Genomic DNA, 144,179 nt, shown 5'->3' with positions numbered 1-144,179 from the left:
GTGCTCCAGCTCCCTGATATTTGAAGGGGGCCTTCTCCAAACTGTCATTTTTAGATCTCTCCACAGGTGTTCTATGGGATTCAGGTCTGGACTCATTGCTGGCCACCTTAGAAGTCTCCAGTGCTTTCTCTCAAACCATTTTCTAGTGCTTTTTCAAGTGTGTTTTGGGTCATTGTCCTGTTGGAAGACCCATGACCTCTGAGGGAGACCCAGCTTTCTCACACTGGGCCCTACATTATGCTACAAAATTTGTTGGTAGTCTTCAGACTTCATAATACCATGCACATGGTCAAGCAGTCCAGTGCCAGAGGCAGCAAAGCAACCCCAAAACATCAGGGAACCTCCGCCATGTTTGACTGTAGGGACCGTGTTCTTTTCTTTGAATGCCTCTTTTTTTCTCCTGTAAACTCTATGTTGATGCCTTTGCCCAATAAGCTCTACAGTTGTCTCATCTGACCAGAGAACATTCTTCCAAAACGTTTTAGGCTTTTTCAGGTAAGTTTTGGCAAACTCCAGCCTGGCTTTTTTATGTCTTGGGGTAAGTAGTGGTGTCTTCCTGGGTCTCCTACCATACAGTCCCTTTTCATTCAGACGCCGACGGATAGTACGGGTTGACACTGTTGTACCCTCGGACTGCAGGGCAGCTTGAACTTGTTTGGATGTTAGTCGAGGTTCTTTATCCAACATCCGCACAATCTTGCGTTGAAATCTCTTGCCAATTTTTCTTTTCCGTCCACATCTAGGGAGGTTAGCCACAGTGCCATGGGCTTTAAACTTCTTGATGACACTGCGCACGGTAGACACAGGAACATTCAGGTCTTTGGAGATGGACTTGTAGCCTTGAGATTGCTCATGCTTCCTCACAATTTGGTTTCTCAAGTCCTCAGACAGTTCTTTGGTCTTCTTTCTTTTCTCCATGCTCAATGTGGTGCACACAAGGACACAGGACAGAGGTTGAGTCAACTTTAATCCATGTCAACTGGCTGCAAGTGTGATTTAGTTATTGCCAACACCTGTTAGGTGCCACAGGTAAATTACAGGTGCTGTTAATTACACACATTAGAGAAGCATCACATGATTTTTCGAACAGTGCCAATACTTTTGTCCACCCTCTTTTTTATGTTTGGTGTGGAATTATATCCAATTTGGCTTTAGGACAATTCTTTTTGTGTTTTTTCATTTAAGACAAATTAAATGAAGATAATAATACCAAAGAATTTGTGTTTGCAATCATTTTCAGGAAGAAACTGAGTATTATCTGACAGAATTGCAGGGGTGTCAATACTTTTGGCCACAACTGTATATAGTAGGATGGCCCCACAGCCCGTTCATATAAAAAATAGTGAAGTTTATACTCCCCTCATCCTGATTCCCGGCACCGCAGCCTCCATTTTCTTTTCTGGCCTGTAGAGCGGTGAGACAATGACGTCATTGCGCCCCCTGCATGAGCACATGGAGGTCTCACAAGCTGTGGTCTGCAGATTATGAGACGGACTGATGCGCGTGGCTGTTCTACTGCCGGCTGCATCACAGCACAGCGGACACGGCCGTGCGCAGTTTGCTGTGCGCGTCCATCAGGCGGCCGGCCCTGCACAGCTACTGGGGTAGCGGCCCGGGGGGGGGCATTTGCCTCCCTGCCACCTTGCCCAGCCAGCCCTTGCATTGGTCATGTCTGATCTGTAGCTGGAGGATATACAGCCGGAGAAGAATAATATAGAAATATATCGGTTTGCAACAAAAATGACAATTTATTTTGAACTCCTGTTCATTCTGGCCTTAGGAGTCCAGTGGGAGGTTCTTTTCACTAACGGCTATATCACAGATTAGGACCACCCACTATACACTTAAGCCAAGAATAAACTGGAATTAAAATGTATATAATACTGAATCCTAGTATGAGTCTAGGAGGGAGGACCTTCTCACTAATGGCTGTATCTACTGTATATGTACTGTTAGGCTATGTGCACACGTGCAGAATTCCCGGGGATTTTATGCGTTTTTGCGCTGCGAAAACGCGTACAATAAGCAACCCATTGTATTCAATGGCATTCCACACATGCTGTGCTAATGCTGTGTATTTTTCCGCAGCGGAATTGCATCGCGGAAAATTACGCAGCATGCTCATTCTTTGTGCGGAATCACGGGAAAATCCGCCCACATAGGAATGCTCTCGCGTATTTCCTGCAGCAGGAAGTTGCGGAATTGCCGCATGTGTGCACATAGCCTTATACCGGGAAAGCTGTCAGTCACAGATTAGGACCGCCCACTGGACTCCTAAACCTAGAATTAGCAGGAATGAAGATTAAGTACATACAACCCTTAGTGAATCTTTTCCAACTAACCCTTATATCAATCTACCCAGCACCTCCTGCTCTCGATACCACCGGATGCCTCGATAAACACGATGGACCTCCTTTAAAGCCCATACAAATAATAACATCTAATAAAGGAAAATGTCCACACCCAGTTCTTTTTACAGGAGTTATGTGAAAAAAAAGAAAATCACAGCTACTTTCTTCCAGAATCCCAGCACTTACTTTGGCTTTATGGGGCCAAAATGCCAAACCAGATGCTGCCAAGACAAGAAAGAAAGCAGCCATGTTTTTTTTTTATTTAATTCAATCCCTTAAACCAGAGTTCCCCAACTCCAGTCCTCAAGGCCCACCAACAGATCATGTGTTCAGGATTTCCTTAGTATTGCCCAGGTGATAATTGCATCCCCTGTACAATACAAGGGAAATCCTGAAAACATGATCTGTTGGTGGGCCTTGAGGACTGGAGTTGGGGAACCCTGCCTTAAGCCATTGACAGGAGGATAGTGTTTTCACAGAAACATGGCCACTAGGTGTCTCCCTTCAGATCAGTTTTACATTTACCCCTTTAACCTTATAGAGCCTGCGTCAGTTCGTGTTAAGATTTTAGTATTGTATTTCCACCTTGGGGACCAAAAATCATTTCTGCCAGTAGTTAGATTTCAGGGTGGACTGAAGCTGTACTAATCGTCGGGTCTGAATATGTCTCTTATAGGTCGTGGCTCTGGGTTCTTCTAAATGGCCGCTGTGAGTTATTAGGCACTGCGTTCCGGCGACTATTTCCGAGCCTGCAGTCCTCCATCATAGTACAATCCAAGCCGACATTTCTGTTAGCACAGCCACCGAATGGGAAATAGGCAAACACTCAGTGTAATTGGAAATGTATTTGCTTCGCTGCTCCATGAATTAAGAAAATAATCTTTTTTTTTCCCAATTCTGCCATTTTTATTTCAAAGAAATAGTCAAATAGAAAATTTACATTACATTTTATTTTTGAAAAAAAGAAAGTAAAACATTGCAGCGACACAGAAATTCACATCCGCTTATTGACATAGCATAATATATAATGCAGGTGCTAGAGGTAACATTGGATTTTTATTTGAAGAATTTGCCTTCACCCAATGTGAAATGTTTTGCATTTTATCTTTGAGCAATTCTTATCATTCCTGTATATGCCTAACACATTTTATTATAGGAATAAGGTGAAAGCTGTATGGGAATATTGCAGCAAATGCTATTGAACTGAGTTTGGCATTTGACGCCTTTAGTTAAAAAGTAATTGCAAGGCAGTTCCCAGAGAATAAAATAAGCTCTGCTACATCTTTTTGCAGAGCTGGTGCAGTACCAATTATTGCCAGCAGATGGGGAACTGTCCCACTTACAAAATGAAGGGAGAACTCCACCTGCTGGCCATTATAGGTACTGTGGTATTATACAATTAAAATCATTTTTTATGTGGAATTTTTCTGGAAAAGGGGCTGATCACACCTGTCCATCTGCTGTAAGTGAAATATGCAAAATTCAGGGTGAGTTGTAATGCCAGGCACAGACTATGGGGGCGCCATTCCTGGAAGAAAGAAGCCATGTTTTTCTAATCTCATATAGGATGAAAAATTGAAACTTTGCAAGGAAAAAAAAAAGATCATTATGGTCACTAATACAGATAGATTACCAAAGTCATAGTGCGCATACACTATTACACATCTCTTCCATTCCTGTACACAAGTAGCAGAGATGAGTTTGTCATATAGTACAGCACATCATCGTATTTCAGTGTTTCATCTGCGTTATTAAACTTTCAACGTTTTCTTAACCAAGCAAGGAATAATATCAGAAAGCTAAATGACAAACTCAGCTCTGCTACATCAGTGCTTAAATATCCGATGCTGCTTAATCTAAGACCCTCGGACGAGTTGTCAAGTAATTATTCCTTGCAATGCTGGAACATATGTAAATGAATTAATTAATTTTTCATTTATCTTATTTTGTATTTATAAGGGAAAAAACAAACAAAACTAAAAACCTCTACTGGCACCATATCTGTAGTGCTGGCCTTCCCCCTTAAATTTAGCTTAGTATTAACATAAGACCCCAAAATATCTTTGAGACTAGTTTTTTTCACATTCACAGAAATGGAAATGGGCTGCAATGCCAGACACATCCTTAAGATAACGGTGGCGCTGTTTTCCGTATATAAAAAATATATAATTTTTTTTTTCTAATCTTGTCCAACTCTTTTAGGGTAAACGTAGACCGTAAATCTGTATTATTCCTACCATGAGAATCTGCAACAGTTTCAGTAGAGTGGTCAGGCTCAGGCCTAATATTAGGTGGGTTTAGTGTCGGTATTAGGGCTGCCACTTGCCTAACCGCCTATAGAATTGCACTATATAGTTCTGCCATAGAACCTGAGAGCGGAACCCTATAGTGATCTACGTTCAGGAGGACATGGTGGTGCAGCCATAATATTAGCAGCATACGTTTCCGTGAAAAGGGCAAGGAATGGGTTAAGCTGCATTCCCACTTGCAGCACTAGTGAAGTTCTTCTGCTGTTTATCCGCAGTCCTTCTTCTCCTCCATTGGGTCCACAGTGTGAAGAAATTGTCGGCCTGGTCAAGTGGTCCTAAACATTTCACAATTTCGATAGAGAACTGTTGAACTGTTAAGAACCACTGAGCCAGGCGGACTGTCAGGCAGGAGCGCACGTTCCAGAGCAAGGAGGAGGCGGTGGCTGCAATGTGGCCGGGCAGCATTCACACGCCAGACACACCTAGGACAGAATAGATCATGTTAAGAATTAATTACACCAGAGACAAGTCCCATCCAAACCCCTGCGTAGACTTAATCCCTTTGTGAGCGTTTGATTCCTGGAATCATAAGAAACCGATGTAGCAGAGTTGACGTTGTCATGTAATTCATTGGCGCTTCAACAGCCATGGTGTCAAATAGGAAACTCAGCTCTGCTACATCTGTAACAAGTTTCTCCCTAGTGCTCCGAAGCCCCCCGTGCCGCATAAGAACAGATTAGATTTTGCATTAGGGTCCAGGAGCTTCAGTTATCCATGGCTGCCTTCCAAAAACAGCACTAAAGGTTGTACCCCGTATTGCAGTTCAACAGTGCAGAGCTGCAATACCACACACAACCTGGAGACATGGGTGGCGCTGTAGTTGGAAGAAGGCAGACACGCTTTCTAAGTCTGAACAACCCCTTTAAGACCACATGTCCTGGGGTTCAAACCTTGTTACAGAAAAGACACTTTTGCATTGACAAGGAAGTATCTGTTAAGGAACTCCCCCGTAGATGCTACACTAAAGTCACCACATACTGCTGGAGGCACCACTAGTGCTGAAACAGGTGCATCTATGTAAATCACCGCCTGGTGGAAGACTTCCTAAGCAAAGCGGATATATCATGAGATAGAAGCAAGGATACAAACACAGGCCTAAAATACGCACACACAGGAGTAGCAGAGCTGAGCTTGCAGTAAACCTATATATTATCTGAACCTGGGGAGCGATCCCGCTGCACAAAAAGACTCAGACAAAAAATAAACCCGTTAAACCTCTGAAAAGTTTTGAAAACTTAAAAAAGTTGTCAAAAGTTAACACTTTCAGTTCTCCTTTATATTTTAAACTTTTCCTTTAGTTATATCATGAAATGCAGGCCCAAAACGAAGTAGCACCCCAAATTATTTGCGGTGTATCCTACACTGGAAGAAAAATTAAATAGCGGCTTTGTAGATGTAGCAGAGCTGAGTATGTGCTTGCAAAACTTTGTGCCTAGTAATCAATAGATTTTAGATGATTTTTCTGTAACACTGAAAACATCCTGATATATCACAAAAAAATTGTGCCAGTTGACAAACCCAGCTCTGCTATACTTATGTGTGGCAGTATGCAAGAATGTGTAAATAAATTAGTATAATAGAAAAATAACTTCCAGCTTTCCTAATCTCTCTCCACTTCTGCCCCCGGTGGTCAGGTGCTATGGAATAGCAGAGCTGAGTTGGTGCTCCAGTCATTGCTGTCAAGGTCATGGTCTCACCTGAGTGCCAGGCTTCTCCAGTGCACAATGCGATCTTCTGAGCTTCTCAACAACAAGGGCACTCCTTATATATGTGAGTATCGGCTACGAAGCCATACCTGTACAATCACTGAAGAATGCCACCCTCGCCTGACATTACCAGTTTTTCCAGGCTATTTTTTTTTTCAGGGTGTTTAACAACCATCTAAAGACTGAGCCAAACGTCAGCAGACACGGTCAAACCTGTTCCCTGCAGCTCATGGACTTTCTTCCCTTAGAAATAGAAATTGCTTAACAGGTTTTGTGAAGAAGCTGGAGGTGGCTTCAGATGGGAGTAAGAAACTCCACCCAGGTGTAACCCTCTCCGCAGCTATTAACGCCACAGTAAAGGAGCTGTGATTATTATTATGTAAGTCTAGAGGATGATGGCTCCATGTGTCGAAGGCAGGGCGGCTTTATCAATGAATCACATCTTAATAGCTATAGGTGACACCACTGTCCTCAGGAAAAATACCGTAAAGACACACTGGAAATTATACTATAATCTAAAGTTTTGTAAAGTTTTGTTTGGGATGGTCTTGAGCAAGTGCTGAAATCTGGATTGCATGATATGGATCAAGTGAAGGACCATAAGTAGGTGCTAATATTTGGAGCAGGTATAAAGGTCCTGAGCAGGAACTACGACATGGAGTGGGTAGTGGCCCTTGGGAAGGTGCTAAGATGTACAGCAGGTACGGTGGTCCTGAGCAAGCACTGAGATCTTGAGCAAGTGTCTTGTTTTAAGAAGGTGCTAGGTGATGAGATCAAATGTGGCAAAGCTTGAGAAGTTGTCAAGATATAGAGCAGGTGGGGGGTGCTTCTGGGTAAGTGCAAGATCATAGGTTACAGGCCTTGAGAAAGGGCTAAGATGGGTGGTCATGAGCAGGTGCTATGTCCTGGAACAAGTAGCATAATTTGAGAAGGTCCTAAGATTTAGGGCAGGTGGTGGGGTTGGTTCTGAATAAATGTTGATAAAGTGCCAAGATTTGCAACAAGTACCCAGACTTGCTTTAAATATTAGCACCTTCTCAAGGCCTGTCACCTGCTCAAGAGCTCACCACTTGTTCAGAACAACCCCTGGTCATGCCAACCTGCCGAGATTGCAATTGGTGGTTTTTAAGACGGTGATAAGATCCAGAGCAGGTGGGGGTGGTCTTGAGCGAGTTTCAAGATATGAAGCAGATCTGCTTGTTCTGAGCAGATGCTGAGTAGGTGCTAACATCTGGAGCAGGTGGGTTCCTTAAACAGGTGTAGTCTTGTAAGGAGATGGACAAATGAGAAGACGCACACAGTTAATGCTTAACAGAGTGGCTGCAAGCGAACACCCCCATCTGATGGTCAAAGACGATAGAGAAAGTGAAAACAGAAAGAATTGCATTAGTAGAAATCCAAGAGTGAAGTGCATGTTCCCACGGGGAAGAGATTGGAGGAGACAACAGGTCAGGTGATAGCTCTGCAGCAGTTAGTAATTATAAAAGGGCCAGGAGGGCAGTGAAATGGTGGAGTTGGCGCCTGGATACGGAGCAGGACGGACATGCGGTACAGTGAGATTGCTTATAGCTGCTTTAAGAGTAATCAGATCTGAGTGAAGGACCGAGTAACCAGATCTGGGTGACCAGAGCCAGAGATGAGAGCTGAGCTGAGTGATCAGTCAGAGCTGAGAGAAAGATGACTAGCCCACAGCGGAAGGACGCTCATGTGACCCGTCGCTTCCAGTGTAGACTTACGGTACAACGTGGGGACTGGGGCCATGCTCCAGGGAAGAAAGGTGTCCAGTGGATGATTGGACCAAGTAACTCGCCAACCTGGGACTTGTGGCCTTCGCGGAAGTACCATCGACTCTCGTTAGGGCCTGTGTGACATTATGCATTGCCTAGAGAGTGATGACGGTGACGGGCCCAGTTGTGACAGTGACGCTTTTTAGGTTGGGGTGTTAGGACCAAGACAACACTGACGATAAGTTATTGAGTGGTAATGAAGCAGTGTGTCAATATCCTGTTCATCTAAATTTTTGTATGCTCCTTGTAACATAACTTGTTGCATTTTAACCATTTGCGCTATCCTGATATTGTGCAGATGGTGCCCCTTTTATTGTGTTAATTGAAGAAATGGTTCTTGGTTCAAGCATCATTGTCTCCCCATTCTCTGCGCTGTTACATCCACATACCTGTTAACACTTGGCGTAGTCCGCAGGATGCAACATTCAAGCGCAGAAATGTGAAATCAGTCGGTAACTCAGTCCAAAGGGGGGCAGCCTCCCCCTCGGAGCTATACTTGGCAAACTATTGCAGTTCACGGGTGACAACTCACCAATGTGGGACTGAGTAGAACATCTAAAAGCATACTACAAATGCACCCTATGTCACCTGTGTTACAGACAGAGATACTGTAGCTTTGTTGACCCTAGATGAAGAGGCCTGACAGTCATGTTCAGACAACCAAGATACCGTGATACTGTAGATAAGGTGATCAAGATTCTAGAGGACATGCATAGCGTGGCACAGGGTGGTAGCTGCCGGCAAGGCTCAAATCTTCTCCAGTTATGCCCCAATGCGCAACCAGAAAGATTGGGTCCTGTTTTAGTGCTGGTGCTGTGAGGGCCTTGCGCTCGTGCAGGCCGCCTGTAATCGATGGTGTTGGCCGGCCAGGACCATAGGTTTCAGAGTTCATTAAAGGAGATTCCCGTTCTAAAACACAGTCTTTACTGAATGGTAACTCGATGCTGTTTATGTCCGTTACCTTTGGTGTTTAGCAAGCTCAGGGTTTCTCGTGATACCTTGTCCTAGCCAATAACCTCTTTAAGGTGGAAAGCCATTCTGTCTCGTCTTTGCTAAGTTCCAGGTCACGCTAATCCCTTGTCACTTACTCTCCTTTTCTTAGTAGTTCACCCAAACAGCAGCACTGCTCAGCCACTTCCTATTTCAACTTGAACTTGTCCCTATCTAGCTATCTACAGGAAGCAGTCACTTGCCCTAGTACCAATCCCTTCCCACTATGGGCTAGTCGCAAATATTAACTATCTTACCCTAATGTCGCTACCTAACAACAGTCAACTACCTTTTCCTTCCCATCTTGTGAGCTAATTCTTAACTTATGTCTTATCCTATGTTCTCTTATACTGTACACTACCAACAATACTACACATTACGCAGGCAAACATCACATGATACAATATATACAAAAGAACAAAAGATGCAGGACACTATAAACATGACGCGATTGGTGTTTTCAGTGGTAGGAATGCGACGGTCCAGTCCACACCTCTTTACACATTTATGGCTATATGATTGATTTAGGTAATCTGCATATTTGCCTCTTCCGTCAGGTTCAGAGAGAGGAAGAGACAATACATGAACGCTCTGCAAGAAGTAACGGCTCACATCCTAAGAAAACCGAAGGTGAATATAGGGGCATAAAAAGTAGATGGGGATGGTGGCGCTAAAATGGCTTGTTACTTCCAATGGTGCAGGGTTGTAGCACTGAGAGTGTAGGCAGTGAGGCGCCGTAACAGACCGTATCCGTGGTTCACAATGGGAACCTGGAAAAATATATATAAAGGCTATGTTAGTAAGGTTGTGGTAATCAAAAAAGGAGCTTTTATTTAGGATGAAAATCACAAACCGGTTTTCGTCCTCGGCTTGATCATCAGATAAAGGCTCTGGTCTAGAGACGAAAACTGGTCTGTGATTTTGATGAGGGAGCATACCACGGGGCTATGTCCCTCTATAAGAAGGATTGAAGACTCCGAAGATGTTATTTCTGAGAGTCCCACTACGTGGGCTGAGCTGAACGGTCAAAAGATTCATTGCCTAATGGATACAGGGTCCCAGATGACCACCATGCCAGAAGTATATTTCCGTCAGTGCTCCCAAATGTAGCCGGTGCAGTGGTGTCCGCTTATAGCCGCCATTACGAGTAATCAGGTCTAGGCAAAGGACCGAGTAACCAAATCCGAGTGACCAGAGACCAGAGCTGGGAGAACTGGGCCAAGTAAGCAGAGTCAGAGCCGAGAGAAAGACGACTAGGTCACAGCGGAGGGACGCTAGTTTGAGCCGTCTCTTACAGTGTTAGACAAATGGTACAAAGTAATGCTCTTAGTCTGCAGATTAACCCCATATCGGCAGATAAATAGCGGTTTTTTTCTGGTGATCGGTTCCCTTTAATCGAATAAATATTTGTTGGTTTAAGCACCACTGTCTCTGATTGCGCTGTTGCATCTGCGTACGTGTCCAGATCGAGCAGGTGGTTAGTTTTGTGCAGATGATGATACCAATAGTTTGCAGTATTTGCAGGTCTCGCTCATGCAGTCTACATATTGTTCACTGCTGCTTATTGAAGCCTGAGTGTTGTGAAACGCGTCAGTAGCAGTAGTGGGGAAAACAGTGAATTTGGTTGTTGGTTGGACTGGTCCACTACAAGGACTGTTCCAAGACATGAGTGCATTTCACATTGCTGGCGACTATGGATTTGGCCACTAGTCTCACATGGTTGCCCCTATAGTTCTTCTAAGTAGCCGAGTGTGATGCAGATACAGCAAATAAATAATCTATTGAGTTCTTAATCCCGATTCTTGTGCATTCACAGTGCCGCTCTCTCCGGAAACCATTCATCTGTCTTGCATCTGTTGGTATGTAAGGTCTGCAAGTCAAGGATGACTGTTGGTCATACTCACCAGCTTCCATGGGGCCCCCCACCAGTATGTTGGGAGAAGAGAAGGATAGGTCAGTTGGATTTCAACATGTCTGATCCTTTTGTTTTCAGGAGAGATAAGCAACTGCTAGAAGTGAGAACCTATTGATAGCACATACACGCTTGTTTAAGCTGAGCATGCATGTGTGTATAGACTTGGAGAACTCCTTTAACATGTAAATGCATATGGCAGACCACCAACCTCTCTTAGGACAAGCCTTTCTGTGATTGCCCTATTAGAGGCTATGGGGATCTGAAGAACTTAACCATATATCACCTATGTAAGGTAATGTAGCCCATAGCCGGGAAGGCATTCAGGGACATGTCCAGCATCCTGTATTTCTAGAACCCACACTTCTCAGGTCACAGTCATTATGGGAGATGTCTCCTATGAATTTAAAATGTTTATGCATATGAAAGTCAGGATGCCTTAGTGGGTGTATCGCTCACACGCCCTGGGTTAATGCTCACACGCCTAGGTTACATGATGAAACAGTCTAAGCATTCAAAAGCCTTAACCACTGAGGACATGTGGTTATCTCCACGTCTCCCCACCCAGAGACAGGCCTCATGTCATAGGGAGTAGAGGCATGAATCAGTTTCTGTAACTCCACCTTCATAGATCATCATCATCCTGTGGTCTTCTTGAACCAAATCTTTGACAAAGCAAAATCTTCAAGTGCATCTAAATATTCCTGACTCATAGATGTATAGACTGGCAGGGGTGCACAACTTTACACTGCGTAGGCTTGAAAAAGTGCAAATGCCAAAAATGACAGGTAATTTCCTTTTACATGGGATGACCAATTTACGGTACATGAATGGCATTGGGTAGCATGACTCGTCTTCTACTAAGTTTATTCCTATTCAAAAGGGTTGTCCATTCCCCCATCCCCCCAAAAAATTATTCTTAATGTGTCCCTCATTAAGCGTATGTAGAAAGGTTCCCCCAATCTTCAGTGATCAGCAGGGGTCCTGGCTCCCAGCAGCTCCACATCCAGGTTATGCCAGACACAGGAGAGTTTCCAGTATACACAAATCATCATTGCTAAGTGGGCGCTGAGGGTCGGTTCTGTACAGTCACTAAGCCAGCCCCCTCCTGTCCTATGCACCTGCTACGATTGACTTGGTACTGATATGAGCTAGTCCGCCAGCCTCCTTCATGGGCCAATGCTGGAAACTCTCTGCTTTGTCAAGCATAAACTGGAAGTAGAAGCCAAATATATATATATATATCTGTAGATGGAGACACCTTGTCATGGTTGATGGCATTTTGAAAGAATATCTCCACCATCGTTGTAGATGTTACTAATTTGCACAAGAAGTAGCAATAGTAATAGCTTGTCGATGGTCATAAATTTATAGAGTCCCAAGCTGCTCAACGCACATTTCACCTTGACAGGAGGGCGGGCAAACACTCAAAATAGTTCTACTAAATTTACAACTTTGTGGCCATTCTGAGGAACCATGAAGCAAGAATTTAGAGCCAGAGGGAGATGTTCTGCCTGCAACTCTGTTATGGCAGCAGTGTGCAAATGTGGCTGTATGGGCTTCACACTGTCAGCAGCCAAAGGAAGCTGCCCGCCATGTGTGAAATGTCAGGGGAGAAGGGTGAGGCATGTGGAACTTCATGTCCAATCTTTACTTCTCAAGGGAAATAAGCTGCCACCAAAGATATCAGACAGAAGCTTACTCCCCTCTCCCCATTCAGAACATGAGCTTTCGCAGCCGAGGTGAACATTTGTTTGTATGGAGAGGGTAAGAGGAATAGTTGTCACCCCAAGTCACCATTATAAGTAGCCCCTAGAGAACTAGGTTGAGTGCTTACTAAAATGGGGGTCAAAAGAAGTCACAATAGCTTTTATACTAGTGCTACTTTCTGATACAAAAAAGTACAGTGGGTACAGAAAGTATTCAGACCCCTTTAAATTTTTCACTCTTTGTTTCATTGCAGGCTTTTGGTAAATTCAAAAAAGTTCATTTTCTTCTCATTAATGTACCCTCTGCACCCCATCTTGGCTGAAAAAAAACCCTGAAATGTAGAAATTGTTGCAAATTTATTAAATTAGAGAAACGGAAATATCATATGGTCATAAGTATTCAGACCCTTTGCTCAGACACTCATATTTAAGTGACATGCTGTCCATTTCCTTGTGATTCTCCTTGAGATGGTTCTTCATTGGAGCCCATCTGTGTTTATTTAAACTGATAGGACTTGATTTGTAAAGGCACACACCTGTCTACATATATAAGACCTCACAGCTCACAGTGCATGATAGACCAAATGAAAATCATGAGGTCAAAGGAACTAGCCAAGGAGCTCAGAGACAGAATTGTGGCAAGGCAGACATCTGGCCAAGGTTACAAAATAATTTCTGCAGTACTCAAGGTTCCTAAGAGCACAGTGGCCTCCATAATTATTTAATGGAAGAAGTTTGGGACCACCAGAAGTCTTCTTAGGCCTGGCCGTCCAGCCAAACTGAGCAATTGTGGGAGAAGAGCCTTGGTGAGAGAGGTAAAGAAGAACCTCAAGATCACTGTGGCTGAGCTCCAGAGACGCAGTAGTGAGATGGAAGAAAGTTCCACAAGGTCAACTATCACTGCATCCCTCCACCTGTCGGGCCTTTATGGCAGAGTGGCCCGATGGAAGCCTCTCCTCAGTGCAAGACATATGAAAGCCTGCATATACTTTGCTAAAAAACACATGAAGGACTCCCAGACTATGAAAAATAAGATTCTCTGGTCTGATGAGATGAAGATAGACCTTTTTGGTGATAATTCTAAGCAATATATGTGGAGAAAACCAGGCACTGCTCATCACCCACCCAATACAATCCCAACAGTGAAACATGGTGGTGGCAGCATCATGCTATGGGGATGTTTTTCAGCTGAAGGGACAGGACGACTGGTTGCCATTGAAGGAAACATGAATGCGGCTAAGTACAGAGATATCCTGGATGAAAACCTTCTAGAGTGCTCTGGACCTCAGACTTGTCTGAAGGTTCACCTTCCAACAAGACAATGACCCTAAGCATACAGCTAAAATAACAAAGCCACGGCTTCAGAACAACTCTGCCACCATTCTTGACTGGCCCAGCCAGAGCCCTGACCTAAAACCAATTGAGCATCTCTGGAGAGACCATGATTGCAGTGTATCGGGGATTAGGGAAGCATCGGCAGGGAGGCTCTCCTTCCCTGCAGGGAGGCGGCTTCCTCAGTGCCCGCAGAGAACAGGCACGGAGGAAGCCTGTGCGGCGCCTGTCAAATTGCCGATCTGACACAGCGATGTGTAAAGTGTCAGATCAGCTATCTGACTCTAGACAGTGATGCGCCCCCCCCCCCCGGGTCAATAAAACAAAGTTTAAAAAAAAGTGTAAAAATAGTGTATAAGAAATCCCCAAATAAATTAAAAAAAAATATTCCCTAATAAATTAATTTTTTGGAAATAAAAAAACAAACAAACAATAAAAGTACACATATTTAGTATCACCGCGTCTGTAACGACCCACCCTATAAAGCTGCCCCACTAGTTAACCCCTTTAGTGAACCCCTTAAAGAATAAAAATAAAAAAAACAAAGCAAAAAACAATGCTTTATCATCATACCGCCCAATAAAAAGTACAATAACGCGCTATCAAAAAGACGGATATAAATAACCATGGTACAGCTGAAAACATCATCTTGTCCCGCAAAAAACGAGCTGCAACACAGCATCATCAGCGAAAAAATAAAAAAGTTATAGCTCACAGAATAAAGCGATGCAAAAAGAAATAAATATTTTTTTTTTATATAAAATTATCATTGCATAAAGGCGCCAAAACATAAAAAACGACAAATGAGGTATCGCTGTAATCATACTGACCCGAAGAATAAAACCGCTTTATCAATTTTGCTACAGGTGGAATGGTGTAAACGCACCCCCCCCAAAAGAAATTCATGAATTGCTGGTTTTTGTTCATTCTGCATCCAAAAAATAGGAATAAAAAGCGATTAAAAAATGTCACGTGCCCGAAAATGGTATCAATAAAAACGTCAACTTGTCCTGCAAAAAATAAGACCTCACATGACTCGGTGGGTCTAAATATTGGAGAAAGAGAAACCAATCACAAACTAAAATGTTTCTATACTAATGCACAAAGCATGGGCAACAAACAAGGAGAATTGGAACTACTAACACAGGAACAGAAATATGATGTAATTGGAATCACAGAAACTTGGTGGGACAATACACATGATTGGAATACAAGACTAGAAGGATACAACTTATTTGCAAGAAACAGACTTGATAAACGAGGAGGGGGTGTCGCATTGTATGTTCGAAACGCGTATATCTGCACAGAGATTGAAGCTTCAGAGACTGGGAGTTCTGTGGAAACTGTTTGGGTAAGAATACAAGGACAGAACAATGTAATGGACACTATTGTAGGCATTTACTACAGGCCGCCTGTGCAAGCCGAAGATATAGATGAACTCTTTATGCATCAGATGGCCAAGTTCTCCAAAAATATGACACAGTTGTCATGGGAGATTTCAACTATCCAGACATTTGTTGGGAATCTCTCTCAGGCAAAACTAACAGGTCAAGGAAATTCTTATCCTCTCTTGCTGACAACTTTATCTTCCAAAAGGTAAGGGAGAAAACAAGGGGAACTGCTACCTTGGATCTAATCCTTATAAACAGGGAGGAAATGGTTGAGGAGGTAAAAGTGGCTGGGACCCTAGGAGGTAGCGACCATGCTATTTTAGAATTTTGGATTACTAGAGGTGGAAGACCTGTGAAGACTCAGACGTCAAGGTTAGATTTCAGAAAGGCAGATTTTAAGGGATTCAGAAAGAGAATTGGAGGGATCCAATGGCTGGATATCCTTAAAGACAAAAATGTCCAGGAAGGATGGGAAATCTTGAAAAATGAAATTCTCAAAGCACAGTTGTTAACAATTCCGAAAAGAGGGAAGAATAGGAAGCATTTAAGGAAACCAGGATGGATGAACACAGAACTTAAGCACATGCTGAAAAGGAAGAAAAAAATGTTTATAAAATGGAAAGAGGGAGGCATATCTAAAGAAGAATATAATGCTGTCTGCAGAACCTGCAGGGCACAAATCAGATTAGCTAAAGCTGAAAATGAACTGAGGCTTGCAAGAGATGTCAAAAGCAATAATAAAGGATTTTGGGGATATGTCAAAAGTAAAAGAAAAGTCAAAGATGCTATAGGATTTTTACAGGATGAAAATGATGAAATGGTAAGACAGGATGTTGAGAAGGCTGAACTTTTAAATTCCTATTTTGCATCTGTTTTCTCTCAGAAAGGAAATGCAACATCAACTGTTATTCACTGTCCTATTAAGGGAATAGAAGAATCCAGGATATCTATAAACAGAAAGATAGTGAGGAAACACTTAGCTAACCTAAATGAATTCAAGTCTCCAGGTCCAGATGAATTACACCCCAGAGTACTGAAGGAGATAGCAGAAGAAATTTTTGAACCCCTCTCCATAATCTTTGAAAATTCTTGGAGAACAGGAGAAGTGCCAGAAGACTGGAGAAGAGCAAATGTTGTTCCTATCTTCAAAAAGGGGAAGAAGGTGGACCCAGGCAACTATAGGCCGGTGAGTCTGACTTCTATACCAGGAAAGATCTTTGAACAAATTATTAAACAACATGTATGTCAATACCTGGATAAGAATGAAGTGATTAAACAGAGTCAGCATGGGTTTCTAACTAATAAGTCATGTCAGACTAACTTAATTTCCTTCTATGACGGTATCACTGATTGGGTGGATCAAGGAAATGCTGTAGATATAGTATATCTTGACTTCAGCAAAGCATTTGACAAAGTCTCTCATACAATCCTTATTGAAAAAATGACTAAGTATGGAATGGACAAGGCAACTGTTAGGTGGATTCATAACTGGCTTAGTGATCGGACCCAAAGAGTGGTCGTAAATGGCTGCACATCCAGTTGGAAGAATGTCTCAAGTGGGGTACCACAGGGCTCTGTCCTGGGCCCTGTATTGTTCAACATCTTTATCAATGATTTAGATGAAGGAATTGAGGGTAAACTGATTAAATTTGCTGATGACACAAAGCTAGGAGGGATAGCTAATACTAGAGAAGAGAGAGAGAGGATTCAAAAAGATTTAAATAAACTGGAGAAGTGGGCAGCAACTAACAGAATGGTTTTTAACAGGGAGAAATGCAAAGTACTACATCTGGGCAATAAAAATGAAAAAAGCATATATAGAATGGGAGGAATAGGGCTAAGTGACAGCACATGTGAAAAAGACTTGGGTATACTAATAGATCACAGACTGAATATGAGTCAACAGTGTGATGCAGCAGCAAAAAAGGCAAATGCAATTCTAGGATGTATTAACAGAAGCATACAGTCTAGATCACGTGAAGTCATTATTTCCCTCTACTCCTCTTTGGTCAGACCTCATCTGGAATATTGTGTCCAGTTTTGGGCACCACATTTTAAAAAAGACATCAACAAACTGGAGCAAGTTCAGAAAAGAGCGACCAGAATGGTGACCGGTCTGCAAACCCTGTCTTATGAAGAAAGGTTGCAGGATTTAGGAATGTTTAGTTTGCAAAAGAGAAGACTGAGAGGAGACTTAATAGCTGTCTACAAATATCTAAAGGGCTGTCACATTGTAGAAGGATCAACTTTATTCTCATTTGCACAAGGAAAGACTAGAAGCAATGGGATGAAACTGAATGGGAAGAGACACAGATTAGATATTAGAAAAAACTTTTTGACAGTTAGAGTGATCAATGAGTGGAACAGGCTGCCACGAGAAGTGGTGAGTTCTCCTTCAATGGAAGTCTTCAAACAGAGGCTGGACAGACATCTGACTGGGATGATTTAGCGAATCCTGCTTTGAGCAGGGGGTTGGACCAGATGGCCCAGGAGGTCCCTTCCAACTCTACGATTCTATGATTCTATGATTCTATGATTCACCCCATAAGTTAGAGGGGGAAAAAAAAAAAAAGTATTTCCATTTTCCCATTTGGGTTAGGGTTGGGGCTGAATTTAGGGTTAGGGGTGTGTTGGGGATAGGGTTGGAGTTAGACTAGGGGGGTTTCCACTGTTTAGGCACGTCAGGTGCTCTCCAAACGCAGCATGGCATCTGATCGCAATTCCAAACAATTCTGCGTTCAAAAAGTCAAACGGTGCTCCTTCCCTTCCAGGCTCTGCCATGCGCCAAAACAGTGGTTTACCCCCACATATGGGGTATCAGCCTACTCAGGACAGATTGCACAACAACTTTTGGGGTCCAATTTCTCCTGTTACCCTTGGGAAAATAAAAAAATTGGGGGAAAAAATATCAATTAATAAACTTCTGTGAAGCACTTGGGGGTTCAAAGTGCTCACCACACAACTAGATAGATTCCTTGGGGGGGTCTAGTTTCCAAAATGGGGTCACTTGTGGGGGGTTTCAACAGTTTACGCACATCAGAGGCTCTCCAAATGCGACATGACACCCGCAGACCATTCCATAAAAGTCTGCATTCCAAAACGTCACTACTTCCCTTCCAAGCCCCGACGTGTGCCCATACAGTAGTTTTCTCCCACATATGGGGTATCTGCGTACTCGGGACAAATTGGACAACAACTTTTGGGGTCCAATTTCTCCTGTTACCCTTGGGAAAATAAAAACATTGTGGACTAAAAGATCATGTTTGTGGAAAAAATATGATTTTTTTTTTATTTTCACTCACGCCCGGGTGTTATAAACTTCTGTGAAGCACTTGGGGGTTCAAAATGCTTACCACCCATCTAGATAAGTTCCTTGGGGGGTCTAGTTTCCAAAATGGTGTCACTTGTGGGGGGTTTCCACAGTTTAGGGACATCATGGGCTCTCAAAAGGCAACATGACAGCCGCAGACCATTCCATCAAAGTCTGCATTACAAAACATCACTACTTCCCTTCCGAGCCCTGACATGTGCCTATACAATAGTTTTCTCCCACATATGGGGTATCAGCGTACTTAGGACGAATTGGACAACAACTTTCGGGGTCCAATTTTTCCTGTTACCCTTGGGAAAATAAAAAAATTGAGGACTAAAAGATCATGTTTGTGGAAAAGATATGATTTTTTGTATGGCTGTACGTTATAAACTTTTGTGAAGCTCTTGGGGGTTCAAAGTTCTCACCACATATCTAAATAAGTTCCTTGGGGGGGTCTAGTTTCCAAAATGGTATCATTTGTGGGGGGTTTCCACAGTTTAGGCACATTAGGGGCTCTCCAAACGTGACATGGTGTCCGATCTCAATTCCAGACAAAAAAGTCAAATGGCGCTGCTTTCCTTCCGAGCTCTGCCATGTGCCCAAATAGTCGTTTACCCCCACATATGGGGTATCAGCATACTCAGGACAAATTGCACAATAACTTTTCGGGTCCAGTAATCATTGGGAAAATAAAAATTGGGGGTGAAAAGTTTAGGCACATCAGGGGATCTCCAAACGTGACATGGCGTCCGATCTGAATTCCAGCCAATTTTGCATTGAAAAAGTCAAACGACGCTCCTTCCCTTCTGAGCTCTGCCATGCGCCGAAACAGTGGTTCCCCCCCAAATATCAGGTATCAGCGTACTCAGGACAAATTGCACAATAACTTTTGCAGTCCAATTTCTCCTGTTACCGTTGGTAAAATAAAAAAAATTGGACGTGAAGTAATTTTTTTGTGAAAAAAAGTTAAATGTTCATTTTTTTTTTTAAACATTCAAAAAATTCCTGTGAAGCACCTGAAGGGTTAATAAACTTCTTGAATGTGGTTTTGACTACTGTCAGGGGTGCAGTTTTTAGAATGGTGTCACTTTTGGGTATTTTCTATCATATAGACCCCTCAAAGTGACTTCAAATGTGATGTGGTCCCTAAAAATAAAATGGTGTAAAAATGAGAAATCGCTGGTCAACTTTTAACCCTTATAACTTCCTAACCATAAATCCTTGGTTCCCAAATTGTGCTGATGTAAAGTAAACATATGTGAAATGAAGTTTTTTGTGTGCCATATCTCTGTGATTTAAGGGCATTTTTATTCAAAGTTGGATAATTGCAAAATTTTCACCAAATTTCTGTTTTTTTTCACAAATAAGTCGCAAGTTATTTCAATGAAATTTTACCACTAACATGAAGTACAATATGTCACGAGAAAACAACGTCAGAATCACCGGGATCCATGGAAGCGTTCCAGAGTTATTACCTCATAAAGGGACAGTGGTCATAATTGTAAAAATTGGCCCGGTCATGAACATGCAAACCACCCTTGGGGTAAAGGGGTTAATGAGAACAAAAATGAACTTTTTTAAATTTACCAAATAGCTGCAATGAAACAAAGAGTGAATACTTTCCATTCCCGCTGTACATGTTTCTCAGCAATGACGGGATTTTTTGAAGACAGACGTTCCTATGCAGAGAATTTATACAAATGTATAACGTAGCATGCGCCATCGTGAAAAAGTCAGTACCTATATAGTTAACAGGGTTGTATGATTAAAAAGAAAAAAAATAATTAGTTTTAGCATTCTTATAAGGGCTCATACTCACTTGCGAGAGACTCGCATGATTCTCATGAGAGTCTCTCGCATGAAAACCTGGCACTGCCACCGGCACTCGGACCGGCGCTTGCGGCTACATGTATTTCTATGCAGCCGCACGCTCTGGTCCGAGTGCCGGCGGCAGTGCCAGGTTTTCACGCGAGAGACTCAAACGAGAATCGTGCGAGTCTCTCGCAAGTGAGTATAATCCCTAAGCTAAATATAAGGGTATCCTTGATTGAGGATCCAGAAAGATGAGCTCCAGAGTTTGGAGGACTCAACACACCTGTCATTGGTTTACTGCAACAGAAAGGAGCCAGAAGACCGCAGCAACTGATTTCTCCTGCTCCTGCAAAGATTACCTTCTTATTAAGCAGTGTAAACTTCTTTGGTCAGTGCAGAGGTTAATCTGCTCTGTTGAGAGCTCCTGGAGCTAAGGCTCTCAGCTGTGCACTGTTAGCCGCTCTCATCTCCTATGTTAACTGGGTCCTGGCTAGCACTCATTGTCAAAGCTAGATTTTGGTAGATTTATCTGTGACTGCTGCTAGGTTTTTGAGTATGTGATAATTCCCTTTCTTCTCCTACTTTTGGTTTAACCTCATCCTCCACTCCCCGATGCTACCGTCTGTTATATGTGTGAGTATATTTGTATGTTTAATATTTTTCTTTACCTCTGTTCGTATTACCTATTTAGTTTGGGTGGTGTATTACTGTACACTACTATTCTCCTCTTCCCTGAGTGGGGGAAGGGTACAGACTGAGGGTGGATTCAGGAGCTAAGGCAAGGTACGTGATGATAGTATCTCCACCATCAGAAGTAATCGGAGGAGCAGGGCGAGCTAGGGTGCCCTTAGCGTTAGGGACAGGGAAGGCGCCCCTGGTCTTGTGACACACAACAACAGATTAGTGACATTAGCTCTGACCGAAAGTTTTTTTTTTTATCCAGTATGGATCCTATCACTACTCTGACAGGGCAACTGCACCAGCTCAGCCTGGAGGTGGAAAAACTACACACTGTCATTTTGCAGCACCCTAACACAACAGGTTTGGGGACCATGACTCCCAGGCAACCTTTAGTGGAACCCAAGATCACTTTGCCTGACAAGTTCTCTGGGGGGCATGATAAATTTGTTGTTTTCAGGGAGGCCTGTAAAGTATACTTCAGGTTACGTCCTTGTTCCTTAGGAACCGAGGAGCAACGGGTGGGGATAATAATCTTGCTCCTTCAGGGTGACCCCCAAGTATGGGCATTCTCTCTCCTATCTCATTCCCAGTTGCTCCAGACGGTGGAGGAATTTTTTCTGGCGCTGGGTAATATATACGACGAGCGCGTGTCCCTGGCTGAGTCCACCCTACGTCAGCCTCAGCAGGGAGACTGACCAGCGGAGGAGAGTATTGCTCCGAGTTTCGGAGGTGGTCCACTGACAGTGGAATGACCCCGCACTCCGTAGCATGTTCTGTGAAGGGCTATCAGTAATCATGAAGAATACCCTAGCCCTGTATGAGACTCCAGTTTCCCTTGAGGAGGCCATGTCTCTGTCTATCCGGGTGGATCACCATCTTCGCTATAAACATAAAGAGACAACCCAATGTTCGGGAGGTCCGGGCCAAGGGAAACCTGGTCTGAGGCTTCGGAGGAACCCATGCAGTTCAGTGGGGTAACTCGTTCTGGAATGCAGTCTGTTTTTCGGCGCAAAGAGGGAGTATGATTTTACTGTGATAGAAAGGGCCATTCCTTGGACACGTGTCCTTCCCTATCTCATTGTAAACAGTTGTCGGAAAACTTTAAGGGACCCGGATTGCGAGGAGGATAGCAACCTGGGTGTACATATTTCCTCCGTCGGTAGGACACAATTTTTTCTGCCTGCTGAGATCCATCTAGGCAAAAATAAGGTGGTTATCTTTGCCTTTCTGGACAGTGGAGTGAGGTTTAACTTGATCGATGCTAGATTCCTCTAGGTCTAGGGCCTCAAACCACATACACTGTCCAAACCCATACCCATAACCGTCATCGACTCTGCACCCATGAGACAGGGGTATTTTACTCAAGCCATCCAGGGGTTGAATCTACAGGTAGGAGCCATGCACTCAGAAGGTATTGACTGTTATGTGCTAGAGGACCTGCCCTCATCTGTGGTTCTTGGACTTCCTTGGCTTACTCTGCACAACCCTGTGATAGAGTGGCCGACTCAGGAGGTGGTAAACTGGAGTGAGTATTGTAAGGGACTCTGTTTGGGCACCAGGCTTGTAAGGGTGGATACCCAGTCTGTACATAAATACCTGTTGGACTTTGGGGATTTGTTCTCAGAGCAGGGGTGCCAAGAACTTCCTCCCCATTATCCTTATGACTGCGCTGTAAAACTTGTCCCTGGGGCCAAGCTACCAAAGAGCAGACTATATAATATTTCTGGGTCAGAGAGACAGGCCATGAAGGACTATATCACGGAAAGTTTTCAAAGGGTCATACCAGATCATCCTCATCCCCCATTGCTGCGGGGTTTTTCTTTGTAAAGAAGAAAGATGGAGAGTTATATCCCAGCCTAGATTTCTGCATACTCAATCAGATCGCGCCAACCACAGGGCACAGCTGCGGTCACCATGTGACCGCTCTGTGCCCTGCTGGTGACCTGGGCATGACCTGTCTAGTAATCGGAGCTGTGAGCTCCGATTCTAGGCAGTTGCCATGGTCACCAGGCAGATCAGGGATTGGTGGGATCGATGTAATCATTCGATCCCACCAATGGCAGGTCACAGCAGCGATGTGACCGCTCTGTGACCTGCCCCCTGACCTGCCTCTGACCTGTCTGACCTGTCTGCAGGGGTCCTCACTCTAGCTGAGGATTCCTGCAGAGAGGTCGGACGCAGCAAGAGCTCCTGTGCTGGGTATTGTGGTGCCACAGCTTGCAGCATCACAATCCCTGCAGAAGAAAGAAGAAAGAAGAAAGAAAACTACAACTGTAAGTGTTAATTGATCCCTGATCCCCTGCCCAATCTATCTTCACCCCCCCTCTTACCCCCCTTCACCCCCCTTTTACCCCCCTCCACCCCACTTTTGCGCCACCTCCGTGCGCAGCCGGCGAGCGTTGATCGGTGACGCAGTTCACCGATCAACACTCGAGCTCGCTTTTTTTCCTTAGCCCCCTTTGCGCCACTTCCGTACACCCATCCCGCAGCCGCAAAAGTTGGATAAGTGACACAAGTCACTTATCCAAGCTTGTGCCTGCCGTTTTTCATTTTTTTCACCCCCTTTGTGCCACCTAACTACAACCCTAACTCTTGATCCCTGCCCAATCTCTCTTCATCCACCCCAATCCCCCATCCCCCTTCCCCCTATTTTTACCCCCCTCCACCCCACTTTTGCGCCACCTCCGTGCGCAGCCGCCGAGCGTTGATTGGTGACGCAGTTCACCGATCAACACTCGAGCTCGCTTTTTTTTCCTTAGCCCCTCCGTACACACATCCCGCAGCTGCGAAACTTGGATAAGTGACACAGTTCACTTATCAGAGTTTGTGCCTGCCGTTTTCCTTTTTTTTTTTTTCCACCCCCCCTTGCGCCACCCCGTGCGCACATCCAGCAGCCTAGTTTTGATAAGTGACACTTATCAGCTAGGGCCTGCTGTTTTAGACTTTTTTCCACAGCTTTTTCTTTACAGAAAGTTTACACCAATCACTCCCCCCCTCACGTACACACACAGTTTTCAATAAAGTGTACACCCAAGCACCATATTTACACAAAAATGTCATCAAATTCATCCCAACAGCGCTATTCAGTGGAGGAGCCATATGCTATACTTGCCTCCGACACCAGTAGCGATTTGGATGACGATCCGACTTTTCTTTATTTTTCGGATTCTTCATCCTCTTCTTCTTCCTCTTCCCCCTCCTCATCTTCCTCCTCGGGTCCTGCGGAACCGCCACGCAGACGCTCCAGGACAGAAGATGAGGCAGCGTCCACCATGCCCGCAGCTGACCCAGTGCTCCCCGTATGGACCTCGCCCCCCGAAAATTACGAGCCACTGATTCCTGATTTTGTGGCAGAATCAGGAATCAAGTTTGACACCACCGGCCTCACAGAAATTGACTTTTTCAAAGTCTTTTTCTCTGAGGATTTTGTTAACCTCATGGTGGAGCAAACTAATTTGTACACTCGTCAATTTTTGGAGCAAAACCCGTGTTCAACATTTTCAAACTGGTCTCCTGTAGACGCAGTTGAAATGACGCAGTTTTGGGGCCTGGTCCTCCATATGGGGATACTGAAGAAGCCGGAAATTCGGCAATATTGGAGTGTTGATATTTTATACAACACTCCAGTGTTCCGAATGGTCATGGCCCGGACGCGTTTTGAGGCCATCCACAAGTTTCTGCATTATACTGATAATGCAGAGTGTCCCGCACAAGATGACCCCAACTTTGACCGTCTGTTCAAAGTTCGGCCGGTCATCGAACACTTCAACAAAAAGTTTGCTGAAGTGTATGTGCCCCAAAGGGACATCTGCGTGGATGAATCCTTGGTTCACTTCAAGGGAAGGCTGCGATTCCGTCAATACCTGCCCAGTAAGAGGGCCAGGTACGGAATCAAACTCTATAAGTTGTGTGAGAGTACCTCAGAGTACATCCACAAGTTTAGAGTTTACGAAGGGAAGGACACCCGGATTGAACCCCGAGTGTCCTCCTTTCCTGGGAGTGAGTGGGGAAATTGTGTGGGATTTGGTGCACCCACTGCTGGATAAAGGTTATCACCTCTACACTGATAACTTTTATACCAGCATGCCACTCTACAAATCCCTCTCTGAGCGACGTACCGCAGCCTGCGGTACTGTCTGCAAAAATCAGAGAGGCCTCCCGAAGACGCTACTTGGGCAGATGCTCCGAAAAGGTGAGAGCAGAGCCCAATGCTCTGTCCTGGGCCCTGTATTGTTCAACATCTTTATCAACGATTTAGATGAAGGAATTGAGGGTAAACTGATTAAATTTGCTGATGACACAAAGCTAGGAGGGATAGCTAATACTAGAGAAGAGAGAGAGAGGATTCAAAAAGATTTAAATAAACTGGAGAAGTGGGCAGCAACTAACAGAATGGTTTTTAACAGGGAGAAATGCAAAGTACTACATCTGGGCAATAAAAATGAAAAAAGCATATATAGAATGGGAGGAATAGGGCTAAGTGACAGCACATGTGAAAAAGACTTGGGTATACTAATAGATCACAGACTGAATATGAGTCAACAGTGTGATGCAGCAGCAAAAAAGGCAAATGCAATTCTAGGATGTATTAACAGAAGCATACAGTCTAGATCACGTGAAGTAATTATTTCCCTCTACTCCTCTTTGGTCAGACCTCATCTGGAATATTGTGTCCAATTTTGGGCACCACATTTTAAAAAAGACATCAACAAACTGGAGCAAGTTCAGAAAAGAGCGACCAGAATGGTGACCGGTCTGCAAACCCTGTCTTATGAGGAAAGGTTGCAGGATTTGGGAATGTTTAGTTTGCAAAAGAGAAGACTGAGAGGAGACTTAATAGCTGTCTACAAATATCTAAAGGGCTGTCACATTGTAGAAGGATCAACTTTATTCTCATTTGCACAAGGAAAGACTAGAAGCAATGGGATGAAGCTGAATGGGAGGAGACACAGATTAGATATTAGAAAAAACTTTTTGACAGTTAGAGTGATCAATGAGTGGAACAGGCTGCCACGAGAAGTGGCGAGTTCTCCTTCAATGGAAGTCTTCAAACAGAGGCTGGACAGACATCTAACTGGGATGATTTAGCGAATCCTGCTTTGAGCAGGGGGTTGGACCAGATGGCCCAGGAGGTCCCTTCCAACTCTACGATTCTATGATTCTATGACCACCTGCTGGTGGTCAAGTACAAGGACAAGAGAGATGTCCATCTCTTGACCACCATACACGGTGATGGCAGTACCCTCTGCACTGTACGGGGTACCTCTACACAGGTCCGCAAACCGACATGTGTAGTGGGGTACAACAAAAACATGGGGGGAGTTGATCTCTCCGATCAACTCCTCCAACCGTACAATGCATTGAGGAAGGCCAAGGCGTGGTACAAAAAGCTGGCCGTGCACATCGTCCAAATGGCAATGCTCAACGCATTCCTGCTGTCACAATGTGCATGCCCCAGCGATACGACGTACCTTCATTTCCAGGAGGTAGTGGTTAAGGCCCTGATGTTTGGCGCTTAGGAAGGAGCGGGCCCCAGTACTTCTGGTACTGAAGGTGCTCGTATTGTCCCAGGTCAGCATTTTCCGAGGGTGGTCCCGCCAACCCCAAGAAAAGGTAAGCCGCAAAAAAGGTGTTGAGTGTGTTACAAAAAAGGAATACGCAGGGACACCACTTATCAATGCGACACCTGCCCCGAAAAACCTGGCCTGTGCATGAAGGATTGCTTCAAATTGTACCACACCTCCATGCACTACTAATTTACATTAGATTAGTTGGGGGCACATCTAGATTTGTTCTTTGGGGGTCTAGTATCCAAAATGATGTCATATGTGGGGGTTTTTCCTGTTTAGGCACATCAGGGACTCTGCAAATGGAACATGACGCCAGCAGACCATCAAAGTCTGCATTCCAAAACAACACTACTTCCCTTTCGAGCCCCGACGTGTGCCTAAACAGTTTTTTCCCACATGTGGGGTACCAGAGTACCCAGGACAAATTGGACAACGACTTTTGGGGTCCAATTTCTCCTGTTACTCTTGGGAAAATTAAAAATTGGGGACTAAATGATCATTTATGTGGGAACACAACAGGATTTTATATTTTCACGCCTGGGCATTATAATCTTTAGTGAAACACTTGGGGGTTCAAAGTGCTCACCACACATCTAGATAAGTTCCTTAGGGGGTCTAGTTTCCAAAATGGGGTCACTTATGGTGGGTTTCTACTGTTTAGGAACATCAAGGGCTCTGCAAATGGAACATGACGCCCGCAGACCATTCCATCAAAGTCTGCTTTCCAAAACGTCATTACTTCCCTTTCGAGCCCTGACGTGTGCCCAAACAGTAGTTTTCTCCCACATGTGGGGTATCAGGGTACTCAGGACAAATTTGACAACAACTTTTGGGGTCCAATTTCTCCTGTTACTCTTGGGAAAATTAAAAATTGGGGACTAAATGATCATTTATGTGGGAACACAACAGGATTTTATATTTTCACGCCTGGGCATTATAATCTTTAGTGAAACACTTGGGGGTTCAAAGTGCTCACCACACATCTAGATAAGTTCCTTAGGGGGTCTAGTTTCCAAAATGGGGTCACTTATGGGGGGTTTCTACTGTTTAGGAACATCAAGGGCTCTGCAAATGGAACATGACGCCCGCAGACCATTCCATCAAAGTCTGCTTTCCAAAACGTCATTACTTCCCTTTCGAGCCCTGACGTGTGCCCAAACAGTAGTTTTCTCCCACATGTGGGGTATCGGGGTACTCAGGACAAATTGGACAACAACTTTTGGGGTCCAATTTCTCCTGTTACTCTTGGGAAAATTAAAAATTGGGGACTAAATGATCATTTATGTGGGAACAAAACAGGATTTTATATTTTCACGCCTGGGCATTATAATCTTTAGTGAAACACTTGGGGGTTCAAAGTGCTCACGACACATCTAGATAAGTTCCTTAGGGGGTCTAGTTTCCAAAATGGGGTCACTTGTGGGGGGGTTTCCACTGTTTAGGCACATCAGACGCTCGTCAAACGCGACATGGCATCCGATCTCAATTCCAGCCAATTTTAGGTTGAAAAAGTCAAACGGGGCTCCTTCCCTTCTGAGCCCTGCCATGTGCCCAAACAGTGGTTCCCCCCCACATATTGGGTATCAGCGTACTCAGGACAAATTTGACAACAACTTTTGGGGTCCAATTTCTCCTGTTACCCTTGGGAAAATAAAAAAAATTGTTGCTAAAATATTTTTGTGACTAAAAAGTTAAATGTTCATTTTTTCCTTCCACGTTGCTTCTGCTCCTGTGAAGCACCTGAAGGGTTAATAATCTTCTTGAATGTGGTTTTGAGTAGCTTCAGGGGTGCAGTTTTTAGAATGATGTCACTTTTGGGTATTTTCTGCCATATAGACCCCTCAAAGTGACTTCAAATGTGAGGTGGTCCCTAAAAAAAATGGTTTTGTAAGTTTTGTTGTAAAAATTAGAAATCGCTGGTCAAATTTTAACCCTTATAACTTCCTAACAAAAAAAATGTTGTTTCCCAAATTGTGCTGATGTAAAGTAGACATGTGGGAAATGTTATTTAGTAACTATTTTGTGTCACATATTTCTCTGTTTTAAGGGCATACAAATTCAAAGTTTGAAAATTGCAAAATTTTCAAAATTTTCGCCATATTTCTGTTTTTTTCATAAATAAACGCAAGTTATAGCGAAAATTTTTTACCACTAAAGTGAAGTACAATATGTCACGAGAAAACAATCTCAGAATCGCCTAGATCTGTTGAAGCGCTCCAGAGTTATAACCTCATAAAGGGACAGTGGTCAGAATTGTAAAAATTGGCTCAGTCATGAACGTGCAAACCACCCTTGGGGGTGAAGGGGTTAATCAGATTGTAGGAGCAAAATGGTTTTCTAAACTGGATCTCAGGGAGCGTATAATTTCGATTGTATTAAAGAGGGGGATGAGTAGAAAACAGCTTTCAATACACCTGAGGGATACTATAAGAACCTTGTGATGCCATTTGGGTTGACGAATACTCCCGCTATCCTTCAGCACTTTGTAAGTTATATCTTTAGTCACCTGGTAGGTGGATTTGTTGTAATCTGTCTTGATTACATATTAATTTATTCATCTGACCTTGAGCCACATCAGGTACATGTCAGGCAGGTCTTACAGATACTCAGAGACTATAAATTATTTGTCAAATCATAGAAATGTATGTTCTCGATTGAGGAGGACCATTTTCTAGGATATGTGTTATCGTCCACCGGTTATCGCATGGATCCGGTGAAAGTCCGGGTGATACTGGATTTGGATCGTCCTGAGGATTTGAAGTCATTATAAAGGTTTTTGAGTTTCACCAACTACTACCACAAGTTCATCAAAAACGTTTTGCTAATGGCCAAACCTCTGATGGATATGATCAGGAAAGGGACAGACTTTTCCAAGTGGTCCAGTCTGGCCAGGGAGGCACTCGATACCTTGAAGGAGTGTATGGCATCTGCCCTGATTCTGATAAATCCTGACGTCACTCAACTTATTATTGTAGAAGTTGACGCGTCTGAAGTGGGGGTGGGGGCTGTATTATCGAAGGATGCTTTTCCTGGCAAATGGTGTCCATGTGCATACTTTTCGGGAAAAAAAACGGTCTGCGGAGAGAAATTATGACATTGGTAACAGGGAACACTTGGCAATCAAGTGGGCCTTTGAAGAGTAGAGTCATTTTCTGGAGGGGGCAGTTTATCTGGTTATGGTAATCACTCATCATAAGAACCTCGTATTCCTAGAGTCTACAAAATGTCGAACGCCTCGACAGTTAATATGGGCATTGTTCTTCACCAGGTTTAACTTTTTTTTGTCACATATAGGCCGGGGAACAAGAACATTAAGTCGGATGCCTCATCTTGTTATTTTCCTTGGGGTGGAGATAATTGACAACCGGTTCCTATACTACAAATAGGTGGTTATTGCATCTGTATGCTCTGATCTTGAAAGAGAGGTTTTGGATGTTCAGGGGGACACTCCTGCTGCCTGTCAGCTCGATAAACTGTTTATGCACGTGAAACTCCATCTGAGAGTTCTTAGCGAACATCATTATTCGGTCTTGGCTGGACATTCCGGTAATAAAGCCACCACAGATCTTCTTAAGATAAAAGAGTGTGGCTGATCGGAGACGTTTGGTGAGTCTGGACCTGTGCGTTGGTGACTTAGTGTGGTTGTCCTCTAGGAACATTAAGTTGAAGGTTCCCTCTTGGAAACTGGGTCCCAGGTTCATCGATCCTTATAAGATTGTGGCTGTCGTCAATCCTGTAGCATTCCGCCTTCCTTTGCTGCCCATTTTTAGGATCCATAACGTGTATCATCGATCTCTACTCAAAAAATATGTTGTGTCTTCTGTATCATTACCGCTATCTCCTGTCATTGTGGATGGAAATTTGGAATATCAAAGATCGTTGATTCTTGCTTAGTTCATTAGTCACTTCAGTATGGGATACATTGGAGGGATACGAGCCTGAAGAGAATATGTGAGTACCAGCATCTGACCCAATAGCTAAGAGACAACTGAACAACTGAAGGGAAAATGCAGGAGACAAGTTATATGAAGGCCAGAAATTGTCATTGTTATAAAGGGAATTTGGACTTTTCTTAAAAATAGAAAAACAGATGAAGAACTTAGCGGTTCTTCAGCATCTGTGAGGGCAGAAAAAATAAAAAAAGAGGGGAGAAATATTCTACCTTGAATTAATGTGGCACAAAAGAACATCAATTTCTCATGAATTCTTCAGTCAGGGGATGATGTACCTTCTAAATTACTATCCTGTAAAAATAAATTAATCTTAACTGTGGTTAGTTATAACAAATTATAATTATCCTCCATCCCACAGTCCCATGCCCCCATCATACATATCCTCCATCCCATAGTCCAGTGCCCATATACACATCATACATATCCACCATCCCATAGTCCAGTTCCCATATACCCATCATACATATCCTCCATCCCATAGTCCCGTGCCCATATACCCATCACACATCCTCCATCCCATAGTCCCATGCCCATATACCCATCATACATATCCTCCATCCCATAGTCCCATGCCCATATACCCATCATACATATCCGCCATCCCATAGGCCCGTTCCCATATACCCATCATACATCCTCCATCCCATAGTCCAGTGCCCATATACCCATCATACATATCCTCCATCCCATAGTCCCGTGCCCATATACCCATCACACATCCTCCATCCCATAGTCTCGAGCCGGGTGGCGCTGAGCAGGGAGTTCCTGGAGATGTGCCGTTATGTAACCTGGCAGTGTGGCTCTGTATGCAGCTGTATGTGCGGCTGCTGAAAATGCGATTTTCTACGCCAGCAACAATAGAACCTGGCAGTAATAGAGGAGGGGGGATTCATTTCTGTCATGTGCTCTCTGCTTTTTGGGGGGCAGACAATGGCTGGCAGCTTACGTTCCCGGGGATGCTAGATTTCTCCCACCCGGTCAGTGTCTGCTGAGGTGTTTTGGAGCGGGAAAACGTTTGCTTGTAGCAACCAATTACAGCTCAGCTTTCATCTTTTAAACAGCTCTGTGAAATAAAAGATGCTTAGTGATTGGTTGCTATGGGCAACACAGGCAGTGTAACCTTGTGGTCAAGAAGATGTGCCTATGAAATAGATATATTAGATATTTATATATATAGATTAGATATTATACGGGGCTTCGCGTGTGGAGTGAGTATGGCTTTACACACACATACACATTTTTAAATATAGATATGGTGGCACTTTGTTATTAATATAGTTTGTATTGCCCTTTAATTAGTCAAATGGTAGGAAATTGAGATGTTTTTCGTCCCTTGGAAAGATGAAAGCAAGAAACACCACAATGTGTGTGAGAGGTACGGTGTATAATACTCAAGGACTCTCCTCTTATTGAGAGAATAGGAAACGGCGCCACTCTTGTTCACAGGTTGGGCCTGGTGTTGCAGCTCTTCCCTAATCAAATTAAACCTTGTTAGTCTGGTTGGTGTATTTCGGTGCACTACTACTCCCATCTTCCCTGTGTGGGGGAAGGGTACAGACTGAGGGCAGATTCAGGAGCTAAGGCAAGGTCCCGGCGTCTTCACCATCAGAAGTAATCCAGGGAACAGGGTGAGCTAGGGTGCCCCTAGCGTTAGGGCCAGGGAAGGAGCCCCTGGTCCGGAACAACCGACAACAGAGTTGTAACAACACCTCTATATAAAGGAGCAACCCACTGATTTCAGTAGAATGTAATGCTACATTTTCCACAGTGGTGGCGCTGCAGTAAAATTGACTACTTGCCGGGGGTCACTATGCGATCAGCTCATTGTTTGGGGGGGATTGTACTGGATGGTATAACTATAAGGATTTGTGTCCAGGGATTGTGAACGTGGAATGGAGAAAAAAATAAATCCCAGTTTGATTTCCTGCATTTAGAGGAGCTGGTTCACTCACTGTAATGTTTGAGGCTTGCTACTAATTTTTTAGAATGGAATTAACCCCGTTACAGTAATAAATGCAATTAGGTAAATTTGCAGCCCAGTCCTAGATTGGACTTATGCAAGTGACCACATAGAGCTTGTGTTGTAATTATCCCAATGTTCATTCATTAAGCGTTACAAGTAAACCATATACATTTTCCTGCTTAATGATCTATTAATCATGTACAAGAACAGTCCACAGGTTCATAGTTGGTGTATGAGCAATTTTAAGGGGGTGTGTGTAATTCAAAAGTATGGTTGTCTTGTAACAGTGCCACACCTGACCATAGGTTGTATTTGGTATTGCAGCACATCTCCATTTGGAGGTACAATACCAAACACAACCTATGGATAAGTATAAGATAAGAAATAAATTCTGTGTTAATCTACCAGCCAGCAGAGGAGTGCTCCTTTATCCATATTCACATCCCTTGTCAAAATGAAGAAAGCAAAAAAGGGAGTACAGTTCTTTGTTTTATATGCTCAATGGGCTAGGAACCATTGTCACTGAAGTCCTCTCCTTGCACTGAACAGGCAGAGAGCTAGTGCTTTTTAGTAAGTGTTTTATTTAACCTTTGTGCTGGATTCACAGCTACACTGCTGCTTTCCAGGAAGAGTTTTGTCTCACCTCCACAGCTACTCTGCTCTATAAAGACCCTAGTGTGGCTTCTTCTGGAGATATGCTAGAGACAGGGGGTAGCTATTCCTCCACGAAATAGCTAAGAGACAACTGAACAACTGAAGGGAAAATGCAGGACACACGTTATATGAAGGCCAGAAATTGTCATTGTTATAAAGGGAATTTGGACTTTTCTTAAAAATAGAAAAACAGATGAAGAAGTTAGCGGTTCATCAGCATCTGTGAGGGCAGAAAAAATAAAAAAAAGAGGGGAGAAATATTCTACCTTGAATTAATGTGGCACAAAAGAACATCAATTTCTCATGAATTCTCCAGTCAGGGGATGATGTACCTTCTAATTTACTATCCTGTAAAAATAAATTAATCTTGACTCCATGACAGCTCCACAGTTAATCAAATATATTGCCGTGCATTGTGCAAATGACTATGGCACAATTTTAAGAGGTTAACCCCCTCCACACAAAAAAAAGTTTCTGCACCAGCGAAGCGCCCTTCCCCCAAATATTATCTGGTATCAGTTATGTAAATGCATTTATTGTTACTCCTGGTTTTATGTCTTGACCCATAAATAGAGCGACGAGCAATATACGGGGCTCGCGGCGACTCGCCAGGGCGGAGAGCGGCCTGAATATCACAGATGTGGGGCCGGATAAAATGAGAACATGACAGACGTGGATTCCTAAGGCTACTTTCACACATCCGTTTTTTTAAATCCGGCATGATGCGGCGAAATTTGTGTAAACCGGATCCGGAATTGGATCCGGTTTTTTCACATAGAATGTAATGATCGCCGCATCATGCCGGATGGACATGCGGCGCCTCCGGGTTTTGCCGGATACGGCAAACATGCGCCGTCCGGCGTCTGCAAAAAACGTTGGCTGCAACGTTTTTTTGCAGCGCCGGACCGGCTTTTTCAACTGCGCATGCCCGGGCACTATGAGTTTTAACCCCACAAGTGCCCGGCGCGCATCTCTCTCTCTCTCTCCCCCTCCCCTTCTCTCTCTCCCCATACGCTCCATACCTTTCTTTGGCTGGCTCTCTCGTCCCCCTCTGTCTCTCTGGCTGCTCTCTCGTCCCCCGCTGTCTCTCTGGCTGCTCTCTTGTCCCCCGCTCTCTCTTCGGCTGCTCTCTCGTCCCCCGCTCTCTCTTCGGCTGCTCTCTCGTCCCCCGCTCTCTCTTCGGCTGCTCTCTCGTCCCCCGCTCTCTCTTCGGCTGCTCTCTCGTCCCCCGCTCTCTCTTTGGCTGCTCTCTTGTCCCCCGCTGTCTCGCTGGCTGCTCTCTCGCCTCCCGATCTCTCTCCGGCTGGCTCTCTCGACCCCCGGTGCTGCGGCTCCTTTAAATGTCCTCCAAGCCGCATCAGGGGCCGCATGTACATCCGGTGTCACCGCTGCAGGCCGGATCCGGCGGCCCGGCTATTCGCCGCAGGCCGCCGGACCCCTGACACCGGATGTCTGAAAGAGGCCTTACAGGCCAGCGCTGTGGTTGGGGATGGCAGTGTTTGACTTTTAGCATTCAGACAGTCTATCACATGGAAATGTAATATTATACATAACTAGCTGAAGAGCCCGGCGTTGCACAGTCACTGTAACTAACTGTAGTTAGTTATAACAAATTATAATTATCCTCCATCCCACTGTCCCGTGCCCCCATCATACATATCCACCATCCCATAGTCCAGCGCCCATATACCCATCATACATATCGTCCATCCCACAGTCCCGTACCCATATACCCATCACCCATCCTCCATCCCATAGTCCAGTTCCCATATACCCATCATACATATCTGCCATCCCATAGTCCTGTGCCCATATACCCATCACACATCCTCCATCCCATAGACCGATGCCCATATACCCATCACACATCCTCCATCCCATAGTCCCATGCCCATATACCCATCATACATATCGTCCATCCCACAGTCCCGTACCCATATACCCATCATACATATTCTCCATCCCATAGTCCAGTTCCCATATACCCATCATACATATCTGCCATCCCATAGTCCTATGCCCATATACCCATCATACATATTATCATCCCATAGTCCAGTTCCCATATACCCATCATACATATCTGCCATCCCATAGTCCTGTGCCCATATACCCATCACACATCCTCCATCCCATAGTCCAGTGCCCATATACCCATCATACATATCGTCCATCCCACAGTCCCATATCCATATACCCATCATACATATTCTCCATCCCATTGGCCTGTGCCCATATATCCTTCATACATATTCTCCATCCCATAGTCCAGTTCCCATATACCCATCATACATATCTGCCATCCCATAGTCCTGTGCCCATATACCCATCACACATCCCATAGTCCAGTGCCCACATACCCATCATACATATCTTCCATCCCACAGTCTCATACCCATAGACCCATCACACATCCTCCATCCCATAGTCCAGTGCCCATATACCCATCATACATATCCTCCATCCCATAGTCCCGTGCCCATATACCCATCATACATATTCTCCATCCCATAGTCCAGTGCCCATATACCCATCATACATATCCTCCATCCCATAGTCCGGTGCCCATATACCCATCATACATATCCTCCATCCCATAGTCCGGTGCCCATATACCCATCATACATATCCACCATCCCATAGTCCTGTGCCCATATACCCATCACACATCCTCTATCCCATAGTCCAGTGCCCATATACCCATCATACATATCGTCCATCCCACAGTCCCGTACCCATATACCCATCATACATATTCTCCATCCCATAGTCCAGTGCCCATATACCCATCATACATATCCTCCATCCCATAGTCCTGTGCCCATATACCCATCATACATATCCTCCATCCCATAGGCCCTTGCCCATATACCCATCACACATCCTCCATCCCATAGTCCAGTGGCCATATACCCATCATACATATCGTCCATCCCACAGTCCTGTACCCATATACCCATCATACATATTCTCCATCCCATAGTCCTGTGCCCATATACCCATCACACATCCTCCATCCCATAGTCCGGTGCCCATATACCCATCATACATATCCGCCATCCCATAGTCCGGTGCCCATATACCCATCACACATCCTCCATCCCATAGTCCAGTGCCCATATACCCATCATACATATCCTCCATCCCATAGTCCAGTTCCCATATACCCATCACACATCCTCCATCCCATAGTCCCGTGCCCATATACCCATCATACATCCTCCCTCCCATAGTCGAGTGCCCATATAACCATCATACATATCCACGATCCCATAGTCCCGTGCCCATATACCCATCATACATATCCGCCATCCCATAGGCTCGTGCTCATATACCCATCATACATATTCTCCATACCATAGTCCCGTGCCCATATACCCATCATACATATCCTCCATCCCATAGTCCCGTGCCCATATACCCATCACACATCCTCCATCCCATAGTCCCATGCCCATATACCCATCATACATCCTCCATCCCATAGTCCCATGCCCATATACCCATCACACATCCTCCATCCCATAGTCCCATGCCCATATACCCATCATACATCCTCCATCCCATAGTCCAGTGCCCATATACCCATCACACATCCTCCATCCCATAGTCTCGAGCCGGGTGGCGCTGAGCAGGGAGTTCCTGGAGATGTGCCGTTATGTAACCTGGCAGTGTGGCTCTGTATGCAGCTGCGTGTGCGGATGCTGAAGATGCGATTTTCTACGCCAGCAACAATAGAACCTGGCAGTAATAGAGGAGGGGGGATTCATTTCTGTCATGTGCTCTCTGCTCCTTTCTGGGGGGCAGACAATGGCTGGCAGCTTACGTTCCCGTGGATGCTAGATTTCTCCCACCCGGTCAGTGTATGCTGAGGTGTTTTCAAGATTCAAGATTCAAAGATTCAAAGAAGCTTTATTGGCAGGACTAAATACACATTAGTTTTGCCAAAGCAAGTGTACAAAAGGGAATAGGGATAGGGACTGTAGGGATGTTGGGAAGGGGCTGTAGGAAAGGTGGATGGGGCATATCCAGGATGGGGCTATAGAAGTCCATGGCATAGGGAAGGTGGATGGGGGATTGGGGCATATCCAGGGTGGGGGCCATAGAAGTCCATGGTGTTGTGGAGCGGGAAAACGTTTGCTCGTTGCAACCAATTACAGCTCAGCTTTCATCTTTTAAACAGCTCTGTGAAATAAAAGATGCTTAGTGATTGGTTGCTATGGGCAACACAGGCAGTGTAACCTTGTGGTCAAGAAGATGTGCCTATGAAATAGATATATTAGATATTTATATATATAGATTAGATATTATACGGGGCTTCGCGTGTGGAGTGAGTATGGCTTTACACATACATACACATTTTTATATATAGATATGTTGGCACTTTGTTATTAATATAGTTTGTATTGCCCTTTAATTAGTCAAGTAGTAGGAAATTGAAGTGTTTTTCGTCCCTTGGAAAAATGAAAGCAAGAAACACACAATATGTGTGAGAGGTACGGTGTATAATACTCAAGGACTCTCCTCTTATTGAGAGAATAGGAAACGGCGCCACTCTTGTTCACAGGTTGGGCCTGGTATTGCAGCTCTTCCCTAATCAAATTAAACGCATTTTTCACTTTAAGCAAATTGGTCACAAATCACTTTTATAGTTGTAAAATAACAAAAAGAGCAGATACTCACCCTCCCCTTTCTGCCGCTGCAGCAGTCATGTCACAACTGTGGCTTTACATAGTCATTGACTGAGGCAGCAGCAGAGAACCGGCTTTGAACCCAGGGAAGACAAGGACGGCCATGGTGGATGTGACTGGCTTCATGTGTAACTCTGTTTGTCCGCATAGTAGAGGGGAGCAGTAGCTGCCGCCATCTACAGACTATTCCGGTCTGTAAGACTGATGAGAATGGCGCATGTAGCAAAAATTCAAAATTGGTTGATGGAGGCAAAGATGAATTTTGGGCCATTGATTTTTGGTCGGACCCTCATCTAATCTTTAGGATGGGCCTTCAATATCAGCCCCCCTACAGTCTAACACCCCTTCACTGATCAGCTGTTTGCTAAAAAACACATGTGCAGAGCCGAAGCAGCACAGCGCCCCACACTGTGTAGTGGCGTAATCAGGAACTGCAGTTCAGCTCCTACTGAAGGGAACAGTAGCTAAACTGCAGTACCCAGGAAGGCAACTACAGAGCAAACAGCTCTGTACCGGGTGGTATCAGCTGAACAGTGGCGGACCCCCAACCCATCTAATAATGACCTATGTTTATACAGAACATGCACCAAATAAAAAAGTGTTGGCAGTGTGGTGAATATTTCACTATAGGCTTTAAGCGAATATCAAGTCACAAAAAAAGCAGGGAAATGCCCGAAAAATGTACAAACGCGGTGAGTGAGAATCTGCCCTAAAGGGGCATTCTAGTAACGTAGAAATGTGGCTTCATATTAGCAATGGAGACAGCAGACCTAAGCAGGACCGGGTCAGATGTGGGGCTTCTCTATTTGCTTTGGTGGCTGTGGATTACAGCCTGCAGTCTGACCTCTGGGGATAGTCCGGTGTCTGCAGTTTTGTGGGCATTGGGATGATTGTACGTTGTACATCCTATGCACATGGTAAGATGGTCACGTGGCTGTCGAAGAACCAAGCGAGAAACAGTAGTGGGGAGGCTGCTGCTTTCGGACATGTGGGCACAAAAGCTCACACTCGGGGAGTGAGGTGCTGGGGACTAGCTCCATGACTTCAGATCTTATGGAAACGGATGGGCGTTTTAGTTTGGTGCTCAGAATACACCATTAGGTGATCTGATTAATAGTGCGGAGGTGCCCCTGATTGGCATGGTTCGTCTCTGCCAGCACGGTGCTGATCAGGCCACAAGTGGCCATATTGCTGCCACGTCGGGCAGGCCAGTCTTTCACAGGAGTCTCAGCCATAACTTAGAACTATATTGAAGTGGATGTTTCCCAAGACTTTTTTAGGAGGCTTTCTATTTTTGTGTCCATTGGGTCTTTTAGTTGTGAGGAATCTTCGTAAGGGAGCGTGTTTTTTTTCGCAACCCTTGCCACCTGTACATCTTACCTTGGGTATGTCCCAAGTCAAGGATATTACCATGTACTGGAAACCCTATGCCTTTCCCTGTTCAGCCCACCAAACATTTGGTCCTGAATGGACTGAGGCTCTGACACCTCTTTCAGCCCCATAGTGCTGCGTACAGCAGATACCAGCTCCTCTATATGATCAGAGGAAAAAAGGTATTTCCTGGTTTCAGGGGCCTTAGGTGATGCCGATTCTTCCCATTTACCAGAGGATGATACATAGGAATGGTCTGAATCAGACTCAGAGTCCTCAATTTGTATTTTCCTCTTTTTCCCTGGAGAGGGAGGTGGTGGAGGAAGAAAAGCAGCCAAGGAGGACTGAACCTCCTGTTTGACCAGTGAGCGAATTTCTTCCAGTAGGGAAGGTTGTTCTGCTCTAACTACTTTATCAATACATGTTTGGCAGAGCTTCTTGTCCCATAGTGAGGGTAAGCTTTATGTTACTAATAGCACACTTCTTTCTGTTAGTGGCTCTGGGGGTAGACTTGTCTCCCTAAGGAGAGAGGGAGAGTAGTATCAGAAGGAGTCCCCTAAAGTCTATTCCCCCCCCCCCCAAGGACCCCCCCCCCCCATACAAGTTACTGTAGCAGGGGTAGCACTGGGCTCTGCAGATGCAGGGCATGAAGTGCCTTCCATACTGGTAGGGTATCAGTCTTTCCTCTGTGGCGACTTAAGGCAGGTTTTATGGCAGCAAGCCCCTGCCCCCAGCGTGATTAGGCTCCCCTCCCTGGGCCCATGTGCAGGCAGGAATGCTGTTTGCATGCACCGCGCGCCGCTCAGCCCCCAGCAAGCCGGCCGGAAGTGAAGATGCGTTTCAGTGTGGAACACAAGTCCCGGAAGTGACACATGCATTCCAATGACGTCACCTCCAGGATGCCGAGCAACGCGCCGAGGAGGGGGGAAAGACCGGGGAGCTGCGGGAGGCCCCTGGTCGGGATTGCTGGCCTGCTTTACCCTCGCGGGGGCGCAGAAAGGCTAGGAGGAGTCCCGAGGCCGCCGCAAGTGGGGACAACGGGAGCAGCATGGAGGAGGAAGAACGCCACCACCGCTGCCTGTCAAAGAAAGGTACTGCAGTCGCCGGCCACTGCAGCACACAGAGACCTCTCCCTGCCCCATGGGGAACAGGAAAGACTATGGCAAGTGGGAGGGCCTTTTAACCTCTCTGTGTTTCCTGTCCCCCATCAGGGCTAAGAGGCAACCTCCCTACGCTGTCGTGGAAGGTGACTAGAGAAATGGGAGCTATATATTTAATAAATAACATTGTGGCATTTGCTTAGAAACTTCGAGATGAAGCAACATATCGATGATTTGTTTTGATAAAACTTTATTGCTAATACTGATTGACACAGAGGAGAATTCGGCCCGAGAAGCCTTCACGTATACACATATAGTACAGATAATATTGCATTGTTCCGGACACATGCCTGTAGCAGGTCCATCTTGTGCACCTCCCTGCCCCGAGACAAAAAGCGACTGAGTGGAAACATCTCTGCCATGGCGGCAATGTGCACAGCAATGCGACACACCCGTCGTGTTCCAGGGCCGCAGATATAACCCGTGCTGCACTAACAGAGGAATACAATCAGAGCGCACACTCACAGGTTTACACGCAACACTATAAAACATATACAACACACAGCTAAGCAGGGACCACTGCTGCAGAGGAATGGCTGCTGTCCCCCGCAGTACTGTGCTGATCCAGTAAGAAGCTCGGCAGCAGTCACTCCGGACAGACAGGTTATTAGGGATGAAATACCCAACGGCTACTGTCAATGAGGATGTCAAGAAACGTCTGTAGCAACGATTCTGGCTCAGTAATACTTAGGGCATCGGGTCAGGCAGACTGGGCTCTGAAATGGCAGGAGTTAAAGGGGTTTTCATGTTCTGTTTATTACAAAAAAAACTAAACAAAAGAAAACTTCTTTACCCCACCCTCCAGCATGAATCTCCGCCACTGCACCTGGTGTCTGATATAATCGGTGAGCTGAGCGGCTCGAGACGTAAACTTAGGCAGAGCCAATGAGCTCCATTATGTGACCGTGACATCAGCGCTGCGGCCAAACAGGCCGGAGCAGTGGTGGAGACACTGTCATTACGCACCCTCCCCAGGCCCTTTCCTGGAGCAGAGCGTTTACTGAATCTGTAGAATCCCTTAAATACTGTAAACAATTAGAAAACAGGGTCCAGAGCTGACGCCGGGCACGGTACTGCAGCATTTACCCGAACTGGGATATGCTGTAATTCCATAAACAGAACGGGGGGGGGGCGCTGTGTTTAAAAGGCAAACCAGACCCTGTTTTCTAATTCCAGTCAAACCTTTTATTCCTCCCTGTATCTTATTTCTTAACATTAAACATTTACCAGAAGTTGTTCAGAATTAGAAAGAGGCCATTTTTTTCCCCCTGGAACGGCGTCCTCCTTTTGCATAGGCAGTGTTTGGTACTGCACGTTCTTCCATGTGAATATTACAATACTGGACAGATCCCCTGAATAGAAGTGGTGCTGTATTTTAAGATTCTGGAAAGTCCCTTGAAACCACGTTCACATTGTGCTTTAAATGTAGCCACACCGGACTTGGAAATCAGAGACCAGAAATGGGGAACAAAGGTGTGCTTCAAACATGTGAGCATGGTCCTGAGCCCAGGGCGGACAGATGGAGACCCTGCAGCACCTACAAGTCCGAGGGGTTGTGCTTTGGAAGAAGAATACAATCTGCTACTGAAGTGTCCACGTGTGGGATGTCTTCAGCTACTCCGGTAGTTCTCTTTATCACTCGAACTGCCATTGAGGAAAATCTGAAATAGCAGAAAGAAAGAAAAAGTGTGTAAGCCAGTAATTCAGCCGTGGTCAGCGGTGAGGTCTGTGCTGCCGGCCTCTCTGGAGCTCTGTGCTTCCAAATCTTCCATCTCTATTGACGGAGCAAAGACTAGTGAAGTGTGAAAAAAGTGGAAGAACCAAAAGACGAATGGCTCTACAGGAATCCTGTGGAGTGAGATGCACGAATAAAAAGGGGTACTCAGCAGGAAAATCCCTTCTCCCCCCTTCTCACATGGCTCGTACTTGTGGCATTAGATGCCCACCCTGGTTTGTCATCCCACTATGTAATGTGTATGAGGGGGTTTATTAACTCGGCAGACGTTGGGGGGGTTAAGAAGGATGGGACATGTTAGATTTCAATATGCCTGATCCTCTGCCCTTATGTGAGATTGCTAAATATCACTGTTGGTGGCCAATGTGTTACTCCGCTCTCCCCTTTGGAAAAAAAATGCAGGAATACCGAACTGCTCATGTACAGTGAGGAAAATAAGTATTTGATACACTGCCGATTTTGCTAGTTTTCCCACCTACAAAGAATAGAGAGGTCTGTAATTTTTATCTACTGTGAAAGACAGAATCTAAAAATAAAAAACAGAAAATCACATTGTAAGATTTTTACATATTTCATATAATAAAATGAAATGTAATTAAATATTTGATCACCTACCAACCATCAAGAATTCTGGCTCTCACAGACCTGTTAGTTTTTCTTTAAGAAGCCTCCTACTCTGCACTCATTACCTGTATTAATTGCACCTGTTTGAACTCATTACCTGTATAAAAGACACCTGTCCACACACTTAATCACACTCCAACCTCTCCACCATGGCCAAGACCAAAGAGCTGTCTAAGGAAACCTGGGACAAAATTGGAGACCTGCACAAGGCTGGGATGGGCTACAGGACAATAGGCAAGCTGCTTGGTGAGAAGGCAATAACTGCTGGCACAATTAGAAAATGGGAGAAACACAAGATAGCTGTCAATCTTCCTCGGTGTGAGGCTTCATACAAGATCTCGCCTCGTGGGGTAAGGGTGATTCTGAGAAAGGTCAGGAATCAGCTCAGAACTACAATGGAGGACCTGGTAAATGACCTGAAGAGAACTGAGACCACAGTCTCAAACATTACCGTTAGTAACACACTCCGCCATCATGGATTAAAATACAGTAGGGCATGCAAGGTCCCCCTGCTCACACCAGCACATGTCCATGCTCGCTTGAAGTTCGCCAATGACCATCTGGATGATCCAGAGGAGGCATGGGAGAAGGTTAAGTGGTTAGATGAGACCAAAATAGAAATTTTTGGTACCAACTCCACTCGCCATGTTTGGAGGAAGAAGAAGGACAAGTACAACTTCAAGAACACCATCTTAACCGTGAAGCATAGTGGGGGAAACATCATGTTTTGGGGGTGCTTTTCTGCAAAGGGGATAGTTCGACTGCACAGTATTGATGCGAGGATGGATGGGGTCATGTATTGTGAGATTTTGGCCAACAACCTTCTTCCCTCAGTAGGAGCATTGAAGATAGGTCGTAGCTGGGTCTTCCAGCATGACAATGACCCAAAACACACAGCCAAGGCAACTATGGAGTGGCTCCTTAAGAAGCACTTCAAGGTTCTGGCGTTGCCTAGCCAGTGTCTAGACCTGAACCCAATAGAAAATCTTTGAAGGGAACTGAAACTCAATGTTGCCCATTGACAGCCACGAAACTTGCGTATAAACCAGATCAAGAACTACAGGAAACATCTGACCTCTGAAATTGCAAACAAAGGTTTCTGTACCAAATATTAAGTTCTGTTTTTCTACTGAATCAAATATTATTTCATGCAATAAAATGCAAATTAATAATGTAAAAATCATACAATGCGATTTTCTGGATTTTTTTTTTAAAGATTCTGTCTCTCACAGTTGAAGTGTACCTAACACAAAAAATACAGACCTCTCCATTCTTTGTGGGTGGGAAAACTTGCAAAGTCAGCATTGTAGCAAATACTTTTTTCTCCACTGTACGTGTATGGATGTAATGTGAGAACCTGATGACTGGAGATAAGCAGTGCCACATAAGAACCAAACTGCTTATCTCTCCCACCAGTAGTTTACAGTTTTTTTTTCCTCTGATGCCAACCAACAATTATATGTAGGGTAACTTTCCTTTAGTGTTTAATAAGAGGTTCTTCAGCAGCTGAGGAAAGACTGGCCTTGCAGCAAAGCCATTAAATGTAATGTAGAAAACCCAAACCTCTCACCTGTCCTCTTTTTTTGATGAAAAAACTCCAGGACCTCCTCATTCCCCACATCTTCTGCCTGGAAGTAAATGCACAAATGAGAGCGGCCGATCACACAGCATGGACACCGCATTGTTATGTTCTGCTTTGTTTTAGTGAGCACCCATTATGGGAGATCAGCTACATTTTACAGGAGCGGCATCAGGAAGGAGATTGTAATGAGTCCCACAGCCTAAATGGACTATTGCGGCTGCCTGGAGGTCCACAGACCTACGGTATCTACTGCAAAGATCACCGCAGATCAGCCTCTACAATACAAAGGGTTAGGTCTGGGGGAATATGGCCAGGGTGATAGGTCTGCATCAGACGTTCCTCAGCACATTCGTCCTGGAGACCCGTCTGATCCTAGGGCCTTGTTAACATGTAGCGCAAAAGAAACTATGTGTAGGAAACCTGCTGCAATTAACAATTGGAGCAAAATGTATGAGACTTCATGAAAACTTGGTGACACTGTGCGTCTAAAGACGCTGCTGATCTGAACACATTTATTAAGGTTTTTCCCTGTCAGCTTCTATGACAGCTTAAGAAATTGATGTAAAAACTGTGTTTGTAAGTGCAAAATCCCAGTGTTTCCACTCTAAAAATTCCTGCAATTCTGGGTGAAACTGTAGGTCTCTTGACCCTAACTAACAGCGTCACATACAGTGGGTACAGAAAGTATTCAGACCCCTTTAAATGTTTCATTGCAGCCATTTGGTAAATTCAAAAAAGTTCATTTTTTTCTTCTTATTGTACACTCTGCACCCCATCTTGACTGAAAAAAAATAAAACAAACATAGAAATTTTTGCAAATGTATAAAAAAAGAGAAACCAAAATATCACATGGACATAAGTATTCAGACCCTTTGCTCAGACACTCATTTAAGTCACATGCTGTCCATTTCCTTGTGATCCTCCTTGAGATGGTTCTACTCCTTCATAGACTGTGTTTAATTAAATTGAAGACACACACCTGTCTATATAAGACCTCACAGCTCACAGTGCATGTCAAACCAAATGAGAATCATGAGGTCAAAGGAACTGGCCATGGAGCTCAGAGACAGAATTGTGGCAAGGCACACATCTGGCCAAGGCTACAAAAGAATTTTTGCAGTACTCAAGGTTCCTAAGAGCACAGTGGCCTCCATAGTCCTTAAATGGAAGATGTTTGGGACCACCAGAAGTCTTTCTAGACCTGGCCGTCCATCCAAACTGAGCAATCGTGGGAGAAAAGCCTTGGTGAGAAAGGTAAAGAAGAACCCCAAGATCACTGTGGCTGAACTCCATAGATGCAGTAGGGAGATGGGAGAAAGTTTCACAAAGTCAACTATCACTGCAGCCCTCCACCAGTCGGGCCTTTATGGCAGAGTGGCTCGACGGAAGCCTCTCCTCAGTGCAAAACATATGAAAGCCCGCATAGAGTTTGCTAAAAAACACATGAAGGACTCCCAGACTATGAGAAATTAGGGTCCCGTTTCACTTAGCGACGCACCAGTGATCCCGACATCGATATGATCTGGTAAGGATCGCTGGTGCGTCGCTAGTAAGCTGCCAAACAGTCAGATCTCTTCAGTGACGCAGTAACGATCCGGCGATCCGTGTAACGACCTCGCTGGTTGTTGGTACCTTGTCACACAGCAGCTTTTCAAACGATTCCCGCCTACGTCCCTGAGCTCTTTGTCGCCAACGAGGTCGCTTGTAGGCGTCAAACACAGCGATGCGCGCTGGCCAGCGGAACGCCGACAACGAAAAAGTGGCCCAGGACATTCGAGCATGATTAGCGATATCCATCGGGCGGGGGTGGGGGGGTTGGCGGTCGCTGCTGCATGTCACATGTAGCGAGATAGCTGTTGCATCACAAAATCGGTGACGCTTCAGCGATCTCGCCATGTGAGAAGGGGGCTTAACATTCTCTGGTCTGATGACATGAAGATAGAACTTTTTGATGATAATTCTAAGAGGTATGTGTGGAGAAAACCAGGCACTGCTCATCACCTGCACAATACAATCCCAACAGTGAAACATGGTGGTGGCAGCATCATGCTATGGGCGTGTTTTTCTGCTGCAGGGACAGGACGACTGATTGCCATTGAAGGAAACATGAATGCGGCCAAGTACAGAGATATCCTGGATGAAAACCTCTTCCAGAGTGCTCTGGACCTCAGACTTGGCTGAAGGTTCACCTTCCAACAAGACAATGACCCTAAGCACACAGCTAAAATAACAAAGGAGTGGCTTCAGAACAACTCTGTGACCATTCTTGACTGGCCCAGCCAGAGCCCTGACCTAAACCCAAAGGGACAGAATACTTATGACCATGTGATATTACAGTTTTTCTTTTTAACAATAAATTTGCAAAAATTCCTACATTTGTTTTTTTTTCCAGTCAAGATGGGGTGCAGAGTGTACATTAATGAGAAAAAAAATGAACTTTTTGGAATTTACCAAATGACTGCAATGAAACAAAGAGTGAAAAATTTAAAAAAAGAGTCTAAATACTTTCCGTACCCACTGTATGATTGAGGCGGAGACCAGGATTGATACTGGGAAATTATAAAATATGGCTGTGAGTTTAGCCTAAGGTACAATACCAGACAACGCCCATGGATAAGAAGCGCTGTGGAGCAGTTCATGCAGACAAGACTTTTCGGGCTACATATATAACATGTTTGCACATCTTAGCACTGATAAAGGCCCCTGTATTAGTTTCTTTGTACATTATGCAGTCACAGCCGCTCGTTCTATTCTATTTGCAGGTACTGGTCAGTATTTTTGTGGACTTACAACTTGATACGCAGTCTGCCCATCATAACCGGCTTGGTCCATGTCAACTCCGGCCAGATCCCAGGCAGTTAACCCATCGACATCGCCGCTGGCGGCCAGACTGGAAAACCAAATGGAAAGGGGTAGTGTCACATCATGTCGATCAAGCAGAGGGTAAATTTCAGGATTTAGCTTAAACTTTTACCAAGTCACTTTTTTAAAGTTTTTTTTCCATTCACCCAATAGTTGTGGAAACGCCTCAGCAGGGGACGTATGGACTGTGATGGCCGGGAAAATATTTTCTCTAAAGGGTTTAACCTCGTAGCGGTGGCCGAATCTACATACCAGCTATAAATGATACATTGTATCAAGCAGAAATTACTGCTGTTCTGTAGTACAATGTCCTTATGTCTCTCGAAACTACAACTCCAAACATGTCCAGACAGAGCAGCACTTTCCAACCTGTTACAAATCTACAACCTGTCTCCTCCACCTCCAAGGAATGGTTTTGTAGGACCTGCGCCAAGATCGGGTGCTTACTACAAACTTCTCCCAATATTTCAGATATGGTTTGTCATTAGGCCCCTCGTCGCACTGACAACACTTCCTGTGCTGCAGCGTAGGCCTCTTTCACACTTCAGTTTTTTACAATCAGTCACAATCCGCCAGGTTTTGAAAAAAACGGATCCATTGACTTCCATTAATGGCGGATTGTGACGGATTGCTATCCGTTGCATCCGTTTTTTTTGAGGATCCGCCAAAAGTTCCTGTCCGTCACCATCCTCAAAGATTTCAAAACAGAGCTTGCAACGTTTTTTTCTCTGGCGGATCCTCCAGACACACATTCAACCCAAAATTCTTTCTGGGTGCCGGACAAAAAAAAAAAAATTCTCTCTCTCTCTCTCTCAGGCTGCGATTCCTTTAAAATTCTTCATTTTGCGGATCCGTCAAAAAAACGGACGGGTGGCATCCGTTGTCATCAGTACTAAAACGGATCCGCCATCCGTCCTTTTGGCGGATTTTGACTGATGCAAAAAACTGAAGTGTGAAAGAGGCCTTAGGCCTCTTTCACACTTCAGTTTTTTTGTCCGGCACCCAGGCAGAATTACGGCTTAAATGAGTGTCTGGAGGATCCGCTGGTCAAAAAAACGTTGCAAGCTCCGTTTTGAAATCTTTGAGGATGGTGACGGACAGCAACATTATGGCGGATCCACACAAAAACGGATGCAACGGACGGCAATCCGTCAAGATCCGCCAATAATGAAAGTCAATGGGGAAAAAACAGATCCGCAAAAAAAAATTGCGGATCCGTTTTTTTCAAAACCTGGCGGATTTTGACTGATTGTAAAAAACGGAAGTGCGAAAGAGGCCTTAGAAGAAGCACAGATACAAACATGGCAGCGGTTGCAGATTTTTTTTTTTTTAATATATAAACCTTCTAAAAATAAGGGATCTTCTAGCAACAAAGCAATTCCTGATACAGACTTTAGTTTTAGTTATTTTTCTCCTTTTGTGAAAGATCCGTTTTGGTTAGCGGTGTTTCTGAAAGGCTCAGATAATAGATGACGGCAGATAACCAACTATGGTCCACTTCCCATAGCTGGCAATGTAAAAAAAAATTATAATTTTGAGAATAATATATATATATATATATATATATATATATATATATATATATATACACACACACACATACATATACACATACACACACTGTATGTCCAAACCCACCTCTATATGACAATGAGTAAGGGGCCCCCAGACAGATGTTGGGGAAAGAAGGATCTAGGGGTGGGTTACGTTAGTGGCCAATCCTTTTGTTCTCTGTGAGATGAGCTACCGCCGGTCTGATAGCGGCTCTCTGAGACCACCAAAGCGCACAGCGGAGACATGTCTATGGGGGAGTTGGAGAAGATAGCGACCAGATGATCAAATTTATTATTGGATTCATTCATTTTTATGTTGGAGACCAGAAGTGAAGACCTCCTCAGTTACGTATTAGGGGACATACCGCTGTATTGCCCTTTAGCAGTAATGGCGCCTGCATTAGCCACCCATGGTTGGCAGAGAGTGGCAGATGTTGCCCCTCGATAGGTTTGTGTACACAGCTCCTCTGCAGAATTAGGACTTCAGGGCTTGTTTGCAGCCATGTTCCCCTACAATACTAGTCCCTGCATCTGACAACTACACTGTGACTGTACACCATAGAGGACGGGTGGCCGAATCCTTGTTCGGCCGACAACTCCCCCATAAATATTTTTGTGGGACTTGTCAACCCTCTAAACAGCAGACTCATGCAGGCCACTTTGGTTAATCAGGTGCCCCCAACACTAAACTACACTTGTCCCCAGGTTGTGTCCAGTATTACAGATGAGATCTACTAAAGTTATAGGGCAAGGCTGCAGAACCAGACACATGGAACAAAACAGCCATGTTCTTCCCATTCTGTGGGATCCTTTTAAGACCAGTTGCATAATTACAGATGTTGCGCCAAAGCTTTATTCTCATGTAAAATAGTAACTTTATAAATGCATTTTTACGTTGTGAACTTTCCCTTTAAGGAAGGTATATACTTGTATTGTGACAGATGATCTTTTGGCCGGACTCCGCACCACACATACCGCGCTTCTGTGAATACATTCCCTCCGTGCCAGGACATCAGACTAAGTAAACCAGTTCCTCAGGATGAGCGGCGTGTATCGTGTGTACAGGAATGCCATGTGTGAGCCTCTCCCCGCATACAGTGCAGGCGCGCAGCACATTACCGGCCTGGTACTTCCTGAGTGACCCGGCCTGCACCGTAACCTCCACATAGTCAACCCTCCGAGGGATCAATGCACTGGCCAATTACAACAAGTCGAGCATTGGTTGCAATTAGCGCCCCAGGGCCGTCAGGTCACCAAAATATCCAAAGCGACTGCAAGTTCAAAAATGAACAGGGATTGTGCCAATGTATGTGACCTGGAAAGGGTCATCCAGTGTCTCGCATTACCGCATGGGTAGGCGAGAGCCGCTGCCGATCACTGCGTGCATGGATCGTGCATACATCCTATTCTAGTCAACAGGACATGCTGTTATCAGGCAAAACAGCTGAGGCTGCCACGTCCAGGTGAGGACATGAGAAAATGACCCTGGAACCATCTTTGCCAATACTCTACCTTGAACACCGCTGATTCTTGTGTCTCTGATTGCTGTGTGATTTATAGCATTGCAAAGCTACTTTTCCTACTTCTAACCTACCGCCAATATATTAGAGAGCAGTAATGTTCAGGGGTAGAAACCACCCGCTGCGGAGTAGAAGTGGGTCACTAGTGTCCATAGACGACCTGTTTCTTCTGACTTTTATAATAAGTATTTTCTAATAGTCTTAAAAAAAAAAAGTTCCAGCATTGTTATCATCTATCATTAGCATCTATCATTTACTAATCAGACCTGTCCGTAGAGCTGACGGAGCCCCCACAGAGGCTCTTCCTGCCTTGGCGTGTATGTAATGGCCTGGTATGCTTGGTCACATGGCGCCGGTACATCTTGGTGGTCTGCCGCCACTAATTTTTACCTGCAGAGTTCTGTGCCGCTATGCTCCAGCTCCTCCCAGGAAAGGTGAGCGCCCGTCTGTCGTAACAGCTTGATCACCTCAATTTGTCTAGAAAATAAAAATAAAATGCATTACTCCACAGCTAATTATTGCAAGCAATGAACGCCATAGGCACAAGTACAGGGGTCAATAAAAGAGCGTCATTCGGTGGTTAGATTGTCCACTCGGAAAGGGTGTTTGGGGGAGAGGTGGGAGGAGGCTGGTTTTAGGTCCCTCTCCTATCTGTGCTGTATTCTATCCAGATGAAGTCCCGGAGCAATAATGGACAACAAACAAGGCTAACTACTCACATACAGTGCGGCACTTCTGTCCTTCCATGTCTCAGCGGAAAGACACACTGACCAGGCAGAGGGTCTCATGTATGGTATACACTCCCCTTGGGGCATGTTCACATGGCAGCAATTCTCTTTCATGAGCAGTTTCAAGAACAGACCGTAGAGTTTAATAGAACTATTCACACAAACGATTTTGTTTTTCAGGGTAATCGATCAGTTCATGTTCACATCAGGAGGTGAGGCGGCCGGTGGTGTCCCGTCTACAGCCATCTGCCGGTAGATGTGACGTCACCAGGACCACTTACTTCTTTGTGTTTGGATCTGAGACACAGTTGTATTTAGCACAAAACTGACTAGTGTGCACGGCCCCTATTGTACAGATCTTGGGGGGGGGTTAGTCATTTTTTCTATATCTTGTGATAGTTGTTGACGTTTTTCGTGCCATTTTTGTGCGTGTTTTTCAAAATATTGAAAAAAAAAAAAAATTACTCAATTTCCTGGTGTTCAAACAATAACTGCATGAGGGGGACATGGAGGCCATTTACAACAAATTTTAGGGACTTTTTGAAAACAACGAATCAAGTAAAAATATCTGGAAACCTCAAGTTACGGCCACAAGACAAGGAAAGATTTAGCACAAAAAAAGGTGCAAAATACCAAAAAGTTGGCAATAAATAGATGCAATAATGGTGTTTTTACTCATCCGCGCACTATATTACTACTCGATTATGTACCATGTACAGTTTTCAGGTCTCTGCCATATAAACGTCTGATACTACTTCACGCCACTATTTTTCCTATTAAATTACTTGTTAAAACTGCAAAAAAAATAATGGACTTTTATTTACTGTTTTGTTATTTTCTTTCCCCTAAAGTAGAATGCCCTCCTGCATGTTGGCACTCGTAGATCTATTCACATTTGGGGTCCCCCATAGGTTGCAAGTCCTGGGAGGAAAGAAAACAAGCAGTGCTTGCATTATATAATCCCAGCCCGACAAGCCTGTGCAGGAGCGCCCCGCGCTGCGATCCTGTCCCAACATCTCATCCAGGAATACATAATGACAGCGGCGTTGTATGGTATCCTGCCTAAGAACAGGGCTGGTACTGATCACTTTAGTGTAGAAATCTTCCAGAAGCTCCTGAGGCGCTGGCCGGGTGTGGCACCACAGGGCGACTTTCTCACATTAGCAAAGTTCAACTCTTACACAGAAAAGAAAAAAAAAGTTTAACTTTTTTGCTTCCAATACAAAAATGAACACGCAGAACAGTGACCACAGTCAGACGTAAAAAGTTACACAAACGTATATTTAAAAAAAAAAAAAAAGTTGAGGGGGCGACCTGCTGTGGGGACCCTAGAAATCAGGAGTAATCTGTAGAGGAACCCTGTAGCAAATGTGCGGTGCCTCCACAGGGTAAGTGAAGAATTACATTGTGCCCAATAATATCAATGAGAGGTCGGGTCGTTGTAAATGCTCAAGACAAAAAAACAACACCTCGAATTCTATAATATTTCAGAGGGTTGGCATCTCCTGTCCAGGGCAATCCTCTATTACAATGGAGATTGGCGCTCTCTCATCTTGGAGGACTCAGCCTGTCCACACAATATACAGAAAATATACCAAGTGCAATAGTCGGTGTAATACTTCTCCTCCTCGTGGTGGCGCTGCAAGAAAACGAAACACTTGCTGATGCATTCCCCCACTGATTAGACGACCACTTAGGATCTCAGAAGCAACAGCTCCTATAACACTGGTCAACAGCATTTTTGGTGCCAAAGATATTTCATCGAATTTAGGGTATTTTTGGGGTGCTGATTCTGAATATGTCATCAGTTTTGCCAGATTGGCTCAAGTTTTTGAGATTTTTGGTATCTTATTTATAGCACTTGTTGGTAAATGCGACGCATCATCTCATTAATTTCTTTGGATTAGTACTTGAACTGAGCAGTTCTCAATATAGTTTTGTGTTAATTAGTGTTCTAAAAGTTTGTTCATAGCTTGATTTTTGCACTAACTTTATGTTGTTGTCTGTTTTCCAGTGAAAAGCATGAACTCATCATGAAGAAGTTGTCTTAACGATCCAGACTCATTCTGTTACATTTGTGGTGAATATACACTGCCAAAACATAGAAGAAACATAACACACTTCGTAAAAAAAGTGTATTTTGCCTATTTTGGGGTTATGCTTGGGGACCAAGACAAGTTTTGGGCACCACACATAGTGTGCAAAGCATGTATCGAATTATTACGAAAATGGAGCAAAGGACAAAGAAAAAGCTTCAAATTTGGTGTTCCAATGGTGTGGAGAGAGCCAAAAAATCATCATGATGACTGTTATTTATGGTAAACACAGGTACAGGCACATCTTCACAATGAGGGACAGGCCTTCTTGCAGATTCCATGTTACTCCCATTTTCGTTTCTTATGCTTATTGAATCCTTGCACTTGCACTGCACAGAAATAACAGTCATCATGATGATTTTTTGGCTCTCTCCACACCATTGGAACACCAAATTTGAAGCTTTTTCTTTGTCCTTTGCTCCATTTTCGTAATAATTCGATACATGCTTTGCACACTATGTGTGGTGCCCAAAACTTGTCTTGGTCCCCAAGCATAACCCCAAAATAGGCAAAATACACTTTTTTTACGAAGTGTGTTATGTTTCTTCTATGTTTTGGCAGTGTATATTCACCACAAATGTAACAGAATGAGTCTGGATCGTTAAGACAACTTCTTCATGATGAGTTCATGCTTTTCACTGGAAAACAGACAACAACATAAAGTTAGTGCAAAAATCAAGCTATGAACAAACTTTTAGAACACTAATTAACACAAAACTATATTGAGAACTGCTCAGTTCAAGTACTAATCCAAAGAAATTAATGAGATGATGCGTCGCATTTACCAACAAGTGCTATAAATAAGATACCAAAAATCTCAAAAACTTGAGCCAATCTGGCAAAACTGATGACATATTCAGAATCAGCACCCCAAAAATACCCCAAATTCATTAAAATATTTTGGACACCAGAAAAAAATTTTTTTTTCGTTGACCTGTGTAATCCACGTATCTTCTACCCAAAATTTTATGTGCTTTACGTTACTTACTGGGTACTCACCACAAAAAGAGAGAGCCAAAAAGACATACGCCAAAAGCAGGGATCACCATAGAAAAATTACAAATTTTATTACATCGGATACACAAGATACCAAAGGTTGTTTTTAAAGCATTTAAAATAAACAAAGGTTATTAGCCCTAACCTGTACACATGGGAACAATAGCAAGCCCTATATAACATCACCCAATTAAATACACATAATATGTGCAGCAAGTCCACATGATAATGTGTGTAATACACTAAGCCTTCTATAGATGTGAAGGTAGGATATCTAAATATGCATTGCTGCTAAATACATCATTTTAAGTACATCCACGACAATATGGTAGGTACAGATATCTTGCAACAAAGAATTTATACAAAAAAGGGGAGATGTGGTAAGTATGAGCAGGAAAACATATACAACCAAGCACATCAGGGTAAAGTATTGTGGCATCAAATATTCGTCCAATATGATACACTAACCTGGGAACTACTAAGTTATCCAGAATCCAGTATGAAAAAATGAACTACCGGACTCAGGAAAGCCAAAACAGTTGCAAAGTAATCAAATAAATGAAAAAATTTGTGACCTCCCTTTCCCATATACGTACTTTACCACCCGAGAGAGCAGGCTGGTGGAATAATGACGGACATGCTCACTGAATACAAATGACCATTACATATGAATGGGGTGTGATAGGGCAAGGTACAGCTCCCATAACCCGACGCGTATCGTCACAAGTGTGACTTCATCAGGGGTAGAGAAAGATGGTGGTGCTTGCAGATCCACTAAGTTTAAATATACACTGAAATGTAATGAAGTCATAGCAGCTGTGAAGACTCACCGCATGGAGGAGGCACCAGCTGGCAGCGTGTAGCCGCTGAAACGGAAGTCACGGGGCACATGAGCCAGACCAGTATCATAGAAACCATAGATGCTGTATAGTAGTGATAAGAGCGCATGTCACAGTCAAATGTAATGCATCTCGGAGACTTTTACTTCCGCGCCTGCGCAATGGCGCTGGAAGGTCCTGTTTCTATATTTTAAGATGCAGTCATGTGACCTATTTTGGCAGGTCCTAGCGCTAGAATAATGTAGCACTACTTAAACAAATATATCCTTCTGCTATAGCCATATAAATGGGTACAAAAATAGACTTAAATATCGATGGTCCGATAAATTCATTTAGGATGTAAAGCTTAGTAATATTAGCACATACAAATGGGTTTATGACATATGAGTGCCACATTAGGATACCATGAAACGCAAGTCACCGAATAGTGCAATTTTTGTATTCACTAGAGGAATATATTCATCAAATCAGAAAAATAGACATAACAGTCTATAAGTTCCATAAAGGATCTCAGTACATATAAAGTGTCGACACAATTTAGAACTTCATCATTAGAGACCAACTTGAACAAGATTTGCTTATTATTATTATTATTATTAATAAGCCAGCCCATATCATTTTTAGTTTAAGGGAGCTCTCTTTATTTATTCAACATTATTATTCTTATTATTGTAAGATTGAACAAAAACATAAGATGGTTTATTCAAAAACCTTTAGTTTTTCTCTAAAGAGATACCCCTAGTGTCCAGGTGTACAAATCCTATTAGGCACGAGTTGTTAGGGCTGGCGGAACGCACCAAATTATAAAGTAGTAGTAGTAGGTGCGTTCGCAGCCCGGGGTCCACCGTGCAGAGGTGGTACACTGCTGCTAGACAATGGCGGAAGAATACAGCGGTGTGAAAACAGTCACACGTGGGTTACGTCACCCAGTGTGAACAGGAGCGGATTGTTAATTCACAGAGCCGCACAACCGCTGAACGTGGATGCCGGAGCATGTTAAGCTCACAGAGCCCGGCCAAAGGGCGCACAGCAAACGGCCACAGAACTCTACCCCAAGGACACGGGGTTAGAGTCCCTCTAGGCCCACTGAGCGTGCGGCGTCGCTGCCACGAAAGCCGCTATAGACGCTGGCTATGGAGTGTGGAGCACTTGCACTGAGGTGTGCCAAGTCACTGATAAGACTAATGCCTGACTCAGACTCTGACCTACCTACGCCTAAGCCTTGGCGCTAGCAGGCTAGGCTGCACAACACATGCGTACCAAGGGTAGAGCTTTCATAATGAGTCAGTCACCAGAGACATTCATACGTGCATACATCACTCACTCCTTATAGTCCGAAAATACAGTCTATCCTAGCGCATGGCCGAGCGGCCATGCGACCCTTTTATAGCCACAAGCGTCCGAGACCTTCCTGGCTTCTCGGATGGGCCAATCCGAACAGGAGCAGGACCTGAGCACGTGACCTTCGATCTCCAATGGGAGATCACTCCACGGGCATGCTCAGTGGCCCGACATGGGGACTTAGTCCCTGGAGAATCTCGCTGCTGAGCAGCATGCATTGCCATAGCTGAGCCAGAGGTGGCAGCAGCAAGCAAACCCACGGAGCTGGTCTGGGCAGAGCACCGGGACCGACAAGTTTGCTGAGCAACCTCCTCTGCAGCTGGAGAAGAATGGGAGACCGCCAGAAGTAATGCTCGGGATTCCCGCTGTGCAGCGACAGGAACCAGACGCCTAACATTACCCCCCCCTAGGGCCCCCTCCTCTCTGAGCCTCGCTTCTCTCAAATTCCGCAATGAGAAGAGGAGCGTGGATGTTCTCCACCGGCTCCCTGATCCGAGCCTCTGGACCATGACCCTTCCAATCCACCAAATAAAATTTTTTGGCCCGCATCATCTTGCATCCCACGATGGCATTGACCTCAAACTCGTCTGACGACAGGTCAGATGTCCCGGCAGATGGCTCAGAACACCGGGACATGTGAACCGGCTTGAGGAGAGACAAGAAACGTGTCCGAGATGGCCAAGTGTGGTGGAAGAGCCAGGCGGTAGACCAAGGGTTGATCTGCTTGAGGACCTTGAAAGGACCAATATAGCGCAGTGCGAACTTAGCGGATTCCACCCGGAGCCTGATGTTTCAAGCGGAGAGCCACACAGTCACCAGGGGCGAAGGTCAGAGCCGGGCGCCGGCGAGTGTCAGCGGAGGACCTCATTCTCTCCTTGGAGGCCCAGATAGCATCCTGCGTGCGATCCCAAATGTCACGTGCCTCCACCGCCCAGTCTACCACCCTAGAGTCAGTGGACGACACAGGCATGGGCACGGGGACACGCGGATGCTGGCCGTAATTTAAGAGGAAAGGGGTCTGATCGGTGGAGTTGGCCACAGCGTTGTTCAAGGCGAACTCCGCCCACGGCAGCAAGGATGCCCAATCATCCTGCCTGGCCGAGACAAAATGTCGCAGATATGTCACCAGGGTCTGGTTGGCTCTCTCAACCAACCCGTTCATCTCGGGATGATAGGCCGAGGAGAGATTTAGCTCAGTGCTGAGCAGAGAACAGAGCTTTCTCCAGAACCGAGATGCAAACTGAGGACCCCGGTCGCTGACAATCTTATCCAGCATGGCGTGCAGGCGGAAAACATGTTTAATTAACAACGCTGCCAGGCCCCGTGACGAAGGTAGCCGAGAGAGTTGTACCAGATGCACCATCTGTGGCTCCCACCAAGGACAACATCTGCAAGGAGTTTGTATGTTCTCCCCGTGTTTGCGTGCGTTTCCTCCCACATTCCAAAGACGTACCGATAGGGAATTTAGATTGTGAGCCCCATCGGAGACAGTGATAATAGCGCTATATAAAGATTATCATTTATTATCTTGGAGAAATGATCAGTGATAACCCAAATGACAGTGCTGCCGCTGGACTTGGGCAGACTCACCACAAAGTCCATACCGACCATCTCCCAGGGCCTGTACGCAACCGGCAGAAGATAGAGTAACCCAGCGGGCTGCTGCCGAGAGGGCTGATTCTGGGCGCAAGAGACGCACGCCCGAATATAGTCCCTGACGTCACGGGCCATATGCGGCCACCAGTACGTCCTCGCCAGGAGTTCAGAGGTCTGTTTGATCCCGAAATGGACACCCACCCTGGACGAATTAGCCCAAGAGAGGACCTCCGGTCGCAGATGGGCAGGAACCAAAGTCTTGCCCGGAGGTACAGACTCGAGAGCAACCGGAGCAACGGTCCTCAGGCTCTCTGATGGGACTATCAGCCGAGGCTAGTCCTCCTCCGATGACACCACAGAGCAGGAAAGAGCATCGGCCCGGACGTTCTTCTCCCCGGAGAGAAAATGCAGTGTGAAACTACCGAGGTGTCATTCACAAAGTCTTGGAAGACGGCTGGAGCGTTACATAGCCCGAAAGGCATCACCAGGTATTCATAGTGCCCATCTCTGGTGTTAAAAGCAGTCTTCCATTCGTCCCCCTCATGGATGCGAATCAGGTTATAGGCTCCCCGCAGATCGAGCTTAGTAAACACTCTCGCTCTCCATAGCCTATCAAACAGTTCTGATATCAGGGGCAGAGGATACTTGTTCTTAACAGTTATGGCATTAAGGCCCCTGTAATCGATGCATGAACGTAATTCTCCATTCTTCTTTTGGACAAAGAAGAATCCCGCTCCCGCCAGAGACACCGAATTCCTAATGAATCCTCTTGCCAGATTCTCCCTGATATACTGAGACATGGCCTCTGTCTCTGGGAGAGATAGGGGATATACTCGACCTCGGGGAGGAGAAAGTTGCGGTGTCTAGTAGGCCCCCTCCGATAACCACTAGACGGGAGCGTTTCCCGAGCGCTGTGGACACTGGTTAGCAATGTGCCCAGTCTGCCGACAACGGAAGCAGACTGGAGGTACCCGCGCGGACCGGGTCCTGGACCCCGTGCGGACCGGGTCCTGGACCCCGTGCGGGACACCTCTATGGCCTCTGGAGGCTCGGGGGACTGACCGGGAGGTTCCAGTGGTCTAGCAAAATTTGGAGCCAACTTATATCGTTGGCGGGACTTGGAGCGCTCCAGCCCTCGCTCCGTGAAGCGAATGTCAATTCGGGTAGAGACCGTAATGAGCTCCTCTAAAGTGGTGGGCATCTCCCTGGTGGCCAGGGCGTCTTTGACATAATCAGCCAGGGCTCTCCAGAATACAGGTATGAGAACCTTATCGGGCCACTCAAGCTCCGAGGCCAGAGTTCTGAAGAGGATGGCATACTGGCTGACCAGAGACGCACCCTGGGTTAGAGCCAGCAACTAAAGTGCGGTATCGTGCGTGACCCGAGGACCCAGGAACACCTGCTTCAGAGTGACCAGGAAATGGGTGGAATTCTGTACCAGGAGATCCCCGTGCTCCCACAGCGGGGTGGCCCACTCCAGGGCCCTGCCCAACAGGAGGGAGATGATAAACCCCACCTTGGCCCGCTCGGAGGGAAATCGTGTGGCCAGCAACTCCAGGTGAATGGAGCAATGACTCACGAACCCCTGCATGAAGCACTATCACCCGAGAACTTCTCAGGCAGCGGGAGGCGGGACAAGGTCGGGGCAGGCCCGGCCGTGGAGACACGGGCGACAGCCTCTTTAGCTGCTTGGACGGCGACCGAGGTAACATCCGCAGCTGAGGTGGAACGCTCTAGTGCTGCCAACCTACCCTCCAGCTGCTGGATGTACCTATGCAGTCGCTGTTCGTCCGCCATTACTAGCCAGACCCTGGCGCTAGGATAATGATAGGGCTGGAGGAACGCACCAAATTATAAAGTAGTAGTAGGTGCGTTCGCAGCCCGGGGTCCACCGTGCAGAGGTGGTACACTGCTGCTAGACAATGGCGGAAGAATAGAGCGGTGTGAAAACAGTCGTGAACAGGAGCGGACTGTTAATTCACAGAGCCGCACAACCGCTGAATGTGGATGCCGGAGCCTGTTAAGCACACAGAACCCGGCCAAAGGGCGCACAGCAAACGGCCACAGATCTCTACCCCAAGGACACGGGGTTAGAGTCCCTCTAGGCCCACTGAGCGCACGGCGTCGCTGCCACGAACGCCGCTATAGACGCTGGCTGTGGAGTGTGGAGCACTTGCACTGAGGCGTGCCGAGTCACTGATGAGACTAATGCCTGACTCAGACTCTGACCTACCTACGCCTAAGCCTGGGCGCTAGCAGGCTAGGCTGCACAACACATGCGTACCAAGGTTAGGGGTTTCATAATGAGTCAGTCACCAGAGACATTCATACATCACTCACTCCTTATAGTCTGAAAATACAGTCTATCCTAGCGCATGGCCGAGCGGCCATGCGACCCTTTTATAGCCGCGAGCGTCCGGGACCTTCCTGGCTTCTCGGATGGGCCAATCCGAACAGGAGCAGGACCTGAGCACGTGACCTTCGATCTCCAGTGGGAGATCACTCCACGGGCATGCTCAGTGGCCCGACATGGGGACTTAGTCCCTGGAGAATCTCGCTGCTGAGCAGCATGTATTGCCATAGCTGTGCCAGAGGTGGCAGAAGCAAGCAAACTCACGGAGCTGGTCTGGGCAGAGTGCCGGGACCGACGAGTTTGCTGAGCAACCTCCTCTGCGGCTGGAGAAGAATGGGAGACCACCGGAAGTAAGGCTCAGGATTCCTGCTGTGCAGCGACAGGAACCCGACACTTAGCACAAGTATTGTCAATAACCAATGGAAAAGTTACCTGCCCTGTATATCAACACCCTTACTATATCACTTGAATTGTATTGAGGCAATCAGGCTGGGTGCTTCTGAATATGGTCCATACATGGATATATAAGAACTTTTTACTGTTGCTACCAGACATAATATGTTTACTTTTGCACTATGCACTTTATTTGTAGGTCTTTTTTGGCTGCTTAATACATTTATATGTGGATAGAAGATATTTTTTATCTATATTTAATATAATATATGCTTTATTGTGAGCAGTACAAAAACTGTCTATTGACCGAGTTATCTATTGCGTGTTTTTTATATGCAAGCCTTTTAGGCTATTTGATATATTCACCTATGAACTTTGTGAGGCTGATGCATATGGTCTGTAATTTCTTTATCAGTGCATTTTTTCTGGTTGCTTCATTCCTCTAAAAGCAGTTTTTTCTTTGCTTTGTTTGTCCTCATTTTTTCATTTTAATAGGTTTACTGTACTAATTTCATCAAATAAAATTTGGAATTTTATGGTGATATGACCTCTTGATTTCTCCATATGATGATGTTTTGTCTATTTTTCTGATTTGATGAATATATTCCTCTAGTGAATACAAAAATTGCACTATTCGGTGACTTGCGTTTTATGGTATCCTAATGTGGCACTCATATGTCATAAACCCATTTGTATGTGCTAATATTACTAAGCTTTACATCCTAAATGAATTTATCAGACCATCGCTATTTAAGACTATTTTTGTACCCATTTATATGGCTATAGCAGAAGGGTATATTTGTTTAAGTAGCGCTACATTATTCTAGCAATAGGACCTGCCAAGATAGGTCACATGACTGCATCTTAGAAGATAGAGACAGGACCTTCCAGCGCCATTGCGCAGGCGCGGAAGTAAAAGTCACCGAGATGCATTACATTTGACTGTGACATGCGCTCTTATCACTACTATACAGCGTCTATGGTTTCTATGATACTGGTCTGGCTCATGTGCCCCGTGACTTCCGTTTCAGCGGCTACACGCTGCCAGCTGGTGCCTCCTCCATGCGGTGAGTCTTCACAGCTGCTATGACTTAATTACATTTCGGTGTATATTTAAACATTAAACAACCTTTGGTGTCTTGTGTATCCGATGTAATAAAATTTGTAATTTTTCTATGATGATCCCTGCTTTTGGCGTATGTCTTCTTGGCTCTCTCTTTTTGTGGTATATTCAATTTGGACATACTGCGGTTGGATCCCTTCTAATTAGCTTTATTGTCTGATGGTGCCCTCCGCGTTTCTGTAATTTACTGGGTACTCACACAACCAAAACCACAGACCAATGGCAAGACCGCCGTATACCAACAGAATCGTGCGGCCACCAGATCTGGGCCTGCTTTTTTCCCCTCATGTGAAATCTCAGCCTTATAGTTTGAGCTATGCTATATTTTCCGTGCAGGAGAAGAATCATGCCTAGAATAGTCTTCTGGTCTAATAAGAGCATCCGTGGCAATGACATGGGGTAAGTAAGCCGATGATTGCTACAGAAGGCATCAAGTGTGTCGGCAGCGGCTACATTAGTAAGGTGGTTCCACCTTTAAAGGGAATCTGTCACCCCTTTTTTGAGATATCATATAATGATATCATTCAATTGTGTGTCACATAAGAGAATCCTTATGTGACACACAATTGAATGATATCATTATATGATATCTCAAAAAAGGGGTGACAGATTCCCTTTAAGCATCTTTTGTGTTTAAACGTCTACGTGACGAGCTTTCAGAATAAACTTTATTCAGATTCGGGGTTTCTTTTATTGGGGGGCCAATTTTACGGCTGCAAATTTCAGAGCAGAATAATGCATGCCACCAAAGAGACCTGTGTGCCACACCTAGGCCAACGCTGGTCAGGGTGAGCTCGCTGCACACGGACAGTACACTGACCCAAAATAGGGCCCCATGTGCGCAGCGGTCTGGGTGAGGTCAACATCAATAGGGGCCATTATTCATTAGCCAAGTGACCGCCTCACCTCTGGCAGACCCCATACTGACGGTAATAGGTGGCATTTTTTCATATGGATGCCACTTTGTGCCTCTACCAATTGAATTGGAAAAGAACTAAATTCATATTTTTAGGCAATCAAAAGTCTGGATGCTCGTTCAGCTGGAGCTGGTATCCTTCCCACTACGCTGGCGACTACCCGTGTTATAGTTTTATGACAGCCAGAGACTGTGGACCTACGCCAGAGACTGTGGACCTACGCCATTACCATTACTTTTAACAGGTACTAACAGTGCAATAATTATAGGGGCTCTCTACACATCTGCCCTGTTGGCTGATAGTGATGCGGCCTTGGCTAAACTTTGCGAGAGCAGAAATATAACTAGAGTAGTTAGTATGGTTGGGATTTCCATAAGAGGACAATTACCTGAACTTCACGGCATTCATCAATGGCGTGTCTCCATAACGGTCCTTGGCGTAAACCGTAGCGCCATTATTGAGCAGATACTGGACCACCTGGTAGTGCCCCTCACAGGAAGCCACATGTAATGGAGTGCGACCATCATAGTCCTCACTGCTTAAATTAGCCCCCTGGAGAAAAAAATAAGCAGAAAATGTCTGTCCAATTATGGTTCCATAGAAGAGAAAACTTTTTCTATGGCAGCCATATGCCCCCCCCAACAGGTACTGAAGTGACAGCTATCCCCGTCATGATGACAGACCATACTGTGGTCAGGCCCATAATGAACACTCCCAACATATAAGCGGACAAGTATTAGTACCATGTCCCTAATTGCTTCCAGGGCATTAATGTCTCCAGTCTTAGCTGCTGCGCAGGCCAGGGCTGGGGTGAGAGCGTCTCTGACCGCCTCCAATTCCTGCAATAGAAGAGGCGATAGTCAGTGGCACCCACATACATGTGACATCGTACACTACATAAATGTATGCTAAAAAGCACAAAACCAATGGTCGGCCGTACAATTATTGCTTCAGAAATACTTAGTATTGGCAATACTTTTCGGGAGAAGCTAAAAGTTCTCAGTGATGGGTCTAATTACACTAGAGTTTCTGGTGGGACACAACACCTAGCATGCCCCAATTGCTGGCAGCACACTGGGAGTTGGGTGGTGGGTCCCATCACACTAGAATTTCTGGTGGGACAACACTCAGCATGCCCCAATTGCTGGCAGCACACTGGGAGTTGGTTGGTGGGTCCCATTACACTGGAATTTTTGGTGGGACAACACTCAGCATGCCCAAATTGCTGGCAGCAAACTGGGAGTTGGGTGGTGGGTCCCATTACACTAGAACAGAGGTCTCCTACCTGTTGCTGTTCAGCTCTTAAGAAACTATAATTCCAAGCATGCCCTGACAGTCACATGCAGGGAGATGTAGCAGGACAGCCACAGACCAGAGACCCCGTGCATTTGGAGATCTCGCTTGCGAGTGGTGCAATATTACTACGCAAACCACTGTGCCGTAGAAGAATACCACCCCTGTGTTCGCCCTCTGCTGCGGGGTTTACACACTTTTACATGCAGTACAGATACAGACTTCCCATCAGAGGCCACAAATAATATGAAGAAAGGAAACTTACTTACATATGTGGAATTATAAAAATGTAACTTGAGTTTCCGATGAGACTGTACCTCCTTGCAACTCACACCAACAGACTTGGCAACAACCTGAATGAACTTGCTGTCTCTCAGGGAGATTTTGGCTCCTGTCGCACTGACAGTCATCTCACCCCTGAGGTTCTCATACAGCATCTACAAAGAAAAACAAAACAAAACATGATGCAGGCTAAATCACTGGTATATTGCCATTAACTGCTTACTGGTAGCTGCAGAGACACATGGGGGCAGGACATTGTCTCACTACAGAAAGTGGGAGCGGGTCCATGTCTCTCTGCTCCTGCTCTCCTGTCTGTTATGGTAGGCAAGACATTGCCCAATGGTAAGTGCAATACATGCTGAAAGTTAGCAACAAATGGGTCCAGCACCTATAGTGCAGGCAGCACCTCTTCCAGGATGCCCCTTTTCGTAGCTAAAGTTGGTGCCAATTCTAGAGCCGTGGGGTTAACCTTTAGGAGTTGGCCACAAGTTTAGACCCCAAGGTAAAAAACAAAAAAAAACAAAGTATTTCCTCCCACACTGAGAATGTTGCAGCAATGTTGATGATGGTTCTCCCGTCGATTGTGTGACACAGTTATGTCAGGAAGAGCGCTGCAACTGGTCGGGAAAGGAGCATATATTAGTTTACTAGGGAGACTCCAGCATTGAAGAAAGGATGGTCCAAGGAGCAGCAAATCCTAGGAAAACGGCCCTACGAAATCTGCAAACTTATTGGGAATTGGGTCAATAAAAAATATATTGTTTACTACTGCTATTAATGGGTAGAGAAGCAGAAAAATGAAGTAATGTCAGGTTCCCAAGATATTGTGTGTTTTAGTCACTGTCGGGCCACGCTAGACAGTTTGGATGAGCCAGCGCGTCCATTCAATACACAGACCATTGATGTCTATAGGAATAGTGCAATGCTTTAATACTCCTGTGGTGGCGCTACAAAGGAAAAATAAGTGATTGTAGATTACAATTAAAAGGGTTGGCCAAAATCCAAAAAACATGGTGCTACACCTGTCTGTAGGTTCTGTCTAGTGAGCGCCATTATAGTGGAGCTCCAGTACGGGCTGTGTGCGGTTTTTGGAAGACAGGAGCCATGTTTGCTAATCTAGGACAACCCCTTTAATCATTTAGACATATTCCCTGGAAACAGGCTGCTGGAATTTTAAGAGGGTTAGCATCCCCAACCCACAATAAAAAGAAAAAAAAAAAAAGGTCTGGTACATAGACAGACTTTGTAGTATATTATATTCTCTGCTCGCCTCCGGTATAAAATTCATTTCATTTTCAAAAACAAAATAGCAATAAAGTCTGGGACGTGAGGTCCGACGTTCTTTAATAAAGGAGAACGGCAAGGAATGAAATATGTATGGGCTTTTATTAAGAAAACGTTATTAAAAAGGAAGAGGGGAAAAAAAGTTTTCATAGTGAGACGTCAATATTTAATTTCAGCCATGTGGTCCTCAGTATAAATGGCGCTGTGTGTGCATGCGTGATCACCACTCCAAGAGCTTCTATGGGTCTACAGGAGCGCGAGTGACCGCTGTGTATGGAGCGGTGGTCACACATGCGCATGAGTGATTCCCGAGTCCTATCATCCCCCACTGAACGTACATTTATCACCTATCTGGCGGGATTATTGGAGATATCCTGTAAAAACTCCTGTTGATCAGCTGTGTCAAGCGGAGCACCTGGCACAGCGACACCTACAGGAGTGTGGCCATGCCTGGTACTGCAGCGCAACTAGAACAGCTAATAAAAATGAATGGATCCCTGTACTGAACACAGGGGAGATCGGGTAATCCTGTGCGGGGCACATACCTGTTTTTTCTGCTCCAGGGTGAGATGGGTTTTGCCTAAAACATAGGATAGTTTCGCCAGTGCGGCTTCTGGAGTCAAATCACATCCTGGAATCACTCCGACCACAGTAAGAGCCTGCGTGTGGGAACAAGTCAAAAGGAAACACTATTTTACTAACTGAAAAAAAATGCACTTCATCAAGTGACTCCTTAAGTGCATGAGAAGACTGCACAATTAAGCGGACAAGAATTAAAAGTAAAATCTGCAAGTGATTGGCTTCTAGTGTACAAAAGGAAAGGGAACAATGTCCTATGAGGGCAGAGCAGCGCCCAAAACTGCCCACCCGCCTGTGCAGGGGACTGAAGCAGTACAGATCCCTGCACAGCCAGATGACCGAAAGGTCGTGCAGGAGCAACCCAGCACTGCACAATATTGTTCATAGGATCGCAGAGGGCTCCCGAGTTCAGAACACTATGCCAGCAATCTATCACACTGGAATACCCCTTTAAGATTGACCCCACACTGTGCAGCTGACCAAGAGACCAAATTTTTTTTGTTTCTTTTAAAAATGATGCAATCATCGGCCAACTCAGGTGGGCAGGCTTCATGCAGAGCGGCCAGCCGCATCATGTGCGCCATGGTGAGCGCCAAACAGCTCCAAAAAGTTTCAATGGATCCAAAAGGAGTAAACTTCTCAACTACTCAGAAGGAAGCGTCTGGACAGATAAGAGCAGCTGCTGAATGGCTGCGAAAGCTCACAAAGATGAAAGGATGAAGCGTATGCGACTGGCTACCTCACATCACTTCCAGCCTGCGGTTACGTGTCGTCTTTTCATCTTTTAGCATGGCACCACACCCACCAGAAAAGCACAATGTCAGCATAGATGGGCTGCAGGATTCCAGAGCTCTAGTAAATTGGGTGTATATGCAGATTACCAGCCTATGCCACCACTTTCCTCTTGCTCAGGGACCCCCGCTGATCCTTGATATGGAGACCGGTTCCTTTATACTGTACTCTGGTCACACAGTTGTGCACCTGAATGTCTGCCGCGGTCATAAAAGTGAAATCACCGCAAACCAAAAGGTGACTGTATACTGATAGGATCTGCACCCGAATGGCTGCTCCAGCACCGCTCACTTCCACGGTCAGATCCCAATGCAGATGTGACCGGTGCCAGAGTAATCCTATAATAACGGTAATACCCCCCTCATAACCGGCCATGTACACGCACCTTTCCAGTGGCATAAGACTCAGTAACAGAGCCCCGCAGACACTGTGTGCAGTTAATGATCGCTACGCCACGCTCCGTAGCTGCCTTCAGTTCTTGCAATAGATCGAGTCGGCAATCGGGGGCATTTCCAGAGCCATATGTCTCCAGCACAATGGCCTCCATGGGTGGCTGAAGGAAAGCTTTTACCTGCACATTGAATGACATATTAGATTGTGTAGTGAAACAGCTGCACATATACATTCACATACGGGTACATACGGTGGCAGCGGTGATCCCAGGGAATATGCGGAGCAGGCCCACGTTTCTGTTCATGTCTGTGTGCACATGGAACTTCTTTGTAGTGTTTGCTCTCCAAACAGTCTCCCAATTAACTAGAAATAAAAATACTGCTCAGTATTCAGGTCCAGTCATAATACATGGCCAGATGTGCAGGAGGTGCATCAATCCCTGTCTGAAGCCTGCTTAAAGGGGTTATCCAAGATTCAGCTATCAGATTGGTGATGGGACCGCCAACAATCAGCGGTTACCAGGTCCTGCGACCCCTGGAAGTGCACAGTGCCATATACTCAACTACAGCCATTACAGAGTGTAACAGCTCAGCTCCTGTTAAAGGGAACCTGTCACCCCCCCAGGCGGTTTTAAGTAAATGAGCCACCTTGTGCAGCACTAATGCTGCATTCTGTCAAGGTTTCTCTGTTACTTAGCTTCCGTTCCACCGCAGAAATAATCCTTAATAAAATTGTTCAAAAATACCTGAAATTTGATAGGGGGGGGCAGTTCTTTCCCCCTCTGACAGACACCTCGCATCCGTCACTCATTTCGAACTTCTTGGGCATGCGCAGTCAGCGCTGCCCGTGCTCTCATATCACATCCCGGCCTTCATATCGCGCGGCCACAGATCCCGCCCCGCAGTTGCTTATGATTTATTTACACTGTGGGGCTGGGAATCTCGGGCATGAGAGCCGCAGATAACCTACGCATGCCCGAGATTTCCCAGCCCCGAAGTGTCAATAAATCATAAGCGACTGCGGGGCAGGATCTGTGGCCGCGCGATATGAAGGCCGGGATGTGATCTCAGCGCATGGGCACGTCGGGTAGCGCTGACTGCGCATGCCCTAGAAGATACAGTACAGCGCAGGCGCCACATTTCAAAAGAAAACTGAGGAGGCGGCGCCAAATTCGAAATGAGTGAAGGATGCAAGACATCTGTCAGAGGGGGGAAGATCTGCCCCCCTGTCAAATTTCAGGTATTTTTGAAGAATTTTATAAAGGATTATTTCTGCGGTGGAACAGAAGCTAAGTAACAGAGCCACCTTGACAGAATGCAGCATTAGTGCTGCACAAGGTGGCTCTTTTACTTAAACGCCTGGGGGGAGGGGGGGGGTGACAGGTTCCCTTTAACGTCAATAGACCTGCAGCACCTGAGAATGTCCATAGCGTATGGAGATGTGATGTTGTGGTGCCATACTCATCCAGGAGCCGTGTGACCTCCAAACAGCTGACTTAAGGGTAGTACATCAATATTGTAATAAAGGACGCTTCCTTTAAATAAGAACAAACAGAGGTCCATTGCCAGGGTCAGATGTGTGAAAACAATTTCCAGTCTTACTTCCAGATACGATTGGTTGAAGTTAGAAACTAAAGTCAGGTTTGCAGTCCGCTTTCCTTCCTGTCCTAAACACACAAAACCGAATCGCTCGAGTAGAGGCGAATACCAGGAAAGGTTGATAGTGACTAATGTGGCCTTTGTGTTACCTGCAGCTGTTTATTTACCAACAGCGAGTATATAGAGGAAGCTATACATAGCACAAAGAGCGGCGGCGCGCAGGATAAGCACAAGGAGGGGCGGCACGCAGGAGAAGCACAAGGAGGGGCGGCGCGCAGGAGAAGCACAAAGAACGGCAGCGCATAGGAGAAGCACAAGGAGGGGTGGCGCACAGGAGAAGCACAAGGAAAGGCAGCGCACAGAAGCACAAGGAGGGGCAGCGTGCAAGAGAAGCACAAGGAACGGCAGCGCACAGAAGCACAAGGAACGGCGGCGTGCAGGAGAAGCACAAGGAGGGGAGGCACGCAGCAGAAGCACAAAGTTGGGTGGCACGCTGGAGAAGCACAAAGATGGGCAGCACGCAGGAGAAATATTTCTCATGTATGCTGCTGTTCCTTGCACTTCTCTAGTATGTCACCGCTCTTTCTGCAAGGAGCGGTGGTGTACAGGAGACGATGCCTCTGTATATGACACTGCGCCCAAACATACCCGATGTCAATAATGTTAGGCCAAGGCCAGCCCCAATTTCAAGTTTATATGGACTCTGGTTACGGTAATAACGAAGGCTGGCCATACACAGATGAATCCTGCTCTAACATGCTGCTTTTGGCAGGACAGAGCCACCATCTACTGTGTAAGGAGGTATCTGACCCCTCCGCCAACAGACGACAGGATAAAGAGTTGGAAATATTATATTTAAGAAGAAGTTTGACAGCATCCTATTTCTTTCTCTGTACTGAAAACAAGCATGCTCAGATGAGCCAAGTGTACATGCATGGGGGTGGGAGGAATAGCCATCAGTTGAGCGAATGTGTGTGCACATGACCCTATTACTGCCCCATACACGTTACCTATACAAGTCTGCACCTCGAAATACGGCTGATTTCATATTATATTTATATACAGCTCTGGCAAAAATTAAGAGACCACTTTCAAATGTTCAGTTTGTCTGATTTTTCTCTTTATAGGTATATTTTTGAGTAAAATGTAAATTGCTCTTTTATTCTATAAACTATTGACAACATGTCTCCGAATTTCCAAGCACTAAATTTTGTATTTATTTTCAGAAAATGAGAAAAGGTCAAAATAACAGAAAACTGCAGTGCTTGCAGACCTCAAATAATGCTAAGAAAACAAGTTCATAATCATTTAGAAATAACAATACTAATGTTTTAACTCGGGAAGAGTTCAGAAATCAATATTTTGTGGAATAACCATGATTTTTAATCACAGCTTTCATGCGTCTTGGCATGCTTTCCACCAGTCTTTCATACTGCTTCTGATGCAAACATTTAAGCAGTTCTTCTTTGTTTCTTTGTTTGATGGCTTGTGACTATCCATCTTACTCTTGATTACATTCCAGAGGTTTTCAATGGGGTTCAGTTCTGGAGTAAGGCTGCCTATGACAGGGTTTTGATGTGGTGGTCTCTTAATTTTTGCCAGAGCTGTATGTATATGCAGTTTTTTTTCCTTTATATGTTCCTAGAGGAAAGAAAAGTCATATTGCAGAGAAATTCCCCACCAGAGCAAGGTGTGCAACCTTTGGGGGTCCCCGTGTGCCACTATACAGACTGCCATGTAGCAGAGATCAGTGTGTCAATGAGCTCTAGGCACACAATGCGCACCTGGTTCTGCTACATCGAATTGTTTTCTGATGATAACATGATATGGCAGTGTGCAGGTCTTAGTTACACCCTCAATCCCCCCTGTAAAATGAGACCCATTATAAAACAGCAGAATTACCACCGCCTACATACACGATCAACACATCAAACCGTCCCACGCTTCTAACTCCGCTGTAACATAGGTAATGGATCCGTCAGACACTTTGATGGATAAAGTGCATCTATTAGAGCAGTTTACGAGCGCAGCATTCTGCGTCCCCATGCGACGTTTTATAATCGGGCCCTGTGTAGTTTTGTATCGGGGTCGCTGCCTTGGTGAATGGATGCCATTCTCTGCCAGAAACATTTCCATAGGAAAGTCTCGTCTCAGCAGCACTGAGGAATCCTTAAAATAACAACTCCCTAAGGAGTGGCGCATCCACTCAGTGATGAAATCAAGCTAAACCGGTGGCTTTTAATGACGGCGCGGCACAGGCCGAGCAGAAAGGCAGGTGAATCCAACCCCGGATAGAGAGAGTGTAACTTGGGTACATGGCTTGTTAGGCAATCCTTTCCATGTGGCGAAAAGGTAGTGGATTTTCTCCTTAGACACTGCCACCGGCACTCCGGAGCAGAGCATGCGGCTCCATGTATTGCCATGCGGCCACATGCTCCGCTCCTGAGTGCCGGCGGCAGTGCGACTTAGCCATGTTTCTCGCATGTGTGATCCCGGCCTTACTGGGTTTTACAGCTCCAGCATAGTGCATGGCATTACTTAGAATCCAGTGCACAAATTATGAATAATATCTGTAGGTTTGAGATCTGCAAAAAGCCAATTTATGCTGCAGCTGGAAATGCAGACTTCACCCTTTGTGATGCACAGTCACTGCGGGCCATGCGCAGCCAATACCCCCTATGAGAGTCTCAGGCTATGTTCATATGCACGTTTTTGCATGCAAAATTTCAGTTGCCTTTCACAGTACCAGCAAAGACTGAGAGTTCAGATATCTCATGCACACGATTTGTTTTGTTTCCTGACCTTTGTCAAAGAGCTGCGTTTTTGCAAAATGCAGCGTGTCACGTTCAGCGTTTTTCACCCATTGAAACCAATGGGTGGTGCAGCAACTACTGTACAAAACGCAAGTATCAGGTTTTGATGCGTTTTGGTGCCAAAACCTGATGACGTTGAATCAGAATTTTTTTATGCACTAAACTTTATTAGCATGCACATGAAACAGATGTACCCTGACAAAAAGGCAGAAAAAAAAAAACTGCAGAAAAACCTGCTTTTTGTAAACTAGTTAAACTTCGCATTAAAAAAAAAGAAAAGAAAACACAACGTATGAACATAGCCTAACAGTATGTGCACACATGTAAAATTAAAATTTCTGCAGCTCTTGGCAGGAGAAACGCAGCTGAAAAAAAATGTGCATTTTTGCCCTGCATTTATCGATTTAGTGAAGTCAATGGTGAAAACACAGGCCAAAAATGCACAGAGAATTGATATTTCTGCAAGTCACAAATGTGCATGACACTTCATGCTTCTCACTTTGCTGGCTTCAGGATTGCTTCAGGTTTATCTATAAAATCTGCAAGGAAAAGAAACGCAACAAATGTGCAATGTGGGCACACAGCCTAGAGAATCACTCTGTTCCTTATGACTAAACATATAATCATTTTAAATTAAGTTGTTATCAGAAAAACATGTCCACCTTCTCCAGAAACAGCACCAACCCTCCGCCTCTCTGGTTCCTCCAGAACGCCTCTTGTGCTGTGCCTACTCTCTGTAAGGCTACTTTCACACATCAGGTTTTCGGCGTCAGGTGCGATCCGGCGTCGTGCCGGAATGCCGGATCCGGCAAATGTTTTGTAAAACCTGATGTGCCGGATCCGGTTTTCTGCCAGATCCGTCTTGTTCTTGACAGACAAAACCGGATCCGTCTCATCCGGTTCATCCGTTTTTCTATCCGTTTTTCGACGGATTACGCCGGATCTGGTTTTTAAAATTGACCCTTGTGGCCTTCCGAACGGGATTGGCTACTGGAAAACTATATATAGCATGTTCCTACAGCCCTTCTTTGACAGGTTGTAGAGAAGAAAGTGCAGGTTGGAGAGAAGAGCAAGTTACTGGCGAAGATGGATGTTGTCATTGGAAATATTACCACTAGAAGTTCTGTGACGGTTTCAGTAATGAGGGACAATTTTGCACTATACTTTATGTCACCTCAAGGCAGAGTACACTGGGATGACAGAGTGTGAAAGATTTGTGCCCTTAACCAAACTTGTGTACCTTCTGGACCAACAGTATATACCTTTGCCAACCAAAGTTGGCTATCTTGTCATGGTCTTACTATTTTTACCTTTAGGCCACAGGTGTGTACCTGGTTGTGTTTTATGCAAAGTATTTCACCTTTTTTACAAAAGTTGTGTACATTGTTAGGAAATCACCAACAATAAACACAACTTTTTAGGTGAAATACTTTGCTTCAAACACAACCAGGAACACAACTGTGGCAAAAAGCTAAAATTTACCCACAGTTATACCTGGTTTTGAATACCTTTTTACCTTTGAAATACCCTGTATTTAACCTTTTTTTAAAACATAGTTTGCCGCAGAAAGAAATGACAGACAACCATTGTGAAGCGATAATTTAACTTTTATTTAAATTTTTTTTTTTTTTGTAAAATGTTTTTAAAGTGCAAAAAACTTTTTTAATAAAGGTTTTAAACCCAATGGGCATTTTTATTACAAAAAACACACATTACAAATCTGTGTACTGTGGGGTGGAAATATTGCTGGAGGGGCTGCGGGACACTTCGACACTGGGTGTGTGGAGAGAGGACTGGGATCGTGGTGGGGAAGGAACAGTTAGAGGTGATGGTGTGGAAAAAGCTACAGAATGGGTGGACATGTGGGAGGCAGAAGAGGTGGTGGGCGGTGGAGTGGAGGGTTGGGCAGGGACTGTAGGAGCAGATGATGTTGATGGAAAGTTGTATGGGGAAGGAGTTTGGTACGGGGAAGGAGTTTGGTACGGGGAAGGAGTTTGGTACGGGGAAGGAGTTTGGTACGGGGAAGGAGTTTGGTACGGGGAAGGAGTTTGGTACGGGGAAGGAGTTTGGTACGGGGAAGGTTGCTGGAAGTGGGGAGATGTCTGGTACTGGGGAGGTTGCTGGTACTGGGAAGGTTGCTGGTACTGGTGAGGTTGCTGGTATGTAATAGGAGGGGGAGGATGGAAAGTGGCTGGAGGGGGTGCAGATGTAATAGGAGGGGGAGGATGGAAAGTGGCTGGAGGGGGTGCAGATGTAATAGGAGGGGGAGGATGGAAAGTGGCTGGAGGGGGTGCAGGTGGAGGAACTACAGTGGTGGGAGGTGGAGGTTGGGAGGTAACCTGCTGTAGAGCACCGTGGCACGAATGCATTACATGCATCTGCTGGGTAGGAGATAGTGTTGCCATGCGCTCCACAACAGACCTGAAAAAGGTGTGGTTTGGCGAAGATCTTGCTTCTGAATGCATGGTTTGCAGAAGTGTCTTCACCTCCAGAATGCTGGAGTTGATCTGCTGAAAGCCTGCGGAGATTTGCTCTGACAAGACTTTTAGACAGTTCTGGAAAGATGCATTCAGATGCAAGAACTCTGGCGCATAACTCTTTTCCTGACCCCTCTGCCGCTGCCGCCCAGTACCCGCAGGTGTACTAGAGGTGGCAGGGGCAGAAGGGTGGGGTAAAGGGAAAGCGATCTCCTCACCAGCAGCTTCATGTAATGTAGGCGGCCACGATGCTCCTGTGCTGGTGGATGGGACAGATGGATCGAATGTGTGGGAAGGCTGGGAAGGTGCAGATGTACCGGGGCGGTCGAAGTGTCCCTCGGTGCCGGTCTCCTCAGGGATCGCCTCAGAAGGGTCCAATCGTGCAGGCTCCCGAGTGCTGCTCACCGTGCTGTGGAATAAAGAGAAAAAAAAAACAATTAAAATACTGACATGGTATGGCCCTGGCTGAAAAAAAAAAGTTACATCTAACATTTTTTTTCACATGTGGTGTGTAATATTTACCTTCTAGTGACCATTGTTTCCCAGAGGAACGACAGGGCTTGTGCGTACTTGTACTTGCTCCTGCGTCCTCCAGATCCACTCGGGGCCCGCATCTCTTTATTGAACTCCTTCTTGAAACGATCCCTCACAGACCGCCACCGATTCACAATTCTGTTCCCTGAAACGAGAAAGGAGTGGTTAGTATACAACATCAGTGTTTCACAAACTCCAGTCCTCATGGTCCCCAGGGGTCATGTTTTCAGGATTTCCATAGTAAATAGAAATCCTGAACACATGATCCGTGGGGACCACGAGGACTGGAGTTCGGGAAACACTGGTTTACATCAAGCAACCGGTACTGTATATACTTACGCTCTTTAATCTGGGCCCGAACATCGAGGTCCTCCCAGCGGCCCACAAGGAGCGAACAGATTTCCTCCCAGAGTCGTCGGGTAACGATAAGGTCAGCGTGGCGGCGGTCAGCCATATTCCAGAGCGGCTCCCTTTCTCTGACGAGATCGATGAGGTGGTCCACATCGAGTCCTCCATCCTCACCGTCAGAGTCGGGAGCACGCTGTGAAGGCTGTTAAAGAAAAAGACAAAAATAACAATTAGCCTCCACAAAAGAAATGAAATAAAAAGTGCAAAAAAACAAAGCAAAAATATTTATACTTACACGCTGGTGACCGCCGCGTTGCTGTCGCCGACGACCCTGGGAGGCACTGCGAGGACCTCTTGGCCGAGCACCAGATTGGGAAGACTAGAGAAGAAAACAAAAAATGTTATGTCTTTGGATGTAGGCATTTGTTTGCTGTGTGTGGTCTGCAGAACATTGTTTTCTATGTGTTGTGTGTAGTGTGATGTTGTGTTTCTGCGTTTGATGCAAAAAACTTACCAATTGTGAGCCCACTCCAGGTGTCTGTCCACCCCTTCCTTCTTCTTCTGGGAGCTCCTCTTCATCTTGTGATTCCTGTTTTGAAATAAAAGGCAATGAATAGAGATGATGGATTTTGGAAATAAAAACTTACCGTCAAACGCTGACGATGCGAGGGAGGGCTCCCAGAAGATGATGTGCTGTCTTCCTGGTGGCCACACTCCATGCCTGTGGGTGGTGTTCCAGCTGCTGCCATTGCTGCTGCTGCTGCTGCATCTATTGGGCGGCTGTTGAATAAAGAGAAACAAAGGGCCAATGAATATCTTGATATTCAATAGCCCTAGTTTGGAGGAATGGGGGATTTGATAATTACCGTCTCTCATCTGCTGCTGGCCTCCCCTCCTCAGCATGTTCCATTTGCTGCTCCATTTGGGGTGGTGGTGGTGCTGATGGTGCTGCAGTGGTCTCCTGCCTTCTCCTGCTGCGCTTGGTTGCTTTCTTGGGTGGCATGTTGGGTGTGGCTGTGGGTCCCACTGTCTTGCTTTTATATATGTCTTGTGGGCAGAGCTACTGAGCATGCTCAGACCAAAAAAACCGGATCCGGCCACCGGATCCGGCATTCGCCGGATCAGGCGCATTGCGGCGCTCATAGGCTTTCATTGTGTGAAAAAGACGGACGCGCCGGATCCGGCGTGTCCGGCTTTTTCGCCGGAGACAAAAAACGTTACAGTAGCCGTTTTTTCCAGACGCCGGATCGCGACACATTGCCGGATCCGGCGAAAACCGGATGAAACGCATGGCCATCCGGCGCGATCCGGCGCAAATGCAAGTCAATGGGGGGGAAACCGGATCCGGCATTGCATTTCGCCGGATCCAGTTTCTGTCAAAAGCGCCGGATCGCGCCTGACGGCGAAAACCTGATGTGTGAAAGAGGCCTAAACCTAGTCTTTAGTAACTCTGCCCCTGAATGGTTCCATGATGAATATTGATAATGGCCGGATGGACGATTAGTTCACACAATGGTGTTTGGAAACTCTTCTAGTACTTGCACGTTGCGGGTCCAAGGCACAGAACAAGCATTTCCACTTCTGACCGGATTCTTTTCACATTTTTAAGCTCCGGTGAAAAACGTTCTGTGTAGTATTTCATCAAGGAGATTTTTGTGAAATGTTCATTCCTATACAATAAGTGTTTTGAGGAGGCAAATGTTAGTTTGAGTTAAGGAAACACTTCCCTGTTTTCCACATAAAATAGCTGACAGGAACCTATGAGTCTTCATGGTTCAGATGAGATAGTAAGAACTTAAACAAATATTAATGATCTGGGGCACTTGGGCTACTGTGGAAGAAGTGCCAAGACCAGGCAGATCAAGACAGAGTGTGCGGGCTGTTGTGGTGGGACGGCGGATGGGAACGCGGGCTGCGGAGGAAGGACGCCAGCTGTTACGTAGGCACATCAGATGAGGTACTCATGCTGTTATGCGATCAGGATAACCATGGCACTCAGGCTGGGGTCTAAGACTTTTAGGTGGATACGTTAACTTGGGCGTTAACGTTCCTAGTAGTAGTTAAACCATAGTTCATGTCCAAGTACCAATATTGACCAAGATCTTGGCTGACACCCACTTGCTTTAGAAGATGAGGGGACCTTCCTGGTGTGGGTTCTGAAGCACAGAGAGGTGACAGAGGTGAGACTCCACGATTAAAAACAATCGTTAAAAAGACAACCCTGTTTTGTTTTACAAGACCTGCATGACTTCACTCCACTTCCGTTCAAAGACTCTCACACAGGGGAGAAATTACAGGGATTACATGGCAGGGCATCTTACTTGTAATATCAACTTCAGCGTTGGCAAGTGGAGGCAAGTTGGGAGATGTGAACGCATTGAAACTTCCAGCATCCACCTTAGTCACCCGGTTTCCCCTGTAGAGCTTGTGATGGAAATAGAGACACACCTGAGAAAGCGAGCAGAGAGAACAGAGCGAGTGTTACAACATGACAGACCTGCCCTGTAATGCCCCATTATTACAGCGGATAATTCATAGGCATCCCAGAAGGCCCCACAGACGCTAATAATCCCAACACAATCCACAATCCCTGACCTGATACGTCCGATGCCATCAGCCGTTTTTGTACAATTAGCCCTGACTCTCATTCAGCAACTTCCCTGGGCTGTCATGAGAACGTGTAAATCTCCAATCAGACCAGCAGCTGCATTACATCCAGGAGAACCCACACCATGATATGCTAGTGCAAATCTGCAATAGATGGATTCTCATCTCTTCACCAGAGTCATTAGAACCATTTATAAATTATCTATGTTACTAATAATTATTTAGCTGTCTGTAGCTCACCTTTCTAGAGTTTGCCAAACCTGGGTCTCCAGACTCTCCTCAGAAAAATGAGGTCAGCAGAAAAAAAACAAATCCGGCCTGTTGCATTTCCGAAAGCCAATCCTTTTGTTAAGAATGGAGGACCTGCGCAGCCAATACCCTCTGTGAGAGTCTTAGGCTATGTTCATATGCACGTTTTTTGCATGCAAAATTTCAGTTGCGTTTCACAGTTTGTTTGTTTTTTTAAATGATGCAATCATTGGCCAACTCAGGTGGGCAGGCTTCATGCAGAGCAGCCAGCAGCATCATGTGCGCCATGGTGAGCGCCAAACAGCTCCAAAAAGTTTCAATGGATCCAAATGGAGTAAACTTCATTTTGTTCAGAATGGAGGAGCCCGTAGGAGAAGGGGAGACAGGACAAGACAGAAGAGCCCAGAGGAGGAGAGTAGGACAAGACAAGCTAGAAGAGCCCGGAGGAGAAGAAGGACAGGACAGGACCAGACAAGACAGAAGAGTCTGGAGGAGAAGGACAGGACAAGACAAGACAGAAGAGCCCGGAAGAGAAGGAGAACAGGAACCAGATAAGGCAGGAGAGCCCAAGGAGAAGGACAGGAACCAGACAGGGCAGAAGAGCCAGGAGGAGAAGACGGACAGGACAAGACAGAAGAACAAGGACAGGACCAGACAATACAGAAGAGCCAGAGGAGAAGAAGGACAAGACAAGACAAAAGAACCCGGAGAAGACAGACAGGACAAGACTGAAGAGACTGGAGGAGGAGGAGAAGGACAGGACAAGACAAAAGAGCCTGGAAGAGAAGAAGCACAGGACAAGACCAAAGAGCCAGGAGAAGAAGGACAGGAAAAGACAAAAGAGCTCAGAGGAGACGGTGGACAGGACAAGACAGAAGAGCCTGGAGGAAGACAAGACAGAAGAGCCCGGAGGAGGAGAAGGACAGGACCAGACAAGACAGAAGAGCCCGGAGGAGAAGAAGGACAGGACAAAACAGAAGCGCCCAGAGGAGGAGAATAGGACAGGACAGGACAAAACAGAAGAGCCCAGAGGAGGAGAATAGGACAAGACAGAAGAGGCCGGAGGAGAAGACAGACAGGACATGACAAGACAGAAGAGCCGGGAAGAGAAGAAGCACAGCACAAGACCAAACAGCCTGGAGGAGAAGAAGTACAGGACAAGACAGAAGAGTCCAGAGGAGAAGGACAGGACAAGATTGAAGAGACCAGAGAAGAAGGACAGGACAAGACAAGACAGAAGAGCCCGGAAGAGAAGGAGGACAGGAACCAGATAAGGCAGAAGAGCCCAAGGAGAAGGACAGGAACCAGACAAGGCAGAAGAGCCAGGAGGAGAAGACGGACAGGACAAGACAGAAGAACAAGGACAGGACCAAACAAGACAGAAGAGCCAGAGGAGAAGGACAGGACCAGACAAGACAGAAGAGCCTGGAGGTGAAGAACAGGACAGGACAAGACAAAAGAACCCAGAGGATAAGACGGACAGGACAAGACCAAAGAGACTGGAGGAGGAGAAGGACAGGACAAGACAAGACAAAAGAGCCTGGAAGAGAAGAAGCACAGGACAAGACCAAAGAGCCAGGAGGAGAAGAAGGACAGGAAAAGACAGAAGAGCTCAGAGGAGACGGTGGACAGGACAAGACAGAAGAGCCAAGAGGAAAAAAAAAAACCAAAAAAAAGAGGACAAGACAAGACAGAAGAGCACAAGGAGAAGAAGGACAGGATTAGACAAGACAGAAGAGCCCGGAGGAGAAGAAGGACAGGACAAGACAGAAGAGCCCGGAGGAGAAGGACAGGAACCAGACAAGACATAACAGCCTGGAGGAGAAGGACAAGACAAGACAAGACAAAAGAGCAAGGACAGGACCAGACAAGACAGAAGAACCCGGAGGAGAAGAAGGACAGGACAAGACAGAACAGCCCAGAGGAGGAGACGGTCAGGACATGACAAGACAGAAGATCCCGGAAGAGAAGGACAGGACAAGACCAAAGAGACTGGAAAAGGAGAAGGACAGGACAAGACAAAAGAGCCCGGAAGAGAAGAAGCACAGGACAATACCAAAGAGCCTGGAGGAGAAGGACAGGAAAAGACAGAAGAGCTCAGAGGAGATGGTGGAAAGGACAAGACAGACGAGCCAGAGGAGACGGTGGACAAGACAGAAGAACCCAGAGGAAAAAGGAGGACAGAACTAGACAAGACAGGAGAGTCTGGAGGAGAAGGACAGGACAAGATCGAAGAGATAGGAGGAGGAGAAGGAGAAGAAGGAGAAGGACAGGACAAGACAGAAGAGCCCGGAAGAGAAGGAGGACAGGAACCAGACAAGAGAAAAGAGCCCGGAAGAGAAGAAGGACAGGACCAGACAAGACAGAAAAGCTCAGAGGAGACGGTGGACAGGACAAGAGAAAAGAGCCCAGAGGAGACGGTGAACAGGACAAAAGAGCCCGAAGGAAAAAAGAGGACAAGACAAGACAGAAGAGCCCGAGGAGAAGAAGGACAAGACCAGACCAAAGAGAATGGAGGAGAAGAAGGACAAGACAGGACAAGACAAGACAAAAGAGCCCAGAAGAGAAGAAGGACATGACCAGACAAGACAGAAGAGCCCGGAGGAGAAGGTAGACAGGACAAGACAGAAGAGCCTGGAGGAGAAGGCGGACAGGACAGAAGAGCCCAGAGGAAGAGGACAGCAGGGTCATGGAGTCTGTAAGCCAAACCACTGACTCAGACTCCTCAATTTCCCTGACGTCCGACTAAGACTCCACAGCCCTGCCTCACTATTGAGCATGTACATAAAGTGCAGCATAGATTGATCTCAATTAAAAGCCTAGATCCTTAGATCAGGAATAGAACAGACATTTAAAGCACATTTCAAAACTTTCCCAAAGTCTTATGAAAACATTTACAGCAAATCCTGCATTTAACTACTGAACCCAATTTATTGCACATTTTAGGAGTTGGAGTCGGTCCATTTTATACCGACTCCAACTCCACCAGAATGAACACCGGCTCCACAGCCCCGGAGGACAGGATAAGACAGGACAGCCTGGAGAATGAGGATGAGGAGGAGAAGGCGGACAGGACAGCTTGGAAAAGGAGGAGAAAGCAGACAGGACAAAAAGTGTCAAAGAGAACAGAAGAGCCGGCGGAAAGGAGGAGTATAGAAAAATCTGGAGAAGAATGAGGTGCACAGAAGAGCCTGGAATAGATGGAGGGAGGACCCAAGTCTGGTAGCAACTCTACAGGAGTGCTCTGCCGAGATAAGCGCTACTCAGTATAGAGAGGGGGGGGGAAAGCCATCAGCCAAACCATTGTTTGCCAACAATTATCCAATGTGTTAGGGTACCGTTACACATAACAATGTCCCAGCGATCCCACCAACGATGCGACGTGGATGGGATCGCTGGGACATTTGTTAGCTGATCGCTGGTAAGCTGTTACATAGACAGCCCGACAGACAGACCGGCGTAGCTCTGCTATCTGCTACTCCGGTCTGACAGACTGGAGTAGCAGATAGCAGAGCTACTCCGGTCTGTGCGCCGCTCTGCCTCCACCTCCCGCCCTGCCTGCAGTGCACGCTGGTATCTAGGGTAAACATTGGGTTTCTAAGGGCCGCGCGGCCCTTAGAAACCCAAAGTTTACGTCGGTAACCAGCGTGCAGCGTCGCTCATCGCTGGCTCCCGCTGCCACACGCAGCGATGCGCGCTGGGCAGCGGGAGACCAGCAATGAAAAAACGGGCCAAGACGATCCGGCACGATCAGCGATACCCCGCGGGGGGGGGGGGGGGCGATCGCTGCTGGATGTCACACACAGCGATCTCGCCATTGAGATTGCTGTGTGTAACGGGCCCTTAAGACAGGGGTGATGCTTTAGGAATTAAAAGTGTAGTTCTAACTGTACATATAAATTCACCTCTTTCATTAAGGTTGTATTAAATTTCCTTTCTTGTTATACACTAAAGGAAGATACTCCAGAACCTGTGCAGTACTGAAGAAATTTTGCTGCGTTTCTTCACCCAACCGCCCTCCCATCCCAAAGGTCCCTTCACATATAGCGACGCACCAGCGATAACGATCCGACCTGGCAAAGATCGCTGGTGCGTCGTTACATGATCGCTAAATAGCTTTCGAACAGTCCAATCTCATCAACGACGCAAGACAGATCAGCGATCTGCATAACGACCTCGTTGGTCGTTGAGTACCTTTCACACAACTTAATTGTAACCGATTCAGACCTGTATCGCTGAGCTCTGCGTCGCTAACGACGTCGCTCGTCGTTTTTAAGCTTCAAACAAGGCGATGAGTGCTGGCCAGCGGGACGCCAGCGATGGAAAAATGGACCTGCTCATTCTAGCTCGATCAGCGATAGCCAGCGGGGGGTCCGGTCGCCGCTACATTTCACACTTAGCGAGATCGCTAGCGATATCGCTGTTGCGTCACAATATTGGTGACACTCGAGTGATATCGCTAGCGATCTCGCCATGTGTGAAACCCCCTCAAGTCTGCATATGTTTAATACTGTTGCTACAGCAAACACTACAGAAGTGAACCTCCAATCACAAAGAAAAAGCATCACAGTCCTGGAGTGCGCCCATCAGATGGGGGCTACAGAAAGAAAGTCTTTGTGCACCTTGATGTCATACGACTATTTTAGAGTTGCAATTTTTGCTGTAAAACAGCAGCCATGTCACAGACTCCCAAGGCACATACAACTTGTGACTAGGATCTTATAATTAACATTTGCGTCACAGTCGTGATAAATAGTAAAGCGACACCTGTTCTAAATGCCGTATGCCACACGTCGCCATGTAGACCAGGCCTTATTCGTATTTTTAAAGCAATGGCTACAGAGTGGCTTTGGCAGCGACGCAGGTCCCTTGGTGGAAGATTGCTGCATAATGTTATGGTATCACATGGTGAATTGCATTGTACCATGAGAAACCTAGCAAGTCACAAGAGGAGCAAGAAGGGTGGAAAATGTCCAACTCTGGACCATTTAGTAAATACAAATAAGAAATTGATCATTCTAGGGAGCAAATGGGCAAAATGACGAAAAGCATGCAAGTGGCACCCCTATGCTACGTCATTTTTCACAAACTGGTTGCTAGAAAACAATTGGCAAACCTTAATTTAATTTTTTTTTTTGTATCAGAAAAACAGATGGTAAAAATGGACATGGAACGCAAACAGATGAAAAACATGTACGTCCCATAGAGCAGCATGTTCCCATCTTGCATCTATGTCTGCACTGGAAACGGAGACTGTCAGACACTGCGCACCCTATCCGATGCAAACAGCCATTTAGTAACGCCAGCAAAGCAAGTGCTTATTGTGCAGCAGATTTAGCCCAGGCCGTGTGAGCGGAACGAGCCTGACATTTGCAGAGGGAGCGCAGCCACGGCGGAGATTTCTCTGGATCTGTGTGTACAGTGTTTACTGCCGATTATGTCTATAATCCATTTAAACACTGTACACACATTGCCAGGAAACAAGGGCACAACCTACGTGCAATGCACCATGCGTCAGCTGCCGACAAATAGTCCCTTCTCCCCCACAACACAGATGGAAGGGGTTATATCTATGGCTACGTCTAATATTTCCAGTGGGAACGGTCTCCTATGATGGCAGAGGAAGAGGTAACAGGTGAATCCAAAAACTGAGTCCAAAGTGGGGGACGGGTTTCCTGAAACTAGAAAAGCGTGGCTTAGCTCTACAAACCTGAAACTGTGAAGATAGCGCCCCCTACAGCTTTTTAAGCCCTGACATGACTCTTGTGTAGCTTGGGTACAAACAGAAGCTGTAGACTGCCCCCTTGTGTCCAGATACAGAAATTCACGTTACTGAAGAGCAGACATCCCCAAAGGACAAACCACAATCTTCTACATGAAAGTGAGAACGATCTCCAGGAGTTGAACCGGACAGCAGGAAACCCCCTGTGCAACGAAGGAACTACCTGCTCTAATATTGTTGCTAGTTTAATAAATGAGGGAATATATCATGAGACAATAAACAGGCCATAGAGCCCCTTGGTAGTCACATAGGCAAATCTGTCCCTGACAAGCCCTAAAAATAAGTGCGAGCAGCCACTCAATTAATAGGTAAACTTTCAAAACAATTAAAAAAAAACTAAAAAAAAAAAAAAACTGACCTCTGGAATGACAAACTGGCCGGCAATCATCAGCGCCCCCAACAGGTTATCACGACCATCGTTCCGCATCTCATAGATAGGAACCTGCAAAAAAATTAAAGCAGTAGTTAGCTGCCCAAAACAAGTAATCGGGACACAGCACTTACTTAAAAACTGGTGCAAAGAAAATGTAACGTTTTCATCATGTCGTTAGTGGCGAGTTTGACCTAATAATAGAGAGATGGCAGCTAAGTGGGCACGGCAGCCGGGGACGTCAGTGGGTAGGAGGTGGTCTACAGGGCTCCCATCCAGGAGCAAAGGAATACGGACATGGACCATGGGCAAAGCGCGTAAATACACTGTACACAGCCTTAGCTCAGCAAGTCATAGTGTTTATCCAGTTTTCCAGAAGTGGTAGGCGCAGATGAATTGTTATCCCTGTCGTGGAGGTGGTCTATGACTGGCAGCCCAAGTGCGGCAGACCTTTCCTCAGACCACCAAGCACAGCTACATGTTGCGACTTACCTGGGATCCGGTCAGCACAATGGTTTTCCCCAAGTTCTCGCACATAAAGGATAAAGCTGACGCAGTGTAAGCCATCGTGTCTGTGCCGTGAAGAATGACGAAGCCGTCGTAATGCTCGTAGCATCTCTACAGGAGGCGCCATTCAGTCACAGACATGAGAAAGAAGGAAGAGAATACGATTCCCATTACAATAATGTTATGAAATGAAGGGCACAATGGTCAGAAGGTAGAAGGATATCAGGAAATCCATAGAAATCCCTGGCCGCCGCAGTTAAAAGGCTATTTCTTTGTTCTTGACAATACAAATTCCCCTAAAGGATTCTCAGAAGGAAAAGGGTGACTCAAGAAGATAAATACAGGCGAGAAAATGAGACTCCATTTAACAAGGGATGACAGGAAGTCCTGATCTTCACAGATCCATTACTGACCCAGATCACTGTGGGTCCCACACCACAGACTGTAAGCTCTCTCCAAAGCACCTGGGTAAAGGATATGGACACCTACGGGGGCCCCAGTAATACCAGGCAGAGTTGCCACTATGATTTAAATGGCCGGGTTACCAGCGTGCACAAGCACCTGCTCTCACTGCCTCCCCTCGACAGGATCACAGGCAGCTGGAATCTGCTGAAGACCCCCATTACTTCTAGCTAGGCTCCATAGAAGAACGTCCATTTCACTGTATACTGCAGTACTGGGGAGCTAGTATAAGGCTATGTGCACACGCTGCGGTTTTTGCTGCGGATCTGCAGCAGTTCTGCAGACAGTGTACAGTAGCATGTATATCTATGGGATTTACATTCTGCTGTGCACATGCTGCAGATTTTTAACTGCGGAAAAGCTGCGGTTTTGAATCCGCAGAAAGAAATGACATGTCACTTCTTTCTGCGGATTCTGCTGCGGTTTGCCACCTATTCCATTGTCCAGGTGTCAAACTGCAGGGGAAAACCACTGGCCAATCCACAGGTAAAACCGCAGGTCATTTTACCTAAGCCTAAGGGTTCAAACATTCACAGGGTGAAAAATAAAAAAGTGTTTAAGTCGAGAATAAAATTAAATAAATCACCCCTTTTACGAAACTTCAAAATAAAAATATTGGCTGCTGCCACAAAGGTATGATCTGTCAAAACATAAATGTTTACTGTTAAAAAGGGAAAAAAAAAAAAAAATTATAATAAATTATAATCTCAACCCCAAAAATAGCTCTTTTAGTTGCTACAGTTCAGAGCCCCTCCCCCCCATACACACACAAAAATGGAATAAAAAGCAATCAAGGAATGGTATGCTCCCCAAAGTGGTATCAATAATAATATCCCATAATATACCTGATTGCTCAAAATGGACCAGTTATGGAGGACACAGTACATTAGCACATTACAGAGTGATCTACTTCAAATGTTTATTTCTGTTAATGTTGATGATTATGGCTTACAGCCAAATATTGGCCTACTGAAATGTATATTCACTCAGTAAATGCACTCAGTACTTGGTCAGGGCTCCTTTTGCATCAATTACTGCATCAATGCGGCGTGGCATGGAGGCGATCAGCCTGTGGCACTGCTGAGGTGTTATGGAAGCCCAGGTTGCTTTGATATCAGCCTTCAGCTCGTCTGCATTGTTGGGTCTGGTGTCTCTCATCTTCCTCTTGACAATACCCCATAGATTCTCTATGGGGTTAAGGTCAGGTGAGTTTGCTGGCCAATCACGCACAGTGATACTGTTCTTAAACCAGGTATTGGCACTTTTGGTAGTGTGGACAGGTGCCAAGTCCTGCTGGAGAATGAAATTTCCATTTCCATAAAGCTTGTCGGCAGAGGGAAGCATGAAGTGCTACAAAATTTCCTGGTGGACGGCTGCACTGACTTCGCTCTTGATAAAACACAGTGGACCTACACCAGCAGATGATATGGCTCCCCAAACCATGTGGAAACTTTACACTAGACCTCAAGCAGCTTGGATTGTGGAGTCTCCACTCTTCCTCCAGACTCTGGGACCTTGATTTTCCACATGAAATGCAAAATTTACTTTCATCTGAAAATAACACCTTGGACCACTGAGCAACAGTCCAGTTCTTTTTCTTCTTGGCCCAGGTAAGGCTAATTTAACATTAGCGTTTTTTTGCGCAGCATATCGTGCGCAACAGAAACGCATGCAAAAAATGCATCATGCGTTTATGCGCATTCATTCTCTAGGGGTTAAAACCAGTGTCTACACATTTTTACGCCAAAACCGCATGTGCACGAAAACACAGACGAACGCATGTCCATGCACACGCCTGCGCTCCCATAGACTGTATTGCGTTATTTTGTCGCATTCCGTGCTCATGCGTTTTTTTCCGGCAGACCCAAAAATGCAACAGGTTGCGTCTGGAGCGCCTAGGCGCACACCTTGAAAAAGCGCATATGAACGCATGCCAACACAAGACCATGCGCCCCCCATGTTAAACATAGGTACACATGATGAATGCGCATGGACACGCACGATGCGCAAAAAAACGCTAATGTGAAACCAGCCTAAGACGTTTCCGTTGTCTATTGATCATGAGTGGCTTGACACAAGGAATGTGACACTTGTAGCCCATGTCCTGGATACGTCTGTGTGTGGTGGAAGCAATGACTCCAGCAGCAGTCCACTCCTTGTGAATCTCCTCCAAATTTTTGAATGTCCTTTTCTTAACAATCCTTTCAAGGCTGCGGTTATCCTGGCTGCTTGTGCACCTTTTTCTACTACACTTTTTCCTTCCACTCAACTATCCTTTAATGTGCTTGGATACAGCACTCTGTGTGCAGCCAGCTTCTTTAGCAATGACCTGTTGTGGCTTACCCTCCTTGTAGAGTGTGTCAGTGACTGCCTTCTGCACATCTGTCCAGTCAGCAGTCTTCCCCATGATTGTGGAGCCTACTGAAACAGACTAAGGCCCCGTCACACATGACGATTTACCAGCGATCCCGACAAAGATATCAACGTGTCAGGATTGCTGGTACGTCGCTATGTGATCGCTGGTGAGCTGTCAGACAGCTTTACCAGCGATCAGCACAGCGATGCCGAGCGCGCGGCGTCGCTGTGTTCGTTAGTTACCAGCGCACTGATGCAGGGAGCAGGTAACTAACGTACACATCGGGTATCCAAGAGACGTGCGTCCCTTGGATACCCAATGTGTACGTTAGTTACCAGGTACCTGCATCAGTGCGCTTGGTAACTAATGTACACATCGGCTATCCAAGGGACGCACATCCCTTGGATACCCAATGTGTACATTAGTTACCAGCTGAAATCTGGGCTCCCGCCGGTCACACGCAGCGATGCGTGCTGGCCAGCGGGAGACCAGCGACCAAAGAAATATCCTGGGCTTTCCTGCAGCGATCAGCGATATCGGCAGGGGAGTCGGTCGCTGATCGCTGTCACACACAGCAATCTCGCTGGTGAGATCGCTGTTGTGTCACAAAACTTGTGACTCAGCAGCGATCTCGCTAGCGAGATCGCTATGTGTGACTGGGCCTTTAGGGACCTTTTTAAACGCTTAGGTTTTCTCAGGTGTTTTTTGTTAATTATTCTAATTTGGTGGGAGATAATGACTTTTGGGTTTTCATTGGCTGTAAGCCATAATCATCAACATTAACAGAAATAAACACATGAAATAGATCACTCTGTTTGTAATGAATCTATGTAATATATGAGTTTCACTTTTTGTATTGAAGAACAGAAATAATTTAACTTCTTGATGATACTCTAATTTTGTGAGAAGCATTTGTATATACACATATACACACACAGCACTACCATAAGCAATACATAACTTCTCATATCAGAGCTCCATCTAGTGGTCAAGTACAGAAATGACAAGACACGGAAAAAAGGGATGTAGGACATAGGAGTAATTATTGCCATCATTATGTGAGTACGGTTATATTAGTTTTAAAGGCGAGTCTAATACGAGTATAGTGAGAAGCTCCATCAGTTCAGTGGAGGAGGTGGTGATAATAACAGTGGTTAGAAATATTTGTAGTTGATCATTCCCACACCTCCTACCTTGATGTCCTTGGCGATTTTGGCCCAGTCGTCAGTGGTCATGTTGCAGGAGTCGAGCAGTGGGGAATACTCCAGAACGGTGTACACAATGCGTTTATTCTGCTTGGAAAGACTGGAAAAGAAGAAGAATCAAAGAGAAATTAGGATACAAATGTAAACAAATATAACCACAAAACATTGTGTGCTTGGCAAATGCTGAGAGACAGGAGCTTTTCTTCTCCGGTTATGTCTAAAGCTCAGTTTTACAATCCTGAAGGTTACCAGGGAGCAATGCAATACGGGATCTCAAAGGCAAGTTCCGACTTCGAAATAACCCTTTAATTAGTAAAAATAGCCCCCTAAATCTCAGTTTTGAATGGAGCAGAGGTGCGCATGCTCGCTGTATGGGACTGCCAGAGAAAGCCGGGGGTAGAGTTCTGCTTTTTCCATCAGGGCCATAGACAATGAATGGAGCAGAGGTGCACATGCTCGCTGTATGGGACTGCCAGAGAAAACCGGGTGTAGAGCACTGCTTTTTCATCAGGGCCATAGACAATGAATGGAGCAGAGGAGCGCATGCTCGCTGTATGGGACTGCCAGAGAAAACCGGGTGTAGAGCACTGCTTTTTCATCAGGGCCATAGACAATGAATGGAGCAGAGGAGCGCATGCTCGCTGTATGGGACTGCCAGAGAAAGCCAGGTGTAGAACTCTGCTTTTTCCATCAGGGCCATAGACAATGAATGGAGCAGAGGTGCACATGCTCGCTGTATGGGACTGCCAGAGAAAGCCAGGTGTAGAACTCTGCTTTTTCCATCAGGGCCGTAGACAATGAATGGAGCAGAGGTGCGCATGCTTGTTGTATGGGACTGCCAGAGAAAGTCGGGTGTAGAGCTCTGCTTTTTCCATCAGGGCCATAGACAATGAATGGAGCAGAGGAGCGCATGCTCGCTGTATGGGACTGCCAGAAAAAGCCAGGTGTAGAACTCTGTTTTTTCCATCAGGGCCATAGATAATGAATGGTGCAGAGGTGCACATGCTTGTTGTATGGGACTGCCAGAGGAAGCCAGGTGTAGAGCTCTGCTTTTTCCTTCAGGGCCATAGACGATGAATGGTGCAGATGTGCGCATGCTCGTTGTATGGGACTGTTGGAGAAAGCTGGGTGTAAAGCTCTGCTATTTTGCCATTTCCATCGGTCTCACAGACAATGAATGGAGCAGAGATGGACGGGGGCTGCTAAGTTCAGTTTCAGAAATACTGCTCTATGAATAAATTGGAACTTAACCCTTTAAGAGCTATGGGTTTCGCAGATTGGGTCTACATTGATAGATAGTGTAAGGCTCTGTTCCCCAATGCATGCTACTAGAAAGCCATAAATTGGCTACAATGTGTAAAATAAACATTTCCTTTTTGTGCTGGAATTTACCAACCCGTTGGATCTACAAGGACACCAGCCTCCGGAGGCCTATGGCTGCATTTAGTGCTTATGCCTGGAGTGTTCCCAAATGCGTCCATATAGCATGATGTGATCTCCGCCTAACGTGTATGGGAGGAATCCGACAAACAACATCTGGTTCTGAGATGGGAGAAAAAGTGCACAAAAGTCTGGACAACCAAGAGTGACCCATTACGCCCCAGAGTGGGGGCTCCCAAACGACAAACTGTATAATGAAGACGCCTCACTAATTGGCATCTGTAATGAGCGATCCCTCCAAGCAGAATCAATGGGAGACTGGAGGAACCTCGCGCTTTCATCCCACAAGATTTGTCTGGAATTCATTTCGCTTCACGTCTCACTACATTTCCCTGACTTTCAAGGACGAGAAGCCTCATGTAACCCGCAGAGGTTGGCAGCGTCGGACACAACTGCAGGGCCAAGAACCGATGTGTCCATCATGCCTCTGGGTGCAAACACTTCTCTTCCTGCATGTGTAGGAGACTATTAACCTTGGCATGGAATTCATTTATATCTGTATGCATTATCTCGTTTTCACAGCCTGTAAAAATTATCAAAATGGTTGAAGAGTTTTCCTCAAAAGCTGTGTAGTCTGAATTATTGCACAACGGTCTTAAAGAAGCACTAAAGCCATTTTTTTCTAGCAACCCCTTGCAATAGTGCACGTATTAAATATATTGATGGCAGTCTTCTTCCAAGCTCATCATCGTTCTAGTCTTCCTCTGCACCACGTGAGCGTCAACGAGTCTACTCGGATCCCATGGCGTCTTTCGTGAAAACTGAAAGTCGCTTTTTTCATGCATCCTATAAGAGCCACGATGCAAGGCTTACACTGACCTCCGGCCCACACAAATGGTGTGGTGTGATCCGGGTGGGCTCGTCGGCGATCAGGTCGTGTAGAAAAGGATCAGAACGACGCCGAGGACAAAGGACGGCGGCAGAGATCACCAGGTACATTAATACATGCATCGTACACATTTCCTCCTGAGTGCGGATTCTATAGATGGAGAAGGCTACAAAATGTGAAAAAACAAAAGTTTAGTTACTCTCTTTAAAGGGGGTGTACACATCTGCAATGATGAGTTGCTTTAAGGACGCAGTCAGCCAGCCATATAAATCAGATCAAGATTGCAGCACAATGCTCGGACTGGCCAGCGGCTCTCCCAACCCGAGCGTGACAGCTGCACAGAAATATATGAAGCTGTCGATCTCGGGTCAGGGAAAACCCACCGGTCGAGATCTTGGTCTAATTTATACAGCGGTATGATTGTGCCTTAATCCTGGACAATCCTTACTTTTCTCCCCATACCCCTTCAAACGCTATTCCTCCTGGCAGATGGGTGCTTGGCCAAGCATTCAGGTCGTCTCAATAGAAAGAGAGGGGGGGGTAAACCACTGCCAGATGGCTCTAGCTATAGAAGAAAAGGATAGTGCGTATCAATTCAACATGCGCCATCCTTCTCTCGCCTAGCATCATCTGTCGGGGGAAGAGTCGGGAGCCCACTATAAAAATACGACCTGGCACTTATTTGGCTGATATGGCCATATTAAGCAGCTCATCTCCCCATTAACATCCATGGAATAGAGTGACATGGTGTCCACATACAGGATATAGCTAAATGCACTGGTGATTGAAAAAAAAAAATCATAAAGTGTCAGTCCTCACATGGCATGGAATTATAGGTACAAACAGGTAAGTCAAGAATGAACACTTCAAAGTTGCACAAAAAAAGAAAAAAAAAAGCAAGGACTGCAGTGCTTGGGGGAGATCATAACACCTTGTTTCAAAAGAATCTATGGTAGGAAAACAAGGCTGAAAGTCAGATTTCAGCTCTGGAGGTGCCAGCGGATATACATATGTATTATATCAAATTGTGTACCTCAGGGTAGAGTCTGTGGCAGTAATGAAAAAGCTGTGGATTTTAGGGTACGTCACCATGGTGGAGGGGGTCATAGTCTTTATAAATCTGCAGCATATGACGCATTTCTACATCGATACTTACGGGAGAACCAAAGTGTTTTCAGGAAAGTCGTGGAAGTCGTAGAGTTTGGTTTGCTGGGCGTACTGCTCATCATGCAGGATGGGGAGCTTCTTCAGGGCCTTAACGAAGGCGTTAGCCTGAGGAGCCAAAACTAAGGAGAAACGCAAATTAACAAATGCTTCAGAAGCCAAAATTACACTCACATACAGATTTCCCATCTCCAATTCAATTTACACTCCCCCACCCTCCTAACAAAAGGAGACTAAGGGCCCCGTCACACATAGTGATCTCGCTAGCGAGATCGCTGCTGAGTCACAAGTTTTGTGACACAACAGCGATCTCACCAGCGAGATCGCTGTGTGTGACATCGATCAGCTACCGGCCCCCCTGCCGGTATCGCTGATCGCTGCAGGAAAGGCCAGGACGTTTTTTTGGTCGCTGGTCTCCCGCTGGCCACCATGCATCGCTGCGTGTGACAGGCGGGAGACCAGTGATCTACTGGTAACTAATGTACACATCGGGTATCCAAGGGATGTGCGTCCCTTAGAAACCCAATGTGTATGTTAGTTACCAGCGCGCTGATGCAGGGAGCTGGTAACTAACGTACACATCGGGTATCTAAGGGACGCACGTCCCTTGGATACCCGATGTGTACGTTAGTTACCAGCTCCCTGCATCAGCGCGCTGGTAACTACAAGCACAGCGACGCCGCGCGCTCGGCGTCGCTGGTGCTGATCGCTGGTGAAGCTGTCTGTTTGACAGCTCACCAGCGATCACATAGCGACTCACCAGCGATCCTGACACGTTGACATCGTTGTCGGGATCGCTGGTGAGTCGCTTAGTGTCACGGTACCCTTACTGATCGGACAGGAAATACAACACTAAAATAGTGGCCAGTGTGAGAACTGCAAGATCACAAATAAATAAAGATCTAATATATCTTACCACTTAGCTTTACTTTATAATCTTAAACTGGTTGTCCGCTTTGAAAAAAAATACATTTCTATTACAAGGGTGCCCGAGTGATAAGTTGATGATAATGTGCCCCCTGCATTATTATATATTTTATATAATCACCATATTGTCAACATATCACTGGTGGACCCTAATAATAAAAATGTATTTTTTTTCAAAGACGACAACTCCTTTAAGATTATAATAGAAAGCTAAGTGATAAAATGAAAATGCAGACAAGTTGCTGCAACAGACTGCAATGATAGTCCACTCCAATAGTAAAGGTCATAATGGTGAATAATGCAATAGTACAGTAACCACATCACTAAGAACGGTGTCAGCTTCCTCCAGACCCGTCCCTCGCTGCCGTGCTGGGACTGAATGAGTAATCTGGCAGCCACATTGCATCAGATTGCAGAAACAAAGCAATTTAATAACCTGCTCACCACATTCGTGGCCCAGTCCTGCCCTTTAGGACACTGCATGGATCTGACGTGACATGGATCTGACGTGACTTGTTCAAGAGAAAAGCCCAGTTAGCCAACCCCAGGGCATTGGCTGCATGCCGGGAAACTGCTATAAAGTCCCCAGACTCCACTAACTATTCATACTACACTTATCCCTATGTATAATTGGCCATCTGTATAAGCACAAAGCATGAACATATCTGGAAGCTCATATTCCTGATCGAGCCCCCACCGATCAATAATTTGTCACCTATCCTGTGGACAACCCCTTTAAGCTTCTCCTAATGGGCAGAGTCTACCTTTCTATGACTTGTGTCATTGAACTTTGCGTCAGTGATATTATGAGTCAGCTGGAAATGGCTGACAACAGGGAACAATAACTTGCATTCCATGCTAGCACTTTGGGCATAAACCGCCTAGGGCAGAGAGATTGTTGATTTTCTTTTGTAGCAAAATGATTATACAACACTTAGATAGCGGTTATAATCCTCCACGTTGCCAAACCACACAAGTGCATAAGCCTCACGGCTGGAGTCCTGGCTCCAAGTTCCTACTTTGTTGTGTTGTGGCGAAGGTTGTGTTACCTAATACTTGTAGTCGTCACATGGTACAGTAGGAATGTATTCAACCGCGCACACAAATAACCTTCACCACACGTCATGTGAACACGAGAAAGTCTCCCCTACAGTGCACCCGTCCGATAACAGGACGAGCCGTAACCACAATGGAGGGAAGTCTTCAGGATTATACCAGTACAACAATTAGATGACATTTACCTTCAGAAAGAGCCTTGGGGCTTATACTTACAGCAGTTCTTTAAATTAGTGGTCCACTCCTGGACAACACCTTTTGAATGGCCCCAGTGTGCTACATAAAAAAAAATAAAGAAAAATATTGATCACCCGCACCGGCTCCGCAGGTCCGAGACCTGACACAGACTATCAGCATGTTTCACAGTCTTGTTAGCGCTTGCGTGTGGAAGTGCGGCACCAGTGCACAGTGTTAGTATGTTTTGTTTTACTTAGCACATTAGGCACATTCAAAAAGGGTGGTCCAATAGTGAACAACCCCTTTAAATCCATCAGGTCCAGAAGGTGAAGTCAACCTGGTAAGGCAAATAGTAAGCCTTCCTCCAGGACAAGAGTGAACTCCAGTCCAGGAGGTTGTCATGGGGTGGTACTGTAAAGGCTCATGCAGACCTCCGCGGATCTCGGACAAAGCACGGACTTGCTGATGGTCTTCAGACCGCATCATGACAGCTTCATATACTCATATGAGAGTCCTGCAGCCAGTCCATGATCGGACTGACATCCAGACGCCTGCAGGAGCCCCAAGTCACAGACGCCCCTTTAAAAGATGAGTGTCTATCAGCTATATCCTCCTCCTCTTGCTTCCTCAAACTCAATGTGGACAAATCTGAACTCATCTTCCTCCATCTCACAGATCTATCACAATTAATGACATCACGCTTCCCCCCGTACCAAAAGTCTGCTGCTTTGAAGTAACCAAGACTCTGCCCTGTCCTTCAAACCGCACATCCAAGTTCTCTCCACCTCCTGTCGCCTCCAGCTCAAAAATATCTACAGAATCCATCCTTTCCTCAACCTACTAAAATGCTTGTGCATGCCCTCATCATCTCCCGCATCGACTACTGCAACATCCTTTTCTGTGGTCTCCCTGCTAACACCCTCGCACCTCTTCAGTCCATCCTTAACTTTGCTGCCTGACTAATTCATCTCTCTCCTCGCTATTCCTCCGCTTCTCCTCTCTGAAAATCTCTTCACTGGCTCCCGTTCCCTCAGCGTATCCAGTTCAAATTACTAATACTAACCTACAAAGTCATCCATAACCTGTCTCCTCCATATATCTGTGACCTAATCTCTTGATATCTTCCCTCACGTAATCTCTGGTCATCCCAAGACCTCCTTCTCTCCTCCACACTTATTCGCTCCTCACCCAACCGCCTCCAAGACTTCTCCCGAATAGCCCCCATCCTCTGGAATTCTGTGCCCCAACACGTCCGACTATCAACCACATTCGGACCCTTCAGACGGAACCTGAAAACCCACCTCTTCAGGAAATCCTACAGCCTGCAATGACCCCGCTGCCTCCTCACCAACACCGGAGCTACTGCAACTCCCCACCCTACTGTCTCCTTCCCCACCATCCGGTAGAATATAAGCCCGAAAGGGCAGGGTCCTCTCCCCTCTGTATCAGTCTGTCATTGTTAGTTTACTGTAAGTAATATCTATAATTTGTATGTAACCCCTTCTCAAGTACAGCACCATGGAATCAATGGTGAAATATAAATAATAATAATCATGCAGATAAAATCCCTGCATCCCCGCAAGGATCTAGGCAGTATGCAAGTCTTTCTACGTTTTCTTCCATGGGACTTCCAAAATGGCCATATAAAAGTGTGCGCATCTGTTTCACAAGCTCCCATAGAAGTGAACGGAGACACCAGTGTATGTACTCTTCCAATGGCCGCAAGATTGGGGATTAGAGAGGCTTCATTCTCACGATGTGAGGCCTACACGTATCAGACATCGACCTTTTTCATAAGCATGGAACATAGAAATACTCATTTTATGTGTTTTGTACAAAACAATGGGGAGAGTCTAAAGTATCCGGATATATCTGTAGAATCTTCTGCCCAAAATCCGGGATCAGACGCCAACATTCAGGGCCCACACAAATATTGTGCAAAATCTTATCACTGAGCTAACAAAAGCGTGGCGAGAGCGGCGCCTCCACAATAACAGCCTGTACTTATTAACCAGAACATTTTGGCTGAGTTACCGGTCTACATAACATTACAGGGGGTTACACACATGGACCACTGTGGGGTCAGCGGACCCAAACAGATAAACCCACTCGAAGGCCTTTATTTTTACACAGGTTTATGACAACGGTCTAGTTGCCCATAGCGACCAATTACAAGACAGCTTTTATTCTTCCACAGCACTCTAAGCAATGTAAGCTGCGCTTTGATTGGTTGCTAAGGTCAGAGTTGTGTATCTAGGGTTTGAACTCCCAGGACAGGCCTAAGGCTCTGGTCACGAGGGGCGTCATGCTGCCCCCAACAGGCACCGTCGAATTATAAACGTCACTTTGTCAGTACTGACAGCAACCGCCACCAAACCCCAGACAGAGTCGACAGTATGAACCACAAACACTTTTGCACCTTTATCTGGTGGGAAATGGCTCTAATAGCCATTACTTTTGCCCCCAACACAAGTTTTTTGAGTTTTCAAAATGTCAAGTTTTTTTTTATGCATATAACGTGACCGCAGCAGCCGCAGCTCAGCAATTTTCCATCACGTCTACTCCGATATGACAGTAAAGGCTGCAGTCCATCAGCAGTCAACGATTGGCTGCAGCGGTCATGAGAGAACAGTGTGTGGATGAGGGGAATAAATGTTAGGGTCCCGTTACACTTACCGATGCACCAGTGATCCCGACAACGATATGACCCAGTCAGGATCGCTGGTGCATCGCTAAATGGTCGCTAGTGAGCTGCCACACAGGCAGATCTCACCAGCGATGCAGCAGCGGTCGTCACCTGTCACACGCAGCGAGGGTGACGTCTTCTGCCTGCGTCGCTCGCCGGCGCCAGCGGGATGCCAGCGACAATAAAAAGGCCCAGGACGTTCGAGCGCGATCAGTGATATCCAGCGGGGGGCCGGTCGCAGGTACGTCTCACATGTAGCGATGTCGCTGTTGCGTCACAAAATCGGTGACGCTTTAGCGGTCTCGCTATGTGTGAAGGGGGCTTTACTCGCCAGGGACCGACACGCAGTTCTGACATGAATTTTGAGGGGGTAAAACTGTTATATATATATATATGTCGATTATCTATCCCGTTGTAGATTGTGAGCCCTCGTGCTCAGGGTCCTCTCTCCTCCTGTACCAGTCGTGACTTGTATTGTCTAAGATTACTGTACTTGTATGTATTATGTATACCCCTCATCACATGTAAAGCGCCATGGAATAAATGGCGCTATAATAATAAATAATAATAGTAATAATAACTTCGTCCATCTCAGGCCACAACCAATTGACAAAGTTGGCACAAAAAAATTGTGACTTTTTTCTTTGCACAGCTATGAGGTGTGAAAACTTTTGCGACATTTTGAATAAAATGGCAAAAACAATTTGATGAATCAGGCCCTAAGTGTATCATTTCCCTGCAGCGCCCCCCGAGGGGAAGTGTAGCATTACGCCAGGTCTAGTTCTATCAGTAAGAATGAATGACATGTAGATCCTGGACGGAGGACCCTATAGCGGCTCCTGGGGTGAGGGGCTTTACATTGGACACCCCATCACCTAAGTAGCTGCTCGTTAGGCCGAATGACAATCGCTCATCCATGTCTGCGAGATTTTCTCTTTCCACTGAGAATTAGAAAGCACTCTGCTGCCAGGGGAGGATGGGGCATGATGACTGCCCACATGCCCGATCCTTCTTTCCCACTGGATTGAATGGTTCCCCGAGAAGTTTTATATCTAGTCATTTTCGGCGACAATCAATTATTTTCCCATTAATTACAATAACAGCGTCCACCGACATCTGAGAAGTATAAAGAGGGTGCTGGCCTTACCACAAATGGCCACCGCAACCCTTTAAGAGCCACTCTACTTGCTCAATGATAAACGACCACCAGCTGGCAATAACTCTACAGTACGTCCTGTGCGCCGCAGGGCATGCTGGGAGTTGTAGTTCCCGTCAGCCGTGCCTGCCTGCCCTCCCCGGTCACCTTCGTTCTGGTACATCATGCCGATGGTGCCCCCGGTGTTGACCACCAGCACCCGGGCTTCGCTGACGAGGCCGCTCAGACTCTCTTGGGAGCCGGACAGGCTCTGGCTCTTGGACAGCTTCCTCTTGCGGGTGCTGGCAGCAGGGCCGGGGGGTCGAGGGGGCAGCAGGGGTGACGCCACCGTGGCTTCTTGCTCCAGCAGGTCCAGGTGTGTGTGTGACAGGGCCTGGGAGAGCCGGGACATGGAGCCACTGCTCCGGAGGGGGATGCTGGCTCTGTCCTCCTCCGCCATGCTGCTGCTATCAGTGAGTGAAGACGACACGACACTCCCCCCACGTGTGCTACGGGCACCTCCCCCACAACAACAGCCGGGGGTGCGCCTTATCGGGAATCTGTGACCTATAGGTGACCAGGTGGAGCGAGCGCTGATCACCTCACAGCCTGGGGAGTGGGGGCACAGGCTGGTGGGCACTGGTCCAGGGCAGGAGATACTGGTGGGCACTGGTCCAGGGCAGGAGATGCTGGTGGGCACTGGTCCAGGGCAGGAGATGCTGGTGGGCACTGGTCCAGGGCAGGAGATGCTGGTGGGCACTGGTCCAAGGCAGGAGATGCTGGTGGGCACTGGTCCAAGGCAGGAGATGCTGGTGGGCACTGGTCCAAGGCAGGAGATACTGGTGGGCACTGGTCCAGGGCAGGAGATGCTGGTGGGCACTGGTCCAAGGCAGGAGATGCTGGTGGGCACTGGTCCAAGGCAGGAGATGCTGGTGGGCACTGGTCCAGGGCAGGAGATGCTGGTGGGCACTGGTCCAAGGCAGGAGATACTGGTGGGCACTGGTCCAAGGCAGGAGATACTGGTGGGCACTGGTCCAAGGCAGGAGATACTGGTGGGCACTGGTCCAAGGCAGGAGATACTGGTGGGCACTGGTCCAAGGCAGGAGATACTGGTGGGCACTGGTCCAAGGCAGGAGATACTGGTGGGCACTGGTCCAAGGCAGGAGATACTGGTGGGCACTGGTCCAAGGCAGGAGATACTGGTGGGCACTGGTCCAAGGCAGGAGATACTGGTGGGCACTGGTCCAAGGCAGGAGATACTGGTGGGAACTGGTCCAAGGCAGGAGATACTGGTGGGCACTGGCCCAGGACAGGAGATACTGGTGGGCACTGGTCCAGGGCAGGAGCTACTTGTGGGCACTGGTCCAGGGTCGGAGATACTGGTGGGCACTAGTCCAGGGTCCACCAGTCCACTTTTTTGGAGTAGGTAATACTGGTGAGCTCTGGTCTAGGACAAGAGATACTGGTGGGCACTGGTCCAAGGCAGGAGATACTGGTGGGAACTGGTCCAGGGCAGGAGATACTGGTGGGCACTGGTCCAGGGCAGGAGATACTGGTGGGCACTGGTCCAGGGCAGGAGATACTGGTGGGCACTGGTCCAGGGCAGGAGATACTGGTGGGCACTGGTCCAGGGCAGGAGATACTGGTGGGCACTGGTCCAGGGTCGGAGATACTGGTGGGCACTGGTCCAGGGTCGGAGATACTGGTGGGCACTGGTCCAAGGCAGGAGATACTGGTGGGCACTGGCCCAGGACAGGAGATACTGGTGGGCACTGGTCCAGGGCAGGAGCTACTTGTGGGCACTGGTCCAGGGTCGGAGATACTGGTGGGCACTAGTCCAGGGTCCACCAGTCCACTTTTTTGGAGTAGGTAATACTGGTGAGCTCTGGTCTAGGACAAGAGATACTGGTGGGCACTGGTCTAGGACAAGAGATACTGGTGGGCACTGGTCTAGGACAAGAGGTACTGGTGGGCACTGGTCTAAGGTAGGAGATACAGGTAGGCTCTGGTCCAGGGTAGGAGATTCTGGTGGGCACTGGTCCAGGACAGGAGATACTGGTGGGCACTGGCCCAGGGCAGGAGCTACTGGTGGGCACTGGCCCAGGACAGGAGATACTGGTGGGCACTGGCCCAGGGCAGGAGATACTGGTGGGCACTGGTCCAGGGCAGGAGCTACTTGTGGGCACTGGTCCAGGGCAGGAGATACTGGTGGGCACTGGTCCAGGGCAGGAGATACTGGTGGGCACTGGTCCAGGGCAGGAAATACTGGTGGGCACTGGTCCAGGGCAGGAGCTACTTGTGGGCACTGGTCCAGGGCAGGAGATACTGGTGGGCACTGGCCCAGGGCAGGAGATACTGGTGGGCACTGGCCCAGGGCAGGAGCTACTGGTGGGCACTGGTCCAGGGCAGGAGATACTGGTGGGCACTGGTCCAGGGCAGGAGATACTGGTGGGCACTGGTCCAGGGCAGGAGCTACTTGTGGGCACTGGTCCAGGGCAGGAGCTACTTGTGGGCACTGGTCCAGGGCAGGAGATACTTGTGGGCACTGGTCCAGGGCAGGAGATACTGGTGGGCACTGGTCCAGGGCAGGAGATACTGGTGGGAACTGGCCCAGGGCAGGAGATACTGGTGGGCACTGGTCCAGGGCAGGAGATACTGGTGGGCACTGGTCCAGGGCAGGAGATACTGGTGGGAACTGGCCCAGGACAGGAGATACTGGTGGGCACTGGCCCAGGGCAGGAGCTACTGGTGGGCACTGGTCCAGGGCAGGAGCTACTTGTGGGCACTGGTCCAGGGCAGGAGCTACTGGTGGGCACTGGTCCAGGGCAGGAGCTACTGGTGGGCACTGGTCCAGGGCAGGAGATACTGGTGGGAACTGGCCCAGGGCAGGAGATACTGGTGGGCACTGGTCCAGGGCAGGAGATACTGGTGGGCACTGGTCCAGGGCAGGAGATACTGGTGGGAACTGGCCCAGGGCAGGAGATACTGGTGGGAACTGGCCCAGGGCAGGAGATACTGGTGGGCACTGGTCCAGGGCAGGAGATACTGGTGGGAACTGGCCCAGGACAGGAGATACTGGTGGGAACTGGCCCAGGACAGGAGATACTGGTGGGCACTGGTCCAGGGCAGGAGCTACTTGTGGGCACTGGTCCAGGGCAGGAGCTACTGGTGGGCACTGGTCCAGGGCAGGAGCTACTGGTGGGCACTGGTCCAGGGCAGGAGATACTGGTGGGCACTGGTCCAGGGCAGGAGATACTGGTGGGCACTGGTCCAGGGCAGGAGATACTGGTGGGCACTGGTCCAGGGCAGGAGATACTGGTGGGAACTGGCCCAGGGCAGGAGATACTGGTGGGAACTGGCCCAGGGCAGGAGCTACTGGTGGGCACTGGTCCAGGGCAGGAGATACTGGTGGGCACTGGTCCAGGGCAGGAGATACTGGTGGGCACTGGTCCAGGGCAGGAGATACTGGTGGGCACTGGTCCAGGGCAGGAGATACTGGTGGGCACTGGTCCAGGGCAGGAGATACTGGTGGGCACTGGTCCAGGGCAGGAGATACTGGTGGGCACTGGCCCAGGGCAGGAGATACTGGTGGGAACTGGCCCAGGGCAGGAGATACTGGTGGGCACTGGTCCAGGGCAGGAGATACTGGTGGGCACTGGTCCAGGGCAGGAGATACTGGTGGGCACTGGTCCAGGGCAGGAGATACTGGTGGGAACTGGCCCAGGACAGGAGATACTGGTGGGAACTGGCCAAGGACAGGAGATACTGGTGGGCACTGGTCCAGGGCAGGAGCTACTTGTGGGCACTGGCCCAGGACAGGAGATACTGGTGGGAACTGGCCCAGGACAGGAGATACTGGTGGGCACTAGTCCAGGGTCCACCAGTCCACTTTTTTGGAGTAGGTAATACTGGTGAGCTCTGGTCTAGGACAAGAGATACTGGTGGGCACTGGTCTAGGACAAGAGATTCTGGTGGGCACTGGTCTAGGACAAGAGATACTGGTGGGCACTGTTCTAAGGTAGGAGATACAGGTAGGCTCTGGTCCAGGGTAGGAGATTCTGGTGGGCACTGGTTTAAGGTAGGAGATACTGGTGGGCACTGGTCTAGCATTCCTCCCAACGTTTGAAGAACAGAAAGACAGATTACATGGCGCAATTATGTGGCAAGCCATGGCAGATTTTGTTATCGTCCCAATCCATGCCCATTTACCATTTCTTTTTCCCCCCGGCAGGAGGAGTTATCAGAGGGGCACTGGCAGTGAGGAGCATTTAGCAGACGCCCAAGATTTCAGGGTTTAGACCCAAATCCGGACAGTTGGAACTAGAGATAAGCGGATGGTGTCATGGGTCTCTGGTCCAGCGGCCAGGTTAGTGCTCCCTGGCATCTTGATGGGAAGCCGCGATTCTCTAACCTTCTGGTGTTTCTGGTGCGGCTTTTTGTCACCCAGCGCTGGCGAGACGTTATCTGTAGGTGCTGCAGATCTCTAGTTGTGACCTGTGGATTATTTTTTGTTCCTTCATTAACAGTCGGAGCCGCCAGAACTTTTTATCTTTATGTAGCTTCACTATACGACAGCCGGCTTTTTTGTGTCTGTAAGGCCGTGTTCACACATATTATAAATGTTGTATTTTTATTTTTTCCAAGATCCGCACCAAATTACACAATAACAATCTTCTCCCCCTTATTTGATGCGTTTTTAGTGCAGATGTGAAGCTGCGTTGTTAATGTGACTTTTATAGTACAGAAAAGTTTTGATTCTGCACTTAATAAAGCATCTGCAGCTTTCTACGCGCAATTTTTTAGGCTCCACATAGAAGACGAGAAGAAAAAAAAGCCCCAAAACCGCACAGTTTAGCAGTGTCCTTGAATGCACAGCGGGAGACTTTTTTGTTGAAGTAGTTTTTATCAAGGATTCTTGTCACGCCGTCTCTGCATACGCACCCGGCCATCGCTCCCACGCCGCAGCCCCTCGCTGCCCGACAGCCACCTCTGACAGGCGCGCGGCCGACGGCGTCTTTGCATGCAATGCGCATGCGCCATAGGCCGTGCATGCGCCATAGGCCGCGCCCGCGCCTCCCTTCTGCCTCTTGTACTCCAGCTGTGCCCTGACACGGAAGCGCCTCCTGACCAATGGCAGACCAGACAGGGGCATATCAGGCCACTTCACCCTGAGGGAGGCGCCTGATCGTTGTGTTTCCTAGCACACTGGGCCCCGCTTCTTTGTGTGCTCTCTGCAGTCTCACACTCCCGTTCTCGTGTTCTCCCTGCAGCAGCCTCGCAGTTCTGCTTTCAGTCTCCCCTGCTGATCTCCTGTCCTGCCTCCGGTGTTCCTCTTCCATCTGGCTCCAGTCCTGCCGTCCTACTCCAGTCCTGTCTCCGGTGTTCCTGTTCCATCCTGCTCCAGTCCTGCCGTCCTACTCCAGTCCTGCTTCCGGTGTTCCTGTTCCATCCTACTCCAGTCCTGCTTCCGGTGTTCCTGTTCCATCCTGCTCCAGTCCTGCCGTCCTACTCCAGTCCTGTCTCCGGTGTTCCTGTTCCATCCTGCTCCAGTCCTGCCGTCCTACTCCACAGGGCAGTTTCTAGGGAATTTTGCCAACAGGGCGAACATCGAAAAAGCCCCCCCCCCCCGAACATTAACATGCTGAATACTCAGACAAATATCGTCACACCATGACCAGACCACATATTACCACCACATAGTCACCGAATAATACCACATACAAGGAACAAATAGCGCCACACCATGACCAGACCACATATTATCACCAGATAGTGACTGAATACTACAATATTGATCATTAATTAAAAACAATACTAAGTGCAATTGTATACAGGAACTCTATATTTATTTTCAGTGTGCAGGTAACACACTGACTCACCAGTGACGTCTCTAGCTAAAGTCCTTCATCTTTGCTTTTCTTTTTCATCCAGCACAGACCGCCATCACTTCTTCCAGCCAAGACTCGTCTCTGCATGAAATAACACAGTTACCTAGAGCACGGCTTCCAGAGCACACTCCCCACTTTTTCCCTTCTACACTACACATCTGAATACAGACGTGCACCCACCATTAATACATAATTGGTTATTATGCAACCCACCATTCCAAATATAAATTATAATCCACCACTGTGCACCCATTAACTATAAATGTCACTTTCCCCATTTAATATATAAATTAGCACCTGTACTCTTTCCCCCAATTCATTACCAGGCACTTCAACCTCAACGCCCCCCCACTATGTACCTCCCGCTCTAACCCTAACACCGATTCATTATATTTACATGCCCCTCCTGCCTCAATTCATTGTCATGTCTTTCTCTCCCACCCTCTATTCATTATCAACTGCTCTACCCCACATTCAATACATCACTTACTCCCCCACACTCAAAATTCTTTATTTGTTCTCCAGATAGATCATTTGCTCTCCTCTCCCCCCCACCTTCCATTGATCATTCACTCTCCTCACCCCCACCTTCAATTAAATTGCTGTGCCCCGTCACTCACACTGAATTCATCATTTGCAGTCCCCCGTCCTCTCATCCACATCATCATTTGCAGTCCCCCACTTTAATTTGAAGTCCCCTTCATCCGTTGCAGTCCCCTATCACCCCTCACTTCATCTGCAGTGCCCCTTGCATCATTTGAAGCCCCCTATCCCCCTTCCATTTCATCATCTGCAGTCTCCCTTACCCCCACTTCATGATGTGCAGTCACTCTTACCCCCACATCATGTGCAGTCCCCTTTACCCAATTTATGTGCAGTCCCCCTTACCCCCAATTCATCCTGTGCAGTCCCCTTTACCCCCATTTCATCATGTGCAGTCCCCCTTCATCATGTGCAATCCCCCTTACCCCCATCATCAAGTGCAGCCGCACTCCATCATGTACAGCCCCCGCACCCCCCTCCATCATGTACAGGCTTAGCCCCCGCACCCCCCTCCATCATGTGCAGCCATATTCACCCCCCTCCATCATGTACAGGCTCAGCCCCCGCACCCCCCCTCCATCATGTGAGCATATTCACCCTCCATCATGTACAGGCTCAGCCCCCGCACCCCCCTCCATCATATGCAGCCATATTCACCCCCCTCCATCATGTACAGACTCAGCCCCATTCACCCCCCCTCCATCATGTGCAGCATATTCACCCCCCTCCATGTACAGCCCCCTCACCCACTGAATTCATTAAAAAAAAAAAAGTTTCCCATACTTACCTCACAGCCGCTCCCCAGCAGCGTCTCACTGCAGCCAGCGTCTGGGTACATGTCGGCGTTTGCGTGATTCGCACAGGCCCGACACCTGACCCGGAAGTAGAGAGGGAGCTGCGCAGCTGTCAAGGTGATGGCCGTGCACAGCTCCCTGCACGATACACTGTGACGCAGGCGGCTGTATGCTGACGGCCGCGTCACAGAACAGAGCGCACGGCCGCACAGTACCGGATCGCGGCTCTGAATCACCCCGATTCGGGGAACCGGCTGCATTTTTAACAACCGGTTCCACCGAACCGGGGAGAACCTGCTGACTCCCACCCCACACAGACAGCTAGGCACTAGGCAGGCGCCCCCTGGCTGGGTGGCGCCCCGGCGATCGCACGCCCCGTCCCCCCCTAAAAACGGCCCTGCTACTCCAGTCCTGCTACCGGTGTTCCTGTTCCATCCTACTCTAGTCCTGCCTTCGGTGTTCCAGATTCATCCTGCTCCAGCCTTCCGTCCTCCTCTAATCCTGTCTCCTGTGTTCCTGCTCCAGCCATCCCTCCACGTTCCAGTCTACTCTCTTACTCCATTCCTGTCTCCTGTGTTCCAGCTCCGTCCTGTCATTTACACTTCTGTCCCTCCACATTCTAGTCTACAGTCTTACTCCACTCCTGTCTCCTGTGTGCCAGCTCTGTTCTGCCATCTACACTTCAGTCCCACACTCCTACTCCAGTCCATCCTGAGCCGCCCCTCTCGGTATCGGCTACCGTGGTACTCGAACCCCTGGGCCTGCTCCTAACGGTCCCTGTATAGGGGTCGGTTCCACCTGGCAGCTCGGAGGGTCCACTCCTGGATATTCCGGTTCCAGACCAGCTACGCTAACAGTTTTTTACTGAAATGGGGTAAAGAAAAGGGGGGAGGGGAGACATACAATAAATACACATTAATATAGACGCCAAAAAGAGCTAAATAACAGCAAAAAAGTAACATTTAAAGGGAAGGTGCCGTGTTTTTTCATGGTTTAATGTAAAAAAGAAAATAGTATAAAAAGATAATGTCCCCTAAGCTTGACTCAGTGGTGTGTATGTTTTTTTTTTTTATTTACTATATTAATGCAGCCACTGGGGGCTGCCATCTTACCTTTCTGGCTGCTGAACGACACTTTCCATGCTCACGGCAGTCCCTGGGCATAAGACATAAGAGTCGGCTGCCGGCCCTATCTGTATCGTTGCTGCAGCATCAGCTGTGAACTGGGCACGCCTCTGTGGGCAGCTCAATTCACAGCTGTAGGTGTGGCCAGGCGCCATTTTATTAGAGCCCAGTGCTTTCCTTTTAGCTCCATTTACACTCTATTGCAAGCCCTGGATGCTGTACTGTTCCACCATAACAGGGCTTGGATGTTCACTCTGCACATACCAGCTGCAGGAGAGGACACAGGACCAGCTCCTGGAGACCGCTGCTCTTTCCAAAACACCCGACCAGCTGCAGCCCCTGCTCTTGCAAAACCTTGGAGGAGCTGCTCCCTGCTCTTTCAAAACACTTGGCCATCTGCTGGACATCTAATCCTATCCTGTGTGATACTGACTGCTGAGCCGTGTGTCTAATCCTCTCCTGTGTGATACTGACTGCTGAGCCGTGTATCTAATCCTCTCCTGTGTGATACTGACTGCTGAGCCGTGTATCTAATCCTCTCCTGTGTGATACTGACTGCTGAGCCGTGTATCTAATCCTATCCTCTGTGATACAGTCTGCTGATCCGTGTATATAATCCTATCCTGATTGATACAGTCTGCTGATCCGTGTATCTAATCCTATCCTGTGTGATACTGACTGCTGAGCTGTGTAGCTAATCCTATCCTGTGATACTGACTGTGGAACCGTGTTTCTAATCCTATCCTGTGTGATACTGTCTGCTGAGCCGTGTATCTAATCCTATCCTGTGTGATACTGACTGCTCAGCCGTGTATCTAATCCTATCCTGTGTGATACAGTCTGCTGATTGATTATCTGTTCTGATCCAGACTTTGCATGCAAAGACAGTAACTTTGCAGGCCCCATCAAAATGGCTGCTCACTGTGTTCCTAGATGTCATCCTCTCTTTTCCCTTAACAACCAACCAGAAGGGGAGGAGAGGAGTGACATCACACCCATGTCAGCAGATTCCGCCCATAATTACTGCAGGGCAGTAATCTGAGCTAGTTGTACACTAGGTTTTTGTGCCAAATTTCAGTAGCTGCTCCCCCTAGTGTTAACAAGTGGAAATGCCAAACTTTTTAAAACTATTTTTCATATTTTACAAAATTAAAAACAAATGATAATATTTTTAAGAAAATGTAAACATGAATTCTTTACATTTTTTCAATTGCTGAAAAAATTTTTTTGGGATGGCACCTTCCCTTTAAAGAGATGAAAGATATACAGTGGGTACGGAAAGTAATCCGACCAATTTAAATTTTTCACTCATTGTTCCATTGCAGCCATTTGGTAAATTCAAAAAAGTTCATTTTTTTATTAGTGTACACTCTGCACCCCATCTTGACTGAAAAAAACAGGAATGTAGACATTTTTGCAAATTTATTAAAAAAAGAAAATACCACATGGTCATAAGTATTCAGACCCTTTGCTCAGACACTCATATTTAAGTCACATTCTGTCCATTTCCTTGTGATCCTCCTTGAGATGGTTCCACTCCTGTGTTTAATTAAACTGATAGGACTTGATTTGTAAAGGCGCACACCTGTCTATATAAGACCTCACAGCTCACAGTGCATATCAGACCAAATGAGAATCATGAGGTCAAAGGAACTGGCAAAGGAGCTCAGAGACAGAATTGTGGCAAGGCACAGATCTGGCCAAGGTTACAAAAGAATTTCTGCAGTACTCAAGGTTCCTAAGAGCACAGTGGAATCCATAATCCTTAAATGGAAGAAGTTTGGGACCACCAGAAGTCTTCCTAGACCTGGCTGTCCAGCCAAACTGAGCAATCGTGGGAGAAGAGCCTTAGTGAGAGAGGTAAAAAAATAACCCCAAGATCACTGTGGCTGAGCCCCACAGATGCAGTAGGGAGATGGGAGAAAGTTCCACAAAGTCAACTATCACTGCAGCCCTCCACCAGTCAGGCCTTTATGGCAGAGTCGCCCCACAAAAACCTCTCCTCAGAGCAAGACATATGAAAGCCTGCATAGAGTTTGCTAATAAAAACATATGAAGGACTCCCAGACTATGAGAAATAAGATTCTCTGGTCTGATGACAACTTTTTGGTAATAATTCTAAGCGGTATGTGTGGAGAAAACCAGGCACTGCTCATCACCTGTCCAATACAACAGTGAAACATGGTGGTGGTAGCATCATGCTATGGGGGTGTTTTTAAGCTGCATGGATAAGACGACTGCTTGCAACTGAAGGAAACATGAATGTGGCCAAGTACAGAGATATCCTGGATGAAAACATTCCAGAGTACTCTGGACCTCAGACTTGGCCGAAGGTTCACCTTCCAACAAGACAATGACCCTAAGCACACAGCTAATAAACAAAGGAGTGGCTTCGGAACAACTCTGTGACTATTCTTGACAGGCCCAGCCAGTGCCCTGACCTAAACCCAATTGAACATCTCTGGAGAGACCTGAAAATGACTGTCCACCAACGTTCACCATCCAACCTGACGGAACTGGAGAGGATCTGCTAGGAAGAAAACTTGTATCATTCCCAAGAAGTCTCAAAAGGGTGCTTCTACTCAATACTGAGCAAAGGGTCTCAATACTTATGACCATGTGATATTTCAGTTTTTCTTATAAATTTGCAACAAGTTCTACATTTCTGTTTTCTTTTTCAGCCAAGATGGGGTGCAGAGTGAACAGTAATGAGAAAAAAAATTGAACTTTTTTGAATTTACCAAATGGCTGCAATGAGACAAAGAGTGAACAATTTAAAGGGATCTGAATGCTTTCCGTACTCACAGTAGGTAAAATAAAGGGTGGAAAGGGTTATGAATGAGAAGGAAAAATATTTTTTTTTTTTAAGGATAAAGGGGAAAAAGAAAAAATTTTTAAAGAGAAGGAAAATTAAAAAGATTGGTATGTACAATATGGGCAAGGGAAAGGGGTTACTTATGATACACATATAAGATACCTTACATAGTTAACATTTAGGAGGGGAAGAAAATGAATAGGAAAGAAACGGGAAACTAAGAATAGCCGTAAAACAGATGGAGAGACAACATAGAGAGAAATACTAACTTTTAGGCCTCTTTCACACATCAGTGTCTCCAGTACATGTTATGACAGTTTTCACACCTACCAGAGACACTAACACACGTAGACCCATTCAAACGAATGGGTCTGTGCACATATCTGTGTTTTCTCATGGACCGTGTGTCCATGCGCTCCACATGTCGGCTTGTCCGTTTTTCTGCATCTGCACAGACCCATACAAGTCAATGGGTCCGTGTAAACACGTCTTGCACACGGATATTATTTCTTGAAAAATAGTTTTTGCATCACCACATTTTGAGAGCTACAATTTTTCCATGTTTTGACCCACCGAGTCATGTGAGGTCTTATTTTTTGCGGGACGAGTTGACGTTTTTACTGGTACCATTTTCAGGCACGTGACATTTTTTGATCGCCTTTTATTCCGATTTTTGGAATGAAGAATGAACAAAAATCCGCATTTCATGAATTTCTTACACCATTCCGCTTTGTGGTAAAATTGATAAAGCGGTTTTATTCCTCCGGTCATTACGATGACAGTGATACCTCATTTATATCTTTTTTTATGTTTTGGCGCATTTATACAATAAAAACAATTTTATATAAAAATTAATTATTTTTGTACCGCTTTATTCTGCGAGCTATAACTTTTTTATTTTTTTGCTGATGATGTATTGCAGCTCGTCTTTTGTGGGACAAGCTGACGTTTTCAATGGTACCATGGTTATTTAAATCCGTCTTTTTGATTGCGTGTTATTGCATTTTTTGATCGGAGGTATGATGATAAAGCATTGTTTTTTGCCTTGTTTTTTTTTTTGAAGGGGTTAACTAGTGGAACAGTTTTATAGGGCGGGTCGTTACGGACGCGGCGATACTAAATATGTGTACTTTTATTGTTTTGGGGTTTTTTATCTACAAAAAAAAGAATTTATTAGGGAATATATATATTTTTTTAATTAGGAATTGTTTAAAAATTATTTTTACTTTTTTTTTTTTTTACTTTATTACTTTGTCCCGAGGGGTCATTGACAGGCAGTGCAGGTGGCTTTCTCAGGCTATCTTGGATCCGGGGGCTTGCAGGAAGGAGGCCCTCGGAACAACGCAAGCACAACGCGTTGTACCTTGGGGCTCAGGGAAGCATGCAGGGAGCCCCCTCCCTGCGCAATTTTTTACTATGCCCCTATGTTTGATCGCAGTGTGCCAGGGGTTAATTTGCTGGGAGCGGTCAGCTGACACCCGGCAGCGATCAGCTGCGCTCCCCCCCAGAGCGCAGCAGATCGCTATGACATACTATCCCGTACATGGGCATACGGGCCCAGGGCACCTGGACGGGATAGTACGTCAGATGTCATAAAGGGGTTAAACAGAGTAAAATACTGTTTGTTGAATTCTAATAGCAGCGCTGTTTTCATGAAATCACATCCACTTTGCTTGGAAAGTTAAACTCGTAATAATTAGCTAGGATAATGACCCAAAAAACAAGGAACTTAGCAAAGGATCAGGTAAAATTTAACTTTTATTCAAATTGCAACAATAAAAAATTACCAATGAAAACTGGGACCTATTAAAAAGTGCTGTAGTGCAGAAAAGTAAACTAAGGCTGGTTTCACACTTGCACATTTTACAGGCAGCGCATGGCACTGCTAAGCCCTGCCCCCTGCCCGCCCCATCCGGTCATTTCCTCCTACTATCGCACATGGCTGCATGCGATCTGCGCACCCTATCTTTAGCATAGAGTGCGCTGGCCGTGCGCTAGTAGGATTTTTGCGTGCGCTGCACACTTTTGAAGGTGCGCCGGTGTGCGCCGAACGCACCATGTTGCATTTTGGTGCGCTCGGCGCACCTTCAAAAGTGCGCAGCGCACGCAAAAATCCTACTAGCGCACGGCCAGCGCATGGTCTGCACACCCTATGCTAAAGATAGGGTGCGCAGATCGCATGCAGCCGTGTGCGATAGTAGGAGGAAATGACCGGACGGGGCGGGGCTTAGAGGCGCCGTGCGCTGCCTGTAAAATGCGCTAGTGTGAAACTAGCCTAAGAGAAAAAATGGAAACAACTATCATCCCCCTATATGATATGGATAACAGCTACGGTACATTAACTCAACTCTTACTTATGTTGCAGCCATATACTTTGTCAGCATATACAACGCCACTTTGTTGAGAGCCGTGCTAATTCCACATACAAGGATTTTGGTGTCCCAAGCAAACTCCTATTATTTAGACCTTACTGTATATACATATGCTAATTGATCATTTTATTCACAGCCTAATATTGAAACCAGTATAACAGGAACCAGCTCGTAGGAGACAGAGACCAAGCCGGCCCAGGTTGCACACTGGGAGATGTTATGGAGATTAGGGCAGAGCGAGTTTCGGGTGATGTACAGGAGACCAGGACAGAGCAGAGCGCACACAGGGTAAAGTACAGGAGACCAGGACAGAGCAGAGCGCATACCGGGTAATGTACGGGAGACCTGGACAGAGCAGAGCGCGCACAGGGTAAGGTACAGGAGACCAGGGCAGAGTAGAGTATGCACAGGATAAAGTACAGGAGACCAGGTCAGAGCAGAGCACGTATCGGGTAAAGTACTGAAGATATGAGAGAAAGCAAATCATGTACCCTGGGGAGAGCGCTGGGACCTGAGACACACCAGTACAGGGTATGCACCCGAGTGAATCACTAGGCGCCGATGTGAGAGAGAGCGCCAGAAATACTGACGCCAGACACAGAGGAGGAGAGCACTTCCGGGTTGGGTCACCTGGAAACCAAACAAAGGAACTAAGCAAGCACGCGCCCGCAGCCTAATGAGGCACACGGCGCGAGGACCGCTGAAGCCCCGGGAGGTACGCAAGCCCAGAGGCACCCGACGTGACCCCACATCACCAGCGCAGGAGACGGGGAGCGGCGGAAGGGTGGCCAGCCGTGGCAGTAACAGTACCCCCTACTTTACGCCCCTCCTTCTTAAAACCGGTGAGGAACTTTCCGAGGATACACGGAGCATGAATGTTCTCGGGGCTCCCATGACCTCTCCTCAGGACCAAAACCCTTCCAATCAATTATAAAGAAAGTTTCCCCTCGAACCTTCTTCATGGCAAGAATATCTCTTACCTCAAAAACATCCCCGGTGTTAATGGATGGAGTATAGCATATGAACTTGGCACACACAAGTGGATTCTGATGCAAAAAGTATTTAATAAGGTACAGTACATACATTAGACGTTTCAGTCATTGTGACCTTCATCAATGTACTGAAAAAATAAATAAAATTACATGATAAGTATAGAACAAAAGTATTTACAAGATATACATTGTCTGGGAATACGAAAAAAGTATACATAATAAATAATAATAATAAATAATCTTTATTTTTATATAGCGCTAACATATTCCGCAGCGCTTTACAGTTTGCACACATTACCATCACTGTCCCCGATGGGGCTCACAATCTAAATTCCCTATCAGTATGTCTTTGGAGTGTGGGAGGAAACCGGAGTGCCCGGAGGAAACCCACGCAAACACGGGGGAGAACATACAAACTCCTTGCAGATGTTGTCCTTGGTGGGATTCGAACCCAGGACCCCAGAGCTGCAAGGCTGCAGCGCTAACCACTGAGACACATAATGTCAGGCGACATGATTAAGGCTGGTTTCACACTTGCGTTTTTTTTGCGCTGTTTTTTAGAGCAAAAAACGCATGCGTTTTTCCCCATCCTGTTGCATTTTTTGTGTGTCCGACTTGCCCCCCAAAAAAGCATGCGCACGCAATGCGTTTTTTACAGCAAAACACCCATTATAGTCTATGGGTGCGCATACGTTTTTTTTTTTAAAAAAGCACCAAAACCCGCAAAAAACCGCACACAAACGCATGATGCGTTTTTTCATGCGTTTGTGTGCGCAAAAAACGCACCGCAAAAAAACGCAAGTGTGAAAGTTGCCTAACATTGTAGCACAGTGCATGTTTTTAGAATAGAGAAAACAATCAAGATTTATAAAGAAGGAGGCACATACCCCTATGTTGTACTGTGAGCTTGTGGAAATTGAAAAGAAATGAGGCCTGAAGGAGAAAATAGGCTCAATAAAATGCAATGGACGTGATCAGTGCTGGGTGCTTGTACCGCAAGATGCAAGGACTACATACCAATATTTAGTGAGGAGGCACCTGAAGCCGTCTCTCTGCAGGAGATAATGGCATAGTCTAACTGAATAGGAAGGCGCCATAATTAATAAAATGCCGATAAGAGGGGAGGGTGCCCGTTTTGTCTTACCATAGAGCAGTGAGCGTCCTGTATGCCAGCTCGGACGCGGTATCCGCCGCGAATCCTGTGCGCTGGGAAGTGAAGGGGCAGTGGTGTTTATATCGGTAACCAATATGGCGGCTGGGGGGAAGTGCGTTATCGGAAGTAGGCCAGTGTGCGCTCCAGCGGCGCCATAATGCGGTCCAGATGAAATTAATCTGTTTGGTATCGTATGACATGGTAAAACTGAGACCGGGCCAGGAAGATTGTAGGAGGGAAAAGAATGAATCCAATGTGTTGCGTGACCCCCCCCCCCCCCCCCCGAAATACAGAAAATGTCATTGATGTATCTCTTCCACACCAGGGCATGGGTGCGGGTGAGGACATCTTTGTATATAATGCAATCTTCAAAATGGGCTACGTAGCAATTTGCATATGTAGGTGCTGCGTTCGAGCCCATTGCGGTCCCCTTGATTTGTTGGTAATATGTGTCCTTAAATAGAAAGTAATTTTTGGTTAGGATGATAGACATTAATTCACAGCACATTGATCTGTTCTATATGAAAATTGGACAACCCGGGCAGTCTCCGCACAGATTGTATACCCTCTGTGTGGGGTATGGACGTGTACAAATCTTTGATATCAAATGTCACTAAGATGGCATGTGAGGGGGCGTGGCCTGGCAGGCAATGTGAAAGGAAGCAGGGTCTGTTTCTCCCTCTGGTGCCTGGAGTAATCCGCAGCCTCGCTGACACCACTGATATCCTCGGCCAGACGATCAGATAGATAAAGGGGGAGACTACCTGCAGCTGCATTCTGAAGCCCTGGTGAGGAGCCATGACCCGCCGGAGACAGAAAGATGCAGGAAGGGGAGATGTACTCAGCTCACAAGATGGAGCTGAGGCAAGGAAGGAGGCAGAGAGAGCCAACACTGAATGTCAGAGACGTATGGAGGCTGCAGCCAAGCAGAAGAAGTTTGCTAGAACTGAGGAGGATTCCCTGCGATCTGGAGGTAAACAAGGGGAGGAGGAGGAGAATGATTCAGAGGATTCCCTGGGAGAGATGGGGGAGGAAGAGGAGCAGCCGCAAAATGGTGGAGCTGTGGTGGGGGCAGGTGAGACCCAGAAGGCAGGGGAGGATCATGAGAATCCCACACTGAAGGACATATTTGCCGCTGTCTCCTTCTGTAAGAATGCCTTAACCACGCTGACACAGCAGGTTCTGGGAATTCAATCTGAAATGGCTGGTTTAAAAAAAAGATATGGAAAAAGCTGATACCAGAACAGAAAAGGTAGAAAAGAGAGTGGGACAAGCAGAGGACCACATCACTAAACTCCAGAAAGCAGAAAAAAGTTTCGCTCAGCAAATCTCTGAAATAGTGGGCAAAAATGATGATTTCGAGAATTGCTGTAGACGTAATAATACAAGGATTGTTGGCCTCCCGGAAAAATCTGAAGGGAGAAACCCCACGGAATTTATGGAAGAGTGGCTCAGGGAGAAATTTGGCACAGATACTCTGACCAAGTTTTTTGCTGTGGAGCGTGCACACAGAGTTCCCATGCAGCCACAACCACCGGGTAGGGGTCCACACACTATGCTTGCTAAGCTTCTCCATTATAGGGATAGAGACATAATTCTAAGGAGGGCGGGAGAGATGGGGGATCTTGCCATGAATGGTGAAAAAGTAGCTATCTACCCAGATAATTTGGAGGAGTCAAGAAGCGTCTTAGAGAGCTGGGAGTGCAGTACTCCATGATTTTCCCGGCTAAACTAAGGGTGGTGGCGCTTGATAAAGTGCAATTTTTCGTCGATCCGATAGAAGCTAACCAATGGATTGACATTAATGCGCATAAACTCTGGGGGAAGACATGAGCTGGAATTGATTGATTAGTCAAGAGGACTATGCCTGAGATGGTCGGTTGAGGACATATTACATCTTTCAGTGTCTCGCAAGGAATTCTTAACCGTTTTTTTTCCTGTCGAAGAACTGATTTTTGGTAGGCTTTGGCCTTGTTCCTGGTTTTCCTGTTTTTTTTTACCATCGGTTCTTTGGCCCTTTTATTATACGCCTCTTGATCTCCTGAATATGATCTTCTTTAGATCCACTGGCATATGGTTGAGATTGATGCTTTAGCGGGGCGAAATGATTGAGATTTGGTGGCTGCCCAATGTTGGGCACAGCGCGGGTGTTTATTGTTACAGTTTCCAAAATTTGAATTGTTTATATGTTATATTATTGATGATGTTATACAATGGGATCTTCTATCCTGCACAACAGGACTGGGGGGGGAGCTGGGAAGATAGTTGCTCTACGTATGCAATTAGATGAATGTAGAAGCATAGCGGTGAGGGAGGCGGGAGGGGAGGGGGGCCAGGGACCAGATTACCCAGCTCTCTTTGAGAGTATATGCACTAGGAAGGGGGAGAAGAGGGGGGGATGGGTGAAGGGGAGGGTGAGGGAGGAGAGATGGGTTCAGACAGCAAGGGGGAAAACTACACCGATTAATAATTCCAGTTATCAACACTATGGAAGGGGGGAAAATTAAGGTACTAAGTTGGAATGTTAGGGGTTTATCTGACAAAACTAAGAGGGCAGCTATATTCAAATATATACAAGACCAGGGCCAATCGGTGGTATGCCTCCTGGAGGCTCATCTTTTACCGGACACAACGAGAAGAGAGAGAGAGGATTCAAAAAGATTTAAATAAACTGGAGAAGTGGGCAGCAACTAACAGAATGGTTTTTAACAGGGAGAAATGCAAAGTACTACATCTGGGCAATAAAAATGGAAAAAGCATATATAGAATGGGAGGAATAGGGCTAAGTGACAGCACATGTGAAAAAGACTTGGGTATACTAATAGATCACAGACTGAATATGAGTCAACAGTGTGATGCAGCAGCAAAAAAGGCAAATGCAATTCTAGGATGTATTAACAGAAGCATACAGTCTAGATCACGTGAAGTCATTATTTCCCTCTACTCCTCTTTGGTCAGACCTCATCTGGAATATTGTGTCCAGTTTTGGGCACCACATTTTAAAAAAGACATCAACAAACTGGAGCAAGTTCAGAAAAGAGCGACCAGAATGGTGACCGGTCTGCAAACCCTGTCTTATGAGGAAAGGTTGCAGGATTTGGGAATGTTTAGTTTGCAAAAGAGAAGACTGAGAGGAGACTTAATAGCTGTCTACAAATATCTAAAGGGCTGTCACATTGTAGAAGGATCAACTTTATTCTCATTTGCACAAGGAAAGACTAGAAGCAATGGGATGAAACTGAATGGGAGGAGACACAGATTAGATATTAGAAAAAACTTTTTGACAGTTAGAGTGATCAATGAGTGGAACAGGCTGCCACGAGAAGTGGTGAGTTCTCCTTCAATGGAAGTCTTCAAACAGAGGCTGGACAGACATCTGACTGGGATGATTTAGCGAATCCTGCTTTGAGCAGGGGGTTGGACCAGATGGCCCAGGAGGTCCCTTCCAACTCTACGATTCTATGATTCTATGAGACTCTTGAATAGGCGATGGATACAGAGGGCTTATCACTAAAGAACCACCTTCTGGGAGAGAGTTTGTGAAACAGGTGTCTTGTATCATCCGGCTGGAGGGAAGGATATATGCTAAAAGAGGCAATTCTAAAACCTATGAGAGGTTGTGGAATCCCTGGCTACAATACGGTACAGTTAACTGATGGGAATGTGCTCTATTTTACAATGCTGGTGTTGTGGACAGACCATTAATACCCGGACATAGGAACATTTCTGTTTTGTATGGTTTGATTGACAATATGGGTAAAAAGGATGAGTAATGGTAAATTACGGTGTAAGAGGAAAAGAGTTATATATGCTGTCTACATGGGGGGAACAGGGATGTTCAATTTGTAAATCTATTGTTTGTGGAAGATTTACTGTATATTCTGTATTTTGAATTCTGATTAATAAAAATCTATTTGATAAAAAAAAGATGGCATGCGAGGGAACGCTGCCTAAATTGTGACTAATATCCAAAAAGGCCCCTGTGTCTAGTAGGAAAGATGTTGTGCATTTAATAAGAGGAGTTAGGATTTTCTCCAGATATTTGGAGATGGGGGAAAAAATGGATTCAGTGGAGGCCACAATGGTTCTCCCAGGTGGATTATCCAGGTTCTTGTGTATTTTGGGGAGTACATAGAACACAGGCATGATGGGGAACTGTTTAGTTAGATAATCACACGTTTTTGGTCTAAGATACCCCTTAATCTATATTTGGTTAATGTGTCCTGAATTAGTCTTATTTCACTTGTAGGATCACCCTGGAGTGGTTGATAGATAGAAGTATCACTTAGTTGGCGATTGATCTCACTGAGATACATTGACTTATCTAGGACCACAATTGCCTCACCCTTATCGGCTGGTGTGATGAGGATGTTGTCATCATCCTGCAGAACCTTAAGAACCTGTTGATCAAGTGGGGTGAGGTTAGAGGGGAAATGTACTTTTGTTGATATCATCTCTCAGATTTGAAATGTGTCATCTATCAAAGAAATGAATGTCTCCAAAGCATGAGACCCAGTAGGTGGTCTGTAGTTACTTTTATTTCTGAGACCTAGACTGTTTGATGATATCAATAAGGGATGTAGTGAGGTAGGCTCACTGCTGGTGTTAGTATTATTGGAGAAGTGTAATTTCAGTCTCAAGGATCTGTAGAACCTTTGTAGGTCCATATCAAGGTTAAATGTATTATACCTATAGCTAGGGCAAAAAGAGAGTCCCTTCTAAAGTACATGGTATTCCGCTATACCCAGGTTTTTAGATGATATATTAATCATGAGTAGGTCATTACCTGTGAGCGGGTTATTTGATTGAAGTCCGTGTTTCTGCGTGGCTCTCTTGCCCCTGCGGGTGCTCCTTTTCTTGAAGGTCTGCGTCGCTGTCCTAAAAAACGACTTGTGGAGGGTTGTCTCTCGTAGTCTGAACCCGAAGATGAGATGTCTGTGGTAGACCTGTAGTTTGAACGTGTGTTGAAGTTCCCAGAGTTGAAGGATTCTTGCCATTTATAGACCCTGTTTTGTTCGTAATCCTCCGTACCTCTAGCAAACTTGTTCCTTTTTCTTGTCTCGGTATCCCGTCGGTGTTGTTCAATGACCCCGTTGATCTTGGTCTTCAGATTGTTGAGTTCTTCTGTGGTGGTTGAAGATGCCAGTTGAGTCTCTATGTTCTCTATGTTGGATATTTCTTCCTTGCTCTTCGCGATTCCTCGATGCAGATGCTCTAACGTGAGGGTTATAAGGTCAAAAGAACATTTATTAATAATTTGCTCGAACCGTGAGCAAAAATCCTGTGAGTCACTAAAGAGAGTGGGGCGAAAAGGGACACGTAGGCCCCTTGGTATCCTCTGGACTTTGAGGTATTCCGTAAGAGTGACACGGTGTAGCTCGAGATTGGTACAGCGCCTTAGTTCCCTCTCCAAGTCACGACCTCTGGTCTCTTTGGGGGGGGGGGGGGGGGGGAGTCTCAGGAAATCACTAGGCCTACGTGTCCCTCTTCGCCCCACTCTCTTTAGTGACTCACAGGATTTTTGCCACGCAGAAACACAGGCTTCAATCGAATAACCCGCTCACAGGTAATGACCCACTCGTGATTAATATATCATCTAAAAACCTGGGTATAGCGGAATACCGTGTACTTCAGAAGGGACTCTCTTTTTGCCCTAGCTATAGGTATAATACATTTAACATTGATATGGACCTACAAAGGTTCTACAGATCCTTGAGACTGAGAGGCATGTTGGAGTGTTGACTCGAGAGGATGAAGAACAGAGACTTGGCAGAGGATTCGCTGGAATGGTTGTTATATGCAAACTCTGCCCAGGAAAGAAGACTGACCCAATCATCCTGATGGACATTACAGAAGTGCCGCAGATAAGAAGTCAGGACCTGGTTATCTCGCTACACCTGGCCTTTAGTTTGGGGGTGGTAGGACGAGGAAAAATCTAAGGTCACTTCATGAGTTTGCATACAGCTCTCCAGAAGAGGGACGTAAATTGTACCCCTCTATCGGATATTATGTGTAGGGAGAAGCCATGGTACTTGAAGATAGAGAAGAGAAATTAGGGATGAATTGTCAGTAGTAATTCGCAAAGCCCAGGAAACGTATGGCTTTAAATTCCCTGAGGTCGTGGACAGTTGAGGATAGCAGGCACCTTCTCCGGATCCATCATAAGACCAGAATCGGAGATATATCCCAAAAAAGGCAAAGAGGTCTGTTCAAAGATGCACTTCTCGAATTTGGCATAAAGCTGATTCTGTCATAAATGTAGCAATACTTGACGAACATTCCTTTGGAGGGTAGGAGGATCCGGAGAAAAAAAGATGTCGTCCAGGTACACCACCACACAAGCATAAAAGAGGTCCCGGAAGATATCATTAACTAACTCCTGGAAAACTGCAGGAGCGTTGCAGAGGCCGAAGGGCATGACCAGGTACTCATAATGGCCGTCCTGGGTATTGAAGGCGGTCTTCCACTCGATATGCGAGAAAGCAAAGCATGCACCCTGGGGAGAGCGCTGGGACCTGAAACATCAGTACAGGGTATGCACCGAGTGAATCACCAGGCGCCAATGTGAGAGCGCCAGAAATACTGACGCCAGACACATTGGAGAGCACTTCCGGGTCGGATTACCTGGAAACCAAACAAAGGAACTATACAAGCGTGTGTCCACAGCTTAAGGAGGCACGGACCGCAGATGCCCTGGGAGGTACGCAAGTCCGGAGGCACCCGACGTGACCCCACTTCACCAGCGCGGGAGACCTGAGGAGCGGCGGCAGGGTGCCGGCCGCGGAGGTAACAATGGGGAGAAATGAGGCCATCATACTGTAGATATGGGGGAACTGGGGCGATCATACTATAGGTATGGGGGGAACTGGGGCCATTATACTATAGATATGGGTGGACTGGAGCCATCGTACTATAGATATGGGGAGAACTGGGGCCATCGTACTATAGCTATGGAGAAAACTGGGGCCATCATACTATAGATATGGGAGGACTGGGGCCATCATACTATAAATATGGGAGTAATGCGACCATCATACTATAAATATGGGGGAACTGGGACCATCATACTATATATATGGGAAGAACTGGGGCCATCATACTATAGATATGGGGGGACTGGGGCCATCATACTACACTGCGCAAAAAAATAAAGAACACTTAAACAACAGAACATAACTCCAAGTAAATCAAACTTCTGTGAAATCAAACTGTCCACTTAGGAAGCAACACTGATAGACAATCAATTTCACATTCTATTGTGCAAATGGAATAGACAGATGGAAATTAGGCTGTTAGCACAACCCCTATTTGTGGACGTTGGGCGCTCAGACAATCTTCATGGAGTCGGTTTCTAACCGTTTGTGCAGACACATGCACATTTGTGGCCTGCTGGAGGTCATTTTGCAGGGCTCTAGAAGTGCTCTTCCTGTTCCTCCTTGCACAAAGGCTGAGGTAGCGGTCCTGCTGCTGGGTTGTTGCCCTCCAACGGCCCCCTCCACGTCTCCTGGTGTACTGGCCTATCTCCTGGTAGCACCTCCAGCCTCTTGACACTATGCTGACAGACACAGCAAACCTTGCCACAGCTCGCATTGATGTGCCATCCTGGATGAGCTGCACTACCTTGTGTGGGTTGTAGAGTCCATTTCATGCTACCACAAGTGTGAAAGCACAACCAACATTCAAAAGTGACCAAAACATCAGCCAGAAATCATTGGTACTGAGATGTGGTCTGTGGTCCCCACCTGCAGAACCACTCCTTTATTGAGGGTGTCTTGATAATTGCCAATAATTTCCATCTGTTGTCTATTCCATTTGCATAGCTGCATGTGAAATTGATTGTCAATCAGTGTTGCTTCCTAAGTGGACAGTTTGATTTCACAGAAGTTTAATTTACTTGGAGCTATATTCTGTTGTTTAAGTGTTTCCTTTATTTTTTTGAGCAGTGTATACAGTGCCTTGCGAAAGTATTCGGCCCCCTGGAACTTTTCAACCTTTTCCCACATATCATGCTTCAAACAAAGATACCAAATGTAAATTTTTGGTGAAGAATAAACAACAAGTGGGACACAATTGTGAAGTTGAATGAAATTTATTGGTTATTTTAATTTTTGTGGAAATTCAAAAACTGAAAAGTGGGGCGTGCAATATTATTTGGCCCCTTTAACTTAATACTTTGTTAAGTTAAGGTGGCTTGTTGCAAACGTTAAACGACACTTTTTATGGATATCTTTGAGAAATGGCTTTCTTCTTGCCACTCTTCCATAAAGGCCAGATTTGTGTAGTGTACAACTGATTGTTGTCCTATGGACACTGTCCCAGCTCAGCTGTAGATCTCTGCAATTCATCCAGAGTGATCATGGGCCTCTTGGCTGCATCTCTGATCAGTCTTCTCCTTGTCTGAGATGCAAGTTTTGAGGGACGGCCGAGTCTTGGTAGATTTGCAGTGGTATGATACTCCTTCCATTTCAATATGATCGCTTGCACAGTGCTTTTTGGGATGTTTAAAGTTTTAGAAATCATTTTGTACCCAAATCCGGCTTTAAACTTCTCCACAACAGTTTCACGGACCTGCCTGCTGTGTTCCTTGGTCTTCATGATGCTCTCTGTGCTTCAAACAACCCTGAGACTATCACAGAGCAGGTGCATTTATACGGAGACTTGATTACACACAGATGGATTATAGTTATCATCTTTAGCCATTTAGGACAACATTGGATCATTCAGAGATCCACAATGAACTTCTGGAGTGAGTTTGCTGCACTAAAAGTAAAGGGGCCGAATAATATTGCATGCCCCACTTTTCAGTTTTTAAATTTCCACAAAAATTTTAAATAACCAATACATTTTGTTCAACTTCACAATTGTGTCCCACTTGTTGCTGATTCTTCACCAAAAATTTACATTTGGTATCTTTATGTTTGAAGCATGATATGTGGGAAAAGGTTGAAAAGTTCCAGGGGGGCGAATACTTTCGCAAGGAACTGTATATATGGGGAGAACTGGGGCCATCATACTATAGATATGGGGGAACTGGGGCCATCATACTATAGATATGGCGGAACTGGGACCATCATACTATAGATATTGGGGGACTGGAGTCATCATACTATAGATATGGGGGACTGGGGCCATCATACTATATACAGCTCTGGCAAAAATTAAGAGACCACTGCATAGTTTTATAAAAATCAGCTTTTCTACAGCCATTACATTCCAGTGTCTGTTGAATTACAACCAGAGTACACCTCATTCTACTTAATGTGTTTCTGATTAGGTGATCACCTGAACCAAATCTTATTTAATGAAGGAAAGTATAAAAATCCCTGCTGTGGTGTTCACAATCCTCTTGCAATAGGACAAGCTGGATGGCAAAATAAGTGCTAGTAATATCCAAAAAGTAATAGGAATGAAAAAATAAATTTTAACCATGCCAAAAGTGTTGAAAAGTCTTGAGAGAGGAAAAGAAGGGCTCAATTCTGGCTTTACTAGCAGAGGGATACAGTGAGCGTCATGTTGCCTCCATCCTTAAAATTTCTAAGATGGAGTCCATTCCAACAAGGTAAAGTAGCAGACATTGGGGACAACAAAGCTACAGAACGGCAGAGGGCGAAAACAACTCTCCACTGACCAGGATGACCGTCATCTTATTTGAATGTCACTCAGCAACCACAGGATAACATCAAGTGACCTACAAAAGGAATGGCAAATGACAGCTGGGGTGAAGTGCACGGCAAGAACAGTTCGCAACAGGCTCCTAGAGGCAGGGCTCAAGTCATGTAAAGCAAGAAAAAAGCCTTTCATCTGTGAGAAAAGGAGAGCCAGGCTGAAGTTTGCCAAAGACCATAAGGATTGGACCATAGAGGACTGGAGTAAGGTAATCTTCTCTGATGAGTCTAATTTTCAGCTTTGCCCAACACCTGGTCGTCTCTTGGTTAGACAGAGACCTGGAGAGGCGTAAAAGCCACAGTGTCTTGCACCCACTGTGAAATTTGGTGGACGATCGGTGATGATCTGGGGATGCTTCAGCAAGGCTGGAATTGGGCAGACAAGTTAATCTATACGAAGGACGAATAAATCAAGCCGCATACAAGGTTATCCAGGAAAAACAGTTGATTCCTTCTGCTCAGGCACTGTTCCCAAACTCTGAAGACTGATTCTTCCTGCAGCACAATGCGCCATGCCTCACAGCTAGGTCAATCAATGTGTGGATGAAGGGCCACCACATTTAAATCCCTGTCATGGCCAGCCCAAACTCCAGACCTGAACCCCATTGAAAACCTCTGGAATGTAATCAAGAGGAAGATGGATAGTCACAAGCCATCAAACAAAGAATTGCTTAAATTTTTGTGCCAGGAGTGGCATAAGGTCACCCAAAAGCAGTGTGAAAGACTGGTGGAAAGCATACCAAGACGCATGAAAGCTGTGAATAAAAATCATGGTTATTTCACAAAATATTGATTTCTGAACTCTTCCCGAGTTAAAACATTAGTATTGTTGTTTCTAAATGATTAAGAACTTGTTTTCTTAGCATTATTTGAGGTCTGTATGCACTGCATTTTTTTGTTATTTTGGCCATTTCTCATTTTCTGAAAATAAATACAAAATTTAGTGCTTGGAAATTCGAAGACATGTTGTCAGTAGTTTATAGAATAAAAGAGAAATTTACATTTACTCAAAAATATACATGTAAAGAGAAAAATCAGACAAACCGAACATTTTGCAGTGGTCTCTTAATTTTTGCCAGAGCTGTATATGGGGGTAACTGGGGCCATCATACTATAGATATGAGGGGAACTAGGGCCATCATACTATAGATATGGGGGAACTGGGGCCATCATACTTTATATATGGAGGTACTGGGGCCATCGTCCTATATATATGGGGAGAACTGGGGCCATCATACTATAGATATGGGGGAACTAGGCCATCATACTATAGATATGGGGGCAATTGGGGCCATCATACTATAGATATGGGGGGAACTAGGGCCATCATATAGATATGGAGGTACTGGGGCCATCATACTATATATATGTGGGAACTGGGTCCACCATAATAATGGGGGAACTGGGGCCATCATACTATATATATGGGGGAACTGGAGCATCATACTATAGATATGGGGGAACTGGGGCCATCATACCTATAGATAAGGGTGAACGGGGGCCATCATAATATATATATGAGGCAACTGGGGCCACCATACAATATATATGGGGGAACTGGGGCCATCATACTATATATGGTGGAAATGGAGCCATCATCCTATATATATGGGGGAACTGGGGCCATCCTATATACAGTGCCTTGCGAAAGTATTCGGCCCCCTGGAACTTTTCAACCTTTTCCCACATATCATGCTTCAAACATAAAGATACTAAATGTAAATTTTTGGTGAAGAATCAACAACAAGTGGGACACAATTGTGAAGCTGAACAAAATTTATTGGTTATTTTAAATTTTTGTGGAAATTCAAAAACTCAAAAGTGGGGCGTGCAATATTATTCGGCCCTTTTAACTTAATACTTTGTTGCGCCACCTTTTGCTGCGATTACAGCTGCAAGTCGCTTGGGGTATGTCGCTATCAGTTTTGTACATCGAGAAACTGAAATTCTTGCCCATTCTTCCTTGGCAAACAGCTCGAGCTCAGTGAGGTTTGATGGAGATCGTTTGTGAACAGCAGTTTTCAGCTCTTTCCACAGATTATCGATTGGATTCAGGTCTGGACTTTTACTTGGCCATTCTAACACATGGATACGTTTATTTGTGAACCATTCCATTGTAGATTTTGCTTTATGTTTGGGATCATTGTCTTGTTGGAAGACAAATCTCCATCCCAGTCTTAGGTCTTTTGCAGACTCCAACAGGTATTCTTCAAGAATGGTCCTGTATTTGGCTCCAGCCATCTTCCCATCAATTTTAGCCATCTTCCCTGTCCCTGCTGAAGAAAAGCAGGTCCAAACCATGATGCTGCCACCACCATGTTTGACAGTGGGGATGCTGTGTTGCCTTTACGCCAAACATATCGTTTGGCATTGTTGCCAAAAAGGTTGATTTTGGTTTCATCTGACCAGAGCACCTTCCACATGTTTGGTGTTTCTCCCAGGTGGCTTGTTGCAAACTTTAAATGACACATTTTATGGATATCTTTGAGAAATGGCTTTCTTCTTGCCACTCTTCCATAAAGGCCAGATTTGTGCAGTGTACGACTGTTCGTTGTCCTATGGACGGACTGTCCTACCTCAGCTGTAGATCTCTGCAGTTCATCCAGAGTGATCATGGGCCTCTTGGCTGCATCTGTGATCAGTCTTCTCCTTGTTTGAGATGAAAGTTTAGAGGGACTGCCGGGTCTTGGTAGATTTGCAGTGGTATGATACTTCTTCCATTTCAATATGATCGCTTGCACAGTGCTCCTTGGGATGTTTAAAGTTTTGGAAATCATTTTGTATCCAAATCCGGCTTTAAACTTATCCACAACAGTATCACGGACCTGCCTGTTGTGTTCCTTGGTCTTCATGATGCTCTCTGTGTTTCAAACAGAACCCTGAGACTATCACAGAGCAGGTGCATTTATACGGAGACTTGATTACACACAGGTGGATATTTATCATCATTAGACATTTAGGACAACATTGGATCATTCAGAGATCCACAATGAACTTCTGGAGTGAGTTTGCTGCGCTGAAAGTAAAGGGGACGAATAATATTGCACGCCCCACTTTTCAGCTTTTGAATTTCCACAAAAATTTAAAATAACCAATAAATTTAGTTCAACTTCACAATTGTGTCCCGCTTGTTGTTGATTCTTCACCAAAAATTTACATTTGGTATCTTTATGTTTGAAGCATAATATATGGGAAAAGGTTGAAAAGTTCCAGGAGGCCGAATAATTTCGGTAATACATCTGCCGGGCAGGGCTGGCGTTAGGGGCAGGCAGACCAGGCAGCTGCCTAGGGCCCCCGCCTGCCCCCAGCGCCAACTCCCCCCGCCACCGCATTGAACTATACCAGCGACTGCCGGTACAGTTCAAAGCAATAATGGAGGAGAGTGTCAGCCGGCGCTCCCTCTCCCATCATTCCCCGCTCTGCCTCTGACACAGCGGGTGTGCAATGACGTCATCGCGCTCTCACTGTGTGCTGGCAAAGCAGCGCGGGCACGAGGAGGTGAGAATAGTGTTTTGGCTTTTTTTTAATATATCAGTGAGTACTGGACTGTGGGGCCATTTGGGGGGTGACTATATACTATGCTGGGCTGTATACTGTGCTGGGCTATATACTATGGTGGCATTGGTGGGCTATATACCATGCTGGGCTGTATACTGTGCTGGGCTATATACTGTGCTGGGCTATATACTATGCTGGGCTGTATACTGTGCTGAGCTATATACTATGCTGGGCTGTATACTATGCTGGACTGTATACTACGCTGGGCTATATACTGTGCTGGGCTATATACTATGCTGGGCTGTATACTGTGCTGAGCTATATAGTATGCTGGGCTGTATACTGTGCTGAATACTGTGCTGGGCTATATACTATGCTGGACTGTATACTGGGCTATACAGTCATGGCCAAAAGTTTAGAGAATGACACAAATATTAATTTGTACAAAGTCTACTGCTTCATTATTTCTAATGGCAATTTGCATATACTCCAGAATGTTATGAAGAGTAATCAGCTTAACAGCAATTACTTGCAAAGTCAATATTTGCCTAGAAAATTAACTTTATCCCCCAAAACACATTTCAACATCATTGCAGCCCTGCCTTAAAAGGACCAGCTAACATCGTTTCAGTGATTGGGTGTTGATGAGGACAGGGCTGGAGATCAATCTGTCATGATTAAGAATGACACCACTGGACACTTTAAAAGGAGGCTGGTGCTTGGCATCATTGTTTCTCTTCTGTTAACCATGGTTATCTCTAAAGAAACACGTGCAGTCATCATTGGCCTAACAGGGAAGAGTATCGCAGATAGAAAGATTGCACCTCAGTCAACAATCTATCGCATCATCAAGAACTTCAAGGAGAGAGGTTCCCTTGTTGCCAAAAAGGCTCCAGGGTGCCCAAGAAAGACCAGCAAGCGCCAGGACCGTCTCTTAAAAGTGTTTCAGCTGCGGGATCGGGCTACCAGCAGTGCAGAGCTTGCTCAGGAATGGCAGCAGGCAGGTGTGAGTGCATCTGCACGCACAGTGAGGCGGAGACTCTTGGAGCAAGGCCTGGTCTCAAGGAGAGCAGCAAAGAAGCCACTTCTCTCCAGAAAAAACATCATGGACAGACTGATATTCTGCAAGAGGTACAGGGAGTGGACTTCTGAGGACTGGGGTAAAGTCATTTTCTCTGATGAATCCCCTTTTCGATTGTTTGGGACATCTGGAAAACGGCTTATTCGGAGAAGACCAGGTGAGCACTACCACCAGTCTTGTCTCATGCCAACTGTCAAGCATCCTGAAACCATTCATGTGTGGGGTTGCTTCTCAGCCAAGGGAATGGGCTCTCTCTCAGTCTTGCCTAAAAACACAGCCATGAATAAAGAATGGTACCAGAATGTCCTCCAAGAGCAACTTCTCCCAACCGTCCAAGAGCAGTTTGGCGATCAACAATGCCTTTTTCAACATGATGGAGCACCTTGCCATAAAGCAAAGGTGATAACTAAATGGCTCAGGGAACAAAACAGAGATTTTGGGACCATGGCCTGGAAACTCCCCAGATCTTAATCCCATTGAGAACTTGTGGTCAATCATCAAGAGACGGGTGGACAAACAAAAACCTTCAAATTCAGACAAAATAAAAGCATTGATTTTGCAAGAATGGACTGCTATCAGTCAGGATTTGATCCAGAAGTTGATGAGAGCATGCCAGGGAGAATTGCTGAGGTCCTGAAGAAGGGTCAACACTGCAAATATTGACTTGCTGCATTAACTCATTCTGACTGTCAATATAACCTTTTGTTACTCATAATATATGATTGCAATTAGCTATATACTATGCTGGGCTGTATACTGTGCTGGGCTATATACTATGCTGGGCTGTATACTATGCTGGGCTGTATACTGTGCTGGGCTATATACTATGCTGGGCTATATATTGTGCTGGGCTCTATACTATGCTGGGCTATATACCATGATTAGCTATATACTATGCTGGGCTATATACCATGTGGTGCTGGGCTATATACCATGCTGGGCTATATACCATGGTGGTGCTGTTCTATATACGGTGTGCTGCTGTGCTATATACCGTGTGGTGCTGGGCTATATACTATGTGGCTGTGTTAAATACCAAGGGGGGTACATTTTACATTATAATCTATGGGGGGTTACATTATATTCTATGGGGGAGGTGGGCTGTATTTTATACTATTTGGGGCTACATTATATTCTCTGGGGGGTTGTATTATATTCTCTGGGGGGTGACTGCATCATACTCTATGAGGGGGTACATTATACTATATGAGGAGGCTACTTTGTATTTTATGGGGGGCTGCATTATAATCTGTGGGGGGCTAGATTATATTGTATGGGAGTTTATTATATTCTATGGGGGCTGCATTATTATCCTATATGAGAAGAGCTACATTGTATTCTATGGAGGGGCTACATTATACTATATAAGGGGCTGCATTATACTCTATGAGTGGGTGGAAATATATTTTATGGAGGGGCTGCATTATATTCTATGGGGGGTTACATTATATTCTGTGGAGTGGCTGCATTATACTCTGAGGGGTAGCTGCATTATGCTCTAAGGGGTAGCTGAATTATACTATAAGAGGGGCTGCATTATGCTATATGTGGGCTGCATTATACTGTATCGAGGACTATGGGGAATACATTATATGAAGAACTATGGTGTGCATTATACTATGGGAAGTTAATTGTACTATATGGATGACTATGGCGGTGCATTATACTATATGGAGCACTATGAGGAGTGTATTATATACTATATTGAGGACTGAGCAGTGTATTTTAATATATGGAGGACTATGGAGAGTGTATTATACTATATGGAGAACTGAGTGTATTTTAATGGAGGGCTATGAGTGTATTATACTATATTGAGGACTATGGGGAGTGTATTATACTATATGGAGGACTGAGGAGTGTATTATACTATATGGAGGACTATGGGGTACTTTATATTATATGGAGGACTATAGGGAGTGTATTATACAATATAGAGGACTATAGGGAGTGTATTATACAATATGGAGGACTATGGGGAGTGTATTATACAATATGGAGGACTGAGGAGTGTATTATACTATATGGAGGACGATGGGGTACATTATATGGAGGACCATGGGGTGTAAACTGTAGATGTGCTGCTGATAACTTGATACTGTACGGTGATGTTAGTGATGGTTCTGTCCCCATCATTCTTTCTCAGACGGTGGAAAGAGGCCTGGAAACAAGTGTTGAACGACTTCAATATTGTCGCTCACACTCATTTAGCGGCCTGAACTCAGCGCGTGTAAATACAACTGAAATGCTTCTGTATGATGTGCAATATTTTAGCTTTTGGGGCCCTATTTTAATCTTTGCCTAAAACCGGCCCTGCTGCCGAGTTCTGTAAAATCACTGGAGCCGACAGGATAGAAGAGATAGTTTGCACACAGTAATGGCAAATGGAATAGGTAGATATATAGATGTCAGTGACAAATACATTTAGTACAGTGTGTGCAAATTACTGGACATTTATGTTATTAAAAGATTTTCCCCAAAAAGATGACATGGAGTCCCCTATAATTAATGATCAGCAAAGGCTATGCAGACAGCTGCCGGCTGATATTAATAGCCTAGGAAGCGTCCATGGATTCTGCCCCCCCCCCAGCTAAATACATCATCTCTCAGATGCCCCAGAAACGGCGCATCTCTAAGATGTGCCAATTCTGGCACTTAGCCTCTGCTCTTCATGCTTGCCCTGTAGAAGTGGCAAGTGGGGTAATAGTTGTGGGGGTTGATGTCACAAATGTGACATCAAACCTCAAGGTTAGTAATGGAGAGGCATCAATAAGATGCCCCTATTACTAATCCCAGTCAAATTGTAAATACAATTTGAAATAAAGACAGACTCCTTTTTTATTATTAATTAAACCATACTTATGACCTCACCTACTCCCCTTATCTCCTGTAATAAAACTAAAATAATAATCCTACAATATTCCATAACTGTCCATCGTTGTATCCCACGCTGTAATCAATATCTGGGAAATAGTTTTCAACCTGGACGGTACCAAGATACGACCGTCCCGGCTGAAAACCACTGGGGAATGAGATGCTGTCTCACAAGGGTTCCTATGGGTAAAATTGTTTGACCCATTTTTCTTCCCTTCAGGTGGTTTTACATTACTGTGGATTAGATTTACTTCCATGTTTCTACTCATTGCCATGTGCTGAGCATATTGGATACTAATGTTACGATAGTAGCACTGTATGGGTTATCTAATATCAGGTGATGTTATTTGTTCACTATTTGATATACGCCTGATGTCGAATTAATTGGTATATTTTATCTACAAGGACACACACATTTTTGCCCATGCCCCTTTTGTGAGTTGGCAGTTCTTGTGTGCACTTTGTGTCATCATTTCTCTCCAATTATACTTTATAATGTATAAATTTGCATCATTATGTTTTTGTATGTATTTTTATGGGAAATAAAATTTGTTACTTTTTACACGTTTGTTCTTTAGGCTTTTTTTTTTTTTTTTACTCCAATTGCTTGTAGAATCTACAGACGGTGTGTAGTCATGGTGACACATAGCTCTGTACAGGAGCAGGACACGATGTGTCTCTTCAGCAAGTGTCCCACCAGGACAAACTCATTGGGATGTGGGGCAGTGGCATGCCTGCATAGCCCGGGGATCCATATATGTCCATTGGAGAAGGCATGGCTGAGTTCACACGTGGCATTTTTTTCGCGTTTCCGCGGCGGTTTTAACCGCGCGATTTTGCCGCGAAAAATAAGCATCCCATGCATTCCTATGGGATTCCGCAATGCTGTGCTAATGCTGCGGTTTTTACCACGGCGGAATCGCTTCGCGGTAAAAACCACAGCATGCTCATTAATTTGCGGAATCGCGGCGATCCCGCACCCATAGGAATGCATTGTTCCACTTACTTGCCGCATGTGGCTGTGCACACCATGCGGAAAGTAAGCAGAACATTTGCGGATGGTACCCACGGTCTGAAGGAGAGGAGACTGTCCTCCGGGCTTTGGGTACCATATCCCTGTAAAAAATAGAATTTAAAAATAAAAAATATTGTTATTCTCACCTTCCGGCGTCCCGCGCAGCCTTCCCGCCTCTCTTCACGCTCTCGTTCCCAGTAGTCCTTTGCGAAATAGCCCGCGATGACGTCCGTCATCGCGGGCATTTTCGCAAAGGATTACTGGGAACGGATGCGCGGGACGTCGGAAGGTAAGAATAACACCATTTTTTATTTTTTTTTACATTCTATCTTTTACTACTGATGCTACATAGGCGGCCTCAATAGTAAAAACCTGGTCACACTTGTCAAACACTGTGTTTGACGAGTGTGACCAACCTGTCAATCAGTTCTCCAAGCGATGCTACAGATCGCTTGGAAAACGCTAGCATTTTGCAAGCTAATTACGCTTACGAAATGCTAGTTTTTCCGCGGGAAAATCGCTGGAATTTAAAATGCGATTTTCCAGCGGACTGGAATTCCGGAATTCTCGCGGTAATTTCCGCGAGAGTTCCGGTACGTGTGCACTTAGAGTTCTTTGGAAATAAGATGCTCTGGGTTCATCCTCATGGATGATGTCAGCAACATGTCCTGCTTCCCGAATCTCAGCAACAACAGGAACAAAGACCCACTGGTTCTCTTGGCTTGAAGGTGCACGAGGCTGTCGCTTCTGGCGATCCAGTGAGGCCGATGGGGGTGACGCTGAATGGAACCATGCTGTACAGGCACTTAAGGGGCGTGCGCCATGCTTCCAGAGTGCAGCACCAAACCATTGAAGACCCATCCAGCCCATTGATGTGAATGGACAGTGTAGTCCATCTTTTCCCCAGAGGTGGCGCCACCAAGAAACTGAACACTTACTGTCAGGATTGACTCTTTCCTGCCCCATAACATCTCACAGGGCAGTTGTCGGCTTTTTAGACATTCAGCGCTCGGCTGTGATCAGACCTGTCTCTGGTCACTGCTTTACAACTGCAATAAATGCTGCTATGTGAAATTGACAGCAGCGTTTAAAGGGGTCGTCAGACAGGACACAATTGTTTCCTTAGACACTGATTGATTTAAAATAAACAGAGGCATACTCTTCTTACAGCGACCCCCTCGGATCCAACGCAGGTCACTCCATAGGTCTCTGCCAGAAGTGGCATCTGCCTTGCTCGAAGGAGCCAGAGCATCACTACAGCGGTCAGTTCACCAGGAGGCTATGTGATTGGATGTTTCTGATGACATTCTTTTAGTCACATGACGGTGCAGGTTGGGTCCGACAGTTCATGGAGGCAATGGACACTTCTAAAGTGACCAGCGCAAGAAGGGGAGTCTGCCTCCTTTATTATTTTTCTTAGTCCAAGAAGATAAAAAAAAAAAAAAAATTTATTTAAATTGTTGAATATATATAACACGGCCTAAGGTGTTTGCTTTTCTCGTATGATACACTGTGTTATGTACTGGTTTTTTTTTCCTTTATTTTGTGTTTCCACATATTTCTGTGCCAGCGATTCTGTGTATAATGTGCTCTAATTGTTTTGTAAATGAGTTTGAGCTCCAGCAGGGGGGATCCCAACGCACCTGGAGGGGCAGTAGTTCCTTTGCACGCTGATAGGTCATGTGATCCTTGTTTTTTTTTTTCTTTTCCCTGTTTTTGGGTCATGCATTACATACCTTTTTTATCTTCCTTTTCGGGGCCTCTGGGTACAGTCACATCAAAAACACGAAAGGACTTGAGCCAGGGGGCCATCACATGCGCACTAACCCAATTTCTTTTTCTTGTCAATAACTTTCTTTTTTCTCTTTCCCCTTATATATAATCGGCTATTTATGTACACAGACGCTTGCAAGTTTTTAGTTGTGAGATACCTGACGACGCTAACTAGATTTTCTCTGTCAGCACCTGTTTCAGCTACCATAGAATGATTAAAATAATTAAAATAAACGTTTAAGACGTGAAGTGTCCCATTGCTGGCATGAAAATGAGGGCTGTACCACCATCATGGGTGGCCGCAACACTGATAAGATTGTAACATAAAAACATTATGTCAGCACATGCCGTGCAGATTATTTTATATGATGTACATCAATGTCGAGGAGCCACAGCGCGCTGTGCGGGGGAGAACATAAAGACCAAATGTGGCGGCATCAATGGTGGCATTTTATCAACAAGGTCAGAATCTAATGTGGGAGATAAAAATTCAGATACTCGAGAGGGCAATAATACTGTACAAATGAGGAAACAACTGATTGATATCGACGACTGATGTTGTTTGGTTTACGTTCAATGCATTCAATGCATATTCTATTAATCAATGAATAAAGCATTAAAATACTGCAGCCGCCTCCGCTGGTCATTCACAGCTTCCGGTGATGGCATCCAATGTCGCCACATCATCGTATGGGGTTTGTATTTTTTCTGGAAGTGATGGGAAAATGAGACTCACCCATCTTTTATTTCATTTAGTTTGTATGTTTTTTTTTAGAATTAAATTTTAAGGCTTGGTCTTTGCTTCTACCCTACCCATTACCTCGCTCTGGCCCTTTTCCTACCTCTGCCCACCTCTGGCCCTCAGCCTTCTTCCCACCCTCTGCTCTTTGATTTTTTTTTTTTTGTCTCTACATTTAGGCTATGTATCCACATTGCGTTTTTTAAGCATTTCCGCCATGTTTTTTGCTGCTGCGAAAACACTTAAAAAAGGCATCCCCATGCAATCCTATGGGACTCCGCAGCTGCTGTGTCCATGCGCGGATTTTTCCGCTGCGGAATCGCATAGTGGTAAAATTCGCATTATGTCCATTTATTCTGCGGAATCGCTGCAATTTCGCCACCATAGGATTGCATTGAAACACTCACTTTACTCATGTGGCTATGCCCACCATGCGTAAAGTGAGCGCTTCATGTGTGGATGGTACTCAGGGTCTGGAGGAGAGGAGACTCTCCTCCATGCCCTGGGAACCATATTCCTGTTTAATTTATTTTTTTTTATTTTTAAGTAAAAACTATAAGGCTATGTGCCCACTTTGCAGAAATGCTGCGGACATCGCAACTCCCCGTCGCGGGTAAAATGCACGCGGAATTCACATGCGGTTTCCCACAAAACACAAGCATTTTTAGCTAGCAGAATGCTTGTGCTTTTCCAAGCGATTTGAAGCATCGCTTGGAAAAGTGATTGACAGGTTGGTCACACTTGTCAAGCATAATGCACTTGTCAAGCATAGTGCTTGATAAGTGTGACCAACTTTTTACTATTGATGCTACCTATGCAGCATCAATAGTAAAAGATAGAATGTTAAAAATAATAAAAAAAAAAATAATATAAAAAATAGGGATATACTTACTCTCTGTCGGCCCCGAGTCCTCCCACCTCTCAGCCACCAACTTCCATTCCCAGGGATGCATTGTGCAAATGACCTCTGAAGACGTTGCGGTCTCGCGTCACCGCTACATCATCAGAGGTCATTTGCGCAATGCATCCCTGGGAAAGGAAGTTGCCGGCAGGGCCACGAGGGCCGGGAGGATTCCGGGGGCCGACAGAGGATAAGTATATCTCAATTTTTTTTTTTTATTATTATTTTTAACCATTCTTTTACTATTGATGCTGAATAGGCAGCAGCAATAGTAAAAAGTTGGTCACACTTGTCAAGCAAAGCACTATGCTTGACAAGTGTGAACAACCTGTCAATCACTTTTCCAAACGATGCTTCAAATCGCTTGGAAAGCGCAAGCATTCTGCTAGCTAAAAACGCTTGTTTTGCAGGAAAATGTATGCGAATTCCGCATGTGTTTTACCCGCGGCGGGGAGTTGCGGAAATGCTGCGGACATTTCCGCAGCATTTCTGCAACATGGGTACATAACCTTATAGTTTTTACTTTAATTTTAATGCAACTGGAACATTTACATAATTTACATGAATTTAAAGCTCCTGGGCCAGATGAATTACATCCTAGGGTAGTGATAGAGTTAGCAGAGGTAATTGCAGAACCACTATCCAGAATCTTTGAAAAATCCTGAAGAACAGGAGACGTTCCAGAAGATTTGAGAAGGGCAAAGTGTGTCCCTATCTTCAATAAAGGAAAGAAGATGGAGCCAGGAAATTACATGCCAGTGAGCCTTACTTCTATACCACGAAAGATCTTTGAACAAATTAGTAAACATCTTTGACATAAGTACTTAGCTAAGACTAAAGTAATTAACCAGAGCCAGCATGGGTTTGTAGCAAACAAGTTGTGCCAGACTATGTAATTTTCTTCTATGATGCAGTCACTGAGATCAGATCAGAGAAATGGGGTATAGTATATCTCGACTTTAGCAAGCATTTGATAAAGTGTCTCATACTATCCTTATTGAAAAATTGACCAAGTATGGGATTGATAAGGCTACGGTTAGGTGGATTCATAACTGGCTCAGTGATCATACTCAAAGAGAGGTAATAAGTGGCTGTCAAATCCAACTGGAAGATTGCTGTTTCAAGTGGGGCACCTAGCTGTAGTGTTGATCAACATTTTTTTATAAATGATCTAGATAAGAAAACTGAAGATAAACTGATCAAATTTGCAGATAATCCAAAGCTAGGAGGGATAGCAAAAACTAGAGAAGACAGAGAAAGGATTAAGAATCATCTAGATGAGCTTGAACAATGGGCAGTGACTAGTAGAATGGTATTTAATAAGTATTCTACATCTTGACACAAAAAACAAAAATTACATGTACAGAATGGGAGGAATAGAACTAAGCAACAGCACCTATGAAAAAGAATTGGGTATACTAATAGTTTACAGACTTTACATGAGTCAACAGCGTGATGCAGCAGCAAAAAAGGTAAACAGTTGAAGTAATTATCTCTCACTACATCTCCTTGATCAGGCCTCATCTGGAATACTGTGTCCAGTTCTGTGCACCACATTTTAAAAAACATTGAAAAAAATGGAACAAGTTCACAGAAGAGTTACCAAGATGGGGAGCAGACTGCATAGTATGTCCTTTAAGGAACGGTTAGACTAGACCTGGGAAAAATGCGGCCTGAGACATCCATGGGGCTGGAAACCAGAGGTCCACGGGCAGCACGGTGCCTACCCACTCACTGTCTCCATCTGCACTGACTTCTTTGGTGGAGGAGGGGCCTCCAGCCACTTCCTCCACCAATTACAGTGTGAAACAGCTGACGCGATGACAGATGGGGATGCTATGGGGGTGTCATGCAGCACATGGGTTAGTCTGTGGGGGCGACATGCAGCGCATGGGGAGGCTGTGGAGATGACATGCAGCGCAAGGGGAGGCTGTGGGGGTCTCATGCCGGATATGGGGGAGGCTGTCGGGGGCCCATGCTGCATATGGGGGAGGCTGTGTGGGGCTCATGCAGTGTGTATAGGGAGGCTGTGTGGGGCTCATGCAGTGTATATAGGGAGGCTGTGTGGGGCTCATGCAGTGTATATATGGAGGCTGTATGGTGCTCATGCAGTGTATATATGGAGGCTGTGTGGGGCTCATGCAGTGTATGTACTTAATTCTGCTCAATATTAAGTGATACAATTAATAATTATCAATAATATAATAATGATAAATATTAATATATTGAGCAGAAATGATTTCAGCCTATTGGTTCGGCCCTCCACAACAGTCATGGTCTCTCATGTGGCCCCTCAGGAAAATTGCCCACCCCTGGGTTAGAGGATCTGGGACTGCAAAAACAGTAGGTTCAGAGGAGGCTTAATAGCCATCTACAATATCTGAATGGATGTCATAGTGTAGAGGGATCATCCTTATTCTCATTTGCACATGGAAACACAAGCAGCAATGGAATGAAACTGAAAAGAAGATGCAGATTAGATATTAGAAATACTGTAGTATTCGGACCACATCCAGGTTATAGAGGGGGAGAATGGAAAAAAAAATTGAAGCAAAAAATTTGGCCAGTTCTGTACTAATACCCACCCATCCTGGTATAAGTATATCCCTAATCGATGTATACATGGTCCCCTCTTCCCCATATAAGTATGCGTGGCCCCCCATCAAAAAAACAAACAAAAAAATACATTTTACTTACCTTCCCTGCACTCCCTTGCAGAGTCCTGTTCTGATGCCAGCAGCACTTTATGCTTGTAAGCAGTGCATGTCAGTGACATCATGCGCTGCTTACAAGCCGAGGACAGCTGCTGAAATACTCACTGCTTCCCACACCCAGGAATATGGGTGTGTGGAGCAGTGAATATACACTGATTTTAAATAGTAGACACGCTGTTAGTCGCAGGCACCAGCTTCCTGCATCGGCTGGACAATCACATGTGCCACTACTAAAAGGAATGAATATTCACTGCTCTCCATACACACCAATGGGAGTGGAGAAGCCGCAGAAAGCTGCCGGCTGTGGCCGCTAGTAAAGATCAATGATTATTCACTGCTCTCCACATCCATAGTCCCTCCAACCTGTCAGCGCCGGCTCCAGTTCATAGAGGTGGGCAGGACTATGGGAGTGGAGAGCAGTGAATAATCATTTCTCTTTAGCAGCGGGCACAGGGGTTACCTGCAGCAGCCGGCTCCCACTTCCTGTAACCCGCTACTGCTCCTCCACCTCCCCATCCACAGCAGGTACATCTGAAATGTAAGATGCAACCCTCCAAATTTTTGCAGGAAAAAAAGCATGTCTTAAGAGTCTGAAAAATACGGTAACTGACAGTGAGGGTATCAATGAGTGAAGCAGGCTGCCATGAGAGGTGGAAACTTCTTCAATGGAAGTCTTCAAAAAGAGGCTGGACAGACATGTCGGATATGGGTTAGTGGATCGTGCACTGCACTGAGCAGGGGGTTAGACGCGATGACCTTGGCGGTCCCTTCCAAATCTAACATTCTATGATTCTATGAAACCAGTGCCCAGCACTTCCCACCATGCAAAGGAGGAAAGAACGTCTCAATCATCAGTTACAAGATAATGGTTAAAAAAAATCTTGTAAAAGGCTGTGTACCACTATTAATATTTGCATGACCAGCTTTTACAACTCTTAATGGAGAAACTTGCACAAGGAAAGACGAGAAGCAATGGAATGAAACAAAGTGAGACGATAGATTACTTATTAGAAAAAAACTTTTTGACAGGGAGGGTGATCAATGAGTGGAACAGGCTGCCACGACAAAGTTCTCCTTCAATTGAAATCTTCAAACAAAGGCTGGATAGACATGTATCTGAGAATTTAGCGAGTCCTACATTGAGCTGGGGGTTGGACAAAATGACGCTGGAAGTCTCTTCCAGTTTTAACATTCTGATTCTATCTTGGTGGGCAATGGTCTAGGTATAGCAGGAGGTGTAGGTACTGCTGTAGGGCACAGGCTACGTGGGGCAGTGTTCCAGGGGATACGTACTGACACCAGTCTAGGTATAGCCGAGTGGGGTAGGTGATACTGGTGGGCACTGGTCTATAGTCTAGCTTTTCTGCTACATACAGGCGATCTGATCATTGCCTGTATGTAGCAGAGCCGATCAGACAATTGCAGCTTCTAGTCTCACATGGAGACTATTGAAGCATGCCAAAAGTGCAAAAAAAAAAGTTTTTAAAATTTAAAAACATATAAAAGTTCAAATTAACCCGATCGGTGAATGGCGTAACGATAAAAATCAGAATTATATTTTTTTTGGTCGCTGCTACAATGCAATAAAATGCAAAAACTGGCAATCAAAAGATTGTATCTACACCAAAATGTTATCATTAAAAACGTCAGCTCGGTGCACAAAAAATAAGCCCACACCCAGCCTTAAATCATGAAAAGTGTAGACACAACAGGTCTCGGAAAATGGTGCCTTTTTTTAAAAACCAAAGTTTGGATTTTTTTTCCAACACTTAAAATAAAGAATCTAGACATGTTTGACATCTATGAACTCATAATGACCTGGAGAATCATAATGGCAGGTCAGTTTTAGCATTTCGTGAACATGGTAAAAAATTTTTTTCCACACTTGGGAATTTTTTTGCAGTTTTCCAGTCGTGTCTTTCAAAAGTACAACTCATCCCGCAAAAACAAGCCCTCACATGGCCATTTTGACTGAAAAATAAAGTTATGGCTCTGGGAGGATGGGGAGCAAAAATAACGAAAATGTAAAGATGAAAATACCTTCTGTCGTTAAGGGGTTAAAGAGCTTGAGATATCTGTTCAATTACTTTTGGTTCCTTTAAAAAGACATAGCTACATATTAAAGAGCTGTAATTCCTAAACCCTCAATCCAATAAGGATTTGAATAACCTCAAATTAAAGCTGAGAGTCTGCACTTTAAGCCCATATTGATGGTATAACTATCTTGAATTTGTTTTGGTAAAGAGCTAAAACTTGTGTCACTGTCCAAATATTTCTGGACTCAAATGTATATTACTAGCGACTTAAGTCAGCCAATCCCTCCAGTATGTGACACTAGTATATCGATGGGGGCCTCCCAACTTTAACCAGACAGATAATATAGGAGGAGAAAAGGATCTGGCCTGGCTGAATTTTTAACAGCTGATTCTTTTATTCTTCCATGAGATAAGTCAGGAAAAGGGGTGTGGTTGGGGGGCTCATCTGAAGGAAATCGACGACAGTGAGGCATCTGGAGCAGCAGCACTACGCCTACTGTGTGACCTCTGGAGCAGGACGACGACCACCGTGAGACATCTGGAAAAGGACAACAACCATCTTTGGGGATGTCGTGCAGCAGCTTTCATAGAGAACAGTGGCGCACTCAGCTGAGGCCTCAGTATGGGGAGAGATAGGTGTCAACTGGGCTGACACTTTATGTATGTGAAGGAGTTGGGGTGTTTTCACACTGCATTTTGGCACCCGTTCATTAGTCCTGTTGGCATTTACATCCAAACCCCCCACAAGACGGGATTTGGACGTATGCGCCGACGAGCTATAGACTATTCTTGTGCCGACAGGGTCAACATGTGCTCTGTCGTCCATCATTTTCGATCGAATACACCAACTGGAGGCAGACACACTGGTGTAGCAGACTGAATCTTGGTGTCCACCTCTAGTAGGCTTATATGCCTGAAAATTGTGCAAAGCACACATTCGCTCTGCCAGCACCATTATAGTCTATGGCCCCAACGGCACATTTAACTGACGCATCCCGTAAGCGCACCGGAAATGCCGCCCATTGGTGACCCCATCACGTGATCATGGGTCACCGATGGGTTGGTATGACAACCAGAGGTCTCGTTTTGCAGGAATATTTGGAAGCAAAGCCCTAATGTGACTCACAAACGGGTGCTAAAACGCAATGTGAAAGCACCTTTATATTCCTGCAGTGTTATCACTGTTTGCACTCAGTTATTTCTGTCCATGCAACAATAGTGCTCAGTAGATTTCCATTGTTCCAGAACAGACTATTATGCATTGTTCTCCCATCAGAAAAAACAAAGCCAAAACATTCCCTGGAGAGCTACAGTCAGCTGAACCCCAAAGAACAATTCCTTTAATGTTTGCACGCCTGATCACCTCTGAAACCTCTACAGACAATTCTGTAGGTTCACTCTTTTCGGCGTACGCTACCCCCCAGTCCTCGTGACCTTCCATTCAACCTTAAAGACTGGCACATTTTATTTGTCTATACTTCCCGCTTGAATACTTTTCATCTTGAGATCAGCATGAATAATTACCGGCGTCACTGTGTTGGTGAAAGAATGAATATGTCAGAGGCAGGGGACGGCGACTGGAAGTTCGCTGCAGAATAAGGCCGTTTCACATTTGCGCTTTATGGCGCTGCGACGGCCTGCGCACGGCCGCCGCTAAGACCCGCCCCCTGCCGGCTCCCTGCCCGCCCCATCCGGTCATCGCCTCCTACTAGCGCACATGGACACTTGCAATCTGCGCACCCTATCTTTAGCATAGGGTGCGCAGATCGTGCGCTGGCCGTGCGCTAGCAGGATTTTGCCGTGCGCTGTGCACTTTTGAAGGTGCGCGCCGAAATGCAACATGCTGCGTTTGGCGCACATGGGCGCACCTTCAAAAGTGCGCAGTGCACGGCAAAATCCTGCTAGCGCACAGCCAGCGCACCCTATGCTAAAGATAGGGTGCGCAGATCGCAAGCGTCCATGTGCGCTAGTAGGTGATGACCGGATGGGGTGGGCAGGGAGCCGGCAGGGGGCGGGGCTTAGCGGCCGTGCGCAGGTCGTCGCAGCGCCATAAAGCGCAAATGTGAAACCGGCCTAAGTCAGGTACTTGGAAGATACATCGCTGATGTATGGAGCCGACTAAAGCACTCTCCAAGGTCCTGAAGTGGAGATCTGCTACGTGGTACAGAAACCATCACTAAGGGGCGGCTGAGCTGGAGCCTCAAACAACCCTGTGAGCGCAGAGGTAAATACTAAGGTTGCCCGCATATCTTTTTACAAGAAACTCACTGTGTTTGCAGAGGTCACCCAGCGCTCCATAATAGACATTATATGGAGTGCTTGGAGGCTTTCTTTTCACGGAAGCATGGGAGTGGCCATTTTGTTTCATAAGGACCTCGAATACTCTATACAGGATGTAGTGAGAGATAATATTTACTAGTCAGAGTCCTTATTGAACAGCGGGAATATAGCCTCATTAATGTTTATGCGCCCAACACTGCCAGTCCTTCCTTTTTCTGCTAGACTCATGGAAGTTGTTCATGGCTGGCATCTCACTAATATATTATTAGGTGGAGATTTAAATACCCTTCATAACGTCTTCCTCTATAGATCTACATCTCTGCACACATCTCATTCTTCATCTGGTGCAATTTCTACCTTACTAGATAGGCTTGATCTGGTTGATGCTTGGAGATGCTGCCACCCTACGGAGAAAAAAATACACCTTTTATTCTAGAATACATGACGTTCATACTTCTATTGATTATTGGGTAATCTCTGCCCTTCTTTCCTTATTAAAAACAGTTGACATCCTCCCATCGGTTATTTTGGACCACTCTTCGGTTTTACTTATTTTCTGAGGTCCCAGTGGAGGTTAGGGATAACTCCCTACTGTGGTCAGTAATCTTGGGATGGCACTATGCTAGAAGTCTTCATTGTGCATTTATATACCAAGAAGCCGCCCTCTCCATGTATTGGTAGGCTGTGAGCGGTTGTCTCATCGGTATTCTTGCACCTGTGTTGCCATCTTAACTATATGGGTCCACTGCATCCTGATAGTGCATTTGTTTGGAGGCCTTGGCAGATAAGCATCTCTGCCTTTTTTGCTGTATTTTGGGATGGTGCCATGCTAGACAAGTTAGTGGACTCAACCCCCATATCTTGGTGTTTCTTCCCTTTCGAGGAAATCCCTCCTTTCTACATGGCAGGCCACCTCCCATCTATCGTGTGCTTGGGAATAATGGATAGAGACTTGTTTGTGACATGTTGGCAGACATCAATGTCCTCTTACTTTGGCAGACACTGTCTTTAAATATCCAATTTTGTTGGGAGAGAACTTAACTATTACTCAAATTAGACATTATGTAGGCTCAGAACTGCGGGATATACCGGATGATGTTAGAGCGCACCCTTTAATCTTAATCTCCATTAAAGCTCACGCGGGTAATTATTTGAGTTTTATATACAAGTCACTGAAACCTTCCATACAGTGGTCAGACTCTTCACCGGGCCTGGGGAGATGGGAAACTCAACTGTCTTGTCAGGTAAAAGACCTCTTGAAAGCCACATTACGTATTAACTTTGTTACCGTATGATAGTTACACAACCATGACTCATGATATTCCATAAAGCATATATCTCGCCAGAGGTAAAAATCTAAAATGTCCCACTCAGGTCATTTTCCCTGCCCTAAATGCTTGTATTCTCCAGCTGATATTTTTCATGGTCTCTGGAACTGTACAAAAATATGGGAGGTTTGGGATACACTCTTGCAACTTCTCACTAATACCTTTTTGGTGTATCTATTTCTCCTTCTGCAGAGTCGGCCATATTCAACATTCTCCCACAAGATCAGCTGGTGAGGCTTTCTGTTCAGCAGCGCCGCATTTTATTTTATTCATCTGGGGGGTAGCCACCAGCAAAAGTATTCATCTATGGGCACAGGATAATACTCCCTCTTTGAG

The 144,179-nt window shown here is 45.8% G+C and overlaps 2 protein-coding genes and 2 long non-coding RNA genes across 5 annotated transcripts; 1 reads left to right on the top strand and 3 right to left on the bottom strand.

Moving 5' to 3' along the window:
• Positions 1–3,281: 3,281 nt before the first annotated feature.
• On the bottom strand, positions 3,282–7,019 carry LOC141085138 (uncharacterized). Its single transcript, XR_012231219.1, has 2 exons — positions 6,358–7,019; positions 3,282–5,082 (listed from the first exon to the last, which is right to left on the bottom strand). It is a non-coding gene; the product is annotated as an uncharacterized lncRNA (long non-coding RNA).
• A 33,242-nt stretch (positions 7,020–40,261) lies between these two features.
• On the top strand, positions 40,262–47,746 carry LOC141085134 (uncharacterized). Its single transcript, XR_012231218.1, has 2 exons — positions 40,262–40,586; positions 47,359–47,746. It is a non-coding gene; the product is annotated as an uncharacterized lncRNA (long non-coding RNA).
• ASPG (asparaginase) lies at positions 40,829–98,777 on the bottom strand. 2 transcript variants are annotated; one of them, XM_073570246.1, is made up of 16 exons: positions 98,427–98,777; positions 92,270–92,399; positions 88,833–88,944; positions 84,807–84,932; positions 84,303–84,386; positions 77,628–77,754; positions 67,787–67,899; positions 67,529–67,714; positions 66,318–66,431; positions 64,476–64,643; positions 63,657–63,752; positions 63,302–63,465; positions 50,922–51,008; positions 47,387–47,486; positions 44,585–44,642; positions 40,829–42,316 (listed from the first exon to the last, which is right to left on the bottom strand). In XM_073570246.1, the coding sequence occupies exons 1-16, from the start codon at positions 98,716–98,718 to the stop codon at positions 42,291–42,293; spliced, it is 1,983 nt and encodes a 660-aa protein (XP_073426347.1). In that variant the 5' UTR covers positions 98,719–98,777; the 3' UTR covers positions 40,829–42,290. The 2 variants fall into 2 exon arrangements, with proteins under 2 accessions (XP_073426347.1, XP_073426355.1); XM_073570254.1 differs by having other exon boundaries at positions 64,524–64,643; positions 98,427–98,776.
• Positions 73,481–75,124, bottom strand: LOC141085116 (uncharacterized). Its single transcript, XM_073570233.1, has 2 exons — positions 74,947–75,124; positions 73,481–74,833 (listed from the first exon to the last, which is right to left on the bottom strand). The coding sequence occupies exons 1-2, from the start codon at positions 75,036–75,038 to the stop codon at positions 73,660–73,662; spliced, it is 1,266 nt and encodes a 421-aa protein (XP_073426334.1). The 5' UTR covers positions 75,039–75,124; the 3' UTR covers positions 73,481–73,659.
• Positions 98,778–144,179: the final 45,402 nt, after the last annotated feature.

The sequence above is a fragment of the Dendrobates tinctorius genome, unplaced genomic scaffold (assembly GCF_039654945.1).
Source record: "Dendrobates tinctorius isolate UK_male_01 unplaced genomic scaffold, ASM3965494v1 ptg000006l, whole genome shotgun sequence".
NCBI lineage: Eukaryota > Metazoa > Chordata > Amphibia > Anura > Dendrobatidae > Dendrobates > Dendrobates tinctorius.
This window is presented reverse-complemented; position numbering and strand designations above follow the sequence as displayed.

Coding starts and splice junctions, on each gene's coding strand:
- LOC141085116 (XM_073570233.1), bottom strand. CDS start 75,038: ATGCGGGCCCCGAGTGGATCTGGAGGACGCAGGAGCAAGTACAAGTAC. Junction 74,834..74,946: donor GAAACAATGGTCACTAGAAG/GTAAATATTACA, acceptor TTTATTCCACAG/CACGGTGAGCAGCACTCGGG.
- ASPG (XM_073570246.1), bottom strand. CDS start 98,718: ATGGCGGAGGAGGACAGAGCCAGCATCCCCCTCCGGAGCAGTGGCTCC. Junction 77,755..84,302: donor GCCAGTTTGTCATTCCAGAG/GTCAGTTTTTTT, acceptor TCGCTTTCTCAG/GTGTGTCTCTATTTCCATCA. Junction 63,753..64,475: donor ATTTTTATAATTCCACATAT/GTAAGTAAGTTT, acceptor CTTCTATTGCAG/GAATTGGAGGCGGTCAGAGA.